The sequence below is a fragment of the Sminthopsis crassicaudata genome, chromosome 2 (genome assembly GCF_048593235.1).
Source record: "Sminthopsis crassicaudata isolate SCR6 chromosome 2, ASM4859323v1, whole genome shotgun sequence".
Lineage (NCBI taxonomy): Eukaryota > Metazoa > Chordata > Mammalia > Dasyuromorphia > Dasyuridae > Sminthopsis > Sminthopsis crassicaudata.
This window is the reverse complement of record NC_133618.1, coordinates 568,803,933-568,948,111: the sequence shown is the minus strand read 5'-3', so window position 1 is coordinate 568,948,111 and position 144,179 is coordinate 568,803,933. Positions and strand designations below refer to the sequence as shown.

General features: G+C 34.9%; 1 protein-coding gene across 9 annotated transcripts; it reads right to left on the bottom strand.

Annotated features, from left to right (window-relative positions):
* Positions 1-81,249: 81,249 nt before the first annotated feature.
* On the bottom strand, positions 81,250-123,958 carry MINAR1 (membrane integral NOTCH2 associated receptor 1). 9 transcript variants are annotated; one of them, XM_074295222.1, is made up of 7 exons: positions 123,030-123,958; positions 117,075-117,272; positions 116,608-116,791; positions 94,008-96,356; positions 90,423-90,677; positions 89,650-89,806; positions 85,275-85,388 (listed from the first exon to the last, which is right to left on the bottom strand). In XM_074295222.1, the coding sequence occupies exons 4-6, from the start codon at positions 96,303-96,305 to the stop codon at positions 89,666-89,668; spliced, it is 2,694 nt and encodes an 897-aa protein (XP_074151323.1). In that variant the 5' UTR covers positions 96,306-96,356; positions 116,608-116,791; positions 117,075-117,272; positions 123,030-123,958; the 3' UTR covers positions 85,275-85,388; positions 89,650-89,665. The 9 variants fall into 9 exon arrangements, with proteins under 9 accessions (XP_074151316.1, XP_074151315.1, XP_074151318.1 ...); XM_074295215.1 differs by lacking the exon at positions 89,650-89,806 and having other exon boundaries at positions 81,250-85,388; positions 123,014-123,957; XM_074295214.1 differs by lacking the exon at positions 89,650-89,806 and having other exon boundaries at positions 81,250-85,388; positions 123,030-123,957.
* Positions 123,959-144,179: the final 20,221 nt, after the last annotated feature.

The window sequence follows — 144,179 nt, the reverse complement described above, 5'->3', positions numbered from 1 at the left end:
CAATCCTAATGTATTGATGGCTGCATTGTTTGGATTCCAGATGTACTGCAAAACCTGACTCATCAAACCCTGGAAATAGGTTTTCATTTTTTCCAAGTAATAATGATTCAATCTTAATGCTTGCTAACACTATATTTTCAACATGGAATTAATATATTTACTTACAATAGACCAAGTTGGATGACTCAGGTTATCACTTAAATAAATATACATTTCTGAAAGAATGTGTTAACATGACATTACTTTAATGAATAAAGTTCACTGTTACTTTTGCATAGCTAGGGACACTGTGTCTTCAAGTGCAGTCACAATCAAGGTCCACTTGTCCTTGACTGTTTCTTAGATAGAGAGGACACCCACTGCAGTGAGAAGGATGGGATTTTGCTAAAGCTAAATAAACCACAATCAGTGTAACTACTTTTCAGAATTCTAGTAAACAATTGATTATACCTACTTTCCTTGACTCCGAGTAGACTTGAGTTTATTATTATTATTTTATGCATTTAATTTGGTCCAACTCAAAATAAGGTAATACCTATTATAAGTAAGTCAGTTATAATAATATTTTTTTATAATTGTTGTTCAAATGTTGCAGTCATGTCTAGCTCTTTGTGACCCCATTTGGGGTTTTCTTGGCAGAGATACTGGAATGGTTTAACATTTCCTTCTCCAGTTCATTTTATAGATGGGGAAACTGAAAACATTATAGTTAAGTGACTTTCCAAGGGTCACAGCTAGTAAATGTCTGAAATCTAGATTTGAATTCAGGAAGATAAGTTCCCATGATTCTAAGTCTGATATTCTATCCAGTGTACCACCCAGCTGCTGTTGTTAATAGGAGATATACTTAATATATATACACTCATATATACATATATACGCAGATGAAGATATATGTATATATATATATATATACATACACACATATACATATATGACTTTTGATTCAATAACAAATATTATTTATCTGATACTTTTAAGATTTTCAAAGCACTTTATATACATTATCTTATTTGAGTCTCTCAATAACCCTAAGGAGAGTAAGCACTATTACTATTTTCATTTTAAGATAAGGAAACTAAGATTTAAGTAATTTACCCAGGGTTTAAGTGATTTTTCTGGGATACAATATGTGAGCCAAGATTTGAACTCTGTTCTTTTTGATTGGGAAGCCAATATTATTCACTGAATCATGTAGCTGTCTTGCTTTTCTTACAACCCTATAAGATTATATACAGATAATTTCAATTTTATAGAATCTGAGGCTTAAAGAGACAAAATTAATTGCTTTGTAAATAGAACAGGGACTCAAATTCAAATTTTTGTTTAAAAAATCCTCTCCTCCTTGTATTATTTCGGCATAGATTCTAGATATTTAAGTTTCCTACTAAGTATCTATAACCTAATGAGATATCCCCTGGCTTAGTGTTGGTTTGCCTAGCTCAACTCTGAAATTATTACAAGGTCACCCTCTACATAAAGTTTATTACAAATTCCTCCGATGATACAACTTTACTGAAACAGATTTGAAACATATAATGTCAAGCTGAATTCCTAGAAAGCCAGCTATATTTATTGCTACATGTCAAAGAAGGTAAAGAAGCACTTTCTTCCCTAAGTGCTGATAACCCCAAACTAGTGCCAGTAGTGACTTTACATTACAAAGTCACTTCTTTTAGAAGTATTGATGTTAAAAACTTATGTCTTGAAGTAGATGTGAAGGAGGTGGTCAGTAAAAAAAAAATGAAGGAAGCAACCATTGACTGTTCATGAGTTATAGACCCAGTGACTGTGTCTTTTATGTGTAAGTCACATTACTATTCCATAAAGCAACCATCATATTATTTTTGGCCCCATCATAGTCATTCTAAGACTTGTTTACATGAAAATATTGATTTTAATACTGAACAGTTTATAAGGAAATATGTTAAATACTATATCAGTCAGCAGAATTCTTGAAAACCCTGCAATATGTATACAGAGACATTTATTTTAGGGGGAGTCTGCTACAGAAAAGTCAATTTTAGGTACCCTCTGTTCTAAGATTGAATAAATGAAAAAAATTTAAATATTTACTATGAGCCAAGTACTGTGAAAACAAATATGAAAGTGAGACCCTGTCCTCAAGGAAATAATGATCTAATTCAGAAAAACAACACAAAAAAGGTATTTGGTAGTCTGGGAGAGCTATTTTGATCTAACAAATCTCTAAAATATAATTTTGGAAAACAGAAATGGGCGGGCCTCTCCTCTATAAAAATCACTCATAGTTGTTATTGATTGTCTCACATTAAGGTTAAAAGCAGTAGAGGAATTACAGAGCACTATGTTTATCATCTTGAACATTCTTGGATAAAAATCTAAATCTTAACTCTCTTATTTCTATGATCTGTTTGACTTTTGCTATTAATAAAATATAAGGTGACACCTGAATTATTCAGGATTAAGCCTTTAGCTATTAAACATTTTTTTTTCCAGTGGGGGTAAACACAAAAAAGTAAAGGAAATGTAATACATTCCATCAATAAGGTAACACACATCTTGACCAAAGACTTCATTTAATTTCTGGGAAAACTTAACATCCTTCAGATTCTTGGAACTTTTAATTCTCTTCATGACTGAATCAGTCCTTGCTATAGACCATTTGGAAATTTGCTGAGGCTAATTGTTGAGTCTATATGTTATTCACAGGTTTTGGAATATCTTCTTTTCTTTACTTAACCTTTCTTAAGGAGTATGCATTCTATGACATATTACTAGCTATTAAAGACATTTCAGTTTCTATTAGAGTGTACAAGATGATAGAAAGAATCCAGGGCAGATAGCATAGCTTGCCATGAAGAACAAAGATCCCTCCAGCTCAGCAGAAACTGACATCAGTGCTGGCTTTGGGCATGAATTTTATAGGCTTAATTTTGTGGAAGAACCAAGCTAATATATGAGTATAGAGTGCTAGATACTGGGTCTCTAAAATGGAAGGGACACAGTCAATAAGTGACTGGGGTGATTGTAGAGAAGAGAAACTTTTTAACCCTTTCTAGATATCAGAGAATCTTTTGGAAAGGTTTAAGGTGACAAACCTGGCCCTAAAAGAATGGGGCTAGATCAACCAAGTTCGAAGTAGATAAGGCCATTGCCTCCCCACTCCATTATGTGATGGGGATCATGTCCTAACAAGAAGTAGTGTTCATTTTTTTGTATTCAAGATTAAGATTTCCTACAAAAGGCATAAAATTCTTTGAGTTCTTGAAGGGAATGGTCAAGGAAAGATTCCAATAGTTGGGTCATTTTAGCAGATTTGTTGACTCTTATTTTGTTCTAATAAATCAAGCTACTAGGGTTCATCCAAAATTGTACTGTAACATGTTTTGATATTTTTCTGTTCAAAATTCCTTTAAATGTTATCTCAAATCATTTTGGGATATGGAGATATATCAGAAGGCATGGGAGCTCTATAACAATTTGGAAATTTCCCCACAAATTAGAAATAGCTTAGATATAAAATTGTTAAATTTTGTTAAAATTATTAAACATTATTGTATATTAATACCTAAAGAAGAAAGATAAGGCAAAGCAATAAGTACTTACTAAGTGCTAGGCACTGTGCTAAGTTCTGAGAATATAGTTTTAAAAAAACAAACCAAAAAAAACCCCAACCTCAGGGAACTTACATTTTAATAGGGTGAGTCAACACATGAAAGAGATTTGAAAATGTGGAAGTGATGGAAGGAAGGAGAGAATGGAGGCTCTAAGAAGAATTCACCTTTCTAGAAAGAGGACCTGCATGATAGATGAAGGTTTGAGGATAAGATGGCTTACAGGGACAGATGGATGTTTCTGGACAGGATGACCCAGATATTGAGGGAAAAATCAGCTGAGGCATGATGGCAATATCTGGAAAATCAGAAGCATGATTAGGAGAAGAAGAGTACAGTATTTATAGCTTTCTTCAACAAATACATAAATATATATGTGTATGTAAATATATATATGTATATAAATATATATATATATATGTAATATGTATATACAATATATATGGGTATCTGTGTATATTATATTATATATTGACTTGCCAAAAAAAAATCAATTATATTGAAATAGTTAGCAAAACAACAACAACAACAACAAAACTAGTTCATGAAATTTAGGGTTAAAAACCTCTGCTGTCTAAATGGTTTACTTATGACCTAAGGGGATTCGCATATTTACCTGAGGAAGAAGCATACAACCAAGACACTAGAAGATTTAATTTCTTATTGATCTTTACAACATCCCTGAGAGAAAGAGTGGATGCATTTTAGCAGTGAAAAATGAAGAAATCATTATTTCTATTGAATACAAGAGAATTCTGAGCCACAAGTAGGTTGAAGGATTGATTGTACAAAATGGCTGTGCCTGTGTCTAGTCAAGCAATGTATGGAAATTAGTAGGAAACAGATTTTTGGTTCAATACAAAGAAGCATTTTCAACAGTTTTCAGAAACTGAGATGAGTTGCCTAAATGAGTTCTTTGTCATAAAGCAGAGATGTGTTCTACTGTTATGAATCATAGTTCTAAGCCTAAAAGGGACCTCAAATGTTATCATGTCTAATCTCTATTTCACAGTTGGAAACTGAGATCAGGAAGACCTTATCTGTTCAAGGTTACACAGAGAATAATACTTAGAATCAGAATTTGAGGTTAAGAGCTCGGACTCCATCAGTGTTCTTTATACTATAGCACAATGATTTGATCAAAATATAATCTCAGGTTCCTTCCAGTCTCTATGATTATATGACTCTCTGAAATGAGCACAATTTTGGCATGGCGAAGCAATATGTAGACTTCTTGTAGAAAGTCAACTCCTGACCTTGACAAAGACAATGGATAGGTCCCTATGGTTGCTCCACTAAAAGTTATTTCATCCTTGGGAAGTAGAGGCAAAACCTGATCCTTAGTTATTACATTAGTTGAAACAAGATGACTAGACATCTTTTTTCATCTTTTAATACATAATTTACCTGCTTAGATAGTTTCTGCAGCCTGCTTCAGTATTATACAATTCCTCCTTTTAGACTGATTCCCCAAGGGCATTCTCTTGTTTTCCTCTGGAGGATTTATTTTACTCTATGATGCTTTGATTTATTAGAGGTGCAGGTGAATTCTGGAACATAACCCTCAGGTGTCAGCACACTGACAAGACCCAATCTTGTAAAGAGAATGAGTGGATGATTGTTTAGGTTAACTCCCAAATGAGCTTCTAGTTCCTACTCTTTCCTCAGGTTGTCCTGCTGGGGATTGGGTCTTCTGTTTTGTAGTTAATTGTAAGTTCTCCCAAGAGACCCTCTAAAGCTGATATTCAAAAAAATTTTTTTTTCTCTGTCTTTCTTGGTGCAGACCCATGCCATGTTTTATTGCTGTAAGCAGCTATTATTCTCCCCATGTTCAGCACACAAAGGAATTGGTGGTACAGAATTAATAGACCCAAATCAGGCTTGTTGGAACAATTTTCTAATTGGGTCCTTGGGGAATGGAAAATTAGTTTTGGCCCCTTTCCTTAGCACCACCCCCAGTCTGATCACCATTAATTGAGTGCTTATTATTATCTTAATGTGTGCACTGAATATGATTTCTGCACTCCCCTCAAGGAAGCACTTACTTTAGTTTTTATACCTTATATGGAACTTAGATGCTGATAAGATATATAGATATATATATATGATAAGGATGGGTGACAGTGTTTAAAGGGACAAGTTCACTCCAAGAATATTTAAATACTGACCTTGAATTGCTATTAATAATTGGGAATATTCTATTCCAATGTTGCTGATCAAGAGCAAAACATCAATACTTCAAAGATATATTACTTTATCAGTGTAGGTAATCTGTCCAATACCTCCCCCACCCTAGGTGAAGGCCTCAATGGGTGGTTTTGGCTAAGAAATTCATCAATTGATGAACCAGTTAAATTGGTTCTGGTGACCAGCCTCTTCTAGCTTACTAAGACTGTTCTCAGATGTAGTTCCACTTAATCTATTGTGTTTTACATCAATGAATATTGAACTGTCAGGGAAGTTTGAAGATTTTCCAGCCGGGTAGGATTGCCAGGATATACTCTGCTTGTGCATAGTTTTTGAGAACTCAAGGTCACATTCATTATAGGAAGAATCATCCTTGTAGGTTTTCTGTGGAGGCATCAAAACCATAATGACCAATGTACTTCTCACTGCATAATAGCAGAAGTTTAATGGCATTTTTTTTTAGGTTGACTCAGCAATAGTATTATTGTGTGCTGAAGCTGGTATTATTGTAGACATTAATAATGTTCAGATCATAGAATGCTACCATGTGGGAAGGGTGTTAGACCCCCTTCCCCAAATTAATCAGAGAAACAAGAGGTACAAAGAGAAAGTATTTATTTAGTCCCTGCAGGGAGAGGCCCAAGCATACCTGGGAGACATCTCAGCTCCCAACATGTGCCTGACCTGATAAGATGGAAATAAGAAAGCTGGTTAAATAGCAAAAGACCCAAGTCTCTTTGGATGGACTAAAAAGGAAATAACCTTTATTGACCATTGGTCATCAATGTTGTCTGCTTCCTGTGGGTCATGTCACTTCCTGTCATTTCCTGTAGTTGACCTGTCTTTTAGAGACCTCTAGACCTAGAGATCATGTGACTTCCTGCAACCTGGGTCCAAGGCCTAATATTCTGGCCCTGCAGACCTCTTGGGAATAGGGATCACCTGACCTACTCCTCATAGAATTTTTGAGAAAGTTTCACCTGGTCTTACTCATTACAGATTGGTAGGACCTTAGGGATCATTTAACTAAAACCTTTCATTTTACAGCTGAAGAAATGGAGGCTGATAAAGATTAACTTGCCTAAGGTCACACAGGAAGTAATGTCAAAAACCTTAAAGTTCACTTAGATGTTTATACTCTCTTGTTTTATATATGAAAAAAAAAAAAAAAAAAAAAAAAAAAAAAGAGGAATAGAGAGAGACCCAGGGACATGAACTTGCCAAAAGTTCCACAAGTGTTAAGTGGAAAAAATGGATCAGAAATCAAATCTATTGATTTCTACCTCCCTTCTCTTTCTACTCCCATTATTGACTTTTTTATTTTGCAGATAAAGAAAGTGAGTCTTTGAAGTTACACAGTCACATACCCCAGCCTATACCTGAACTTGGTTTCTTGGCTCCTAGTTCAGGATTCCGTTAACAACATCATTGCCTCTGTTGGTGCTCAATCCTTTGCATTATAATAGATGCTTAATAAAAATGTGTTGATTGAAATTGTCCCATGGGTTTGAAATATACTGGTGTCAGCTATTTTTCATCTTTGACTTTATTTAGGGATCACAATAATCCATCCATTTAGGGGAAAATGGTTGAAGATGGGCTACCCAGAAAGGAGAATCAGATCAAATCTGATTGTAGTCTTAAAATTGCTACCAGAATGGATGGTGTTTGCATCCGTTGCAGTTCCTGTTATAATTATCATCAGAAGATTACATTCAAAATGGTCCATTCATCTTCCACTCTTGTCACAAGTGTCTGGATGGGGAATTGGAATTTTTAATTTCCTGTGCTTTACATGAATGTATATTGAACTGTTTTGACAGCTTGAAGATTTTGTTGTAGGTTCTTGATGGCTTTCCACGTCAAGATCAATTTTCAACCTTGTTTTTTTCAGTTGATTAGGTCCTATCCAATTTTCCTGAGTTGTGGGTGATATCAGAGAACCCAGTTTCGGGTTTTTTGGTTTTGTTTTTTTTTTTTTTTTTTTTGTGACAAGGGCTGTTTCGCACATGTAGTCTGGGAGTGTTGTGTGGTTTAAAAGGAGGCAGAATAAACATTTCTAGGGCTTTCTCTCATGTCCCTCTGAAAGGTAGACTTTAATTTCTTCCAAGAGAGGAAGCAAAAGTTGAGGCCTGTCTTGGTCACTCTGCTTTCCACAGAGAAAGAGAAGGTAAATACCAGCCTACAATTATTTCTCTTTGCCCCTTTAAATATTATTACACTAAGGAATATGATTTCAAAGTTCAAGGTAATTTCTGAGTGCTGTTTAATTAAAAGAAGCAGGATACCAAGCTTTGTATACAAGATTTGACTCTTTTATCACCAAATACCAGATTCAAAATGAATAAACACAGCAAATAAACAAGAATCCTATTTATCCAAAGCAAAACAAAACAGAATTCAGAGGAAAAAAAAATATGTGGGAATTCCCTATAACCTGTAGTAGTATAGCAGGCTGCAGATAGGAACATGGTGAAAACTACCAGCTTATCTCAAGTCAGCCTCTCACAATGAAAAGAACTTAGAAATCCTTGATTATGCAGCAAAGCAGCTAAACCTTCCAACAGTACAACATAGGGAATAAAATATTAGCTTCAACTACAGCAGCATTTATGTTCAATCAGAGAATTCAATATCAGAGAATTTCTGCGTATTGAAAGCCTAGGCTGTTCTCTTGTTGTGGGCAATGCTATAAAAGAAGGAATGTTTATGCTCTTTTTATTCATTTCCATAGTGTTCTAGTCTTAGGGAACACAGAGTACTTTATCTACTAGGTTGTCATTAGAGAAAGTGAAATGTATTTAAAAAAAACATGAGATAATAATTCCTATTTGTATGGCATTGTAAGGTTTCAAAGCTCTTCTCTTGCAACAATTCACTGAGAAAATTTGTGTAAGAATCATTATCACCATTTTGCAGATGGAGAAATAGGTTTAGAGAAGTAAAGTATTTTGTCCTATGTCATAGAGCAAATTAGTGGCAAGGACTTGAAACTGCTTCTTATCATTACAAAATCAAGGTCCTTTTCACTAAAACTATACCCTCTTTCATCCTCACTGGATACCAGTTATTGGTATCAATTGGTCCATCAGTACTAATAGAAATAAACAAATTCATAAAAATAAATAGCAGCTGGCATTTATATAAAACTCAGGTTTGCAAATAACTACAAACATGTTTTTATAACAACTCTACAAAATGGGTGCTATTATAATTTCTATTTTATATTTCAGGAAACTGAGGCATACAGAGCTTAAGAGATGTGCCTAGAGTTGCAGAGTAATATGGAGGATGAAGAATATGGCTTATCCTTCTTGGCTTCCTCTATAAAAAAAACAAAACAAAAACAAAAACAAAAAAACAAAAAAACCTAGCACAGTGACATCTAAAACCCAAATACTCAATAAATATTTGTTGATTGATTTTAGAAATGGTTTTTAGAGGAGACATCCTCTCAGATGCTTGTGATCTTATATTAATCATAGCAAATGAATTGGTGAAAGGAGTTCTCATGAAGTAAGTTCTCCTTCAGTACTAAAAAAATCAGAGCTGTGTATTTACATTTCATCCCACCAGTCATATTATGCACATATCTTTCTAGCTGAAAGGGACCTCAGCAATCATGAGAACATAGATTTAGAATTGGAAGAGACTTCAGCAACCATCTAGTCTAACCCTTCTAATTATAAAGATAAGGAAACTTACTCCCATATAGGTTGTGACTTTCCCAGGGTCACATAGACATTAAATATCTTAGTTAGATTTTGACCCCAGGAGCTGTGATTTCAATGAATCAGAATGATTCTATTCATAATATAGCTGTTAAAAAGGAGGCTTGAGGGAAATCTAGGTAACACCTACAAATTGATTCCCCATATAAGCTGACTATGCTATTGCTAGTGGGCATTCCACAAGGAAGCACTCATAAAAAGTGTTTCTCCCTTGTCAAGACTTTCAGATATTTTACTTCCCAGCAGAAGTACAAAACAGAAACCAATATTGAGAGATCAGGGTAAGACCTCTAGTAGGAAAACACAAAACAGAGAACATTACCAATGAAGAATGTGATATTTGATGTCTGACTATTACTACTGCCTTCTGTTTGTGTCCTATTTAACATAAAAGAAACAAACTCAAGAGATTACCCTATCAAATTGCCAACTCTTCAGAAGTTAAGATTTGTCAAAAGTTACAGAGGCATCAACATTTTCATTTATTTATTTAAATATTATATAATAATATTTATTATGTCTTGACATGACATGAAAATATATAACAATCTTCCTTCAGAAAATTTGCCATGACTAGTCCAATTGGTCCACATTTTTCCAATGGAAGATGATTTCCAGTTCATTATCAATAATCACACATGTCTATACATACATTTTATATGTGTGTTTATATATTCATACACATCAACTACATGCACAGTGGCTAGAGTTTTGATCCTGGAACCAATAAGACCTGAATTCAAATTTGGCCTCAGATATTTGCTGGCTATCTGACCCTAGGCAAGTCTTTTAACCCTGTTTGCCTCAGTCTCCTTTTTGTAAAGTGAGCTGGAAATATGCAAGAATCTCTCTATTTTAGTTAAAGTTAACATTGCTCATGGAATAAATAGAAGATTTAAAAAACATCTATTTCACTATAATGAATGAAGGCCGATTGATTCCAGCTTAGGCCTGCTTTCTTTATTGATGGAACAAACTGAACTCTCTGGAATTGAATGACCCCCTCTTAATTGCAAATATACTTTGAATAGTATTTTGTTTTATTTTTTTTAAAAGGCCCAGCTTGGAAATGCAGGAACTTTTCATCAACCTTTTCTTTAGTATTGGCATGGAAGCTTTGACTCACTCCTTGTCTAACCTGGGCCAATTAGTACCTTCTTTTTTTTTTTTTTTACTCCCCAAAGCTTTTTATTTTCAAAATATATGCACAGATAATTTTTCAGCATTGACCTTTGCATAGCCTTGTGTTCCAAATTTTCCCTTCCTTTCCTCCCTCCCTCCCCTAGATGGCAAACAATCCAATTTATATTATACATGTTAAAATATGTGTTAAATCCAATATATGTAAACATATTTATACAATTATTTTGCTGCACAAGAAAAATCAGATCATTAAGGAAAGAAAATAAGTAAGAAAACAAAATGCAAGAGAACAACAACAAAAAGAGTGAGATTGTTATGTTGTGACAGTGCATTCTTTGGAGTATTTGGTGCAGCCAACACTCAGCTTAACCTATTGAAACTCTAAATTCCCATGTTCAAGAGATCAAGGCTCAGATTTCTGGGTAGTTGGGATTACAGGCACCTATTACTATATTCTGCTGAATAATTTTGATCCAAAAGTCTACTCTAGTTCATTTTTTTTTTTTTTTTTTTGCTGAAAATTACTTTTTTTTTTTTTTTGCTGAATTAAAGAATGTCAAAAATTTACCTACTTAATGTCAAATCATATATAATAAATGATATCTATAATGTAGGAGATATTACATATTGAAAGTTTTCATACAAATATAAAAAATTAAAAAGTTTATTATATGTCAATAAAATCAATTATTTTACTTTAAAGCAATTCCCACATTAGTGAAAGAAGAGACAAGATCTGAAGTCAGGTTTTGTCTATTTTTTTTTTTTTTTGCTTCTTTGTACTGACCCAAGCTGAGTTAATCTATCATATATCTCAGATATCCAAAGAAGTGAGATTTTCACTGATCTGTGTGCCAGGGCTTTTTTTTTTTTTTTTTTTTTATATAGCGCTAGTCTAACAGGCCTAATTCATTGTATTATTCTTCTTTAGGACCAGCTTTCTGAGCATGAAAGGAGAAAATTTATGAGATGGCCAGATAATTATATAAGTTTTTCTATACCTTAGAAAAATTAATGATAATGAAAATAACAATGATTCAACTTTATAAAAAGCTTCAGTGAACTAAGAGTAGGAAAGAATAGAGAAAAGGGAAGAATGAAGAGAATTGAAGGTAATTAGAATCACCTTCTCCCCTCAATTAGTAGAGAAGGAAATAGAATCTGAAAGTAATGAAACAATTACTTCTTGACTGACCTCAATCAGTCACCTCTTACTGATTGGATATGTTTGTTGACATAATGATGGTTCAAAGATGATTCAAATCTAAACTATAACTAGGATCAACAATTAAGGGATTTTACTCTAGGGTCAAAATTCAAAAGGCACTAACTACTTTAACTCTAGCAATTAAAAATGACCGTTTATCACCTGGTTATCAATTAATGAAAACAGAAGCAGCTACATAGCACATTTCCTTTCTCACAGCAATCTTGTGGGACTCATAATGTGGCTGTCATTATGCCCATTTTATAGATGAGGAAATTGAGACTCAGAGAAGGCAAGTGATTTGTCTAATCTCAAGCAATAGTTATAGGTGAATGTGGAGGATAAAGAACATTGGACCAAAACCCAATCTTATGAGCCAATAAGGATAAGATAGGATAAGAGATTCATAAAGGAACTCAGAGGACATTTAGTCCAACCTTCTCTTTTTATGGATGAAAGGAAATGGTGCTATATGGTGGAAAGAGCACTGGATTTAGAATGTGAGTTTCAGTCTCAGCTCTTCCATTTTCTACTATATAACAAGGTGAGCAAGTCATTTTTCTTTATGGTGGCTTATCTGTAAAAAGAGGGTCGATTGACTTAACTGGTTTTAAGGTGACTTACAGCTCTAAATCTGAGATCTTATGAACCCAGATTTCCAGCTCAAGTTAGTCCTAATCAAATCATAGGCTATACTGATATCAGAGAGTTGCAATCAGGAAACCTAAGTTTGAATCTCAGATCTAAAGTGGATCACTTTATCCTTTCCTTGGCCCAACTTCTTTATTCATATAATGAAGTGATAGTTCTTGTACTACCTACCTAATGGGATTGTCATGAGGAAAGCACTGAGTCACCCTTAAGTGTTAAATAAATGAATAGTGATTATGACCTTAGAAAAAGAAAAAGATATTGAAATACAACTTTAAGCAAAGGATGGATATCCATGTGTCTTGTCTGTCACTAGAAGGATTTCTTTGCTGTATGGTTTTGCTATGTGGCTGTTAAGGACACTTTCAACTCTCATATTCTGTCATTCTGTGATATATAAATTTTTATCAGAAACCCCTTTCCTCCCCCCCCAAAAAAAATCCCAATTATTCAACTCCATCAAGAGCTTTTGTTGAAAGACTATAAAACTTTCCTCTACACTGGGTTTCTCACCCCCATAAAACATATATTGAAATATGTATTCTGGTTTATGATTATGTTCAAATTTAGGAATCTATATAAGAAAGCGTATATGATATGGCATGTATGAAAAGCAGAACAGATAACTGCAGACACTTGTGTAAAACCATTAATTCCTTAGGATTTTCAACTCTTTTTTTTTTATTATATATATATATATATATATATATATATATATATATATATATATATATATATTTTATAATATTATCCCTTGTATTCATTTTTCCAAATTACCCCCCCTCCCTCTATTCCCTCCCCCCGACGACAGGCAATACCATACATTTTACATGTGTTACAATATAATCTAGGTACAATACATGTGTGCGAATTTCATTTTCTTGTTGCACAATAAACATTAGAATCCGAAGGTACATGCAACCTGGGCAGACAGATATTAGTGCTAACAATTTTCATTCCCCTCCCAGTGTTTCTTCTCTGGGTGTAGCTACCTCTGTCCATCATTGATCAACTGGAAGTGAGTTAGATCTTCTTTATGTTGAAGATTTCCACTTCCATCAGAATACATCCTCATACAGTATTGTTGTTGAAGTATACAGTGATCTTCTGGTTCTGCTCATTTCACTCAGCATCAGTTGATTTAAGTCTCTCCAGGCCTCTCTATATTCCTCCTGCTGGTCATTTCTTACCGAGCAATAATATTCCATAACATTCATATGCCATAATTTACCCAACCATTCTCCAATTGATGGACATCCATTCATCTTCCAGTTTCTAGCCACTACAAAAAGAGCTGCCACAAACATTTTGGCACATATATGTCTCTTTCCGCTCTTTAGTATTTCTTTGGGATATAATCCCAGTAGTAGCGCTGCTGGGTCAAAGGGTATGCACAGTTTGATAACTTTTTGGGCATAATTCCAGATTGCTCTCCAGAATGGCTGGATTCTTTCACAACTCCACCAGCAATGTATTAGTGTCCCAATTTCCCCACATCCCCTCCAACATTTGTCATTATTTGTTCCTGTCATCTTAGCCAATCTGACAGGTGTGTAGTGGTATCTCAGAGTGGTCTTAATTTGCATTTCTCTGATCAGTAGTGATTTGGAACACTCTTTCATGTGAGTGGATATAGTTTCAATTTCTTCCTCTGAGAATTGTCTGTTCATATCCTTTGACCATTTATCAATTGGAGAATGGTTCGGTTTCTTATAAATTATGGTCAGTTCTCTATATATTTTGGAAATGAGACCTTTGTCAGAACCTTTGTTTTTAAAAATATTTTCCCAATTTGTTACTTCCCTTCTAATCTTGTTTGCATTAGTATTATTTGTACAGAAACTTTTTAGTTTGATGTAATCAAAATCTTCTATTTTGTGATCAATAATGATCTCTAGTTCTCCTCTGGTCATAAATTCCTTCCTCCTCCACAAGTCTGAGAGGTAGATTATCCTCTGTTCCTCTAATCTATTTATTATCTCCCTCTTTATGCCTAAGTCATGGACCCATTTTGATCTTATCTTGGTATATGGTGTTAAGTGTGGATCCATATCTAATTTCTGCCATACTAATTTCCAGTTTTCCCAACAGTTTTTTCCGAATAATGAATTTTTATCCCTAATGTTGGAATCTTTGGGTTTGTCAAAGATTAGATTGCTATAGATGTACCCTTTTTTGTCCTTTGTATCTAATCTGTTCCACTGATCTACCGGTCTATTTCGTAGCCAATACCAAATGGTTTTGGTGACTGCTGCTATATAATATAGCTTTAGATCAGGTACACTTAGACCACCTTCCTCTGAGTTTTTTTTCATTAGTTCCCTTGCAATTCTTGACCTTTTATTCTTCCATATGAATTTTGTTGTTATTTTTTCTAGGTCATTAAAATAGTTTCTTGGGAGTCTGATTGGTATAGCACTAAATAAATAGATTAGTTTGGGGAGTATTGTCATCTTTATTATATTCGCTCGGCCTATCCAAGAGCACTGAATGTCTTTCCAATTATTTAAATCTGATTTTATTTTTGTGGCAAGTGTTTTGTAATTTTTCTCATATAATTCCTGACTTTTCTTTGGTAGATGGATTCCCAAATATTTTATACTCTCAACATTTGTTTGGAATGGAATTTCTCTTTGTATCTCTTGCTGTTGCATTTTGTTTGTGATATATAAAAATGCCGAGGATTTATGTAGATTTATTTTGTATCCTGCCACTTTGCTGAAATTTTGAATTATTTCTAGTAGCTTTTTAGCAGAGTCTTTGGGGTTCTCTAAGTATACCATCATGTCATCTGCAAAAAGTGATAGTTTAATTTCCTCATTTCCTGCTCTAATTTCTTGGATCTCTTTCTCGGCTCTTATTGCCGAGGCTAGCGTTTCTAGTACTATATTGAATAGTAATGGTGATAGTGGGCAACCTTGTTTCACTCCTGATCTTACTGGGAAAGGTTGCAGTTTATTTCTATTGCATATTATGCTTACTGACGGTCTTAAATATATACTCCTGATTATTCTAAGGAATAATCCATTTATTCCTATACTCTCAAGAGTTTTTAGTAGGAATGGATGTTGGATTTTGTCAAATGCTTTTTCTGCATCTATTGAGATGATCATATGGTTCTTATTAATTTGATTATTAATATGGTCAATTATATTAATAGTTTTCCTAATATTAAACCAGCCCTGCATTCCTGGAATAAATCCTACTTGATCATAGTGTATTATCTTGGAGATGATTTTCTGAAGTCTTTTTGCTAATATCTTATTTAAGATTTTAGCATCAATATTCATTAAGGAGATTGGTCTATAATTTTCTTTCTCAGTTTTCGATCTACCAGGTTTAGGTATCAGTACCATGTCTGTGTCATAAAAGGAGTTTGGTAGGACTCCTTCATCCCCTATTTTTTCAAATAATTTATATAACATTGGGGCTAATTGTTCTTTAAATGTTTGGTAGAATTCACATGTGAATCCATCTGGCCCTGGGGATTTTTTCCTGGGGAGTTGATTAATAGCTTGTTCTATTTCTTTTTCTGAAATGGGACTATTTAAGCAATTTATCTCCTCCTCTGTTAATCTAGGGAGCCTATATTTTTGGAGAAAGTTATCCATTTCACTTAAGTTATCAAATTTATTGGCATAAAGTTGGGCAAAGTAACTCCTTATTATTTCTCTAATTTCCTCTTCATTGGTGGAGAGATCCCCCTTTTCATTTGTAAGACTATCAATTTGATTTTCCTCTTTCTTTTTTTTGATCAAATTTACCAAAGGTTTATCTATTTTATTGGCTTTTTCATAAAACCAACTCTTGGTTTTATTTATTAATTCAATAGTTTTTTTACTTTCAATTTTATTGATTTCTCCTTTTAATTTTTGTATTTCGAGTTTAATTTTTGGTTGGGGGGGATTTTCAACTCTTAAAAGCTGTATATAGAACTTTAAAATTATTTAATGCAATTTTCTCGATGAGAAAACAAAGTTTCTAAGAAGGGAAATCTGGATCTTCTAACTTTGCATTTAGGACTTTCTCCCACTATACCTTGATGCTTCTCTGAATCTTGGGGAGAATGAGAACTGAGAATTGTTGGGAAAGGAAGGTTGAAGGTATAGAAGTAGCATCAAAGTCCCATATTCCTCATTTTAAGAAAGAAATTAAATAACAGGAAAGAGTATATTAGTGGAAGTCTCTTATAATAGTGGGATCCTTTTAGGTGTGCTGAGTAATGTTTAACAATCAACTCTCTGGTGGGAATGTACTTATGACACACTTTTAAATTTAATTCATGTTATTAAAATATCCTCCATCACTTTAATTCTAGCCAATTCAAAAATAGATCTAACCCTAATATATAACATTTGCCAATTTCTCATGTGTAAAACTTAAAATTTAACAATTACCTCTTGGGGATGATTTGGATTGGTTCCAATATAGGCCTGGGTCCCTCTCTAAAAATTGAGGAATAAATTGCTTCCTTTTGCAGTAGGTACTAAGCTCTAGCTGAAAAACAGCCTTCTCTTGTTCTGTGATGACACTTTTACCCAGTCACAGTCCTGGAAAAAATTAAGGAAGAAGGAAGGAGTAGACTGATCCTTTTCTCCCTTCAAGATGTGCTATAAGGGAGGGAATGAAAATCAGTGCTGTTCCCAATAACTAACAAGACACCAATATTAACCATGATCCAAAGAAGAGTAATGAAAATGACTAAAAAGTTGAAAAATAGTATTTGTGAGTAATGGTGAAAGCTTAAAATGATGTAGGCTGGATAAAGGAAGCTTGAAGGTATACTTAATAAAAGTTTATGAAATATTGTCACAAAGTATATATTGAGATCACTATTTACTTTCTACAATAAGAACAGACTTCAAGAAAATAGGTTTATATTACAGCAGGAAGGATATGTAGATTTCACCATCTTAACACAATACATAAGATTTATTGAATTCTTTGTTCTGTAGGTGTTGCTAGTTATTTCCATGGTTAATCAATGAAGATTTAATGAATTCCTTGTTCCGTAGATGTTGCCAGTTATTTCCATGGTTAATCAATGAACATGTTGGTGATCTCTCTAGAGATAAATACTATAAGGCTAAGCTACTTGTGACACTAATACCAACTAATGTGAACCTAATTATTATTATCATTCTTCTTCAAAATCTCCCAAAACCTCAACCTACAAGTCAAACCTATGAATTTAAGAGGTGAGAGGGGCTTTAAAGAGAAAAAAGTCCAATATCCTTATTTTACAGATTATTGTCATCTTTAAAGTTGAAGAAATTGAAAGCTTAGCTAATCATAGGATCACAGAACCTCAGAACTGAAAGGTAGTTTAGATATAATTCTAGTCCAAATGCTTAAAGACCTCTAGTGATGAGAAATTCATTACCTCCCTCGTCAGCCTATTTTACTTTTGCACAAGCTGGTTGTTAGGAAGTTTCTCCTTCCATTCAGTCTAAATCTGTTCTTTACTGTTTTCAATCCATTGTTCTTCATTCTGCCTTCTAAAGCTAAGTAAAAGAAATTCTAAACTTCCACATGACAGCTTGAAGATTGCTATCCTTGCTAACATACATGTTTCTTTCATGTAGCATAATTTTTAGTCACTTTATCATCTTGGTCATCTGGACACACTCCATTTTATCAGTAGCATTCATTTGCCTAAAGTCACATAGCTAGGCAATATTTTAAGACCTTAGCCATATTGTTTGTGAATATTCATATATATATCTATATATGTATATATATATTCTCTCTATATATATGTATATGTATTCTCTCTATATATATATATGTGTGTGTATATATGTATGTATATATATATATACATACATACATAAAACTATCATTAAAAAAAAGACTCAAAGATCCCTGAGTTTGGGCCTTTTTAATGATAGATTTAAGATCCAGAAGATCTTTAAAACATAGGATCTTATGATTCAATGACTATCAAAAATTTATCCATAAGCCCTTTAAATCTTCCTATATTCAATCTCTGCTTAAATCTGCATGGAGTTCTCTGATTAGGGAAGAATATGCTTGGGGTAAAATGTCCTTGGAAATAAACTAACAAAAGAACATACTGTTGATCCAATTTTAGTACACTGATTTGATGCCTCCAGGTAGTATGGTGGGAGATGTCACTGCAGCAGATGGGTTGATGGATGTTTCCATCTGCACACTTCTAATTGATCTAATCATGCCTTGTCTGGGGTCTCCCTCTCCCAGCTTTCCATTGTCATCATTTGAGAGTTATACCAGTATTTGATCTTATCATTGATAGTTAATATTTGAGGAGTCCAACAGGGACATGGTATATCTCATCCAAACCTTTGTTTTGGGTCTGTCCTGCATCTTAGGAAAGCAAGAAGTAGGGATGGAGGGGTGGGCAGGGTCTCCTTGGAATCTTTTGCTTATTTGCCAAATCCTGACAGAGTTTGTAAATCAATAGCTGCTCTCTGCCAGCTGCAGCCAAGGCAGGGGGTTGCTCTTACTACTGACACCATCACTGCATGGATTTAATAGGAACTTGGTCAATTAAAAAAAAAACCCACAACTGCTTTTCCTTGTATTTAACCTCGAGAAAAAGGACTAGAATTCTTACACTATTATGCATACAAAAAGAATATCTTGAATTAACTATGGATAAAATCCTTTTCAACTATTTCAGCTTGGTTAAAACTTTTACTCTCCCCTCTTTTTCTTTTCTTTCCTTCCCAAGAATCCATCTTTCAAGTTAGTCTGCACTGAGAGTTTGGATGCCTGAATTTCAGAACTTTTGACTCCAGAGCAACATTCTACTGACTCATTCTACCTTTTGCTCCAATACTCTATGACCCATACAATGGAAAGAGTGCTAGGTTTGGAAACAGGAAGCTAGAGACAAATCTTGCCTCTACTTCAAAAATTTTGTTAAGTGCTTAAGTAAGCACTTTGTTAAGTGTTAAGTAAGCTATTGTCTTTGGCACAAGAGTATTGCCAAGTCCTTTCAATTCTACTTTCATATTTTTTATCAATGCTCCCTTCTCTCCTTTGACACTGCAACCAGACTTATGCAAGTCCTCATTGTCTCACACTTGGACTATTGAAATAGAATGCTAGTTGGTATTTTGTCTCAAGTTTTATCTCTACTGAGCAACTGAAATGTCTCCCTGATACCTCAGAGGTCAAATAAACAATTCTTTGTTTGTCTTTTAAAATCATTACCTTCTTCCCTTCTAAATTTCCAGAATTCTTTTACCTTATTTCCCTTAAAGCACTTGGTGATCTATCGCTACTGGTCTTTTTGCTGTTTCTGGCACAAGATACTCCATCTTCCACTGGCTTTTCTCCATACCTGGAAATCTTTCTCTTCCCATCTCCTTCATGTGGCTTCCTATAAGTCTTTGCTAAGATCCTGTCTTCTACAAGGAACCAATGAGAGTTTCTTTCATTTGAGATCGACTACATCATATTATGTTTATGTTTTGTTTTATACAATTGTTTTCATGTTGTCTCCTCCAATAGATGGTGAGTGCCTTGAAAAGGCTTCCTTTTTGCCTTTCTTTATGTACATCTGTAGTGCTTAGGACAGCTCCTGGCACATGTTAGATTTTTAACTAGTTGATCTGATGATTTGAGTTTGTTAGCTCATTAATGTGGACATTTACTTCAATAATATAGTTAACAACACATTTATATCTGCCCATCCTGGGCACCTCTTGTTCAATATCTCTCTCATAACTCTTTCTCAAATCCTTTTAATATTATGTGGAAATTAATCATTCTTGACATGTTATTGGCCCATCATTTTTTCTAGTCAACCATTCTCTTGATGCTATTCTTGTGTAGAGTTTTTAATTAATAATGTGCTGTGACCTGCCTTTGAATGAGGCATATTACCATCCCCCAAATGCCCCATATACAATTGCCATTGTGGGAATAGCACATTCTAGTCTAGATTCATGCTAGATTTATAAATATAAATGTATCTTCAATACCTAGGACACTGATGGGCACATAATAGGTGCTCAATAAATGCTTGTTAATTGATTGATTGAGTGAGATGGTAATTTCAAACCATGGGAGCTGAGATAACTCTGAAATAAGAAAATATAGAAAGAGAAAAGAATTGGGCATAAGGACAACCACACTTGGATAGACAAGAGATGAACAATCCCGTGTCATCTTGGACAAATCATTTTACTTCTCTAAGCCTCAGTTTCCTCAACTATAATAAAGGAAAAAAACTCATCTAATTAATCATTTCTAGTTCAAAATTCTATAATCTATTCATAAAAGCTTTAAGCAAAAATGAAAATATAGGAAAAAATCAAGATCTGCTAGAGAATGACCAGATTCTTTGCTATCGTTATCGATCTTTAAGCATATAGCTTGGAAAAATGGTTTTCTCCACCTCCTCTTTGTTTCAACATGATGCATGCTTCTAAATGCCTTTCATACCTATGGAAAATTCTTCTAACAGTGTAGAATCTCTGGGCAGCTTAATTTTTGGTAATATGATAGAATTCTTTTAGAGGAAGAATGACATTTGAACTCTACCTTATCTCTCTTTAAATATACAATATAACATACATACATAACTATATATTACTATATTACCACATTATATATACACATATTATCACATACATATATACATATAAATGTATATGTGCATATATTATACATATGTAAGAATATATCTTTTATTTTTGTTCCACGGGCTTTTCCCAATATATTCCATCCCACCCTTTAATGACAAAGGAAAATACTTAAAACAAAACAACAAAATCATCAACTTCATATAATGGTGTAAAACACGTTCCAAACCTGAGGCCCACCACCTCATTATATTTCATTGTTTGTCTTTCCTCTTTGAGAACAGTCTTTACCACTAATCAGAGTTCATGCTCATTTTAGTGTTAATTTTATTTACATTTTTGTAATTATTGTTTATATCATTGTCTTAGTTCTGCTTTCCTCACTTTCCATCAACACCCTGCCTTTTCGGTATCATTTCTAAAACAATGTAGAAAAGTATCAGAGCCAGAGGGTGTAAAAACAATTTTCTTCTCCAGTGGAGTTTAAGCCTGGATTAAAGAGATGTTGTGGGAAGATTTAGAAGAGGTTCTGTGATGAAACAGGCATGACATCCTATCTTGTGTGCTGGCTGATTTCAATTGTACTTTTTTTTTTTTTTTTTTTTTTGACTGGGTCAAATGTACCCATGGGCAAAAGCAAGGGAGATTTTTTTTTTCCTAAAAAGAAGACCTCAGGTCCTGAGTTTTCCACATTGGTTCTTGAATTTTCTCCTTCATCAAATCCTATTCTAGAATAAGAGGAAATGTGGGGGATACAATGTTTATCACAAGTATCTCTTCACATTTCTCTTTTATCACATGAGTTTAAAATCTCTTAGTACATTGTTTTGTTATCATTCCCTAAACATCCCTAAGGTCCCTGATCTTTAGAGTAGCCTGATTAGTTACTGACTAGCCTGGAAAAGAATCCTACTTCTACACCTCAGAGAAGTAACAGGCATTATGAAAAAAGTACTAACTTCAGTATCAGGAAGCAAGAGTTCAAATGCTGACCCCCTTGTTTTTCTCTCTATGTGACTCTGGTCTCTGAACCTCACATTGCCTTTTCTGCAAAATCAGAATATTAATCATACCTACATCTCACTGGGTTGTTGTGAGGAAGCAAGGAAGGAAACAAGCCTCTGTTAAGTGCCCACAATGTTCTAAGCCACTTGATAGTAATCACTTGATAATTTCCCACCATCTATTCATATATAATTGAGAGTTTCAAATTAAGCTCTCCACTTTGGGTTCTAGATGAATCAATTGTCCATCTAGTAACTGGGTCCCCAACTCAGCTTTTATCTACCTGACAGAAAAAGGCATGACTAATTGATTCATCAGTTTTGCCCCTGAAATCCTGGTTTCTCTTTTATCTATTGCCTGGCCTAAGCTTAGAATGATTTCATGTTATTTCACCCTGTTTACAGCTATTTTTTTGGCTTCTGTCTCTTTTTTCCATTCTTCCCATTCACAAACACTCATTATAGTCTTCCAGAACTCTGTTCTTCAGATGTCACCACTTGTTCAGTTTGGCTAAGTGCCAGCCACCCTCCAGCCTAGGTATCATCTCACATTACTACATTCTAATTCAAGCATTCACTGTGTCCATCTGCCAGTTAAAGGCAATATACTGACTTGAATTAATCATTTTAAAACATTTATGATTCCATATTTTTTTCTTAAAAACAGATGGTATTACAACATAGGGTCATTCACCCTAGACAGCAATGATAATTAATAGGAAGACTGCAAGATAATAAGAGGGAATCAAAGTTATTAGGAAGGTTAGAGGAGGTAGTCCTGGCAGAACCAACCACAAAGAAGCAATGAAATTGGACTTACACAGAAATTGCCCTTGGGAGTCACCTTCTGATCCCATGCCTGAGTGTAATTAGCCATAGCTATTTAAGGAAGCACCAAGGTGGAGATTTTGGACTTAAACTCAACACTATTGTTTAGCCTAGGTAAAATACATTTAATGCAACAAGGATAAGGGTGTAATGTCTCCCAGGATTAAACTTTGGTTGTTATTATAGTCCTGGGTTCTTCCTTCCTTCCTTCCTTCTTTCCTTCCTTCCTTCCTTGTTTCTTTTCTTTTCTTATTTTTCTTTTTGTTCTTGTTCTTGTTGTTGTTCTTCTGCTTTGCTGCTTCTACTTCTGCTGTTTCATCTGCTTCTGCTTCTTCTTCTGTTTCTTCTTCTTTGCTTCTTTTTGCCTTGCTTTTCTTTGGTCTTTCCCAGTGGAGAGGAGGGCAAAAGAGGCTATCCATTGTTCCTAGTCTCTTAAGTGCTAGTCTTGTATGTATGGGGTTTTAGTATGCCTTCAAAAAGGGAGGCCCAGAGAGACTTAGGCATTAATAATTACTTATTATTATTTATGAAGAGACTGCCTAAGACCCAGTGAATATTGTTTGTTGAGGGTTCCTCATGAGGGTCACTCTCCTGTCCAAACCTCATTGGTTATCTGACAGCCTGACTTAGTGGTACCATTGATGGTCTAAAATAGATAATTTACTTCCCTAATCAATTAAGTGTTTCCTGGAGTATAACTGGGACATTAGAGAAAATATAGCTGAATAATAATTACTCAAGAGGGCTTAGATGATTCAGGAATGATTCACCTTCTCTGAAATATAATGGGACAAAAATAAAATGAACTTGACTCAAAAATCTTAAAGAGAAGTGTCCTGCTCAAAAAGAAAGAAAAGCAGACTTGGTATTATTAATTAGCCTGGGTGAGGGAATAAGGTTTCAGAAAAAGAGTCCTGAAGTTGAAATCAGATGAGCTGGGCTTGAATCTAGCCTTTACTAGTTGCTACCCGTATGATATTGGGAAAGCCATTTTCATTTTGGGATGCCTGTTTCCTCATCTTTGAAATGAAAGGGTTGGATTAGATCAAGCTCAGAAGGCCCTTCCAGCTTCAACCTTCTATGATTCACCTTACTTGAACTGTTTATAGTTTTAGCCAAGCTTTCAAATAGGACTATGATTCTTTGATGTAAAGAGGCATCTGACTAAAAAGAAAATGGCTCATGTGGCCCAGTGGGGTTACATTGGAATGAAACAGCATATTGTAGTCCTAATGAAGCATGGAGACAGACTAATTAACTGGGCTAGAAGAGCAATGATGCTGTTATAGCCTTTACATTTGCCCACTTTGTTGAGGTAGCAAGGTTATAATCAGGGTTGGACTCTTTCCTGGATTATTAGATATTTTCCCAGTGGCCTATTGGGCAATATACTTTTCCTTTTTTTTTTGGCAAAAGGAAGGACCAGCCACCCATGGACAATCTACCCAGTAGTATAATTTCATAAGAATTTTCTTTTTTTATTATTATAGCTTTTTATTTACAAGATATATATGCATGGGAAATTTTTCAGCATTGACAATTGCAAAACCTTTTGTTCCAATTTTTCCCCTCCTTTCCTCCACCCCCTCCCCAAGATGGCAGGTTGACCAATACATGTTAAATATGTTAAAGTATAAGTTAAATACAATATATGCATACATGCCCGTACAGTTATTTTGCTGTACAAAAAGAATGAGACTTTGAAATAGTGTATAATTAACCTGTGAAGGAAATAAAAAATGCAGGCGACAAAAATAGAGGGATTAGGAATTCTATGTAGTGGTTCATAGTCATCTCCCAGAATTCTTTCGCTGGGTGTAGCTGGTTCAGTTCATTACTGCTCTATTGGAACTGATTTGGTTCATCTCATTGTTGAAGAGGGCCACGTCCATCAGAATTGATCATCACATAGTATTGTTGTTCAAGTATATAATGATCTCCTGGTCCTGCTCATTTCACTCAGCATCAGTTCATGTAAATTTCTCCAGGCTTTTCTAAAATCATTTTGCTGGTTATTTCTTACGGAACAATAATATTCCATAATATTTTTATACCACAATTTATTCAGCCATTCTCCAGTTGATGGAAATCCACATAGTTTCCAGTTTCTGGCAACTACAAAGAGGGCTGCCACAAACATTCTTGCACATATAGGTCCCTTTACCTTCTTTAAGATCTCTTTGAGATATAAACCCATATATCCCAAAGAAATACTGAGGAGGGGAAAGGGACCTGTATGTAGCAAAATGTTTGTGGCAGCTCTTTTCATAGTGGCTAGAAACTGGAAGATGAATGGATGTCCATCAATTGGAGAATGGTTGGGTAAATTATGGTATATGAGGGTTATGGAATATTATTGCTCTGTAAGAAATGACCAGCAGGAGGAATACAGAGAGGCTTGGAGAGACTTACATCAACTGATGCTGAGTGAAATGAATAGAACCAGAAGATCACTGCACACTTCAATGTTGTATGAGGATATATTCTGATGGAAGTGGATATCTTCAACATAAAGAAGATCCAACTCACTTCCAGTTGATCAATGATGGACAGAAACAACTACACCCAGAGAAGGAACACTGGGAAGTGAATGTAAATTGTTAGCACTACTGTGTATCTACCCAGGTTACTTACACCTTTGGAATTTAATACTTAATGTGCAACAAGAAAATGGGATTTACACACATATATTGTGTCTAGGTTATACTGTAACACATGTAAAATGTATGAGATTGCCTGTCATCTAGGGGAGGAAGTAGAAGGAGGGAGGGGATAATTTGGAAAAATGAATACAAGGGATAATGTTATAAAAAATTATTCATGCATATATACTGTCAAAAATTTATTTTAAAAAAAGAGATATAAGCCCAATATAATATTGCTGGATCAAAGGGTATGCACAGTTTGGATTAGATCAAGCTCAGAAGGCCCTTTCAGCTTCAACTATGCTTTTTTTGAGCATAGTTCCAAATCGCTCTCTAGAATGGCTGGATATATTCACAATTCCACCAACAATGTAGCAGTGTCCCAGTTTTCCCACATGCCCTCCAACATTCCACATTATCTTTCCCTATCATTCTAGCCAATATGACAGGTGTGTAGTGATATTTCAGAGTTGTCTTAATTTTCATTTCTCTGATTAATAATGACTTGGAGCATCTTTTCATATGGCTAGAAATAGTTTCAATTTCTTAGTCTGAGAATTGCCTGTTCATATCCTTTGATCACTTATCAATTGGAGAATGGCTTGATTTCTTATAGAGTCAATTCTCTATATATTTTTTGGAAATGAGACCTTTATCAGAACCTCTGACTGTGAAAATATTTTCCCAGCTTATTGTTTCCCTTCTAATCTTGTCTTCTTTAGTTTTGTTTGTACAAAAACTTTTCAATGTGATATAATCAAAATTTTCTATTTTGTGATCAATAATGATCTCTAGTTCTTCTTTGGTAATAAATTCCTTTTTTCCCCCCACAGGTCTGAGAGGCAAACTATCCTATGTTCTTCTAATTTATTTATAATCTCATTCTTTATGCCAACGTCATGAACTCATTTTGACCTTATCTTGGTATATGGTGTTAAGTGTGCATCAATGCCTAGTTTCTGCCATGCTAATTTCCAATTTTCCCAGCAGTTTTTGTCAAACAGTGAATTCTTATCCCAAAAGCTGGGGTCTTTGGGCTTATCAAACACTAGATTATTAAAGTTATTGATTATTTTGCCTTTTGGACCTAACCTATTCCACTGATCAACTAGTCTGTTTCTTAGCCAATACCAAATGGTTTTGGTAACTGCTGCTTTATAATATAGTTTTAGATCAGGTACAGCTAGGCCATCTTCATTAGAATTTTCCAGACCTACTTTAAATATGGGATCTCTGAAAAGATAGGAGTATAGAGGTGTTCTGGAAGGATATGCATTTTAACAGGACATCCCGGCATGGAACCCTAAAGTTAAAGGTATTTAGTGATAGGATATTCCTTTATTTCCTACATATTATTCACTTTTGAATATTTAGTTATTAAGAATTTTTGTTATTTTCCTTACTGGAATTGAACCAGTAATTTTGGTGTAGGGAAATTCCAGATGAGGAAACTTCTTCTACCAATGTAGGTTGGTGCTTTCTCTGAAGGCAGGTAAGTCCTGCAGTAGATAGAGCACTGATATAGAGTCAGGAAGATTCAACATCGTAAGTTCAAATCTGGCTTCATTCTGTGTGATCCTGGACAAGTCACTTAACCCTTTTTGCTTCAGTTACTCATTTTTAAAATGTGGTAGAGAAGTAAATGGCAAACCATTCCAGTATCTTTGCCAAGAAAACCCAAGAAATGCCCAAAAAGAAAGTTATGAAGAGTCAGATATAATACAACAACAAACTTCTGGAATATATAATCTTAAAGCATTGCCAAAGGCACTTAGAGTTTATGGGTTTTGTTCATGATCACACAGCCTATGTGTATCAAAGGAGAAACTTGAACCTGGTTTTCCTAGATCTAAGACTGGTCCTCTAACCATTGTGTAACACTTCTGCTATATTTTTCTTCTGTAATCTATCTACAATTTGATAAAATAAAAAAATGAGAGTTAGAAAGTTCAGTAGAAGTTACCTAGTCCAATGTTTTCATTTTACAAAACTGGAGCTTAGTGGGATTATTTGGCTCATCCCAGGATAATCAGGTAGTAGTGGATTTTCAATTCAGATTGAAACTTGGGTTTTCAAATTTCAAATCTAACACATTTTCCAGATTACCAAAGTACCTCTCAAACTTTTTCTATTGCTATGAGTTCTTTTCTTTAGGACCAAGAAGAAAAAGTTCGCATCCTTTTCTAAAGACAGTCCTTCAAATAAAGATAGAAAAAATGTTCCTCCTTAAAAAAAACTTTTTCTCCTCTTCATTCTGAGAATCATTTTCCCAACTTATTCATATAGTAAAAATGAAATAACAAATATCTGTCAAATACATATAAAATGCAATGCAAGGTATCTGGTCTCTTTAGCTATTTTGTTCACCTTCCTTGGCCTGTTCTTGTTTGCTAACCTTCCCTCCTAAAATGTGTTGCTTACAACTGTAAACAATTCTCCAGATGCAGTAGAGAAATGTTAGCCCATTACAATCCTTAATTAATTTTTTAAAAAGTTTATGAAAACTATTACTTAAGTAGAGGATTAAGAATCAAGAACTTTCCTATTGTCCTAATTCTTAAGATCTGTGGAGATGTCACTTTCTTTAGTCTTCTACTGCATTTACAAGCAACTGAATGCTTTATCACTTAAGAGAGCAGAGTCTTGAGTATTATTATTGGATACAGGACTCAGTTGACTCAGAGTTCATCTAAACATCTTTTCTAATAGTCTTGATTCTGATGAAGTAGTTTTGATGACTTAGAGAAGTAAATGGGCATAGTACATCTGGGGAGAATATTCTCATCAGAAGCTGATAGGCTTCTAACTCCCCATTACTTCTCTTCTCTGTAGCAGAGGAATGAAGAGATAAAGAGCTTTAAAGGAGTAGGATAAGAGAATGGGAGAAAAGAGTCTTATCAGCTATGTGACTGTTCTAGCCTCTGGTGTTGTAGAAATTAAAGATGGTCACACCATTGGGAAGTGGCTCCATCAGCTAATGGTGCTGAAAAAGTACAGATGCTACTAAGCTTAGGGGCATTTCAGTGCTTCCATATGTGAAATAGACAGATTGCTCAAAATACACTTGAGTGGGAAAAACACTATATTGAGAAATTAGTTATAGCACTCCCATCCAAGCTCGATTTGAGTGACTTAGCTGCATCAGCAGGAGACCAGGTAGATCTAGCCTGGGACCATAGGACACATCAGAGAAGAGCAGCAGGGAAGAAGCAGTTAAGACACACTGCCATCATGAAAGGTAGAGACTTTGGGGAGGCAGGCTGTGTCACACCAATTGTCCTTTCTCTGACATTCTTTTTTTTTTTTTTTTTAATTCATTTTTCCAAATTATCCCCTCCCTCCCTCCACTCCCTCCCCCAATGGCAGGTAATCCCATACATTTTACATGTGTTACAATATAACCTAGATACAATATATGTGTGTAAATACCTTTTTCTTGTTGCACATTAATTATTAGCTTCAGAAGGTATAAGTAACCTGGGTAGATAGACAGTAGTGCTAACAATTTACATTCGCTTCCCAGTGTTCCTTCTCTGGGTATAGTTATTTCTGTCCATCATTGATCAACTGGAAGTGAGTTGGATCTTCTTTATGTTGAAGATTTCCACTTCCATCAGAATACATCCTCATACAGTATCGTTGTTGAAGTGTATAGTGATCTTCTGGTTCTGCTCATTTCACTCAGCAACAGTTGATTTAAGTCTCTCCAAGCCTCTCTGTATTCCTCCTGCTGGTCATTTCTTACAGAGCAATAATATTCCATAACTCTCATATACCATAATTTACCCAACCATTCTCCAATTGATGGACATCCATTCATCTTCCAGTTTCTAGCCACTATGAAAAGAGCTGCCACAAACATTTTGCTACATACAGGTCCCTTTCCCCTCCTCAGTATTTCTTTGGGATATAATCCCAAAAACAGCAATTCTGGGTCAAAGGGTATGCACAGTTTGACAACTTTTTGGGCATAGTTCCAAATTGCTCTCCAGAATGGCTGGATTCTTTCACAACTCCACCAACAATGTATCAGTGTGCCAGTTTTCCCACATCCCCTCCAACATTCATCATTATTTGTTCCTGTCATTTTAGCCAATCTGACAGGTATGTAGTGGTATCTCAGAGTTGTCTTAATTTGCATTTCTCTGATCAGTAGTGATTTGGAACACACTTTCATATGAGTGGAAATAGTTTCAATTTCATCATCTGAGAATTGTCTGTTCATATCCCTTGACCATTTATCAATTGGAGAATGGTTTGGTTTCCTATAAATCAGGGTCAGTTCTCTATATATTTTGGAAATGAGACCTTTGTCAGAACCTTTACTTTTAAAAATATTTTCCCAATTTGTTACTTCCCTTCTAATCTTGTTTGCATTAGTATTGTTTGTACAGAAACTTTTTAGTTTGATGTAATCAAACTCTTCTATTTTGTGATCAATAATGATCTCTAATTCTCCTCTGGTCATAAATTCCTTCTCCTCCACAGGTCTGAGAGGTAGACTATTCTCTGTTCCTCTAATCTATTTATTATCTCATTCTTTATGCCTAAGTCATGGACCCATTTTGATCTTATCTTGGTATATGGTGTTAAGTGTGGGTCCATGGTTCTGCCATACTAATTTCCAGTTTTCCCAACAGTTTCTTCCGAATAATGAATTTTTGTCCCTAATGTTGGTATCTTTGGGTTTGTCAAAGATTAGATTGCTATAGATGTACCCTTTTTTGTCTTTGTATCTAATCTGTTCCACTGTTCTACCGTTCTATTTCTTAGCCAGTACCAAATGGTTTTGGTGACTGCTGCTATATAATATAGCTTTAGATCAGGTACATTTAGACCACCTTCCTCTGACTTTTTTTTTTCATTAGTTCCCTTGCAATTCTCGACCTTTTATTCTTCCATATGAATTTTGTTGTTATTTTTTCTAGGTCACTAAAATAGTTTCTTGGGAGTCTGATTGGTATAGCACTAAATAAATAGATTAGTTTGGGGAGTATTGTCATCTTTATTATATTCGCTCGGCCTATCCAAGAGCACTGAATGTCTTTCCAATTATTTAAATCTGACTTTATTTTTGTGGCAAGTGTTTTGTAATTTTTCTCATATAATTCCTGACTATTCTTTGGTAGATGGATTCCCAAATACTTTATACTCTCAACATTTGTTTGGAATGGAATTTCTCTTTGTATCTCTTGCTGTTGCGTTTTGTTGGTGATATATAAGAATGCTGAGGATTTATGTGGATTTATTTTGTATCCTGCCACTTTGCTAAAATTCTGAATTATTTCTAATAGCTTTTTAGCAGAGTCTTTGGGGTTCTCTAAGTATACCATCATGTCATCTGCAAAGAGTGATAGTTTGATTTCCTCATTTCCTACTCTAATTCCTTGAATCTCTTTCTCGGCTCTTATTGCCGAGGCTAGAGTTTCTAGTACTATATTGAATAGTAATGGTGATAGTGGGCAACCTTGTTTCACTCCTGATCTTACTGGGAAAGGTTGTAGTTTATCTCTATTGCATATTATGCTTACTGACGGTCTTAAATATATGCTCCTGATTATTCTAAGGAATAATCCATTTATTCCTATACTCTCAAGAGTTTTTAGTAGGAATGGATGTTGGATTTTGTCAAATGCTTTTTCTGCATCTTTTGAGATGATCATATGGTTTTTATTAATTTGATTATTAATATGGTCAATTATACTAATAGTTTTCCTAATATTAAACCAGCCCTGAATTCCTGGTATGAATCCTACTTGATCATAGTGTATTATCCTGGGGATGATTTTCTGAAGTCTTTTTGCTAATATCTTATTTAAGATCTTAGCATCAATATTCATTAAGGAAATTGGTCTATAATTTTCTTTCTCAGTTTTCGATCGACCTGGTTTAGGTATCAGTACCATGTCTGTGTCATAAAAGGAGTTTAGTAGGACTCCTTCATCCCCTATTTTTTCAAATAGTTTATATAGCATTAGGGCTAATTGTTCTTTAAATGTTTGGTAGAATTCACATGTAAATCCATGTGGTCCAGGGGATTTTTTCCTGGGGAGTTGATTAATAGCTTGTTCTATTTCTTTTTCTGAAATGGGACTATTTAAGCAATTTATTTCCTCCTCTGTTAATCTAGGAAGCCTATATTTTTGGAGGAAGTCATCCATTTCATTTAAGTTATCAAATTTATTGGCATAAAGTTGGGCAAAGTAACTCCTTATTATTTCTCTAATGTCCTCTTCATTGGTGGAAAGATCCCCCTTTTCATTTGTAAGACTAACAATTTGATTTTCCTCTTTCTTTTTTCTGATCAGATTTACCAAAGGTTTATCTATTTTATTGGCTTTTTCATAAAACCAACTCTTGGTTTTATTTATTAATTCAATAGTTTTTTTACTTTCAATATTATTGATTTCTCCTTTTAATTTTTGTATTTCAAGTTTAATTTTTGGTTGGGGGTTTTTAATTTGGTCTTTTTCTAGCCTCTCTGACATTCTTTATAAATGTTTCCTGATTCCTAGCCTGACTTGCAATTTTCTGTCTTAAAATTAATTATTTTGATCCCACTTTCCTACATCAGTCTTAGCCCCTTAGATTTTGAGGTTCCTAACAATTCTTGACTCCTGATTTACCCTATCCTCTTGGCTGTACGTAGATCAGTTTTCTCATTAACTCAGAAGAGAATTCACTACTTACCCACCCAATTCTATGATTGCACTAATCATGGGCATCTCCACTGCCATAAGAATTATCAGAACATTATTTTATGACCTTTAATCTCATTTTTTTATCCCAGCAATTAAGACAATGGTACTATTTCTTGCTTTTTTTCCTCTAGTCCTCTCTCCTCTCCACCTCACCCTACCTAGGAATTCCAGCAACAGTTGGAGCAAACTCTTGGCTATAACTAGAGAGATATCCAGAAAGAAGCAGCAGCTTACATGTAATGGTAGTCAGAATCACATGAGACATGACATTTTCTACTAAAAATTGAAGACAATATCCCCAAAGGCAAAAGATTCAGACTTACAAACTAAGAATAATTTATTCTGCAAAGTTGTGTATAATCTACAAAAACTTTGGGAATGCAGAGTGTGTCATTTTTTTCATTTACTTCTAATAGCTCTCATATTCCCATGAAACTTCTTTTCCTTCAAATTTCTTTTCCACCCCTTAGATTGTAGATTTTGACCTCTGACATGCTTTGGTATCTTTCTGATGAAGTTTAGTTCTTGACCTGACCCAGCCTTTGCTTATACTCATTTACATCCCTATTATGTTCTTTCTGATTCTCTTAACTATAAACATAGCTTTATAACTTTTTATAAATCTTATACAATTTGTCATTTGTTCACTTTATTTTTAAAATCTGCTTTTCTGAAAGTTCTTAATTTGTTATCTACAGATTCCCAGTGAGTCATTAGATAAATTTCAAAAGGGTCTATAAACTTTAACGTAATGTTTTATTTCTTCTAACCTTCAGTTTTCTTTACAATCCTACATATTTTATTCACCTAAAACATTATTATGAAATGGGCTTTAATAGGCTTCATTGGACTTGCAAAAGGGAACAAAAATGTTTATGACACAAAAATTTTTAAGAAGCTTTGATCTAGTCCAACCTTTCCATTTTTAATTGAGAAATAAGATTCATATTTGTCCAACATCAGACTACTAGCAAGTGGTAAAGTTCAAAGCTATAAACTTAACTCTTAGCCCAGAGCATTATCCTCTCCAACACTTTGAAATTCACTTTATAGCTCCAAACCTCTCCCAAATACCATTTAGTACATGCTACAGATAATCTGGGCAGGTACTTCAGAGGAAGATGGATGAGACACAGTGAAAATTATTTTTATTATCTGCAGGATCCTCACATCAGGAATGAGAATTTTCTGCTTAGTGTATATTTTTAGTTGAGGTTATCTTGTTTCACATAAATAGTACACATCTTTGTCAAATGTCTTATTCTCCTACTCTCTTGAGTCACCTGCTAATGTTTCTCCATTCCATGCCTTCACACATTATAAAGAAGCGTGAAAAACAGCTTCCATGTTGAGACAGTTTCTCCCTTCTCCTGAATTTCACACCATCAAATACAATGTGATGAATGGGGCATTGACCTTTTCCAGTTTTCTCACCAAATCACCTTGCTTTGGTTTAAGGTTCTAAAGGTTAATGTTAAATATAAATGTTACCTAAAAAGGAGCGTATATGAAGTTATTGACAGCCATTAACACATTTAGATAAATTTATTTTCTTTTACTGGATACCTGTCAGTTTTGTCTGGGAGTGAATTTTTAAGAAAAGAAAAGGAGGTATTGCCCATGGTAACAGAGAAGGGGATCTTAGAAAAGAGACTGCCCATTCTCTTACCTGTTGCAATGCTGCTCAATATAAAGAGTAAATAAATATATGACATGGAGCCTATATATAGAGTGTAGGGGAAAGATATGTTCTGCTCTATTAAATGAATAGTTTTATGAAAAAGACCTTTGCTTTCTTCAGTTCATCTATTTACTGACCTTTCTGGTTTGATTTTATTTTTTCCTTTCTAGTTTTATTTATGGCTTCTTCATGTCTTACTATATGGTCAATTTTTGAAAAGATACTGTTGATACAAAAAAAGGCATATACTTTAATATCACTTTTTAAAAATTGCCATTTTTATCAAATGCAGTTTTTTAAACATTATGTGCAGAACTACAATTTTCTTTTTTGTATCTTTGTCTGCTATAAGTATTCCTAAGTGAAAAATCCTAAAACCATTTTCAGGGCAACTAAGTGGCATAGTGAATAAAGTGCCAAGCTTAGAGTCAAGAAGGCTTATCTTCCTGAGTTCAAATCTGGCATCAGATACTTACTAGATATGTGACTCTAGGTAAGTTATTTAATGCTATTTACTTCAGTTTCCTCATTGTAAAATGATCTAGAGAAGGAAATAGCAAACTATTCTAGTATCTATGCCAAGAAAACCCAAATGGGGTCATGAGGTGTTGATCACAACTGAACAATCACAAAATCATTTATTATAATTATTAGTCTATTTGCTGTTCCTTGTATAAAGTATTCCATCTCTCACCTCCATGACTTTTGCACATGCTTTTTTTTCTTCTACATGTGTAAAATTGCAAAGGACAAATTTTTTTTTTCAGTTCTTACTCTACTTGGTAGAATCCTTAACTGTTATTTTCTTTTTGTACCTAGCATTATGCTTTGTACAAAGCACTCAAAAGGGATCTTTATTTCTTCCTTTTTTAAAATAATATTTCACTTTTCATATGCCTGTGTTTTTTATTATTCTATATTGTTGCTGTATAGTTATTTGTTCAATTCACAAATCAACAAATATTTATTATGGGTTAAAAATTGTTCTAAGTTCTGAGAATAAAAAAAATGAAATAATAATAACTAGTGCTTCTATAACTGAAGTTTGCATAAGATATGACATGTTATTTCATTTGATTCTCCTGACAATCTTGTGAGGTAGGTGTTATTATTATCCCCACTTTACAAATGAGGGAAGTTAAACCTTGAGAGATTATAAGACTTTATATAATTAGCCCATCCCCAAGGCATGATTCAAACACAGGTCCTTCTTTTTCTAAGTGTGCTTGGAATGTATTGCACTGCTACTAGCTATAAAATGAAGAAGTTCCTGGCCTCAAGAAGCATGCTTTCTATGAAAAGAAACAACATATGCACATAAAATAAGCTATACTAAATATAAGTAAACCAATACAGTGTAACTGGGGGCAGGAAGCAGTAGTAATTGTTTAGAACAAGAATGGCTCCAGATTCAACTTGGGACTTGAGTTGAAGTCTGAAGGAAGCAATGAATTCTAAAAGTGAGAGGTGAAGAACAAACAGGTGTGTTCCAGGTGGGGATGGGGGGATGGAATCTGTGCAAAGACATAATAACAGAAAAGGGAATTTTGTGTATAATGATCTGCAAGTAGGCTAGTATATAGCTTGTGTTGCGAGCTGTCGTCTCCAGAAGCTGCTGGATCGCTCTCTGGGAAGAGATCTGCTGTGTCTTCTACTCAAATCTCTCCGACAGATTCTTCTTCCTGTAATGAACCGTTGTCTCCAGGCAGTTGCTGTTAACTCTTGTCCAAAGAAGTGACTTCCCTTCCTGCAGAGAGCTCCGTCAAGCCTGATGCAATTCAGAGTCTCCTCCTCTTCCTGGAGTGCTGTCCTCTTTATCCTCCCAGAGAATGGGCGTGGGATAATGCAAGGGCTTCTGGGAAGAACCACTTCAGCCAATGGGCTTGCTCCTTCTATCAAGTCAACCTGAGTTCTCACCTTGTAATTGTCCAACCTGAATTCTCACCTCGTCACTATCCAGACAACCCGAGTTCTCACTTAGTAATCCTAACATCTCCCCCTTTCTTTTGATTTAGAACATAGGACAGTCATGACCTTGAAACATAAATCCATCAATATGGGAAGTATTACAGATAATTACATAAATGACCTTGAAACATAAATCCATCAATATGGGAAGTATTACAGATAATTACATAAATTACATAAGCACATAGTAACATAGTAACGTAACACATGCTAGAAGTATATAACATAATCATAAATTGAAAATTTATAAATGTCCATAAGTCCATTGTCCATTAGTCTCATCTTGTGTGAGGAAGTCCAATGATTCCTGCTGGTTTTTAAAGTTCTTTAACAGTCTTCTTATTATCCATGCTCTTTCGGTGTAAGATGTTTCTTAGATCTTCTCCTTTATTTTGAGGTCTTTCTCTTTTTCTGTCTCTCTCTGGTGGACAAGGCGAATATGACTCGTTGGCACCCATCTGATTCCTTCTCCTGCTGAAGAAATACAAGCAAACCCTCTCCCCCAGGCAGTTAACCTATCTGGTCCCTTCCATTCACCACTTTCTGGATCTCTCCACATCACCTGGCGATTATCTAAGGACAGTGGAGATGCTCTCACTGGACACTGCCCTTCTGGTGGGTTATAAAACCTGTCTGCTGGAGCCAGTGCATCTTTGTCAAAAATTAGAAAATTAATGGTATAGAGAACTAAATTTAGAAGTTCCCTAGGGCTACCTGTGGCTCCCCCTTTCTTTTGTTTTTGGAGGAGTGTCTTAATATCTCTGTTTCTTCTCTCTACTATTGCCTGCCCTTGAGGATTAAAGGGTATGCCCGTGGTATGTAAAATCTTATACTGTGCACAAAAGTGTGTAAAATGTTTGGACGTATATGCAGGTCCATTGTCTGTTTTTATTGCTTGTGGCACACCCATAATTGCAAAAGCTTGTATAAGGAATTCAGTGACCACTCGGGCTGTCTCTTTTGCTGCTGGCATTGCAAATGTGAATCCTGAAAAGGTGTCTACCACGACATGAATAAAAGATAGACGACCAAAAGATTTATAATGGGTCACATCCATTTGCCAGATTTCATTGGGTCTCAAACCACGAGGATTCTTCCCTGGAGGGAGTGTAGGAGCATGGAAAGGAAGACAAGCTGTACAGCTTTTTACTATGCTCCTAGCTTCCTCTCTTGTGATTCCAAATTGTAAACGTAAAGCTCGAGCAGCCTGATGATATTTAGAATGAGATTCTTGTGCTTCCTGAAATAAAGGACTACTGGCTAACATGGTTAGAAGGCTATCTGCCTTTGAATTTCCATCAAAAATGGGACCTGGAAGTCCACTATGTGAGTGGACATGCAAGATATAAATCTTGCCTGGATGTTTTCTCACTTGCTCTTGAAGTTCCTTAAAGAGCTGATAAATATTAGAGGCTGCAAATTTTATTTGGGCTGTGGCAATTCTTTGTACTACACCTACTGAATAGGCTGAATCAGTAATTATATTTACGTCTCCTGGGTAATAAGTGAGAGCTAGCATGATAGCAAATAATTCATTCTGTTGAGTGGATTGAAAAGGAGTCCTGATTACTCTCTTTATGGTTAAATCATGAGAGTATATGGCACAAATATTTTCTTTGGAGGCATCTGTAAAGATTGTTGGTCCTTTAAGAGGAACCTTAGAAACCTTTTCTTCAAAAATCCATCGCCAATTATGTAGTAGCCGGGTAATCTTTAATGGAGATCCATGTGCAAAATTTGGAGCGGTGGCCAATAAAATTTGCCATTCTGGGATGTTCTCACAGCATACATTAATCTGTGCGTTAGTATAGAATGTGTATATTTTTTCAGGACTTATCCCAGATAATTGTGTTACTCTCTTAATAGCCTTTAATAAAATCCTAGCCACAAGCACTGGGTAAGGTGTAAGGCTTTGTTCTGGTTGTGCTGGGAGGTTCACCCACTCAATCACTCTGTCTCCTTGATGAAGGACTGCTGTGGGTGCCTCTTTTGTAGCAAAAACTGATATTTCCAAGGGTTTTTGAGTGACTCTTTCAACCACATTGGATAAAGCCAGTTCAACTTCTCTCAAAGCCTTTTGTGCTTCTTTTGTAAGCTGGCGTGGTGAATTTAAAGCACTGTCTCCCCTTAAAATGTCATATAGTGGTTGCAATTGACAGGTAGTCAAGCCTAGCACGGGACGCATCCATTGGATATCTCCTATCAATTTCTGGAAGTCATTTAAGGTGTTTAGCTTCTCTGTTCTTAAGGAGAGTTTTTGTACTGTAAGCACCTTAGGATATACTTCATATCCTAAATATTGAAAAGGAGCATGTCTTTGAATTTTTTCTGTAGCTATATGCAGTTTGTAGTACTTTAATGTTTCCATGGTCCTTTGTAGACATGCCTCTAACATTTGTTCCTCAGGTGCACATCCCAAAATATCATCCATATAATGTAACAATATCACTTTTGGAAAGGCTTTTCTTACTGGAGCAAGAGCAGCTGCAACATACATTTGGCACATAGTAGGGCTGTTTTTCATTCCCTGTGGCAAAACTGTCCATTCATATCTTTTATAAGGCTCAGCCAAATTAACACTAGGCACTGAAAAAGCAAATCTTTTCATATCCTCCTTATCTAGAGGAATAGAATAGAAACAATCCTTAATGTCTATAACCCATAGAGGCCATTCTCTTGGCAACTGAGTAGGAGATGGAAGTCCAGGCTGAAGAGTTCCCATAGTTTCCATCTGTTCATTTACTCTTCTTAGATCAGTTATCATCCTCCATTTTCCAGATTTCTTTTTCACCACAAATACTGGGGAATTCCAAGGACTTAGAGAAGGCCGCAAGTGTCCTTGGTCAAGTTGTTCTTGCACTATGTCTAATAAGGCCTGAATTTTATCACTTCTTAAGGGCCACTGTTCTACCCACACTGGTGAATCAGTCTTCCACTGAATAGGAACTGGTGAAAGTGCAGGTAGGCCTTCAACAGCAGCCCTGCCTAAAAAGCCGAAGTGCTTATTTGTAATCCTATCTGCTGTAAAATGTCTCTTCCCCACAGATTGATGGGGATTTTTTCAACCACAAAAGGAGTAAAAGCTCCTGTTTCTCCTTCAAATACCCATCTCAAAGGCCTAGCACTAACTTCTGCTGCTATTGATCCTCCCACCCCAGACATATAGGTGTCTGCTTTAATCTTTGGCCAGTGACCGGGCCAATTGGCACCTCTAATAACTGTACGATCTGCACCCGTGTCTACCAATCCTTCAAATGGTATTCCATTTATATAAATAGTAAGCATAGGTCGGTCAGCTGTCACAGCTGCTGTCCAATATATTCCTGGATTTTGTTCATTGGAGTCAAAATCTAGGCGACTATCACTAGGTTGCTTATTAGGGGTCCGTAACAATAAGCCTGATGCTACTACTTCTCCTGGTTGATAAATCACACGTTGTCTGCCTGTGTTAGTGACTGGGATATTAGATACACGTTCTCCAGTCTCCCACATCAGTGTTTGGATGGACACTGTTTTGTAGGCACTCTCAGAAGGTGAAATGGTCAAGCCTACTGTGCCTGGAGGCAAAGGATCCATAGGCTCAACAGGAACAGATTTCACTTCTCCAGGGAGTATCTCGGTAGTCTCTACTGCACACAACTCTATTTTTCCTAATTTCAATCCCTTTCTTCCATCTGATTGCCTTTTGGCTGATTGATCATGTCTTAAAATTCTCTGGATGTAACCTCGGCTGCCATCATGCCCCACTTGGGGGGCTGAAGCTGGGCCCCATCTGTCATTTCCCTGGGTCAATCTACATTCGGAGGCCCAGTGGAGGCCCTTGTGACATTTTGGACATGGAGTTTTAGGTCTTCTCTCACCCTGTCTTCTCAGTCGGTAGAGCATGAGACTCTTAATCTCAGGGTCGTGGGTTCGAGCCCCACGTTGGGCGCCAATTGTTGCGAGCTGTCGTCTCCAGAAGCTGCTGGATCGCTCTCTGGGAAGAGATCTGCTGTGTCTTCTACTCAAATCTCTCCGACAGATTCTTCTTCCTGTAATGAACCGTTGTCTCCAGGCAGTTGCTGTTAACTCTTGTCCAAAGAAGTGACTTCCCTTCCTGCAGAGAGCTCCGTCAAGCCTGATGCAATTCAGAGTCTCCTCCTCTTCCTGGAGTGCTGTCCTCTTTATCCTCCCAGAGAATGGGCGTGGGATAATGCAAGGGCTTCTGGGAAGAACCACTTCAGCCAATGGGCTTGCTCCTTCTATCAAGTCAACCTGAGTTCTCACCTTGTAATTGTCCAACCTGAATTCTCACCTCGTCACTATCCAGACAACCCGAGTTCTCACTTAGTAATCCTAACAAGCTTGTATATAAATTTAGCTAGTATATAAATTGTGCAAAGGAGAATAATAGCTGGAACAGTGTATTTGGTTTGAATTTGGTCCTAGAGAAAATAGAAATCCATTGGAATTTTTAGAGCAAGGGAGTTACATGGTCAGATCTATATTTTAAGAATATAATTTTGGTAGCTATGGAGCATGGTTTACAATGCAATACAATACAGTTCAAATACAAGGCAATAAACATTTATTAAGAACCCATTATGTAATGATTCATTGGAGAGCTCTGGGTTTAAAGTCAGGAAGACCTGAGCTCAAATCTGGATTTGGACACTTATTAACAGTGTGATCCTTGACCCTTGGTATCAACTGTGGGACTTAGGAGACATTGGTATAGGACTGTCTAGCAAGGCATGCACCAAAGAAGCATTGGACTCTACAAGCAAAGTAGAATTATGGTAGCTCAGAAGAAATGTGAGATGAACAGGTTTAGAGACATCTCCCTCCTACTATTTGTGCCTGACCTATAGTAGAACCTTCTGAACTAGTATTGGCATGAACAGCCACACCCGGGTACACTCCTCTTTGACCCTGATATAGGGAAGTTATTTTGGTCCTTTTCAAGTATGAAAGACAAACAACAATGACCCTCGCCAAGTTATTTGACTTCTGTTTATTTTAATCCACTGGCAAAGAAAATGGTAAACTACCCCAGTATCTTTTCCAAGAAAACCCTGGGCAACATTGATGTGCTGTGGTCCAAGGGGTAATGAATTGGACATAGCTGAAAGAATGAACAATAACAGTATGCCAGATACTGGGCTAAACCTTAATGATATGAATAAGAAAAAGAAAGACATTATCTGTCCTCAAGGAGTTTATAATCTAACCAAGAAGATTTAACACAAAATGAAGAATGGAAAAGAAGAGCTGGGGGAGGGGGGAGTACCTTGCCTAGAAGCAAAATAACTGAGGCAAATTCAAGTAATAGAACTAGTAGTAAATAGCCTCAGCTATGAGTATATTTTAAAAAGTTTTTGGGCTTCACCCTCTGGCCCTCCAATCAGATGTCAGATCAGAGGCTGAAGGTACTCATGAATTATGAGTAGGAAAGGTGACCCGATTAGCAATATGATGAGTTCCCTGGTTGATGGTTTTGGGAGCAACTAGAGGTAGGAAAAGCAAGTAGAAAGCTATTACAGTAGTTCAGACAAGAGTCTGTACTAAGCATGTGTTTATATGAGTAGAAATTGCAATTTTACTCCTTGAAAGAGGAAGTATTTAAAATTTCTTTTATATATGATGAATCTTGAGTAATGTAAGAAAAGATGGCAACTTTCAAAGAATTATATAAAATATCTTCCTTTTTACCTATTTTAATATCAGTCCAAAAATCATATGCTGTAGGGCTACTACTATTGTACAAAATCAATTATTTTTCCCCTTTTTTCCAGGTATATATTGGTTTCAAGTTGATAAAATTCAAGAGGATGTAGTTAGTTTCGTGTAATCAATTAATTATTCTTCTGTGGTTGCTTTGTAAGCTAGAAGCATTTCCCCCCATCTTTATTAAATCCAGTGCCAATCCCTCAAATTGAAGTGAATGGCTTTCTACTCATGGAAACTAATTATTGCCTGTTGTTGTTTGTTAATTGTGCTGAGACAATTTACACAAGAAGTCAAAGGAAAGTCTCTAAACCAAATGAGAATATAATGTGTTGTGTGTGTTTTGGATTATACTATATATGCAGAGGGGTTCAGTGACAAATGGATTGAATTTGGAATTAGGAGGTCTTGTATCCAACATTGATTAGCTGTATGAGTTTGGCCAAGGCTCTTAAATTTTTTTTAAACCTCAGGTGCAAAATTCTATTAGTAATTGTGATGATGATGGTGGTTGTGATGCAGATGATGATTGATGATGATGATGATGATGATGCTTTTATCTATCTCTGAGCTTATTACAGGAATTGAATACAATAGGATATGGGAAAATACATGGAAATGGTAAAGCGTTACATAAATATGACTTATTACCATTGAAAATGTGAAGCATCACTGCTTGGAAGAAAAATTCTGGCAACTAAGAGTCTCAAAAATTTTTGGATTTCTCTGGATCGCATTTTTTTCTTCCTTTTCTTATATCAGTTTCACCCAAACCTTAACTAGGAAAGGCCAATCAGTTGTTTACATCAGAGTGCTAAAATCTAAAAGGATACTCTTCTTTTTCAGGTGTATGTGCTCCCCAAGAAAGTTCAGAGATAGCTTTCACAGTAGTAAGGGGATTGGCTTAGGAAATTTTCTTTCATTGGCAATATTTGGTTTTGTTTTGTCCTTTGGTCTGTTGCCATTCTCCTATTCTCCCTTTGTGTGGGTTCTCCTCAATATTCCCACCTGCCATTCTATTTCTTCAACTGTATACAAAATGAACACATTGCTACCACTCTAATCATATTTAGCATAAAATCTTATAGAATTATATGATGTTTATATTAGAAAAAAAAACCTTAGATTTCAGTCCAATTTACTTATTTTATACTGGGACATAATAAGGTATATTTCTGATGGTACCATGAAGAAGCCTGAAACCAAGTGCCAAAAATGAAAAAGACAAAATGAGGGGAAAAAGTAGTTGACCTTGGAGCCAGGAAGATCTGGCTCAACTCCCACAACTGACTAATCACTTAACCTGGGCAAGATACAACCTCCCAGGCAACTTTCTAAGACTATAAGTTGTAGAAATTCTGCATATCTGCATTGTTAGAAGATTATTTTTTAGAAGTTGTCTAAACAGAATGCTCCAAAAGTCTTTAGTAAAGATTTAAGTTAAAGCTTAAATAGTTTGATACTTTAAAAAATTTTAAGCTATTAAAACTTAAATAATTTTAAAAATTATTTTAATAGATTTCAATTAAATTAATTATTAAAGCTTAAATTTGTACTAATTAAATCCTATTTGATTAAAACCATGCTATTAAGACTATTATCCATTTGCCTTCTTATATTAGAAAAGATAGGCTACTTACTATAATGGGGATAAGCTAAGTTTTACCCCTATATTTAAGAAACTCATGAAAACAGTTTCTTTCCTGCTGTAGAGATGTTTAATTTGCAATTGATTAAAGGTAACACAATGTTCTTTCTTCCTTTTTAGAGTGTAATTAAAAAATGTAAGCAGGAAAGTATTATTTAGAAACTGAATTTCATGTTAGAAATGAATAATATAGTTAATTATCTTTCATCAACATAAAATCATAAGATGTCCAAATTGGCAGGGACTTCAGATAGCTATTCTAGTTCAGTACACTTCCACATAACTGAAACTATCCTTTATAGCATCTTCCTCAAATGGTCATCCAATGAGGGAAAAGACCCTGCCTTTTGAGATAGGCAATTGTACTTTTGAATTTGTTTAATTGTTAGGATGATTTCCTTAGATCAAGTCAAAACCTACCACTCACAACCTCTGTCTATTGTTCCCTGTTCTGGGGTTAAGGAGAACATATAATTTCTATATGACAGCCCTTTAATGCTTGGAAAAAAAAACCGATCACATTCCCCTGAGGGGATTTAGGCTTCTCCAGGTTAAATGTCCTCAGTTCTTTTAAACTAGATTTTGTATGACATAGTCTTGTGGACCTTTCAATGTAATTGAATAAATATTTATTAAATGCATCTTGTGTTCAAAAGACCTTATGGTAGTTTCTAGGGATTTAAAGACATGAACAAACAGTTTTACACAGAACAGTTTTCATTCTATATTAGTAATATGCCATATACACAAATAAATCAAGAACAAGGTAATTTGAGAACACTTGCAACTGGAGGGATCAGGGAAGGGTAGAGAAGTTGGTTCAAGGTCTGGATTTTGAACAAAAATAAGGAGGCAGGGAGTGGGAGATGAAGAGGAAATATATTTCAATCATGGGAACAGCTCATGTGAAAAATGTGTAGGCTAGAGATGGAATATTGACTTCTGGGAACAGTTGGTAGTGGATTCTAGCTATGGAGTTAAAGGAAGGATTGTGAAACAAATTTGTAAAAGTTTCCAAAGGTGCCAAGATATGGAAAACTGTTGATCTATGTCAGTCTCGAGTCATATGTCTTTTATCTTAAAGAAAGTAGGGAACTACTGAAGATTTTTAAACAGGAGTGACATGATCAGATCTGTGCCTTGGGAAAAAGTATTTTGGCAGATGTATGGAAAATGGATTGAAGAAGGAAAAAGAATAAAAACAACGATACCAATTAGGAAATGGGTATGATAGGGTAGGTAACATTGCATAGTGGATAGAAAGCTAATCTCAGACCTTACATCTCTGGGACATGCTAGCTATATAACTCTGGGCAAGTCACTTGCTCTAGCCAATTTTCTGAAACTATAAGGTACATTCTGGATGGCAGCCTACACTGGAAGAGGAGGTTTCCTAAACAGAAAGTTTTGTAAGCTGGTAAAATCACAAGCCTAATTCCTATCTCCATTTCACAAATGTTCAGAGAAAAGGTGATACGGGTTTAAACTAGAATAAGGGCTGTGTGAGCAAAGAAAAGGATATGACTACAAGAAAAAGGTGGTATCAACAAAACTTGGAGGAGACTGGATAAGAGAGGGGAAGAAAAACTAAAGCATGCTTCTGAGTTTATAAGTCCAAATGAAAAGGCCAATTCATAATTTTAGGGGTTAGTGAAAGATGCTGAATTCTATATTAGATGTGATATGTCTAAAATGTCAATGAAGCATACAGGTCATGATGTTTTGCAGACTATAGGGAAAATAGTACTGATTCTCTAGTGAGATGTTCAGCATGTAGTGGAGAATTAACTGCAAAAAGATGAGAATTGAATCAATGTGAATTTCTGAGTAAACCCTTGGGGAAAATGAAGAGAGAGAGAAAAAAGAAAACTAATGATAAAGCTTTGGGGCAGAGTTATACCTGGCAGGGGGAGATGGATGATCTGGTCATCCAGCCAAATAGAATCCTTAGGAGAATCAGGATAATATGAATGAAGTTGGGGGCTGAGAATCTATCCAGGAGGAGTTCATTGTTAATAGTGTCAAAATTAATGGGGAGGGCAAGAAAGGAAAGGACTGAGAATAAATCATTGCATTTAGCAGTTCAGAAAAAAAATTAAGAATAGTAGAGTCAGAAGCAGAAGTGTAAGAGTTTGAAGAATAAGTGGTTTGTGAGGAAATGGAGTAAGTGAAAATATATCATTCTATGTAAAAATTCAGCAATGAAAACAAAGAGATGCTAGTATTTTTTGTTTGTTTTTGTCAGGGTCAAATGAAGGTTTCTTTAGTGGTAAGGAGTACCTGAATATGATTGTAGCAGACAATGTGGAAGAAGCCAGAAAATAAGACAAGAGGAGGGAGAGATGGAAAGACATACACACACACACACACACACACACACACACACACACACACACAGATACAGAGAGAAACACACAGAGAGAGACACAGAGAAAGAGAGAGATGATAGAGGGAGGGAGAGGAGAGTAAAGAGTGGAGAGAAAAAAGAGAGAGACAGATTATGAGTGTGGAGGATGGTTGATGAGTCAAAACCCAAAGAAAGTATACAGGATATATGAAAGTTGGATCAAAGGCACAAGGTAAGGAGGTGATTTTGCCAAGCAGGAGGCCCAGCTCTTCCTCAGAGATTTAAGCAAATGAGGAGACAATGAGGAATCAGAGAAAGGGAGTTTCAGGTATTAACTAGAAGAAAAAATAGAGGTCATAATAAACTGCCTCTTCCTTCCACCCACCCAGGAACTTAGAAAATGAGACCATTTGGCAAGAGAGAGGGAAAAGAGGGTAGTCTATGAAACTTGACAGAAAAATGGAAAATTTTAGAATAGCTGCCACAGAATGCATAATAGTCAATTAGGGAAGAATAAAAAGATTGCTAGGGAGAAGTGAGGGCCCATTTGAGATACCATAAATGTTTATCGAATCCAGTCTGCATAATTATATGCTTTCCTTCAGTCTAAGTGAAGCAGAAAACGTAGATGGGGGTGTTGAACCAAGGCTGAAGATCATCAAAGTATTAATGGTGATAGGACAAGGTAAGCAAGAGAATCAAGAACAAAGGAAAGAGTGTCATCGAACTAGTTAATCAGAAATTAATGACTATGGCAAGAGGAAAATGAAATTAAGAACATGGTTAGAGTAAAGAGAGAGGAATAAGGAGGAATGAAGAGATGTGGGAATAGAAATTATAGTGAGGATAAAATAGATTTAGAGGAAATAAAGCAGAAGTTGAGTTGGAAAAATAGATTATGATTAGAGAAGAAAATTCAGAATTAAAAATCATGTCAATAGCACATTTAATATGTTGATGAGATGACCATTTCTGTAGGTAGCTGAATGAAGATGTTATATTGATTGGGAATAAACCCCAAATCTAACAATCTTATTAAGTCATTCAACAGAGGGCAAGACTGGAAAAAGGTGTGACTCATTCCTTCTCAGCCCTTGTGAATTTTATATTATAGATCAAACAGGAATGGAAAGACAAGTAGCTGAGTAGCCTAGTAGTTTCCAAAAAGGGCAGTTTTCAGAGAAGGCACATAATCTGATATATATATATATATATATATATATATATATATATATATATATATATATATATATATATACATGTATAGATAGATAGATAGATATAGATATATATTTATATGTATGTATACATATAAATATATATATGTCAACAAATAAGTTTAAACATTCAATAAAATTTTGGCAAATCCAAAACACAAGTTGTAACACAAGACCTAAGTGGCATCCAATAATACCTTGTAATTGTCTTTGAATGCCTGGGAAGGTGTCTGGGATCAGCATGATACACATATGTGACTCATGAATTAAGCAATATCTAGCCACACAATCTAGCTAAATTCAAGAAATATAATAAATCATAAAACTTTGCCATAATAGAGAATAAAAGTTGAGAGAAAATTTAATTGGAATGCCTGGTATTTCAGAAGATATCAACATAGGTATTAACATTTCCAAGTGTGAGAGGAGGTAAAAGGGTATAGAGGAAGGGAATAAAAGAAGGAAATTATTTATTTATTTATTTTTAAAGGAATAAGGGTGGTTGACAAATGATAGTGTCTTCTAGAGATCCAGGTCTCAGAAGAGGCAAAGAAATGAAAAGACATAGAATAAATGGCATTTTATTAAACATAGATCTATTAACCATAGATTTATTAACCATAGGTCTAGAGGACCCATTGGTAGGGAATAATAGAGAAGGATGGAGATGTAGAGAGGTAGAGACAAAGTGGATTAGGTAGAAATATGAATTTTTTAATGGACAGATAGACTCATAGATCATGGGAATAAGAAGTGAGAGTTTGTTAGCTATAGGGAGATCTCGTTGATTAGGGCACTTAATCTCTAAGGTCCTATGATTAAACAGTTTCCCTAATATCCACTCATAGCAGTGGAATTTCAGACAGTAGAGAAGAAAGCTAGAGAACCCTCCTTTAAATCATAACAAACACGTTTTGAGAGCTGAATAAACTCAGAGGATGGTAGATGGAGAGCTGAAAAGGAAGACAGAGAACATCTGGACTAATTAATCCTTTCATTTTGTAATAAGGAAACTAACACAAGAAACTTCAAGTGACTTATCATCATCATAGGATAATAGATTGAGAGCTGGAAGTGATAGCAGAAGTCATCCAGTCTAATATCTCATTTTACAAGCAAGGGAACTGAGACTCAGAGGTTAAGTGACTTGTTCAGGATCATAAAACCATTAAGTGGCTAAGGCAGGTTCAGAACTCAAGTTCTTCAAACCAAGCCCAGCATTCAAGGTCAAAGAGGTAGCAAGTATTAGAGGTGGATTCTGAACCTAGGTCATCTGACTTTGGAATTAATATTGATGGTTTCCAGCACCTTCCTTACATAGAGTGAAGGGTAGCTGAGATGTGATGAGCTTCTCTTGGTTTCTTTACCTAATTACTATTCAGTACAATAAGGCATTTGGAAGTTGAGATGATATTAGGATTGAAGGGAAGGAGTAAGCAGTAGCTTTGGAATGCAGAGTAATTTGGGAGTGGCAGGGCACTGGACCTTTCTTTGAGGTTGCAAGAACTAGGAGATAGAAAGATAGAAAAGTGAAAAAGGACTCTAGACAAAACACCTGTTCAGGAATGACGCCAATCTTTAATCTCCTTCCTGTAGTCAAAAGTGATTATACTATAATTCTTATCAGTCTTCTATCCAGATCCTCCCACCCCACAACACCCTGTAAGATTATTGCCAGTTTATTCTATCTAATTTGTTTGTATGTAATTTGCAAGCTATCTCCTCTTTTGGATAGTGAACTCTTTGAAAGTAGGAATCATTTTGCAAGTTCAATGCTAAGAGAAATGTTAACACATAGTAGGTGCTCAGTAAATGTTTACTAACTTGATGTGACCAAATATTCTTCCTATTCCTATCACGTGGCTGAGCTCGCCCATGAACTCAAGTTATCACTTTAGCACAGTGACTAACACATAGTAGGCTCTTAATAAAATAAAGTATAATGGAATGAATCTGGGACTAACTGAATGTGTGTGTGTGTGTGTGTGTGTGTGTGTGTATGACAAAAAGAAATTGTGTGTTAGGGTTATTTTATACCTTGTATAAATATCTAGGTAGCAGGAACTAAGAGTAGGCAGCTAGGTAGCACAGAGGCTAGAACGCCTGGTCTGGAGTCAAGAAAACCTGAGCTCAAATCTGGCTTGAGATACTTATTAGTTATGTGACACTAGGCAAGTCACTTAACCCTTTTTGCCTCAGAAAAAGCAAACCAATTTTTTATCTTTCCCAAGAAAAGCCTAAATGAAGTTATGAAGCATCAAACTAGGCTGAACACGAAAATAACTTGCTAAAATTTTACTTTAAGAGTCCAGCCTGAAGAAACTGATTTGTCTGTGAATGGTAGTCAGGATTTTTACCACTCTGAGTTACCCTGAGATTGAGAGGATAGAAGGAAGATTACAGTAGAACCCAGAGGGGAAGAAGTTAATAAAAGTTATTCCAAGGAAGCCTTTACATTTAACAAGTCTTTACTGGTAATAGGAAATAAACTTCAAAGCTTCCTTTTATTCTTTTTTTCTTTCCTGACTCAGGTTGGGTTGCAGTCTGCATACAGAGCAAGAGTAAACACAGGAGGTGATAATGCTAACAAGAAATGGAAATCAAGGTTTACTTTGAAAAAGTCACAAAAGAGATAATCTCCCTAGGGATCAGAGAGAAATGACTGCCATTACCATAATTTATACCCCTGTGGCCTTTAAAATAGTTGAAAGCTGTGACACTCTTGGTTCAGAAGTGACTTTTGGTTTTCTATTATTTTCTTTTTTTCCCCTCTGTCCAGTTTGAGTTACATCTCTCCCCTTTTTCCTAATCTAGCCAGCAGACAAAGAATGATAAATTTTAGAGATGAAAGGGATTTTAGAGGTCAACCTTCCTCACTTTACAAATGAGAAAACTGAGGCTTAAGAGGTTAAGTGACTGCCAAGGCTCACACAGCTAGCCAATGTCTGAGATGGAGTTCATTCCTTGGATTTTTTTTACCTGATGTCCAGCATCCTATCCACTAAACTGAGCTGACACTTTTCATCATGATGAGGTTCAACACAGGGCAGAGTTGTGGGAACCCCTTCTGGTCAGTGCAGGTCCTTCATAAAAAAATTTATGAACCTGAAAAGTTAAACTGTCAAAAAGAAGTTTATTGTTGGAACTGAGAAGTCAGCCTTTGCTAGGAAGACTGACTTCCTCAGAGGTAAGGAAAAGTTCCTAGCAGAGAAATCCCAACCGAGAGGTAAAGAGTAGTGTGGTCCTATTAGGGAAATAAGAGAGATAAAGAAGGGTTAATGCTGAAAAGAGAATGTCTTCTCAGTGGGCAGAGGATCCTCGCAGGCTGGAGGTCCCTTGGCCTGGCATGATTCCTGCTTTGGCCCTCTGCAAGGTCCTGTTAGGGAAATGGAGGCTGACACTGAGAAGAGAATGCCTTCTGTGCAGGCAGAGGGTCTTAGCAAGCAGCTATGGCAAGGAGAGAGAGATTCCTTGGCTTGGCATGTTCCTGATTTTAGGTCCCCTACAAGGAAGGAAGTGCCCCAAGTTGCCCCTTTTTACAATTTGAAAGTTTGGCTAGGGGCTGGGGGCAGTTTGAGTTGAATTTAGAACGAGATCTTTGTGAATTGAATAGAAATTTTCCAATTGAATGAGTAGTCCTAGACTAATCTCCAACTCAATAGTGGTCGATAGAAATCTAGATCTCTAGTTCCAGCTAAGGAGGAGTGTTCCTGGACTAAATTACTCCCACCAAGATAACAGAATGTAATCACTTTATCTTGATTCCCGGAGGCAGGCCTCTCCCAGGAGAGTTCAAGGAGTTCTCAAGCATTTACCTCATGTCAAGACAGTATCAAGGTTCCTCCATCAACAGGACATCATTTTTTTTTTTTTTTGAGTAAATAAAGAGGATAGATGTGAATTGCCACCTCTGCCTCTTCTTTCTCATTATTTGAACTTTTCAGATTCCTTTAGCACCTTCCTGTAACCTTATTAATAAAAGTAAGTGAGTCAACAGATGACTCACTGAGGGGCAAAGAGAGGGTCAGATTTAAAGACATCCTGACAAAGTCTTTTCAATTTATTGGGATGGAGTTGGTCACCTAGAATATCACTGGCCAACACCAGCAGTTTTCTTGCAATGATATGAAAAGAGGCTTTTTTTTTTTTTTTTTTTTTTTTTTTTTTTTTTTTTTTTTGCCACTGTGCAAGTGATGGTGATTCATAATAAATCACTGGGAACAAATACTTTTGGTTGTTCAGCTGATGGAGGGAAACAGTAATGCTGAGATCCCAAACAGCACATAATTCCAAACTTTTTATATTTGGCTTTGGGATACATTAAATGATTTCTCCCCCAGCAGATTTACCTTTCTAATTATGTTTTACTCAAGCTAATATTAAAATTATCCCCTGAGCACACACCAGATGGGCTAGAAGCATGCAGGGGAAGGAGGAAGGGAGGAGAGAATCCAGGATTTGAAATGTTTGCTTTGAATAATTCACATCACATAAAACTAAAGGCAAGACCTTATCCATATTACATTTTAACTCTTGAGATAGATACCAAAATCCATCTTGTTCAATACAGCCAAAAAACCCAGTGAATTAGACTTTATCTGCTGAGTTACTTTAAGTAAGCCATTAATACCCCTACATTCTCTGAAACTGATTTACATAACAATGGGGACAGGTAAATAATCACAGGTTCAATCTAAAGGCAAAAGAGGAGGGACACTCTGAAACCACTCCCTACACCCTAGAATCATTTGTAGCAACTTGATTACCAGAGAATAATCTCCTTACTTACATTTAAACTTGAAAATTTGTGATTAAACAGTCTATGAGATGAATTTATTCAAAAACCAACTTGACCATAAAAGTCAAAAATGTTGTTTTACTGTTTTTCTATCTTTACTTGAATGTTAGAATATCCATATCAATAATATAAAATATTTGGGAGTTTACCTGCCAAGGCAAAGTCAGAAACTATATAAACACAACTGCGAAACACTTTCTATACAAATAAAAACAGATCTAAAAAAAAAAAAATTATCAAGTGCTCTTGGCTAGGCTGATTAAATATAATAAAATATGACAATACAACCTAAATTAATCTACTTATTTAGTGCCATAACGATCAAATGAAAGGTCAAATAACTCAAAGGAATTAATGAAAAAAATGCAAACGAACATAGCCTAGCTGTGCCAGACCTAAAATTATATTATAAAGCAGAAGTCATCAAAACTAGTACTGGCTAAGAAATGGAGTAATCTATCAGTGGAGTAGGTTAGGCTCACAAGACAAAATAGTTAATAACTATAGTAATCTAGTGTTTGACAAACCCAAAGACCCCAGCTTTTGGGATAAGAATTCACTATTTGATAAAAACTGCTAGGAAAATTGGAAACTAGTAAGGCAGAAACTAGGCATCTACCCACACCTAACTTCGCAAAGATAAGTTTGAAATGGATTCATGATCTAGACATAAAGAGTAATATAAGCAAATTAGGAGAACATAGGATAGTTTACCTCTCAGATCTGTGGAGGAGAAAGGAATTTGTGACCAAAGAAGAACTAGAGATCATTATTGATCACAAAATAGATAATTTTGATTATATTAAGTTAAAATGTTTTTGTGCAAATAAAACTAGTGCAGACAAGATTAAAAGGGAAGCAAAAAACTGGGAAAACATATTTACATTCAAGGATTCTGATAAAAATATAAAAAATGATAAAAAATAAAAATTTCTAAAATATATAGAGAATTGACTCAAATGCATAAGAATTCAAGACATTCTCCAAATGATAAATGATCAAAGGATATGAACAATTTTCAGATAAAGAAATTGAAACCATTTCTAGTCATATGAAAAGATGCTCTAAATCATTATTGATCAGAGAAATGCAAATTAAGACAACTCTGAGGTACTACTACATACCTCTCAGGGTGATTAACAGGAAAAGATAATGATAAATGTTGGAGGTGATGTGGGAAAATTGGGACACTAGTACATTGTTGATAGAATTGTGAACAGATCCAACCATTCTGGAGAGGAATTTGGAATTTTGCTCAGAGTTATCAAATTATGCATACCCTTTGATCCAGCAGTGTTTTTATTAGGTTTATATTCCAAAGAGAATTTTAGGGAGGGAAAGGGACCCGCATGTGCAAAAATGTTTGTGGTAGCCCTCTTTGTAGTGGTAAGAAACTGGAAACTGAATGAATGCTCATCAATTGGAGAATGGCTGAATAAATTATGGTATATGAATGTTATAGAATATTATTGTTCTGTAAGAAATGATGATTTCAAAGAGACCTAGAGAGAATTGATGCTAAGTGAAGTAAACAGAATCATTGTATATGGCAACAACAAGATTATACGATAATCAATTCTGAATGCATGTGATTCTCTTCAACAATGAGATGATTTAGACCAGTTCCAATGATCTTGTGATGAACAGAGCCATCTACACCCACAGAGAGGACTGTGGGGACTGAGTGTGGATCACAGCATAGCATTTTCACTCTTTTTGTTGTTGTTTGTTTGCATTTTATTTTCTTTCTCATTTTTTTCTTGTTTGATTTGATTTTTCTTGTACAGCAAGATAATTTTATAAATATGTATGCATATATTGGATTTAACATATATTTCTACCATGTCGAACATATATTGGATTAATTGCCATCTGGGGAAGGAGGGAAAATTAGAACACAAGATTTTGCAAGGGTTAATATTGAAAAATTATCCATGCATATGTTTTGAAAATAACAAAAATAAAAGAATAGAAAATGAAAAAAACAACCAACCAACCAAACAAACAAAAACACAGTAGATACCTAAGGGATAAGTGACTGGAGAAAAAGATGGCAAAACACTCTCATATCTTTGCTATAACAACCCCATGAAAAGCTGAACATGACTGAATAACAGTAATGACAACAATAACAAAAATCAAGTTGAGGGATAAATATTAGTACTGCAAGTGGTGTGAGTGATAACTGAATTTGTTTGTTGTTGTATTGTGATTTCCTATTCAATTTTTGTGTATCTTTCAGAGTTAGAATGTCAAGGAGGAAGAGGTGTCAGGTATCTTATATGGAGGAAGGAGTGAGAGAATCAATCTTAACAGATATTAAAGATTAGCAGCATTTAACTGTCTAGGACAGAAAGAAGCAAAAATCTCAAAGCAAGTGCTGTTGGTTGTCAAATAAAGTTATCATTTTATGATGGAGCATTGACACTTTCATTTCATGGAAGGAATTGATCTGAGATAGTGTCCTTTTTTCATGGCCATGTGATACATTGACTACTCTTAAATTATGAATCTCTATATAAATATAGATTAAAGGCTCCTATCCCTTCCTTTAAAAATGCTTACTTAAGAAGACATAGCATGACATGAATTAATATTGGTGAAAGACCTCCACCAATTCAGAGAAGATTTGGAGTTAGAAGATCTAGATTCAGATTGGCTTTGGACACATCCTGAAGAGCCTTTCACAAGGCATTTAACTTTTTTTGCCTTCAGTTGCCAGTACTACAAAATGAGATAGTTGCTACAAATGACCTCTAAGATTTTTTCAAATTCTAAATATATGATTCTATTTTCTTTTTGTGCTTCACATCCCCCCAGTTTACTAGCAGCTCTCTCATTTAAGAGCCTATTTCACAATGTCCAACAGAATTCATGTCATTCATGACATGAATAGAAGAACCTATCCCAACAAGAAATAGAAGAAAATAAGAAGGATGCATAATAAGAAAAATAATGCTAGTCAGGGATCAAATTCTTACCTCTTTTATGAGTAAAATTATTTCTGTTTATAACGATTGAAAACAGGGCCTGTCAACTCAAGCAGCTTATTAATAATTTAACCTCTTCTGTATCATAGATCCTTTTGGCAGTCTAAGGAAAAAATGTATGGACCCCTTTACAAAATAATCATATTTTTAAAAAATGCATAATTTGAAAAAATACTAAGTTTTACTTAGAGGTTACTGAAAATAAATTTGTAGTTTTTCCCATTCAAGTTTACAGATGCTCTGAAAATTTTCCTCATAACTCTAATTAGCTTGTGCACCTAGGATAAACACCTCTAAACAAACAAATATATTGATGGCATGTGTTTCAATTGACCAGTCTAAACAGATTTCTTTATTTCTCAAAACTCACTAGAAGTGAAGAATGGCCATTAATTTCCTTTTTAAATGAGACTGTATGTTGAAAGTTGATCAGGTTTGGTTCTAGTTTCCCTAATTAAACCTTTATGTATTTTCCTCTCATTCACCATGCATACACCAGGGTGAATGAGAGGAAAGTACGTGTATACTGAAAAGGAGTTGAATTTGTAGTCAGAAAGCTTGAGTTCAAATTCTATTAACTATGTGATGTGGGAAAGTCCCTGGAGCTTAGTTTTTTCCTCAATAAACTAAGGATGATGCATTACATGCTCTAACTCTAAATCTGCCCATTTATAATCCCAAGAATTGACATTGGGAGACAACATTTATAGAAGAAATTATACTGCAAAGAATTCCATTGGCTTCATTCTTCCTGCTGCTCAGTGTCTTGTTGCTGATTTTGGATAGCAAAGTCAGGACTGATAATCATCAAACAATCCTAGGAGTGAAAGCTTAACTTCTGAACTTTGGAAGATTTGATAAGTCTCTGACCATTATGGAGAGTGGGTTGTCTCCAAGGGCCTCTTTCAGGAGTTTAGGACATAACTACAGAATGAAATAAAATCTTTTTTTTCCCTGATTCTGTAGTTTCATTTTGGTACTACAATCTCAATTGCTAAAGGAATGGGGATAACAACACTCGCCTCTGGAACACCATTTCTTAATCTCTTAACTACTATTGGATAAATCAGCTTCTCTTATTGCTTCTAGAGAACTCTGAGTTCTTACTGAATGCTGGGCCCTTAGTGCAATGTTAAGTTCTATTTTTATTCTTTTCTGGCACCCCTGGACACCTTATTTAAAAATTTGTAATACTGTAATTTGTAAATGAAATCCAGGTGGGAAAAATGAAAGTTGAATGCTTTTGACTATAAGTAGCTTTAGTATTTACTGTGCTTCCGTACAAAGGTTCAGATATAAACGTTTTGCATATTATTACCCGTGCTTCTAAATATATGAAAGAAAATTGGTAAAAAAACTAGAGCAGTGCCTTATTGGCACAGGCTAGATAATTATACATTTTGGCATCATTGTTCTTTTGGGATGCTATTTAAATTATACCATTCCCTTTCCTGAGCCTGCCAAATGGAAGATGTGTATTTCATATGAAATAGTGAAGTACCTTTTGAAAAATGTGATGTGATGCTTTTGTTGGTCCTGGAAGGATTTAAATATTGTCAGTAAATGTTATGTTAATTTTTTTCTTTCATTGAATCATTTCCTAGTTAGGCTAGAAAGAAACATAGGTTTCTCTGTATATGTCTTCTGAATTGACTATTTGAACAGAAAGACCTAATAGTTCAGAGAAAACTATGTAGTACAATGAAATGCTGAAACTCAAATCACTTAACCTGCCTGCCTCAGTTTCCTCATCTCTAAACCTTAGATATCTAGTCCAATATCTTCATTTTTACCAAAAACACAGACGTGGTTGTGGTTACACAGATAAATAACAGAACCAAGCTTTCAACCCAGGTCTTCTATTTCCATATTTCTATAATACACTGATTGTTCATGATTCACTAATGCCTAGGGAGTTTTCCAGATTTCTTCTCATGATATTCTATCTTGAGAGTCTATTAAGTTTTCTAGAAGGAAATTGCCACAAAATATTGAAAACTAAGTAAAAATGATTGATCCTTCTAGAAATTCTCTAAGAGCATTTTTGTAGATTCTTCTTAGAGCAATAATTTATGTTTCTATGCAAATAAGATTCAACCATCTCCAAAGTACATCTAGAGAAGCATATGTAGAGTAATGTTAGAGATGAATTTTCAGCACAGATTTAGTTTCCATTAATTAAAAGGTGGGTGTAGAGTAGAGAAGCTACCTAGAGAATTAACAATTACTCAGCTAATTGGGTCAAATCTTGCCTAGATAGTACTGAGAGTATGTTTAGTTAACACAGAAGGAGTAAATTTAAACAGGTTGTTTTTCTTAATTGCAAATCATTCCTTTGTCTAATTAGGAACTATTATTCTTTGTGTGTATGTGTGTGTGTGTATATGATACATGTGCGTATGTGTGCACATATGTAACATATGTACACAATACATATGTAGATATACACATATTCACATGCATATACATAGATATCTATAATTATGTGTACATTCATATGTATCTATATAAGACTGTATTATGCTTGTTTGTTCTGTTTCTCTAAAAGTGGATAATATCTTCCTCTATCACCTCATTTCCTACACCACAGCTATGTTCTAACCTTATAATGTCTGGTTATTTTAAACAGCCTAAAACAATATTAATATGGCTAATATTGCATAGTTTTCCTTTATTTCTTTTTTGATTAAATCTGTTTTAGCTTTAATTTTGAGATCATGATTACTACCTCTATTTTTTTAAACTAATAGATTCTACTCCTGTTCTTTATTATGTTTGTGTGTATTTCTTATTTCCTATTCCTCCTGACTCCTCTCTTCCTACTCTTTCCCCTTGCCCTCATATCTAACTAAAGTTAGAACATGTGTATAGCCTTCCAAATATATTTTATTTTCTCTTTATCCCATTCCTGTCAATCTACACATCCTTCCATGCTACTCCCTTATGATATTTCCTCACTTTCCTTCTTCTTTATAAATGTAGGCTGACAAAATGTTTGTGGCAGCCCTTTTTGTAGTGACTAGAAACTGGAAAATGAATGGATGCCCATCAATTGGAGAATGGTATATGAATGCTATGGAATATTATTGTTCTGTAAGAAATGACCAGCAGGATGATTTCAGAGATGCCTGGAGAAACCTACATGAACTGATGATGAGTGAAATGAGCAGAACCAGGAGATCATTATACACTCCAACGGATGTATTCTGATGGAAGTGGATATCTTTAAAAAAGAGAAGATCTAATTCAGATCCAATTGATCAATGATGGACAGAATCAGCTACACCCAGAGAAGGAACACTGGGAAATGAGTGTAAACTGTTTGCATTTTTGTTTCTCTTCCCAGATTATTTTTACCTTTTGAATCCAATTCTTCCTGTATAACAACAACAACAAAATTCAGTTCTGCACACATATATTGTATCTAGGATATATTATAACATATTTAACATGTATGAGAATGCCTGCCATCTAGGGGAGGGAGTGGAGGAAAGGAGGGGAACATTCAGCACAGAAGGGAATGCAAGAGATAATGTAAAAAATTCACCATGCATATGTACTGTTAAAAAAAAAAAGTTAAAATAAATTAATTAATAAAAAAGGCTGACTTTGTCCTCAGTTTAAATATCCTATTACAATAACATCAACTGTACAACTATTACATCACCATGCTAAGTACTAAGAATATGTAAACTAGATAACCATTGTCTCATCAATTCCACTGAGTTTCAATTATACTTCTTTCAAGAATACTTCTCCAAAGTTCCACCCTCTATATCTCCTGCTTTTTGTTTGTTTGTTTGTTTTAAAACACAGGTGGTCATGCCCTCCCTGACTTCTCAGGAAGAGAGGTGAAAATGCCAAAGGGAAATAGGGAATCAAACCAGATATTGTTAGCAGGTTTCCTCTGGGCTGAAATTGAAACAAGTATACATAAATCCATCGACATGGGAGGTAAATACAAGCACATAGTAATATAACTCAGACTTGTAGTGATGTAGCAAACAACGTGAATCAACATAAGAAATTGGATATGAACTAGAGATAGTCCAAAACCAATCTATTGTCCATTACTTCATGTGTCAGGGAATCCAATGATTCCTGCTTGTTTTAAATTCCTGCAGTAGTCTCGTCAACAATTTTTGATGTTTGAGTCAATTGCCATACACATTGGGTTAACAGCCATGATTTTTCAATGGCACATGTAGTCAGAGATGGAACCATCTGATGTTTCTTGGGCCTTTTCCTTTGTTTTAAGGGTCTTCTGCATCTGTCTCTGAAGGACAAGGCAAATACAGCTTGTTCCTTCTCCATCTGTAGAGATAACAGCAAACACTCTCCCTCAAGTATTTAACCTATCTGGTCCCTTCCATTTATCACTTTCTGAATCTCTTCACATCCGCTGGTGATTATATTGGAGCTGTTCACACTGGATACTGCCCCTGGTATTCTCCCCAATTGTAATCCCTTTCTTCCATCAGATTGCTTCTCAGCTGATTGATCATGTCTGAGTCCTGAACTTCTAAAGACTCTCTGAGTGTAACATCCACTACCATCATGCTTCAAGTGTTTTTTCCCTGAGTCATTCTACATTCTGATGCCCAATGGAAGCCTCTGTTGCATTTTGGACATGGGATTTTGGATCTTGTTCTCCCACCATGTTTTCTCACTCTGTCTCTATGCCAACTCTGAGCTTTCACATGCCCTACTTTACCACATTGAAAGCATTGACGAGTCTCTGGAAGTCCCTTGCCAAAAGCGACCTTGTATTCCCATGTTCGGATCTTGGGAAGTCTGCACTATAGCCTGGATATAAAAGGTATTTGTGCCCACTGTGGCACAGCCTCCTATGATCTCCTCTAAAGGAGTATCCTTGCATAATCTTAGTATAATCCTTCTACAAACTTCATTAGCATTTTCATTAGCAAGTTGCCTTATCATGTCTGTTACTGCATTTTCACCATTAGTTCCTATGACAGCTGTCTGCAAACGTCCCACAAAATCAGGAAAGGGTTCAGTTGGACCTTGCACTATTTTCGTGAAGGCTTCCCCTCTATCTTGTCTTCCTGCGAGGTGTGCCATGCTTTGATAGCAGCAGCAGCAGCAATTTGCTTATACGCTGCTATGGGGTAATTAATCTGCCCTAAAGTGTCTGCATAAAGACCTAAATCTGTTAGTTGATCAGAGGTGACTGGTATATTAACTCCAGGTTGCCTGTTTCATGGGACTTGTATTCTACAAAATTCATTATACTCAGAAAGGCACAACAGGTTTTGTCCATGTTCTAAGCATATCCTTGTTATAGATTTCCAGTCATTAGGGTTAGAATTTTAAAAGCCAAATTCTCTAATAACATCTTAACATAAGATGATATAGACCCATAAAGAATGCAAACCTTTTTCAGGTCTTTGATAATTTCTAGATTAAACAGCATGTATTTTCTTTTTTCTTGACCTGAATAGTCAAACTTTTCAATAACAGGGTATGCTTTTATTTTTAAATCAGATATATCCTGTCCTTCATTTTTAGCTTTAATTAGTGCCCTTTGTAAGCATGTCATAAGGGCAGGACAAAGCTCCTGCATGGGCAGTGCTGATGATGTCACTGCCTTCCCCTTCCTCCTCCTCCCTTCACCTATGAAAGCAACATTGAGCGGGGAGGGTCAAGAGATGGGGCATGCCCTATGAGTACCTGCTCAAGGGTAACTCAGCTGTGAAAGTGAGAAGCACCACACTCCTTAAGTTTATCAGCACTGTTCTTGCCCAATTCTCCATGCTTTTCAGCTGCTTTGTTAAAACTTGTGGGATTCTTTAAAGCCAAATATATTATATTGTACATAAGGAATTGAATTAGGACCCATAGCTTCATAATATTCAATTAGTTGCTCTCCCATTAGTTCCCACATATCTTGCTTAGAGAATTTTTCTTCCTTAGAAAACCAAGGAGATATGCATTCGAAGAGATCTGCCTCAATGTATGACAACATATGGTGCCTGAATGTGGGGTATAAGAAGTACAAGAATCATAAGAAAAAACAGCAACGTTCCAGAAGCAGCAGCATTCCAGAGCTGTTCGTGAGAAGGATCCTTCCAGAGTTCTTTTGGTAACCCACAGAGTAGGAAAGGAAGATGAGCCCCAGTAAAACTTTTTTTAGTTGGGGTAATCAAATGGACCACTACATCAAAGGGCTGAGCCAGGAGACTGATGAGAAACAAATGCCTATTCTGACTATAGTCCTCTTCTCCATTTGAAAGTTTGCCTCCATGATAAGATTAACACTTTCTACAACCACCCAGAAATGCTAGGGCTGCTTGCATTTCTCAGTGTGTGGACTATGCTGTGAGGGAAAAATAACAGTAAAACAACAAAACAAAACAAAAACAAAACAAAAACAGAAACGAAACGAAAACAGAAAACAAACTAGGGAATTATTAAGGGACAGGTCAATTCTCTGAGAGCATCCACAGCTGTGGATCATAGCATCTGAAGGAGTTGCAGGGCAGCCTTTACTGACACAGATGTTACAGATTGGGAATGAGATAGATTGGAGGCAGAGGGAAGAGGAGAGAGGTCAGACAATGCAAGTGACTCTGACTCCTTGTATCATCCTCTCACATGAGGATATCCTTTCTGCAGATCTGGGATGGATCTCCAGCAGCCACTGTCAGGTGGCTCCTAGTAGCACAACATGTAAGTATTCATCATAGGATCTCTTTCAGGTGGTGATTAGTAGATTTTTTTTTTCTATTTCTATTTTTCCCTCTTTGTTCTAATACTTCAGAATAAATTTCTTTTCTTTTTTTAAAATTTATTTTATTTGAAGAAACAGTAAGAAAAAAGTAAAACAAAAAAGAAATGCAAAAGAAAATCAGGGAGGATTTAAAATATATAGTAACAAATTCCCAGATCAAAAAAGTATGTGTGTGTGTGTGTGTGTGTGTGTATAAAATGTATATGGTGTATATATCATATATATTTATATATGTATGTATATATTATATATATATATGTATATATGCATATATATAAATAGAAAAATTATTTTCATGAATGTCCATTTTTTCTTTACCTTCTTGTAAATAATTCTTTGATTCTCTCCTGCATTCCTTAATTACTTTATTCTTTTTACCCCCTTTCATTTCCCCCTCACCACTAAGCAGGCTGCAATTAAGAAAATATATATTTATGTATACATATGTAGATATATACATACATGCACACACTCATCTCCCATGAAGATACATGTCTTTTCTACCCCTGATGATTCTTTAATTAAATTCTGATTCATAACTTGAATTGCTATTACTTAACCTCCCCCCCCCCCCCAAGGATCCCTTCCTTGTTTCTTTCCCTCACTCTTTGCTTTCTCATCAGCCTATTCCTTCCCCCTTATTTCTTTATCAACTTTGGAGGGTGCTATACCCTTCGTGGTTTATATGCAGTATTGTCTACTGAACCCATTCCTGATGTGAGTAGGTTTTTAGAACTTTGAGCCCTCCTGCTCTAATGCCTCTGTGTCTATTCTTCCTCTGAACCTCATTTCTATAACATGATTACTATTTTCCCCTCTACTCTGCCAATCTTTCTTTTATACTACTCTATTATTGATGTGGATCTTAAACATATAATATACATTTCCCATGTAAAAAATGTACAATCTGTTCATGTTTAAATAGTTTGTCCATGTTGAGTTCCTTACAATTGATCTTTGATGTTGGCTTTTATATATTTAAACTTCTGTTAAATTCAGGTTGGTTGATAGTCCTGAAAATCTGCAAGTTTGTTGAAGGTCCATTTGTTTCTCATTCAAAATTACAGATAGTTTATCTGGATATGATATTTTTGGCTATATGATATGATAATTTTGATATCCTATTTTATTGTAGCTGTTGATAATTCTTGTACAATTTTAATTGTAGCTCCAGCTGTATTTGAATTGTTTTTTTCTTGTTTCTTGCAAAATTTTCTCTTTAGTCTTGGGATTTCAAAATTTGGCAATACTATTCCTCTGTGTTTTCCACAAAGGCTCTCTTTCAGGTGGTGATTGGTGGATTTTTTGCTATGTCTACTTTACCCTCATGCTCTATCACTTCAGAACAATTTTCTTGGATTATTTCTTACATTATTATGTCAAGGTTCTCTTTTTGGTCATAACTTTCTGGCAGTGCAATTATTCTTATATTTCCTCTTCTCGTTCTGTTCTCCAGACCTGTGGTTTTTCTTATGTTTCACATTCTGTTCTATTTTCTCATTCTTTATAATTTGTTTTGTTATTTTTTGGTTTCTTATACTTTCATTGGCTTCCCCTTGTCCTATTCTAATTTTCAAAGATTTATTTTCATCTTTGAGACTCTGTATCTCCTTTTCTTGTTGGTTAACTCTTTTCATAATATTCTTATTTGGGGGGGGGATGGTTTTTATTTTATTTTTTGTTTTTCCTCAATGTCTCTCATTTGATTTTTATATTCTTTTTTTGAGTTCACCTATAAATTCTCTCTGGGCAGAGAAACATTTTGCATTACTCTTTGAGTTAGAAGCTTTTTTTTTTCTTTACTGAAATAATCTTTGAAAATGAACTCTGTTCTTCCCTATTTCCATAACATATTTCAATGGTGGGTTTTTTCCCCTCTTTGCCAGTTCATTTTTTTTTGCCAGTCTATTTATTAGTGTAAGTACCTTTAATTGTAGGGTGAGAGGATGGTGCCTCAAGCTTCCCTTCAGCTTTTTACTCTGACTTGGAACACCCTCCTGCAAGTGTCCACAGTTAGCAATGTCCCTGCTCCACTACTTCTGCACTCACTACATGCTGGATTCCTTCTCACCCATGGCTGTGTGTCGGTAACACAACTGGGACTGATATTCCCAATCAGCAGAGGTTCATTCCATCTTCATAGATGTAAATTCCAACTGACAAACAGTCGGGGAGGTGCAAGTCTCTGTTTCCTGCTGAGACTCCAGTCACATCCAGATAGCTCAAGGGGGCCCCACTTGGTGCTTCTGTGGAACTGGACTGGAGATGTTTGCACTTCAGACAGGTTAATCCCCAGCCTGGGGTCTTTTTTCAGATCTTCTCAGATTATATTATGAGGATACCTATTTTGCCCCAAGTTGTCTTGATTTTTTTTTTGACCAGTCCACGTTCATCCTGAGGGGCAAATTTGTTCTATATGTGGGAGAAATTGGCGAGAGCTTGAAATTCACCAACTTACTCTGCCCTTTTCCCAGAATCCTCCAGTCAACAATTTTCTTTAATTATTTCTTGTATTATTGTGTTGTATTCTTTTTTTTTTTTTTTTTTTTGGATTATAGCTTTTAGGCAGTTTGATTGTTACATTTTCTCTTCTTGATCTGTTCTCCAAATTGGGTTGTTTTTCTTATGAGATATCTCACATTCTCTTTTTTTTTTTCATTCTTTATATTTTGTTTTCTTAGTCTCATTTCTGGCTTTCCCTGACCAAATTCTCGATTTCAAAGAGTTACTTTCTTAAGATTCTGGATCTTTTCATAATTTTTTTTTTTTTTTTTTGGATTATTCCGTCCTCACCCCCTTAATCTTATTTTATTTTTAAAGATTTTTTGAGTTCTCCTGTGAATTCTTTTGGGGCAGATGATCATTTAACATTTCTCTTTGAAGTAGGAGAAGCCTTTTTTGCTTCAATATTTTCCTCTGAAGACCAGCCCTGATCTCCTCTTTTTCTAAAGTAATTTTCTATGGTCAGATTCTTTTTCCTTTGCTGCCTGCTCTTTGTCTCTCTGTTCCTTTCTCCCTTTCTTTCTCTTCTGTGTCTCTGTCTCTTTTTCTCTGCTTATCTATATCTCTCTCTCTATCTCTGTCTCTCTCTCGCTCTTCATTTATAGTGTTTTCTAGTATAATCTCCTTTAGTCCTGGGGTATGTGAATGGTGCCTCTGGCCTCAGGTTCTCCTTAATTCTCCCCTTTACCCTGGAACCAAAAACAAGAAGTCAACTTTCTGTAAGTGCTGCCAGCTAGCAGTGTTCCACTGCTCCTGCATCCATGCATAATGTATATTTCTTCTTGCCCAGGGCTTTGTTTTAGCAATGCATCTGTGCCTGGCATCTCTTTTGAGCAAAGGCTCCCTCAATTTTCCCCCACTCAAATGCTGGAGAGAGGTGAAAATTTCTATGGCTGGGTTGGAGACTACCTCCCAACCCATATAGCCCCAGGACTCAGAGCTTGCTGTTTATATGGATCTAGCCTGGAGGTATTTACACCTCATAGCTGTCTTCATTCTGGTATATTTTTTCCATATCTTTTCCACTTTGTCCCAGGAAAACCACCAACTTACCCCCAACTCTTGTTTATTTTTACCACTCTAGATTTGTCCTGAGATACTATTTTGTCTTCTTTGTGGGAGCGATCTGAAGAGCTTGGAATTTTCAGACCTACTGTGCCATCCTCCTTTTTAATAAGGAGATTTTAAAGAATTTTTAAAATATTATTCAAACTTTTCCCTTCTTTTGATTTTATTAAAAGTACAGTTATCTTTAATTTTTATAATTGTTCCTACATCCTAGCTATGGTTTATGGCAAATTCAGGCATGAAATATTTCATAATTAGAACACAATTCTTAAATACCTCTGATGTCTAAGATGCTAGTACACATGGCTAATTAATAAATTAAACATCAATCATCACAACTTTTGTAGAAAAGAGTGTAATGAAAAAAATTCCAGTCTCACAAGAGAAATACACTTGGGCTAGGATTTGAAGCAGTTTTTGAAAGGTTCTGTATTACACCAAGTGATGTTACTACTGGCAATCCATCTACTAAATATTCATAAAACTTGATTTTTTTATTTTTTAGATCAAAAAATTAAAATAGAAATTTTTATATAATCTTCTTGTACTACAAAGAACTGTCATTTATATCCCACTTTGAAGACCACTAGTTTGAGCTATAGCTAAAGAACTGTCACCGTGACCTGATTAGGGAGAGTATTTCTATTTACTTCACCTTAGCAGATGGAAGCTGTGATATCCTGCTGAAGTGAAACTGAGAAAATGGTAGTAGAGAGAAGCTCGGTAACAACAAGACTACTAGAGACTACTAGAGAGAGAGTGAGGCAGAAGAGAGCATTATGCAAAGGTAAATAGATGTATGGTGACAGTAATAAAGGACACAAGCAGTCCTACAGTATTGGAGATATGAATTGCTCCTTACCATGGTCACATGTGCTCCTTATCTCTCTGTATTGTGCATATATATAGTTTGTATCCTCACTGCTCTATTAGTATGTACATTTGTGGGAAAGTATGCCTCCAAATTTATGAAGAAACTATTTTTCTTACTATACTATTTCATTAAATGTCTTTGCTTCAAGTTAATTATGTCTTATGGATAAATAGTAAAAGTTAGTGTATTCATAGTGGTTCATGAGCTTTGCTTTTGAGAAAACAAAGATACACAAAATATTGAAACTGGATAAACTTTTTAAGGACCCATATGTATAATGCCAGAGAAACTGAGATAAAATAGAGATTAAAGAGTTTTAATATTTTATGGAAGAGATTAGATTAATTGGCTGCATTGGATTCACATCTCAAAGAATCCAGCATTGAATGTGAACTTTCAGGGATTTTTATAGGGCTTCAGTGAGAAGGGAAACAAAGGCAAAAGGTAGAGAGCACTGGTGAGCCGGAATTTTCAGAAACAGATCATAAATTCGGTTCTGACAAGTGGGGGTAAGGACCATAAATTCTGATAAGTTGGGAGTGAAAAAGATAGTCAAGCTAGAAATAGAAAGTTTGGAACAAGAGAGATAGAGAGTGCCAGCTAGGTATTTGAGATGAGCCATCTGCTCTATGGAATGCTAATGGTCAGGGCTCCCAGCCCTAATTTATATCAGTCCTAATGGTCAGGAAAAGGGTGAGGAGCATAGAATACTTATTTAGGAAAAATGAAATATTAAAATTCAGGGAAACTAATGCAGGGAAGTTGAGATATTATAAGTAAGAAAAATTGAGGTACGGAAAATGAGTATAATTCAGGTAAACTGAGGCAGAACAATTCAAGGAAACTGTGGCATATAACATTATAAGAGGAAGCTACAGTTGCATCATTTTATATTATGTCCACATTCTATTTCATAGAGTCCTATTGAAATAGGCTTCCGTTCTGCCACTATTTAACATTTGGCAAATTATGATGGTTGAACCAGATGATCTTTATAAAGTCCTTCCAATTCTGAAATTTTGTGGATAAAATTTGGGTTTTTTAAAAGAGCTTCTAGAGAAGTAATTATTCAACGATTTTAGTAAGGGACATTTTTAAAAGCACTGCCTTTGGGAATTATGAACCTTAAATGAATGCTCTCCAAAGTTATTAACAAAAAATGGAGAGTGATATGGGTCTTTGCAACTGATGTAGAAACTGTACCGTAGGTAGGCCTTGGTTTATGGTGAATGCAAGCTCAACTTAAGGAAAGTGAATATCCTAGAAATTAAAGAGGAATTATAATTATGATATAAGTATTGGACTACAAATTAGAAGATCTAGATTTTATTCCTGGCTTACTTCTTAGTAGCTATGCAAGCTTAGCAATATTATTTAGCTTCCCTTAACCTGTTTGCTCATTAACACTTTTTTTCCTGCTTCCTCATTTTTAAAAGATGGTCTGACTTTTCTTTTCACTTGATAAGGTTTTCTAAAGATCATTTGCAAGTCCCTTTAAACATCATGCAAATATAAAATATTGTTAACTTCTGAGGCATAAAGTTAAATTGTAAGCTCCCTCCCTGCCCCAAACAGGTAGTGCATGTATCAAAAGGAGCTCTCTGGGACTCAGTTTACTTTCCATATAATTAGAAAGTTAAGGTATGTGATCTCCTAGATCCCTTCTACTCCTAAAAGAGATGATTCTGACTACTAAAATCTGCTGTAAAATAGATATATCCCTTGAACTCAAACCCATAAATGGTTTGGTAGAACAGACTTTTTTCCAGACTAAGATTTCACTGAAAAAATTTCCTAATATTAGCTTGGCTATAACAAAATCAAGGCTGAATTAATTTGTGCACATGTGCACGCACCCACACATACACACACAAACACACACACACACACATTTCAATGTAACAGAAAATTCTATTATAACAATAAATTCAAGTAATGCAATTTTACAAGCTTTTAAAAAGGGAACCATGTAAAAAGAATAGTTATAGAAGCAACTGATTAACTCCAACAGAAATAATTCACAAGAACAAGTAGGAAAAATATGACTTGAATTGCCTGGTTTTCTTTTTTGGTCTTTTGTTAAATAAGAAATCATTAAAATAAAGATTCATTTTACTTTAACAAATTTTTTCAGTATAATACAAAGAAATGAAAAATAAATTAAAAAGTGCTTGATTAAAAAAACACAGGCATATATTGCTTTTGTTCTATGTAATTATTTAAAATGGAAAAATGGGGTCTGTTTTTGAAGACAAGGGAAGGATATTTTCTCTGAGATGATGTGAATAGGTAATGCCTTGAGAAGATGGGAGCAACAGTTTCAATGACCTTGTAAAATTTCTTTCTGACCCAGTATACTTCACGTTTTCTTAAGTAATAGAAAACTCTCCCGCCCCCCCCTCCCCCGCCTTGGAACGACATTATTTTACATTGAATTTTTAAGTTTAAAAGTTAATTAGTTTAAAATAAACCATATGTGTTATGCTATGTTAAATACCAAGTTAAATGATTTATCTTACTAGAACATTATCTCTGTAACTTATATTTGAATGACACAAGTTGGTTTTTCTAAAGACAATTAAATTTTCCCAAACATACTCAAATATGACTTTTGAGTTGGATATAGCAGAAAGACTTACATTCAAATTTTGTCTGTGACAATTACTGGCTATATGTCTGGACAATTTATTTAACCTATTTGAATCTTGTCTTCCTTTTTTATAAAATGGGAATAGTAATAACTGATAAGTAGTAATAATAATAATAATAATGATAATAATAATAATAATAATAATAATAATAATAATAAGTGAATACCTTACAGGGTTGATATGAGACACAAATGATATGTATATTGGGAGGGGGGACTAGGACAATCAGGATTTTTAGCAAAATTGCTGAAATTTATATGGTGTTGGAAATATTTGCACTGTGATATTTCCTGTGATATAAAAGGAACTGAATTCATCATCTAATTCACAAGAAAATTAGTTAAAATAGGCAACTACTTTATCTGGACATAGTCATACCTCAAATAAGTTCATTTTTTAAATCATTTCTCTTCTGTGATCCATGTCCCTTCCCCAGCAGTGTTTTCAAAGTATCTCAAGGTCCCACTGGTACCTTTATTTTTCCTCATTCCTACTGAGTCTGAGTCTTCTCACTCAACTAAATCACTCTAAAAACAAAATTCCTTATAAATACTCTGTAAAACATGTTCAAACCTTAAAGTATTTTATAATCAGTTATTATTATTCATATCACACTATACAGAAAACATTTCAAAGATTTACTAACATGTCCACAACATTCAACATATTTAAAGTCAATAAATATCTTCTAATATCTGCTATGTTAAAAACAAAGGATTAGGTTCTGAAAAAATCCAAAGAGAAATGACATAATGGTAATTTATACTTAAATAATTTAGAGTTTAAAATTTGCTTTAAATACATTATTTCACTTGGGCCTCATAACAGCCATTTCTAAGTTACTACAGGGATTATTATCTACATTTATGTTAAGAAAACAGATTCAGAAAATTTGTGACTTGCTTAGAGTCACACAGTTAATAAGCAACAGATATAGAAATGTAATACAGACTTAAAGCTTAGTAGTCTTTCTATTGCCCTACATTGCCTCTAAGAGTTGGATATGGCCCTCAAAAAGTTTCAAATCTATTATACCAATATATAACTATAATGCAAAATAGGATCAATGAGGATTACAAAAATGTGACCAATATACAAAAATTGCTTCCTTAAGAAGATGACTTTTGAGATAGATAAGATTTCAACAAAGATTGGAGAGGATAATTCAGTTACATAGAATAGAACAAGCAGAGACTTGGAAGAAGGAAAACAAGAACCATGTTTATAGAACATGAATAGCTCAGTTTGGTACAAGGATTAGCTTAGATAAAGGATAGTAGTGTTAGGAGAGGTAGCAAATGTAGGTCAGAGTACATTCATATTTTAATCAAGTCTATACAAAAAACACCTCTAATTTATAAAGGTTTGTGCCTTTTGCTAACATAAAGAAAGGCAAAACATCTAGAAAATATGTTTAAGGTAGGAGAAATACCAATTAATGTAATGAAAAGTGAGGATATCTTTTTGATTGAATTATTGAGTCAGTCATTCAAAGGCATTAAACTAGGTGCAAACATCTGAAACATGTATGAAGGAACAGAGTACTTAGTTAAATGAAAGAGCCTCACTGGAAATGTCTTGGGATTGGTTTAGGAGAATCAGTCATACCCTATATCAGGCCAGTTCCTAATTCCATATTCTAATAATAAAGGAGCCCCATGTTGGAAAATTCCAAGGTGATGATTGTTGAATAGGAAGAGATAGTCTCTATCTTAACCCTTCTCCCTTGATTAGTGAAAAACCTTGTGAACTTTGAAAGTTGGAAATATTTGGTTTTCACATTAGCTTCAGTAGCATTATCCCCCAAATAGCAGCAGCTGGTGGTGGCATCTGTAGGGGGAACTGAGAATAAATGGATACACTGAGGACAAAAGGAAGTTTTAAGACTCTACAAGAGAACTGACCTCATATTTCAGCAGAGAAGTAAACAAAACCAATAGGAAGTCTTTGAGGAATCCACAGAAAGAGAAAAGGTCTTCCAGAAAGGAAGCTTTCTGTTGTTAGTAAGGTGGGATATTCTTGGTTCAAATCTGATCTATTGCTTCCTACCTAATATCTCACATGTGGCCTAGTACTAAGAATTCAAAATATATAATTGTAGCTCCAACCAAAAGGAGAAGCTGAAGAACCAGATATAGATTCTCTAAAGAAATGGAATATTCTCTTATAATCTGGCCATTATAGTGAAATGGAAAAAGCTCTGATGTAAAAATCAGAAGATCTGTGCTCAAATTCTTGCCATTTAATTCTGGTGGGCTTCAGTTTCCTTATTTGCAAGATGAGGAGCTTTTACTACATGGTTTTTGAGGCTCCTTTCAACAGTAGATCTATGAATTTAGAAATCCTGGGAAGGACATCTGCACACAAGATTCCTGATGAACCCTTCAGTTTTTCTCTCTTTGTAATGGTGGTTAGAGAAGCAAATAACAAGCAATTGTTTTTTCTTTCCCTTTTGGAGAACAGTTCAAAAACATTGCTCCTGGCTTCAGGCTGGGAGGTCAAAGCTTTTTCTTTTGGTCAGTACTGGCCTTCTTTGGACCACATTATTGAAAAGTGCTCTTTTCTCCTCCAGTAATCAGGGGAATGCTCATATGGGTTTTTCTTTTTCTTTGTTTTTGTTCCTACTACTTCTTTTGAGATGATGACCTTATGTAACATTAACGAGATGATGACTACTATTATTACAACTGGCTGCTGCTGCTACTATTAGTACTCACTCCTATTACTATTAACTGACATTTATTTTGCTCATATTTATCTAGTTTGATTCTTACAACAACCCTGGTTGGTCCTATATTATTGCCATTTTACAGATAAGAAACTAGGGCAGATTGAGGCTAAATGACTGGTCCAAGGTTATAGTTGACAAAAGCAGGATCTGTATACAGGTCTTCCTAACTTCAAGTCTAGTACTCAGTCATTGCACCAAGTAGTTGAAATTATTGATTTGAAAGCTAATGTCATCTTTGCAAAAATATTTATCTTCATGGGGCAGGTGGGATAGCTATTGTTTAAAGTTACATTCTTGTTTGTGGCAGCCCTTTTTGTAATGGCCAGAGACTGGAAAATGAATGGATGCTCATCAATAGGAGAATGGTTGGGTAAATTGTGGTATATGAATATTATGGAATATTATTACTCTGTAAGAAATGACCAGCAGGAGGAATACAGAGAAGCTTGGAGAGACTTACATGGACTGATGCTGAGTGAAATGAGCAGAACCAGGAGATTATTATACACTTCAACAATGATACTGTAGGAGGATGTATTCTGATTGAAGTGGATATCTTCAACCTAGAGAAGATTTAATTCAGTTCAAGTTGATCAATGATGAACAGAATTAGCTACACCCAGAGAAGGAATACTGGGAATTGAGTGTAAACTGTTTGCACTATTGTCTTTCTACCCAGGTTACTTTTACCTTCTGAATCCAATTCTTACCGTGCAATAAGAAATTTGGTTTTACACACATATATTGTATCTAGGATATACTATAACACATTTATTATATATGGGATTGCCTGTCATCTAGGAGAGGGGGTAGAGGGAGGGAGGGGAAAATTCGGAAAAGAAGTCCGTACAAGGGATAATGCTGTAAAAAAATTACCCATGCATATGTACTGTCAAAAAAATTATAAATATAAAATTAATTTAAAAAATAGTTACATTCTTAATCTGTGGAAGTCATTTTTGAAGTATTTGAATATTTTAGTGAACTAGAAGAATTTCTCCAAAGTTCATTAAGAAGACATACTCTCTCTTTTTCTCTTTCTCTGTGTGTGTCTTTCTCTGTCTCTCTCTCTATTCCTATAAAAGTAGAATGACTTTTTCCCTATGTAGATAAATATAGCTATACATGTGCATAAATAATATATATTTATCTAAATGAATTTTGCCAGAGATATTTCAGATCAATCTACAATTATCTATGTATCTATAGATGGATCGCTTTATATCTACAACTATATATCTGCATCTATATCTGTTATCTAACTCTGTCTCTTTATCTTTTTCTCTATCTTATTAATGACAACAAAAGAGTATTTATTAAACAGTTATAGCTGGTACAGAAACATTCCCCTAAACTGAAGCACAGAAGGTTCCTGGGAACAACAAACTCAAACATAGCTTGAACACATGGCCAAAGAATAAAGTCACAGCTCTTTATGAGTACTGGATGCCCTTTTCTTTCTTTCTGGTAATGAAATTCCACTTAGCTTCATCTCTCTACCAAGAAAAAATACCTTTGTGGAGTCTTCAGAATTTTTTTCCTTAGTGCATTTAGTTTGTCCTAATTATGGCTCTCAGCTGTTGATGCAGGCACGCTGATAAACCTCTGCTCTTTTAGGCCCATTATTATTGACTCTGAAGGGAACTCTAGAATATCTGACATTTGGAAGTTCACATTCTTGTGGTGAGGAGGAAGGGTAGAAAAAAAAGAGAAAAAAAAAGTCTCATCTTCTCTAGTGTTCTCTGTCAGAATCTTTCACTGCTATATTTGACTATCACTCAATTGACCGATTTTGAACTAGTTTGATGTTTTTAATATAGTCCCAATGGGACATGATTGATTTTCTTCAATAGTTCACAAGATATTTCCTATGTGGCATCAGACCCTTTTATCTACTGACACAAATTCCAATTATTCTTTCAAATTGCTTAAGGAATTATTCAGACTAGTTTATGTTTAATTGACTGATTTAATTGAGACATTTGGGTCTTCTATGATTAATTGGGGTGGGAATGGATCCCAATCCTGTATTCTTACCCCAATTAAATATATGTTGTACCCAGAAAATCAACAGGTATACTTTGGGCAAAGTCCACAATCCCAAATCTTATTAGTTTTCTAGTGACTTAGGAAGGGTTGATATCATTCTTTTCAAATGTCTTTCTCTGTCTGATGCTAAAGAACCTTAAGGACAGCCTGTGTATCACTATCCATAAGGAAATCCATGTTTGACCTTGGTGTGTCTGGCTGAATGCATTACCTGCTATTGGTCCTGTCTCTTCAATATTATGGTTAACTTCAGAAATTAGAGAGCTAGAAGTATAATACTTCTTTCCCCCTCCCAATTCCTCATTATCCTGTGGCATAGGCACAGGTGTCTTTACATTGTCAAGGTGCTCCTGAGCCTGGAAACTTTTACTACTTGACTGCTTCACTGCTGGACTGACTTCTGCAACAATTCTTCCAGCTATTTAAAATCTTCCAGAGACCTTGATACCTTATTTGGTTAGCAATCAACTACTTCCTTCTTGACCCAATCAAGGAAGCTCAGACCTTGTAAAGAGATCACAAAACATTAGCCATAATTTTAATCATCATTTAAATTTTCATCATGGCATTACAATGATTATATTACATTAACTGAGGTGGGTAGAACCCTTCTGTCATATGTACTGCAATTGTCTGGGTAATAGTGGATTAGTTTTAAAATATTTTCTTTAATATTTCCAGGATTTGTCATATCTTGGGAGTACAAATATACTCTGATGCAAATCATGATCACTCAATGCCTTAATACTATTTAATGAATTAATATTGCTCAAAACTTTATCACTGAATGTCAGCCAAGTTAGTCCATTCTGACTACACACATGTAAGGCAGGGCATAACAGACAGTATCTGAAGCCTTAACAAAGCACTTAACAAAGCACAGAATTCTCATAGTCTTTAAAAACCCAGAGGATCTCATACTGTATTGAAGCACTGGAGGAGAATATTAGCAGCAGAGATAATAAAATATCTATTAATAATATGAATCAAAACTAGGAAGGGCAGTAAGTGGCACAGTGAATAGTGTGCTGGAATTGGAGTCAGGAAAAATCATCTTTGTGAGTTCAAATCTGGCTTCAGATATTTACTAGCTGTGTGAACCTGGAAGTCACTTAACCCTATTCACCTCAGTTTTATTATCTGTAAAATGAGTTGAGGAAGAAACTGGTAGAGCCTGGCAGTATATTTGTCAAGAAAACTTCAAATGGGATCATGAAGAATCACACGTGACTAAACAACAGCAAAAAACATCAAAACTTCCCTAATGGGAAAACTAGGAGCAGGTTAGTTAGATTCTTAACTACAAAGTTCTTTTATCCCATGAAGACTTATGAATGCACATTGCTAATTAAGGAATTTAAAGAGAACCAATAAAAAATAAGGCAGTGCTGAATCATCCAAAGAACATGAGAGGAAGAGTCCTAATTCTTTTTCTGAGTCAGAGTTTTAAAACTAGAATTAAATCTCAAAAGTAATTTTGTTTAATTTAATTTTACAGATAAGAAAACTGAGACCCTCAGAGTTGATGTAATTTGCCACCTAAATAGACTTGTGGCTCTGGGCAAGTCACTTCATATCTGTATATCTCCATTTCTCCTCAAAGAGGCAGCTAGGAAATCAGTGTTTAGAGTGTTGGCCCTAGAGGCAATAAACTTGAACTGAAATTCAGCTTCAGATATCAAGTGTGAGACTTTGGACTTCCTCAGTTTCCTCATCTATAAAATGGGTTCAATAATAGCATCTATTTCCCAAGTTTGTTGTGAACATCGAATATTTGTAAAGTGCTTTGTAAACTTTAAAACACTCTATGAATGCTAGTTATTATTTATAAAAGGAGAGAATGGAACTAGTTGATTCCTCAAGTCCCTAATAGGTAAAGTGTTCTAGGATATGTGATAAAATATGGAAAATTTGACCTACTAGAATCACAGTTAGAAAGGAGTGATCAGAAAGGTCAAAAGTAGAAGTCTCTGCAGAGGGACTATTTAATACAAGTCCTTGGACAGAAAATAAAACTTTATGTAATTATTAGCTTTTACTGACCTATTAACAAAAGCTAGTCAGAGTTAACAGTAGCCCTTTCACATTTCCTCATCTAAAAGCTTTAAACATTTAACCCTGCATCCTCTTATTTATAGGAGAACAGACAATCAGAGAATACTATTCTTTGCTCCTGAATCATATTATTCTCTTGATTTTCTAAGAAGATGCTCATTTTTGGATTCATGAGAAAAAAAACACAAAATAAAACTAGATTCTATTTATTGCGTTCAAATTTGTTGCTGAGAAATATGTGTGATATTCAACATGTGAATCTAGGATTGAAATTCAGTGTTACATACAATTTGGATAAACAATTTCAGCAAGTATCCAATCATACTTTTTTCTTGTGTTACTGTTATTATAGCAGTCTAAGACATGCAATTTGTTGGTTAACCAGCATTTATTAAATATCCCAGCTATCCAATGTCTCCCAAAGGGAATTCTGGTTTCAGGCTTTCTAACTCTCAAAATATCCATCTAATAGACTAGAATAAATAAAAAGGCCCTTTTATTATAAAGGCTAGAGTAAGGAAAAAAAACTCCCCCCAAATTAATCATAGAATATATTGTAGTCAATAATACTTAAGGGTTCATACACTCCTTTAAACCTGGAATTTATGTCTAGTTAGCCCCAGATTGAACCTTCCTCTTCTCCCATATCTGAAGCTAAACCCAAGCCTAAGTACACAGAGAAGGATCTAAAGAATCCTATCTCACTTACATCCTGGCTCATAATCAAGTCCATTTTATTGGTAGTTCTCTAAAATTAAACCTTGGTCCTCATTAATCTGAATTTTTCTTCTCTGGAAACCCTAAAATCTAGGTTTCAACATTTTGCCTCACTATCTAAAGAATGTGTCAGCTGGGTGGCATAATGGATGGATAACTGGTCAAGGAGCTGTTTTCATGAATTCAAATTTAGCTCCAGATATTTAGTAGCTTTGTTACCCTCGGCAAGTTATTTAACCCATTTGCCTCGATTTCTTCCTCTGTAAAATAAATTAAGGAAGGAAATGGTAAACCACTCCAGTATCTTTGCCAAGAAAACCCCAAATAGGGTCACAAAGAATCAGCCACTGTTTAAAACCATGCCTAAGTGAAGGGGCAGATCAATTCTCAGAGACCCTCTACATCTATGAATCATAACATCTGAAAGAGTTACAAAGCAGCCTTTACTAACACAAGTGTTACTTGTGGACTGGGAATGAAATAAATTGGAGGCAGAGGGAAGAGGAGAGAGGTTAGACAATGCAACTGCTTCTCAGTGGAGAGGTCAGAATTCAGCAACTACCTCTCAGTCTCCTTATGTCATCAGCATCGTCATCTGCTCACATGAAGAGATCCATTCTACAGGTCTGAGTTAGACCTCCAGCAGCCACTGGCAGGTGGCTCTGGTATTGCAATGAGCCACTAACAACTCAGTAACAATAGTAACCCTTAAAATGAAGGCTCCTAAAAACGTGTATTATTTCTATTCTTTATTCTTAGTTCATTTGGTGCCTGTTGCCAAGCTCTTTGAGGAATGACTCCTAAAATTCTATTTGTTTCAATGTCTTCCCTTAGCTTAGGTGGCACAGTAGATTGAGTGTTGGATCTGCAGTGAGGAAGATGTAAAATTAAATCCACTTTCAGACATCTGCAGTGAGGAAGATGTAAAATTAAATCCACTTTCAGACATTTTCCAGCTGTGTAACTCTGTGAAAGCCCTTTAACCTCTGATTATTATAGTTTTCTCATTTGGGAAAAGGGAATAATAACACCCACCTCCTAAAATTGTTGTAAGTATAAAAAATATTTTTGTAAAGCATTTTGCAGACCTTCAAATAATGATGGATATTACTATTATTATCCCCAGGATTTGATGCCATTTCTGGTACATGATAGGCACTTAATAAATGGTTGTTGTCATTATGGTTGATGGTGTCATTATCATATACACCTACTCTATCCTCTCCCAATTAAAATTTTATTCTTGGAAAAGCAAAGACCTTTCTCATCAGTACTTTCTAAGATACCTAGAAAAGTGTTAGGCACTTTGTGAGAGTACTATATATTTGATTGATTAATTCTTCACAGTGGCACCTTAAATGAAAAAGACAACCTGAATACAAAGAGAATTATGTTATATTTGGAGTCAGAAGATGTATTCCAACTCTGGCTGTGCCACTTATGGCCTTTGGGAGGGTATTTAACTTCTCTGGACTTCAGTTTCTTTATTTGCAAATTAAGAGAGTTGAACAAGAGACTCTTTCTAAAAACTCAAATATGCCAGATATTATATGTGAACTCAAGGTTAGTGCTATTTTATCATATCTTAGTCTCATAAATACTTAGAGAATTGATGGCTTGGGGAGGAGAGAAATAGAATAGGGATGACTCATTAGTACAATCAGTAGTTACTGGTTTGATGGAGACAAGGAGAGTCAGCTATATTCTGATGCCAATAGGGCAAGATGACTGAGCTAATAGGGAAGAGGCATTGTGGGAAATTAAAAATGTAAACTGAAGGAAAATGAATCAATTTTGGTTATGGGAAATCAATAATGGGATAGGCAAGCAGGCAGTAGCATAAGCTTATATATCAGAATTCATGGGAGATAGGAGATCAGAAAATAAGGAGGATACTACACTAGGAAAGAATATGCCAACAGGGCAATATATCAGTGAAGGATGAAAGTTTAGAAATAGGAAATCAATTCAAAAAGGATCATATGATTTTCATTATAAAGGAATTTAAATTCAGTAATTGAATCCTCTAATTTTATATAGAGAGAAAGGAAAAGCCAGAGAGATGAAATAATTTATGTAATTTGGAATTTGAACACAAATCATCTGACTCCCAAATCCTTTGCTGATTTTACTACATCATTTTGGTTTTGTCCTTCATTTTTGAAGAAGACCAATGACTTCAAAGAGTGAAGTCTTGACTTATGTGTGTATTGAATTTAAGTGAGGAAGAGTTGCACAAAGTTGTCAGCCTTACTCTTGTCTTCCTGAATCATTGAAATCTAATGGCAGGACAAAGATGACCTTGACATCTTCAATTTATGACCAAGTTCTTCACAGTGCCTGCTTCAGGCCATTGGAACAAATTCTTCTCCCTACCTTTTCCCATGCTTGGATTACTCATCCCTACTTCACTGTTGGGTTTAAAGGCATTAGTTACCCTCAAAATGCTTTAGCTTGTTTGCCAACATAGTATATCAGGATGTGGGTGCTGCACATTTTACAGCTTCTTGGAGCCACAGGTGAGAGTTGGGTGAAAAGCATTCACCAAACGTAGATGAGCAGCCATGAACAGCACGTTTACACCAGTGGTGCTAGACCTCCATGAAGATCCCATACATCCTGTTACATGATTAGAAATAAAGCTACAAACAAGTAGGTAGGTGAACATAAAGTTTTCTACTTTAACTTTTAGGCTTTTAAATGTTTTCAGTATGGTAGGAATCAGTGCTAGCTAGTGAAATGAGGTCCTAACTGAGTTAGGAACACAGTGACTTCGGTGGAGCAAATCCTGGTATTCCCTTTCTTCTAGAAAAACACCATGCTCTGAAGTGCAAAACATCCCTTACCACCTGAGTAGTCTTGAACAAGTCTTGAGCAAGTAAGCCTTCATAACTCAGGCCCTTAGTTTCATCATCTATCAAATGAAGGATTTGCTTTGGGTGACTTTTAATGTCTCTTCCAGCTTTATACCTAAAATGCTGACTCCCAGCTATTTCTAATGCCTCCATATAATGTATTGTAAGCCTGTTAATAAAAGTAGTATTGCATCAGTTTTAATCCCTTAGTGTGATTGGATTTGTACAATGGGTACAAAATAACCATTGGCACTCAGTGGAATACCATTTATATTTCTGCTATTAATGGGTGACCCCACTAAGCAATTTGTTTGCTTTGCAAATGGAAGGAAACTCTGATTTGCAATTAACTCTGACTATATAGTTGATTCCTAACAATAAATTTATGCAGCCCCTTTAATGAATCTTTCAGGAATTTTTTAAAGATGTGGTTGCTCTCAGTTGAAGCTAATTTGAAGACTTCAAAAAGCCCTACTTTAAAGAAATGGAATTCCAAAGATCTGAAATAGGGTCTTTTTATGAGATATCTTTGATGTTTTTCCTACCTTTTTGCTGATTGTATTTTATCACTGTCTTGTAGTATTGCTATCTTTTAGGCAAAATCGTGAAATGAAGTTATTCAGACTGATGTTTTGTTCTTTGTTTTTAACTTATTTAAAAATTAAATCAAAAAGTGGAATTATCCAAATGCAAATTAAATCACAAGCATGGTCAAATTTTAGATATTTTGAATTACTGTGAAAAAATGTCCTTAAATTTTGGCCCTGTTCAAATTATAGCAGACTTTGAAAAGAAATGCAACTTTTTCCTTTTGAGTTCATTTAGTAATTTGAAGTAGATTATCAAAATATTGTCAAGTGATGAGCCTCAAAGGGCATACATTAGATTAGGAAAAAAAATGTGTAGCGGTTATATTGCCTTTCTGAACCTCGTTTTTTTTGATCCATAAAATGAGGGGATTAGATTCAGTTATTTGTAAAGGCTTTTCCACTACTAGAATCTAAAGGATTAATATTTAGTATATTTCAAAAATTTTTGAAAATTTTAATTTTCTTCAATAAGAAGAGACAGTATGGCAAAATTTATAGGAACTGGCCCATTCATCAGAATTCATCAGAAGCCCATGCATTCATTCAATAAACATTTATTAAGCACCTATTTGTAACAGGTACTGCCCTAGGTTCTAGGACTAAATAGACAGAAACAAAGTACTTCCTTTCTTCAGTAAATTGACATTATCTCAGCAAACTGATGTAAATAAAATGCAAAAATACAAACAAGATGATTTTTTTTTGAGAGAGGAAGAAGAAAGAAAACTTGCCAGGGAATGGAGCAATAATGAATTTTCTATACAGGTGGCACTTGATTTGAGCTTTGAATAAAATTAGAAATTCTATGAGGTAGAAATGAATGAGTGCATTTCAGGTATGGAGACAGGGGAGTGAACATGGATATGGAGAGTAACCTCTCATACATAGGGAATAGACAGTAACACAGGTGAGTTGGAAAATAGATCACGTGAAGAGTAAGGCAATTGAACCTTAAGCTAGTTATATGTCTTCTCAATGCTTCCAAGAAACTCTACTTAAAACTAAATTACAGATGAGCTTCTGCTTTTCATCTATAGCAGTAAAAACAGTTTCTATACCAGATATTACCTATATCAATGAAAACATTGCTTGGAAAAATGTCTGGCAATCACCTGACCTAAAATCTTGTTTTGTGTATTTGCTTCTTTCTTTTCTTCTACATATTTTCTTAGTAAAGTTTTGCAAAAGTTGTAAAGGCAAAATTCAGTAAGGCCAAAATTGTAATTCTGTATTGCTGAGGTTTAAATTAATGAAAATTTCCTACAAAATCAAGATATATCTTTGTTTTGGGTCTCTGTAACCTATAGTGAGAGCCTTTATAATTATTGCTCGCATTGTCCAGATGACAAAATGTTACCCATCTTTTATGCTGTGCAAAGGTTAATTTGCAAAGCAATAACTTTTCTTTAATGGTTAGACCTGGGATTTTAATTCTTTTGAGTTGTTACTTGGGAAGTCAAGGCAAAGTTAATTCTATTTTTATCATATTCTACCTTATTATTTCAAAAGCACAGATTTTGGTCATATCCTTGATAAAACCATATGTGTTATTTTTTAACAAAGAAAATATCTTTTTGTCCCTGGGAAAAATAAAGTTATAAAAGAATATAATTTATGTGTATTAATTCATCACTAGAAAATGTTTGCATTTTTCAAATTTATTTGCTATTTTATTTGGAGAGGCAAAATTTGCTCAATAACTTGAAATCAACCATTATATATTAGCAAATTTTTATGCTCACCATTTGGAAAGAAAAAAATCTAAAAACATACGCAGTTATTGGTATTATATAACGTTTATTAAGCACTGAGAGTGTGACTAGTGCTGTTCAGGACATATAAAAGACAGTTCTTGCCTCCCAAAGGATGTACATTCCTTAATAGTCCTCATTCTTAAAAGTTCACTTTATTCTTTATATATCAGGTTGTATATAAGGCATAAGAAAAAACAGTTCATTGCATTTTTCATTATTACTTAAATATTAAATATTGTATAATAACACTTCCCCCCCCCCCAATCACACCAAAAATCACCAATATCTTTTCCATTTTATACATGTTTCCATAGTACAATATACAGTATATACTGGTTTGGTAATTAGTTCAATTAGTTCACAAGATTGACCACAATATTCTTGTAGGTTGCTTTTGTTCACAATGAACCTACTATGTGTCAAACATATTCATAAATTATTGCACCACTTAACAGAATCCTTGCTTGTTGGAGTCTGCTACAGGTAAGCCATGAGACATGTAAGTTAAGAAGTGAAGCATGTCTATTAAACTAGCCTTGCAGAAAGTCATATAGCAGCATGCCTTGAATTACTAATAATATATGACCATCTAGTAGGGAAAGATACCAATTTCATTTATTATACCCTATTATACAGACTGTATAGTCTTAATAAAGGAGAGTGTAGGTAAAAGTTTTGACAAAAAGAAATTTTTTTAAAGTTGTGAGGTGGTAATATTTTTTACTTATCTGCAAGGCTGTGTTCAAAATACAGCTGAAATCAAATAGATCTACAAAGAAAGATGAAATTATTATGAATTTAATCATTGGCTAAGAATAACTTATTTTAGCATATATTTCTCATAATTGTATCTTGAATATTTATTTAAAACACTTAACACATACATCCAAAAAAGGTGACCCAATATTGAGAAAGGTTAGAATTACATGAATTTTTCTATGAGTATATCAGTCTTCAGGCACAGTGTACGAATTACATCAAATGTCAGTACAGTGCCTGCTATACAAAGATAGCAAAGAAGACATGAAACACCACAGCAACTTGCTGAATAACCACTTAGGGAAATATCCCAGTTCAGAGATGCTTGATAGGCCTCAGCAATGTTGTACAGGACTAAAGAGTCCTGGCCTCACTCCCCTGCAACTGAAGGAATGTAGGAAAACCTGGGAGAGCTCACAAGCCAAGAAATATGGTGCTAGGAGAAAACTTTGTGTCTGAGGAAAGACCAGAGCATCTCCCCAGAGCCCACTGTTTATATATACAGGGCTGTCTTCATAATCACTAAGATTAGCATGGGCTTCTGACCATAATGACTTCCTAACAAAAAAAATTTGCTATGGTTATATTTGTCAGGTTGATTTAATATGATCCCAAAGGGCTCTGTGCCCTATGGAAGCTCTTTTCATCATTATGATTCTTCTATACCACTGACCCTTATGTTGTGATTCAGTGAAAAATGCGCTGAATTTGGAGTCATAGAATCTAGATTCAAATCCCAGCTGTGAAATTTATTAAGTGGCCTTGAACAACTCAGGTCTTCTCCAAGCCTCATTTTTGTCACTGACAAAATGATGGTTTCTATGGTCCCCTTTTGCTCTAAATCTAATATAGAGGTACTAATAGCTATGGAATCACCTATTATTTATCAATGAGAACGGATTTTATTTTGAGAGGTTGTATTGGAAGTAAAAAATCGGTCTAGTTTTCTCTGCTTCTTTCATGGCAAACATACACAAGAAGGCACATGTTCTTACAGGCTTTTATGCCTTTAAATATGAGACACACAGCTCTGTGTGTATATGTTTCAGGCATCCAAAGTGATAGCATTTTTCCTGTTGATCTTACTAATGAGAGGATAAGGAGATTTTAAAATGGCCTTGGCATATAGGTATAATCTGTCCAACTCTTTTGGAAGCCATAGAACAAGAATATAAGCTGTTGTTATTCTTGACTCCATGTTGGCTTCACTTTGGAAGGAGAGACTAGTGAGACTGAGGCTAAAAGCTGAGTGAAGAAAAGTCTGGGAAATCACACCTGATTGTTTACTTCCATTTATGCATCTCAATAGCAGCTAATACAGTGATCTCCTTGGTTGGAGAAGGACAAAAATGTTCATTGTGTTCAGTTCAGACTAAAATACTCCAACTCTCAGACATTGATGAGATGCATTTTTTTTAAATAGTCAATTTTTATCTATAAGCAGAACTTTTTACTTTTTCAGTTTCAATCCATAAATCCATATCTTCACATATGAAGATTTCAGTATCCTAAATGAAAGTCCTGGTTATGACTTTGCCAACAGAATTAACAAGGCTGTTTCTTAAACTAAAGTTCAATCATGTATTAAATTAGCCAGCACTAATATGCTAATAGATTGATTTAATATTTACTGAGCACCTTCCTACCATATTTAAGGCATATCCAAGATATGCAATTAAGCACATGAAATTACATATAACTATTTTGGAGTTTTTATGAGTGTTTAGATTCCTACTCATACAAAAATAGGCAATCCTTGTCCAACAACAACAATAAAAAATTGTAATTATCCATTGTGATTGGAAAGAATCATTTTAAAAAACTTGTCATCCTTTGTTTCCTTTTAACTAATAACTTGAAATCAGATTTTTCAGTAAGATTGCTAAATTATTCACCAAATTATAAGAGAGAAAATACTGTTGGGAACTTTTTGTATACTCGAGTTATGATGTTTTTCAAGTAAATTATCAGAAAATACAAAACATTTTAAGTATATCTCTAGAAATTAGAAGAAGAAGAGGGAACAGAAAATATCTCAGTAACCTGTTATGCAAATATACCATCAGGCAAGCATTGAAAAAAATGGATAGCAATTAGAAATTGCTGACTTTTATAATGTGGTCTATCAAAATATTATGCGTGAAAATATAAGAAGTAAACTGTTATCTCTATTCTGTGAGGCAGAAAGACATGTTTCAGTGTCTCTAGGAAAACAGGATGAGGAATCCAAGTAGGAGAAATATTACTGAGATTGATGCTCATTGCCTCGGCAAAGAAAGGAATTTCACCCTTTGGTATCCATGATTTTCAAATGTAACTTTTTAATGAAAGTATTTGAAATATTATTAAACAGAAATTTTGAGTGTGTGTGTGTGTGTGTGTGTGTGTGTGTGTGTGTGTGTGTGTGTGTGTGTGTATGTGTTGGGGGTTGATATCAGTCTACAATACTCAATGCTTTAGTTAAGTAAGTTTCCAGAGCAAAATTTCCTGCCAGATCCTAATAGAATTGACCTATTCTTCCTTCTCACAAATCAATAATGAGCAGAAGCAAGAGGGGTACACAGCGTAATAAAATGGAGAACTGCCAAGTGGGAAAGAACTTGCACATGGATAGTAATGAAGGGAGAAGGGCAAGAATGAATAATCAAGAGCCCTTTAGGAATTTCAATAAGGAAATAAAGTCCTTTTATGGATATACAACCTGCTACTATTGGACAATAAATGTATATATGACTAAGTAAAAATATAATACATTCATATTTCTTTACTATTTAATATCTCTTGGCTTGGCTGCTCCAAGGAGACAAGTATCAAATATCTTCATTAAAACACAATTGCCACTGGCTACTCATAAAAAATGTCACAAGAGGCAAATGCATGCTTTCTTTTTTCTTTCTTTCTTTCATTCCTTTTTTTTTTTTTTGCTTGGAATTCTATTAATTTCACTGCTAAAATGTATTGTTTTGGTAGGAAAATATTGCACTTCTAAAAATGCATAAAAATTTTGATTAAATTGACTTGAATAGTGCATTTCTTTCTAAAAGTAGACTTTCTTGAAAATTATCTTCATCATTTACAGAATAACCACCATGATATTACATTCATTCCAATAAATTGTTATTATATTGTCACAAGATGTGAAAATACAAGAGAAGATATCTAGAATTATGTACAGTAAACAGTCCAGTGTTCTTGGTCCTCTTTATGGAGTCATGACTTCATTGTACAAATGGGTACAACAATGACCAAGATGACAGTGCAAGCAGCTGCCGTAATCAAGGCAGCAATCTTGCACACCTTTGCTCTTCGGAACTCAGCCTCTTTACGTTTTAACAATGAATCATAGCCTGGAGTATAAATATCTTCCATCCAGTATTCTAAATTATTTGGATTTAAAGATTCTTGAGTCTAAAAGTGAAAGGGACAAAAAACAAACAAAAAATATATAAATACTTAGAATTGCTTAAAAAACAAATTAAACAGCATCTGTCAGTCCTAGTTCTAGTACTTTAAATGTTAGTTTCTCAACTAGCTGCTACTAACATTAAGCAAGTTAACATTGCCCCCTCCCTCAGCCACTCCGTTACAAAACAACTATTAGATCTATTCACTACAGCCTTGCAAAGTGCAGATACCCCTCATCCCTCTACCACAAATGTCTTGAATTTTCTGAAACAAGAAAACACACTGAACCTATATATCTGAGAGCAAGTGAAATATTGTGAAGTGTAAACAAACTTACTATGTATAATTTATCATAAATCCATCTACAACTGCTATTCCCACTGATATAATACATTGGGAAGGTTTTCACACCAGGGACATACCCATTGAAAGTACTGAGAAGAAACAAGGAAATCATCTTTAGACCAACAACCTTGTATTTATAATCATCACAAGGACAGTCCCATTTTGAACTATTAGGAAACCTTTCTCTTGAAAACTCAAAGGCCACTCTTTTTAAAACATTAAAAAACAAACAAACAAAATCTACTTGAGCAATTCAAGTGAATTTTAGTATTTTAGTATTGGAAGGTATCTCAGAGATCATGTAGTCTCAAATTCTCATTTTAGTAATGAGCCAATAGGCTCATAAAATCAAAGTCCTATAGTAAGATACTGGCAGAGCTAGAGAACCTAGACCTTATGATACTCTAGAACTCTTGATTACATTATACTTTTATATAGGCAAATCTATGTACAACTACAAAGTCATGGTAATATCATTTGTTTGAATGATTATTTCGAAAGCTCTGCACTCTCAGATTAACCTAGGAATTTTCTCTTCTACTCTGATGTTAGTTATGATTAAAATTCCTTTTAGCTCCCCCCAACATGAAGTATTAATTGCATTAGGCCTCTTGGTTTCATCAAGATTAATGAAACATCTTAAGGAGGCATCTCATTTTTTATATTGCCTATGCATTACACTTCACGTGGACAATCTGAACCATGAAGAACTTTGACACACAGCAGGGCAGTTTTCTAATTATGTGAAAACAGTTCTAAGATGTATGAAATTCAAATATAAGCAGTTCCTTTATACATTTTTAATTGATGTTCAACTAAAGCCCAGAAGCCAAAATTTCCATTTGTTGGAACTGGTAGGGGTTATTCATTACTTATTTGAAAGAAAACACCATTACAGCTATTGCTTTATTTTTATTTATTTTTTTAATGCTCAAGAACAGAAGAACATTAGAGTCTCACACATTCCAGAATGACCAAAGAATAATATTACTCTGTTACAGGATGCTTCTCAGTGACAATCTTTCAACAATCCTTAGAAATCAATGTTGTGTTATCCATAAAAAATGTTTTGCCCAAATGACTCCCCCTACTTTCCCACTCTCACCCATTGCTGTATCTATTTGCCAGTATCTTGGCTATCATACAACTCAAAAGGTATCATTTAGAGTTGTGGAGCTGCAACTGTCCCATAACATCCCCTCTTTCTTTCCATTTAAGGCAAGTGAAGTTGATGTCTAACTTCATTACCTCAAAGCTATAAGAAACTGGCCCATCAATAGATCAAATGTCAAGAAGATAGCAGATCTTTACTACTTAGAAAATCTGTAAATAGGGCTGTAGTGAAGGAAGAAATCAACATTGTCCCATACCCAGCTTTAATAAGCTCTCTGACTCTAATGGAAGTCTTAGATAATTTAAATTTAGTGTCAATGCTGGCCAGGGGGTGACTCAAACATTAGAATCAAGTGCTTGAATAATGGAAAATGGGAAAGACCAAGTTGGGATTGTTGGGACTGGCTTTTTCTACTCTCTAAAGAAGCCAACAAATGAAAAGTTATCAATAGTTGGTGTCAGTACTGCTGGCAAGCATGCATCATCTATCTTTTATATGGACATATGATTGTCCATTTAACACACAGGACATCTGAGGTTTTGTCTTAGTGAGAAATGGAAATTATGGGGAAAAATGAAAATGATTTATTATAACTTGCATCATGGTCATTTTTAATGCTGGAAAAAAGCATGGAGAAAGAGTACATTGAATTTAAAGTCAGAGGAACTGAGGAACTGGGCTTGAATCCCAATTTAGTCCCTTAAGAGTTTAGTTGGACTTTTGAGAAAGTCATTTGCCTGCTCTGCATTTTTATTTTCTTATCCCTGAACTGGGGTTGCAGCTTATACTTGAGGGCTTCTAAGGACTCTTCCATCTTTAAATACTGCTGTCTTGTATCTTTAAACCTGGATGTATTTTGTCATTGGTTAACCACAGTTGAATTTCAATGCAACCTGACTATGTTCTCATAGGATATGTAAGAAGGGCTAAATTTGATTATTACTTTTTGATTTTCCCTTCTAGATTTTAAAGCATAAAGAGATACTACCTAATACCACTCTGATATTCACTTTTTAGTACAACTGAAATTCCTTTCTAAGGAATAACTTCTTAGGGTTAAGACACAATCCTAGAAGAACCAGGTCAAAAGTTGCACATGATACCTCAGAAACATAAAATCTATGAAAGAATATGACTAAAATAACTACAGGATAGAATTACACACAATGTACATGTTTAATAAAAATTTTTTCAAGTAATGTAAGCAAGAATAACTCAGCTGATGTCTATACATGCCAAATGAAAAAGGAGGATCTACACCTTGGCACACACAAAGAAATAGGTACAATTTCATGGTAAGCTGACATGCTTCATTAGTATCACCACCAGCATCCTCATTTCAGCATATTATTTATGTTAATGAAATAGACACAACTATATTTAGAGTTTCTGTTGTCTCTTCATATTTAAAATCAGAATAAATACTTGCTGTCTTTATCCCAGTGCTTATTTGAAGACCAAATAAAATAGTGCATGTAAAGCATCTTGGAAACTATATACATGTGGTTCACCCCCTTCTGTGCTATAGTTGGATATACTATTAATACTCATCCAATTTTTCATTCTTCTCTCTTCTTCCTAATGCTTAGGAGATGTAGGAAGATAGGATTCTAAAGCTAGAGGACTTCAAAACTCATCAGGTGCCCTTCTTCACATTATAATTAAGAAGCCCAAGGCCCCCCCCCACCAAATGTTTTGCCCAAGTTCTCAGGTTTAGTGAGAAACATATCAGGAGTAGAATCCAGCTTTCTTGACTTAGGGGTAAAGTTCAGTGACTTGACTACAACTGTGCTAAAAGACCTTCTAAGATAGTAAAGTATAGTAAAAGTAGTGTAGTAAATAGTATAGTATAGTATGTTATGGTATAATATGGTATGGTATGATATGATATGGTATAATATAGTAAAGATAGTATAAGAAACCTTCCCAAAAAAGAATGCAATTCTTACCTAGTCCAAAACCTTGGCAAGCTCACATGAAGGGTCAACTAGAAAGATGATGGAATATGACATATACACGTGGGACATGATATACAGAGAAGTGACAAGAAATACAAAACTGCACAGTATTTAGTAAAAAGAGTTTTTGAAATATATCTGATTTAATATGGAAAGATCAATTTTAATGTCATCTGAGCCTTACTTATTATCTAACTCAACTAATCAACAAACATTTATTAAGCACCATCTGCATACAAAACACTGAATGAGTCATTAAGTGGGGAGGGAGGAGAAGACAGGCAATATCAAAAATAAATAAGACATGATCCCTGACCTTACTTTTCTACTTCTGAACTTAATATATATTTTTATCAATTGTTTAAATAACTTAATATTTATAGTTAGCACCCTCTACTACACCCTCTACATTATGGGGAAAGTTTGACTGAGACATAAACTTGCAGTTGGCAGAAATTGTAGCCAATTGCTTTTTGTAAATTCCATATTACCTAAAATAATACCCAACATTTCATTTGTTTGACAGTGGACCTAAAATTTCATGAATCTTGAGATGTCCTAGTGTGGAAATGCTCATCACTGATGCAGACTGACAGCTCATCTTTAAAACCTAGCTTCAGAGAGTTGTCTGAGCTCAGAGGAGTTAAGTGACTTTACAGAGTCAGTGGATGGGAATTATATCTACAATTTTTACTCTAAAGCCAATCTTTCACTACAGGTGTTGCCTTCCACCTTACACAAAGGAGATGCTTAACAAATGTTTTCAGAGTGAATGGATAAACCCTCTAAGTTTTACTTCACAACACATTTAAAGCTTTAAATTTTATGTGGGCCTTGTGAAACCAACCTTAAAGGCTGGGTCTCTAAAACCCAGTGCGAGCCTTTGTTGCTTCCATTCCAGTGTCTGCAACTAAACAGGGACATTCATTCACTTTCCTGTGGATGAAGCCCCGTTGGCTCCACGGCCTATCGCGTACTTTGAGGGCATAGCTGCGCCTTTGCTCCTGCAGTGATGTGTTAGAGAAGACAATTGGGGAGTGAGTGAAACTAACTGGAGGTGCCAGGAATGGTGCCCACCAAAATGAAAACTGGCCCTGTAAGTACATGGAAAACATGCCTCTAAAGTTATGACTGAACACATAGAGTTCTGGTGGTGACTCTTACCTCCGAACTGCTCCATATGGAGATACAATCCATATGTTGGGTCCCCAAAATATGCTTATCCCACGTTCTACATATGGAAGGAGAAATCAGCTTGTATTTCATTAAACAGTTTTGTCTTGAGATTTGAGACCAAATAATATAGACACTGTATTTGACATGGCTTATGCTGAAATTTTAAACAAATCTTTACCTAAGCAAATGTCAAACAATCACTCTCATGGTTGAATACATTCTACTTTTATATATAATTTTCCCTCTCTCTCTTTCTATGTCTTGGGCAAGTTTAGAAACACATGGTTGTGGGTCAAGTATATCAAAGTTCTTAGGGTGAGATGAAAGGGTAGTGACTTACTACTCACTGCAAGAGCTCTTGGCAGTATTCTGAACTACATAGTCTGGCTAGGTATCTGTGGGTGTGTGGAAGGGATGGTTCCTGAAAATAGGCCCAAAACTCACCTGGAGATCCAGAGCCGTCAGCTTTCCCTTTTCCCCAGAGTTCCTTGTGTATTCTTCTATGGTCCAAGAAGGCTGGACTCGCTTGACTTCAGCCATTTCAGTCAGTCTCATGTCAGTGTACATTGGATTGCTTTTCATGTGTGATTTGAGTGATGCAGGGTAGGGGTGAGGACTGAAGACTTGTTCCACCAAGAAACCATCTTTTGGCTGCTTAGCTATTCGGTGGGGCTGAGGAATTTCATATTGTCTGTCTGCCTGGAATATGGCACAAAGGAATTCCCGGGGGGGAAAAACAGATGATTTAAAGAGATTTAAATGTATTAATTTCAGGGGATACATATTTGCTTTTCAAGTTTGAAGCTATATTATACAGGATGCCCTCCCCCACATCCCCAGAGGAAAAACAGTAACAATAATCACCACCACAATAACAACAATGCTATTCTGGGGGGAGGAGGGGGCAAGAAATGTATGGATTTATTTCATAAAATTGCCCAAGAAGTATTACTGAAGGCATAAGTAAGACTGATCTTCAAAGTTTGGAAACATATTATGCTTTTCCTACTTAATAGTTGTTCTCTTTTTGGAGAAATTTATAATGTGCAGTGTTGTGGACAATTGCTTTTAAAGAATGGGGTTTTACTACAAAACCATCTTTGGGGTTCATGCCTACAAAAATGTCATTTCTGGGTGAGATCATTTTATAATAAGATTTTTCTGAGGTTTTCAATTTCTACCTCTTATGGGATGCTGATTTTTATGTTCTACATAAAAGTTCTACATTAAATAAGTGATAATGTAATAAGGTTTCAGCAAAAAAAAATTAAACTAGATTTATATGTATATATTTTACACATATAAATGATACTGTCTGTCTAAATACACATAGAGAAAGGAAAGAAAGAAAGGGGGATAAGGAAGAAAAAGAGGGAGGAAAGTCAGAGATAGTAAAGTAGAAAGAATGAGAGAGGTTTGGTTATTCTATTGTCATAGAAAGAATAGCACTGGTCTTGAATCACAACATTTGGTTCTGCCACTTAATAGCCTTGTGTTAATTCTGAAACTCAAAATCCTTAGCTTCCAGAAATTCTGTGTTGTTCTGTCTTCCTAATGAGCTGCTAGGGTCCACACTCTTCTTCCTTTTCCTCTCCCTCCTTAGAAGTACCCTAATTTCCACCCCCCCCCCCCGACTGCTTCCTTGCTTGGTAAAGAAGTCACTTTTTGTAGCCAGGTAGCTAGATACTTACCCCTTTCTACCCTGCCCCTATCCCTTACTTCCTATCTCTTGATCTGGGAACAGAAGTCAAATCCCTATTATCACTCTTGACAAACACCCTTGTATACTATGGCTCTACCCCTGTGACTTTTCTAATTAAAATATTTCTCTGGGAAGGAACACTGGGAAATGAGTGTAGACTGTTAGAATTTTTTTTGTTTTTCTCCCCAGGTTATTTTTATCTTCTGAATCCAATTCTCCCTTTGCAACAACAACAACAAAATTCGGTTCTGCACATATATATTATACCTAGGATATACTATAACATTTAATATGTATGGGAATGCCTGCCATCTAGGGGAGGGGGTGGAGGGAAGGAGGGGAAAAATTCGGAACAGAAGGGAGTACAAGGGATAATGTTGTAAAAAATTATCCATGCATATGTACTGTCAAAAAATGTTATAATTATAAAATTAATAAAAAAAAATAAAATAAAATAAAATATTTCTCTGGCCACCTCTTCTGGTATGTATTGTCTATCTCCATTAGAATGTAAACTATTCCTTTGCAGAGATCAAGGACTACTGGTGTACTACAAGACTGCCAGATTTTTTTCAATGTGTTAATGGTTTTGCTGAATATTTTTTTTCTATTTTTTTAATCATCACTGAAGGTTTACAAGGTTAAAAGATGGGTCTTTGGGAGGAGGAAGAGAGGCTCAAGGGGGGAGGGAAAAATCTACATGTTGTAAAAATAAAAGGTTCCAATAAAAACCTATTAAAAGACAAAAATAATATAAGCTCCTTTAATACTAATCTGTCTTTGTATATTTGCATCTCCAACATCTAGCACAATGATTAGTACCTAATAAACCCTTGTTGGTGACTACCTAAGATCACACATATTTGTGTTGCAAGATCAAGATTTGATCTAATTCTAACTCCAACATTCCTACAGTACTATGCTGCTTCAATCTTTTTTTTTTTTTAATTTTCCTTGTAATCTTGAAACTTATATGATCTCATATACACTCATCTACTCCACTGAAGTTTTCAGAAGTTCCAATGGAATTATATTATACTCTGATAACATGAATATTGTTTATGGTTCCCCCCTCCCCTTTTACAACACTGCCTAATCAAAATGTTCCTCTTCTTTTTTTCGAGCCATTTCACAAATCCCCAGCCTTCCTTATTCTGCCTTTCAAAATTCCATAGATCCTACTTCCAGTAAGTATCTTCCCCTCTTTTTTCAGTTTAGCCATTTATCAGTGAGCAATAACTTGTAAATAGCATGTGAAGGTATTTTGGAAGAAAGGTACAAGAGACTTGAAACTTCAACCAAAGGAATTCCTTCTGTTATATCTAAAATTAATGTTATTAGGTCTCTATAAGAATTAATTTTGACTAAAAGGTTAGGATGGTTTTATGAATAAATGTTTACTGTCAAGAAAGACAGGAGAAAGAAGAGGAATTTGAATCTTGGTAGGGTGCTCCTTGAGGGCAGCAACCATATGTGGGTTTTTCTTGATATCCTTAATAACTTAATGATTGTTTCCTGACTGAGTAATTTCATAAGGGATTAAGTTATTAATTGGGACTTTGAGTATGCATAAGGACCCTGGTTGTGCCCCTTAGAAAAGACATATAAATCAAGGGATCATAGACATAGAACTGTAGATGACCTCAGAAGCTTTTGAAAATGAAGCAGAATAAGGCAAAATGTTTTGCCCAAGGTCACATAGCATCAGAGGCAATATCTGAACCCAGATTTTCTGCCTCTAGAGTTAGTGCTCTTCCCACTGTACCCTGCATCCAACCCCCACCCTATTATTATGTCTCAGTATGGGGATGATTCAGTTGGCTAAGACTACTGTGAATCAGAGCCAACTCTTTGCACTGGGCATATAAAAGGGTTCAGGGAGATGTGCCAGAATCTGTTGGGGAGAGCTCCAGAAAGGGAGCTGAGATTCCCAGGGGATATTCTAGATATGCATAAAATGAGCCAAAGAGATATGATTTGGATGGGAAACATCCTCATATTGAACCTGCTATTTATAAGCTCAAAGTTTGGGGTACCAGGCCATGTGTGACATTTGGATCAAATTACTTTCTGCCTGCAACAACCCAACATGTACGAGTTATGACTGACTGACCCCTTCAAGAACAGCTCAATTCTGTTGAACTGTATAAGGAGCTTTCTTCAGCAAATAGAGATTGACTAAATCCAGATAGAAATGCAGTGGGCAAAAAGGGAGGGGATGCCTTGTAATGTGTAATGGCTGGACTTTCAGACAAGCTGAGAATATTTTATAGCTTGTGTCCAAGCTCTTCTACAATATTGATTATATGAGCTTAAATTGAAATTACCTCTTTTGATTTTCTGTGCCAGTCCTTATTTTCTGCAGCCCCTCTGTCTTTTATCTCTTCTTCATTAAGGCCAACCTCATTGGTATAAGTAATTGCCCTCCAGTCTCTGGGAGAATTGGAAATACTTGCTATTTTGGACTCAGTAGCACTATTCTCCTCAGTCAGTGACCTTGAGGACCTTCTGGTAAACAGACTCTTTTTTAAGGCCTTGACTCGAAGGCTTTCACTGTTACTTCCACTAGCATCAGAACAACACCAGTCTGGACTGTTTTCCAACTTGCTTCCATGTGAGCTATTATGGGGATGGAATATTTGAGGGGAGGTACTGTCATCAGATGGAACTTCACTCGTTAGGGAATTCAGATCAATTTGTACACTGACTTTCTCAGGCTGTTGTATCTTTTGATCCAATCTGTTTAATTTGCCTAAAACTTGAGAGATTTCTTCTCGGACCCCTGACAGAGATTCCAGTTTTCTTTCTATCTCACCAATCCTAAGCACTAGTTTGCAAACACTTGTCTTCAACTCATCTTCAGGAGTGTCCTTTTCAGACCGGACCCCCTTGTCTATCTTATTGCCAATATTTCCATTGGCAATTTTGGCCAGATTGTGCTCAGGTGAGCTGTCACAGTCTGATTTATTCAGCTGAGATAAGGATCCAGTGCTGTTGTAACAAGAGGATTGTATAACTCCTGTAGAACCACAGATGCTCATGTCATCAAGAAACCTAAAAATGTCACTGATATCATCACTAACAATTTCCGAATCCTCATCTGACTGCTTGATTGAATGCCTTTCACCATACTTGCTCTGATTAGAGGAACACAGATCTTTACATTTCTTGAGCTCCAGAATGTGCTGGTCAGTTTGAGTACCCACACTGCTCGTTTTGTCAATGCTCATCTGAACTGTGGTACAATTAATGCTTTTGTCTTTAAACTTTTTGATTGGCTCATGTTTCTCCATGTTAATGGGAGAAGGAATCTCTTTAGGCTTGTGAACATTTTGTTTCACTGCATAGCTTGTGGGGATAATTGCTTGTTGATCTTTTGGATTTAGGTATGTCTGGTGCCTGTCTGGGGCTGAAAAATTAGAAGGTGGATTGCTTGAACTCTGATATCTAGGTTTTTCATCAGTTGCGTTCCTATTGAAAAAAGACCTTTCAAAGTCAGGTACCTCCTCAGTGTTTAAACTCCAGCTCTTTGCTGGCCAGGCAGTCTGCTTACTTGGCTTTCCTGACCACCTCTTCCCTTCTTGGGCCCCTAGCACAGTAGTGGGTCCAAAATATGTAGAAGCTTGGAGATCATCCAAACTCTCATGCTTTGCCCTTCTTTTGTCAGGTATAGGAGAGTAAACAGGATTTAAATATTGGCTATTGTATGGCATTTCAAAGCTGTGATTAAAGAAAGCTGGCTTATGAGTTTCTTTTCTGGTCTGTGGCTCCCCTAGCACATCATCTGTTTTCTTGCCAGGGGGCACTAAGCTTGGTGACACTGTGATCAGATTATGAAAATCTTCTTTAAAAATGTTTCTCTTCTGTACACAGGACTGGACCACAAAGGGCTCCTCATTGGAAATGAAGGTTTCTTTGATTCCGGGGTTCATGGGCAAAGAGTCTTGATCTGATATAGACTCATTCTCAATGTTCATGGGAAAATAAGTGCTCTGCATTTCACATGGTTGAGAATTTGCAATGGAGTAGGATGCCAGGGCCTGCAGCCTGTCAAGTGAAGCTGCCCTGCTTTTTGTTTCCTTATTGACTCCCAGCAAAAAGTTGGGCTCTGAAGCAGGTACAAACTGTTGACAGTCTTTGCAATCCATCTTCCTACACTTTGAGGATCGTCTTGCTGAATAGCCTCGGCTAAATTCTCTCTCTCTTGGTTCACAATTAGGAGGCACACAGTCTATCACATTGCATATCTCAGTGTCAGACCTGCATGATTCAAATGATTCATTCTTCCTAACTTTCTGTCGTGCTGCAGGCAATTTTTCCTTCGCTGCACCCCCATTCATTTGGATCAGGTTGAATATTGTTACTATATCTGCAGCCACCATGATTTTCTTTGATTGCTGATTGTTCACAGTGCATCTCATTTTGTCTTTGAATAAAGTTGCTGGAAAATTTGGATCGAGACAAGCTGTATAAAACAGCACACTTCTCAATTTGGCTAGCTGAGATAAATCAAATCGAGCACACAATGATTTACAGAGATCCTGGTAAGAAACTGTGTTCTGTTTGGTGTCTAGCTCCTCCAAAATCTTCACCAAGAAGAGGGATGATTCCTGGTTAGTCTCCATGATTTGGATTGCCTAAGTTTCACTGTCTACACTGAAAATTGCAGGACAGTTCTATACAGACAAACATCAAAGGGGAAAAAAAATCAAATAGTCACAAACAAACCATAGAGATATCAATAAAATTTATGAAGTACATAGAATTACAGAAATATATGTTTAACTGATTACTCTAACTCATCTGGGTTGGGTACATCATAGAAATCAAAGCACAAAATTGATGACATATAACCTTCAATGTCTACTAAACATCTAGGTAGTCATAAAAAAGTATAGACTTCCATTGTTTGACAACACTTGATTTTTCACTAGTCACACCTCATTTGGAACAAGCATTTTTCATGCTTGATTTGCCATTGATTTTAAAGATGACTTAGTTAATGAATATCTGCCACAGTGCAGCAGGGAGCCAAATATTTTAAAATAAACATTGATATTCAGTGGGTTTCTCTTTTTAGAGTACTCTCTTCATTTATATTGGAATGCGTAGTTCCTTCCAAGGCTCAGCTCATTCTGTTTTATCCTATTCATTTTCATTCTACTATATTCTATTTCAATTTCATTAGTTGTCAAGCTATTCTCCTGACCTTTCCATATATTTTCGATTTACTTATGTAGGTAGTTATATTTCCTGCCCATCTCCTATTCTCAGTATGTTGCAAGCTCCCTGAAGGCAGGGATTGTTTCATTTTTATCACTGTATCCTCACTGAATAGCACAGTGCCCTACACCATGATATAGTAGGTGATTAATAAATGATTTTGATTTGAATGGAATTTAATATAGCTTCTCCTAAACAATTTTATAGAATATGAACTCATTTACTCTAAATAAGATTCCTGAGGGACACAAATGGGCAGATGATTGGGACTCTATTTTATAAATAATAGTCATATATAAAAATAAGGGATATTTCATTCATTTATTTATTTTGTATCACTAGAATCCAACTGCCTTGCCTATAGTAGGTGCTTAGTAACATTTTATTAAAATTTATTTGAATTGATAGATATAATAGGGGACAACAGATCATGCGAAAAAGAGTGGGTGGTAGGAGGGATGATTGACCTGGGAAACACTGCAAATCTTAGAAAGGAAAGGAATTCTAATTCAGACAGGTACATTTCAACATCCACTTTCAGTGCCATTTTAAATTGATATTAAGTTATATTTCATGTAAAACCTGCCAAGAAATGTTTTTCATTGGAATGGACATACTCTGAAGATGAAGGCCGAAATAAATATTGAATTAAAAATCATCCAAATAAGAAATAACTGTACAAGGTAGTCTTCTGATTCCCCTGAGTGGTTCTTCTTCTGCCTGCCACAGTCTTCCATTACAGGATTACTTGGCATTTACTTACCTATTTGTTTATGTTAAGCTCTTCTATACCCCTCCACCACAGATAGAATGTAAGTCCCCCAAAGACAAGGGCCATTTCAGTTTTGTTAGTGTATCCCCAGGAAGGGGCCTTGTACATAACAGGTGCTTAAGAAACGTTTGTGTTGTGCCAGTTCCTTTCTATTGTCCTGGCTCAGTTTTCATAATTGTCCTGCCTCTGTTTCCCTAAATTGCCCTGCCTCTGTTTTCCTAAATTGCCCTGCCTCAGGTTCCCTAATTTGTTCTGCCTCAGTTCCTTGAATCGTTCTGCCTCAATCTCCCTGGTTGCAACCCTTGGCTTTTCTGCTCATTAGAACTGAGATAATTAGGGCTCTAGAGATCTATCCACTCTGGCATTCCAAAAGATAAGATTCTACAAGTTCTATCTCAGATACCTAATTAATATCCTCTACCTCTATCTCTCTCACTTCCTTCCTGGCTCTACTTTGACTACAGCTAAAATACTTTTTAAACCACTTAGATGACTCTGTTACTAAAATATTGCAATTTGGATTGATTGGACTGGATTTTCTTATTCAAGACTTAGTGGTCTGAAATCAGAAAGATCTGACTTCATATGTAGTATCAGATACTGACTAGCTGTGTGACCCTATACAAATTCCTAAACCTCTGTTTGCCTTAACTTCCTTATCTATGAGATTAGGATAATAAAGTATCTACTTCCCAAGGTTATTGAGGAGATAGTATGAGAGAATGTAATATAAATGTACTATATAAAAATTAAATATTACTAACACTATTTTAAAAGGGAACATAGACAAATTAGAGTTTCCAGAGCAGATAATCAGAAGTATTAAAAGTCTGGAACAATGTTACATGAAGGATAGTCCCAGGTCTGCTTAGACTGGAAAAAAAGAGAAGCCTTGGGTGAATTAAACAATACTTAGTTGTCTTCAACTATGGGACATTGATCTTATGAAAGAAGAGGCAGATTTGCTTAATATTGACCCAGGAAACAGAATTAAAAACAATGGGGCAAAGTTACAGAGAGAGAAATTTCAATTGTATGTAAGGAAGAACTTTGAGTGATTGTGATTAAGTTATTACCTTTTTGAACCTTCTTAGCCTCATTTGTAAAATGTAAAATTGGTAAAGATCAAAAAACAAAACAAAACAAAATTTACTACATATCTAAAAAGCTTGATGTGAACAAGAATCTTTTGTTAACTCTGAAGTTCTATAAAAATGTTAGTTATAATTAGTAATGATAGTAATAATAATGAGTGTTATTCCAGGATAATGTCCTTTGAAGAAGTGAATCCATTATCACTGGAATATGACAAAGGCTACATGAACAACTATTAAGAATATTGCAGAATGATATTCTTGATGAAGAAGTAGAACTTTGAGGCCATTTAGTTCACCCCTAAAGGGAGGAATCCTTACTATAATATACTATATGAATGACCATCCAGTCTTTGAATGAAGAATTCCAAAGAGGGAAAAATCACCACCTATTAAGGCAAACCATTCTACTTTTTGACAGCTCTAATTTCTATAAAGTTTTCTCTGACATCAAGCCTACACCTGTTTCTTTGAAACTTCCAACTTTCCCCTCTAGTTCTGCTCTTTTTGGATCAAACAGAATAGCCCCAATAGTTCCTCCAAGCAACAGCTGTTTAAATAATTGAACACAGTTCTCATGTGCAACTGGAAGTCTTTCCTCTAGGATAAACATCCCCATGTCCTTCATCTGAACGTCAAATATCATGAGCTTAAAGGTTCTGAGTTTCTTCCTTTGGACTTCTCCAGCTTATTAATGTCCTTTTTCAACTGTGGTGTGCAAGACTAAATACCATACACAAACATTAAGTACAGTAGGATTATCACTTCCCTATATCTGGAAGCTCCTCCAAATGCAGCCCAAGATAGCATTAGTCTTGTTGACTGCCACATCACATTGCTGATTTATAAGCTTATAGTTTACTAAAACTCCAGATCAGAATCAGAACAATAGCTGATTATTGCTTTAGAGCAGGTAAATTGTAAAGTGGATAGAGTACTAGGTCTGAAATCAGAAAAACTCATCTTCCTAAATTCAAAATCCAATCTTAAATGTGTGACCATGGACAAGTCACTTTATCTTATTTGTCTTATCTGTAAATCTCAGTATCATCATCTGTAAAATAAACTGGAAAAAGATATGACAAACCACTCTAGTATCTTTGCCATCAAAACCCCAAATCGGGTCACAAAGAGTCAAATGCTATTAAAAAATGGTTGGACAAGAATATAAGCTTGTTGTTTTTGTGGAATTGATTTTTTTTTTCTACTCAAAAGCAAGATTTTATTTTTATCCCTAATGAATTTCATTTTCTTAGATTTATGCCCAATGCTTTAGCATATTTTGGAATACTGATTATTATCCAGTGTATTCCCTATCCTTACTAGCTTTGTGTCATTTGCAAATTTGATGAGAATTTCATCTATGACTTTATCCAAATAATCGATAAAATGTTAAATTGCAAATGGTCAAACACAAACAACTCAACTACTCTATATGAAAATTTTCCATGTTGCTCTTGAATCATTAATAATACTTTTTAAATTCAGCAATATAACTAGTTATGAATCCACCTAGTTTATTCCATATCTTTCCATCTTCTTGACAAGAAGAATATGAGACACTTTGTCAAAAGATTTGCTAAAACCTAGATTAATTTTATTCAAGCAATCCTTGAATTAACATCTACTTGGCAAGTAATACTATTAAAAAATGAAGAAGAAATGAAGTTACTCATGTGACCTTGATCAAATAATGCTGGCTCTTTAAAGTCAATGATTCTCTCTCTAGAATTTTTTCCAGGAATTGAAGTTAAGTCCACTGGTCCATACTTTGTAGATTCTAGTCTCTCCTTTTGTTGAAATTGTGACATTAATCCCTTTCCAATCTTATTGTAGATTTCTCATTTTCTATCATCTTTCAAATACCAGTGATAATGACTCAGCAATCACATCCACCATTGCTTTTTGTTGGCTTGTTTTGTTTTTTTTCAAGACCCAAGCATGTAGTTCATCTGGGCTAGTTAACAGATTAATAATCAAAGATTACTACATATTCTTTCATAATATTCTTCCTTCTATTCAATACCAGCTACCTATTACTCAGTTTTGTTATGCTGTTTCTAGTTTAAAGGTTGGTTTTCTTTGCAGAAAAAATATGAAATAAGAATTGAGCAGCAATGCTGTCTGTTTCTTGTCAGTTATTATTGTTTTATCCCCATCCCCATGGTCAGCAAAGGTCCTATCTCTTCCTCCTTCCCTCCCCTCCCATATACTAAAAACTTTCTTTGTTGACCTTTGCTTCCTCACTAGCTTCAGCTCATTCTTAGTATTCCTGACACTCTTTCAAGCCTTTATCAAAATTTCTTATTCAACTTCTATAAGGCAATCTTGCTGCCATCTTCTGTACATTTGTTCTTTTTATTTATTTAAATGCAAATTGGTTGGTTGGATAAATTAGATTATCTCTGCAATCCTTTCTTATACTAATGCTTCATTTTCTTAAAGACTGTAACTGAAGAGATCCTTCTAGGCAAGTATTATATAGTAGGGTTTAATTCCAGTTAAAAAGGAATGCTAGGGTTTCAAAGACAAATGAAGCACAGTGGTGCCTTATATAGTAGGAAAAGATAGAACATGTGTCTGACTCTAGTCAGTTTTATTTTAAGGGTGAAATATGTGGAGGTCAGTAGTACAATCTCCAAAAAAGGGAGAAAAGAATATTTCTTCTTGTGTCATGATATACAGCTAGGAACCACTAAACATACACAATGGCTTTTTGTCTCTCATTTGTAGGATGGGATAAAAAATTCCCTCTTAATCAAAACAAATATGTCACTGAATGAGTGAGAGATACAGCAAATTAACTCTAGCAAATCAAAGAATGTTCTAATAAGAAACAGAACTTAGAGACTATCAATTTAATTCTGTCATTTGACATGAAACAGAACCAAGGCTCAAAGAAGTAATGTGACTTGTTCTAACATCACACAGGTGACTTAGACATAAGTAAAATTTGTTCCCAGGTCCTCTTTATACTATACTAACCTATCTATTTGAAAGATAAGAACTTTGATTTTTTTTTCCTATGTAACATACATAAAATAAAATTTATTTTTATCACATAAATGTATGTTAACTGGAATGAAGTAGGGGAAAAATCTCAAGTGAAACCTGAGTCCATTCTTATAATTCAGATACCTAAATTTTTTTAAAAATACATTTTTCTTGTTAGACATTTAGGATTATTTTTTAAATTTTGTAGATTTTCTAAATGCTTCTGAAAATTTCCAGATGCAAACAATTTCAGTTAGATGATCAAAAGTGAATATTGGGGAGTTACATAGAAAAAAATCAAACTTCTTGACTTTCAAAAGGGATGATATAAAGAAGATCCTGGAGTGAATTCTGTCTATGCTGTTTACTACCTGTATAATCTTAGAGTAAGCCATATTACTGCTCTGGGTCTCAATTCCTTCATCTGTAAAATGACAGAATTGAATTGATGGTCTCTAAGTAGTAGCTTGGCTCTGTAGATAATTGGATTTGACTGACCCTGGACAAGCAAGGCATTTAACATTTTTGTGTCTCAGTTTCCAGCTAAGGGTTGGACTAGGTCACCTTTATGGTTATTTAAGATCTAAAACAGATGAAAGAAGATGAAATAACTAAACTCCCTTAATAGAACAACTCTAGTGACTTTCTATGTGTAGCATCAGGTATAATCTATTTAACCTTTGAAATTCTAACAAATCAGGTCCTAATCAGACGTTTAAGCCTCATTGAGCATTAAATCCTTTCCCTTATTTTGACATATGGTCAAATTAGCCTTCCCTTTCTTCTTCACATACAACACTCCAAAACTTTATACTTTTTTTTTACAAGCCTCCTCCTTTCAGAATTCTTCCCCTACTTTAAGATGCAGATCAAGAACCATCTTTTGAATTAAATTTTTACTGATCGCCCCCAACTTATACTCCTTTCTTTCCCAAACTATCTTGTATTTAGTAACTTCATAAAAATTTGTTTTTTTTGTCAACTTTATATTTATGTTGCATATATTTGCATATGAGCTTATTACTTTTCCCATTAGAATATGAGCTCTTTGTAATAGGTATTGTTTGATTTTTTTTTTTGTATCCCTAGCATTTAATAGTGTTTTGCACATAGTAGATACTTATAAAGATTGTTGGCTAGTTGATTGATTAATTGCAGTTGAAATGAAAAGGTATGAACATGAGAGATACTATCATGGTTAATTGAAGATATAATTGTAGGAAAAGTAAGGAAGAAGGAAAAATATCAAATGACTCTAATTTGGGTAACTGTGAGTATAGGGATGCCATCACCAGATACAGGGAAGGTGAAAGTTTTTTTAAAAAATGAGCTAACTTTTACTTTACTGTAATGGACTCCTAAGAGGCAGCTACAATAGAGTGGATAGAAAACTAAACTTGAAGTCAGGTAGATGTGCATTCAAGTCTTGGCCCTGATATAAAATGATTGGGTACTCTGGGTGACTCATTAAGCCTTTCAGCCTGCCCAAGCCACTCTATAAAACTAAAATGTAGATTGAATGCCATCTAAATTGGTAAAAGTAATTTTTTCCTCATTGGAAATGTCATGAAAACACAGATCCAGAGAAAAACAACACAGATAGATAGATAGATAGATAGATAGATAGATAGATAGATAGATAGACAGATAGATAGAAAGAAGATAGAAAGATAGAAAGAATTAGAGAGAACTAGGTGGGCAAGTAGGTAGGACAGCAGATAAAGCATTAACTAAATGCTTACTATTTTCATGCATTGTACTAAGTGCAGGAGTTGCTAATAAAATCAAGTAAGATAACATTTAACTTTAATGAGCTTTCATTCTAATGAGGGAAGACTAAAGAGCAACTGATATCAACACTACTTTCTCATATAAAAATAAATGGAAAAGTCTTATTTATGTTTTGCTGCAAAGGCTAAGCATCTATTTTTTAAAAGGATATTTCTTAATTAATAGTTATTCATGAATCAATTAAAGTTTATTTGAATGTTTAGGCTTGCATTCTGCATCAAAAATCCAGGCACTGTCAATTTGATGCTCCAAATGGAAGGACAAGCTCTTATATTAATCAGAAACTGAGTCCCTTTTATGATATTATTGTAAGACAATCATCAATCATCATCAATCATCAATCAATCAATAGACATATTAAAGGTTTGTTCCTCTTTTTCCAGTAACTGTTGGAATTACTGAGAACACACACACACACCCATCACACACACAATACAAAAAGGATCTTTACCTTCAGAGAAATTATATTCTAATTGAGGAGATGACATGTACATCAACGAAAATATACAATTTATACATAAAGAATAGAGTCTTAAATTCACTAATAATCTTTCTATAGATAATAGTCAGTGTTTAATCTTTGGCCACTTTTGTTTATTCCAGAGAAGTCAGTTAACCATTCCCAACCTCAGTTTCCTTACCAATAAAATGAAGGGACTGAATGACAGCAGGGATTATTAATTTTTTTATTATCTACCCTATGGCAATCTGGTGAAGCTTATGAACCCCTTCTCATATAACTGTTTATTGACTATGATAATTGAAGAAAAAGCTAAATTTCAGTAGACATTAGTGAAAACAAAGATGAAACTTTATTTTCATCCTAGGTCTCTGTAATCTATCTATGGATCCCAGGGTCCAAGTTAGGAACCTATGAATTAAAATATCTCTAAGTCTTTTCCAATTATAATTTATTTTGATTACATGATAGGTAGGCAGTGTAGCCTAGTAAAGGGAGTGTGAGATAAAGAGTCATAAAGATTTGAATCTCAATTCTGTTCTTTGTGTGATCACAAGTGATTTACTTCATTACTCAGGCCTTCAATAACAATCTGTAAAATGAAGATAGTGCAATTAAAAGTTAAGGTCCTTTCCAACTCAACATTGTTTGAGTTGTATTCCACTTAAAATATATTTGCATCAATTAATAGCTCTAAAACATTATAAAATCATCCTTACCTGATAACCCTTCATGATAAGAAAAATCAAAACCCTCATAAGAACTGCAGCAGGGACTTCACTGCATCCCTTCACTGCATCAATACCAGGGGTACTGCCTGCTGGCAGAAAGTACGGGAGCTGGACAGCTGCCAACCGTTAAGGAGGGCAAATTGTTTGAAATGATCCTTACTGCAAAAAGTATCATTTGGTCCCTGACTTGTTAATGTTGTTACTCTTGAAAGGCAGACTCACTTACCTCTCTGAGAACCAGCAAATCTCAGCCTCTTTCCATACAGCACTAAATATGTCTAGTCTGTTAATATTCTTTTCAGTTCCCTAAATACTTTGCTTCAGGCTAGTGATTGTTTAGAGTCATTAGATGGTGTAGTAAATAGAGTGCCAGCCCTAGAGTCAGGAAGACTTATATTACTGAATTCAAATGTGGCCTCACTTGTAAGCTGTATGACCCTGGGCAAGTCATTCAACTGTTTCAGTTTCCACAACTATAAATGAATTGGAAAAGAAAATGACAAACGACTCCATATCTTTGCTGAGCAAACACTAAATGAAGTCATGAAGAGTTGGACACAACGGAACAACAAATAACTATTCAAAAGTGGACTGCCTAAAATGAGGCTATCCATAATCTCTCCTTGTGTCACTCTTGGTTGACACCAAATTAAAAGTATGCTTATAGTGCTATTTGAAGGGAAGACTAAAAATCTAAAAAAAAATCCTATCAGGTATTAATAAGAGAAATGCTGGTGTTTAATGAGTATACATTACATGAAAAAGTCTTAAACTCTTTAAAAATAATTTTGATGAGTGTATTTCAGTATAACTGAGTTCCTTTATTAGAATGTTATTATGTGTATGTGTGTGTGTGTGTTTGTGTGTGTGTGTGTGTGTGTGTGTGTGTGTGTGTGTGTGTTTTGTCATGAGTTTAAAACAGCATTTGGAGAAATGCTCCAAAAGCTTCACTAGAGGCCCAAAGGGGACCAGGACACACAAAATGATTGAGAACCATTGACTTAAGTGATAGAAAGTATTTGACCAACAACAAAAAAAGCAAAATGAAACATCTGTCTTTTATAAGGATGGTGGAAAACAAGATAATACAGGTGTGCCTTCTTTTTGTTTTTGGCTTTTTAAGGGCAGTGACCATGGCTAATATTTATTTTTTTAAAAATATATTACATACAGAAAGAATTTTCAATTATCTTATCCCTCCCCTTACCCATCTCAAGTCATTTGAGAGCCTTGGGACTCTACTAATCTCATGGGAAGCCTCTTAATATATTTCTTATTTTACCTTGGTCTAAACCTCAGAATGAATTTGATTTACACTTTCAGAGATAACCTAGCATTTTCAATTTCATGTGACAAGCAGTTGTGAAATGCCTAATATATTCCAGACATGTGCTAAGGTAATGGTCATATAAAGACAAAAATTAAAACTTTTAATTTTGTGAAATGAAATCCACATTCATATAAGTCTTACCAGACTTTTCTGAAATCAGCCTTATACGAAAGGATGCTAAGTCAAGTGAGCAGAATTAGGAGAACACTGTACACAGTTATAACAAGATTGTTTGATGATCAAGTATGATTGAATTAGTTCTTTTCAGCAATATAGTGATAAAAGATATAGGATGGAAAATGTCATTCACATCCAGAAAGAAAATACAGTCAAATATATATATTAGAGATAGGCCTAGAACCCAGCTCTCCCTGACTTTGAGTCTAGCTCCTATCTTCTACTACTACTATCACTTCTTAGTTCATCAAACCTAAAAAAGTGAGAAGAAATTTAAAAAATCATTGCTGACTCAAGCAAGATGATTATTTAAATGATCATTTCTCTGTCCGCAGGGATGAGAGCAGAGAGTATGTGTTTATACATCTACAAATGATTTATTCCTTTTATCTAACAAACTCATAAGGAGCATTTACATCTGCCTCATGGGTTTTAAAGCATGTTTTCTAAACCCTGAATCAAGATTTATTGAATATTTCAGTCAAATCATAAGCAGGGAAAGAGATCAACACTTCTTGATGCACAGAAAACCAGGAGTTTTTTGTTTGTTTGTTTGTTTGTTTGTTTGTTTTTGTTTGTTTGTTTTGTTTTTTCCAAAGACTCAATTCATCATGTGATAGATTTCTATTTCTAAATTATCAAAATCGGGGCAATAGGTATTATATATCAGCATGTGGTGTAGCAATATCTTGTGTGTGTGTGTGTGTGTGTGTGTGTGTGTGTGTGTGTATGTGTGTGAGTGTGTGTATGTGTATAAATCCCTGTAATGGCTTTCAGAGAATGAATCCAGATAATGCTAAAAAAAAAATAAAAAATTGGCTGGTTAATTAATGGCCATCTCTCTTACTGACTGTGAAAAGATATTTGGAATAAATATCATTAGCAGGATGACAATAGATCTTGATAGCAACCATGCAGAATGGTTATCCTACTTTGGATTTTTGGGAAAGAAACCCAAGAATTTTCTATCAACAAAAAGGATATGTGTATCATATCATTCTAGCTTAGAGAAGCATTGAAAGGATGTAGTTGTTTCTAGGGTAGACTAAAGCTAGAAATTTCGTACTGAAGGTACTATGCAGAAGATGCAGATGTGCAGAAGAATTTTTTCTTTCTTTTTCTTTCTTCCTTCCTTTCTTTTTCTTTCTATCTTTCTTTATGTCTTTCTTTCTTTCTTCTTTTTGATGAGACAATTGGGGTTAAGTAATTTGCCCAGGATCACATAGCTGGGAAATGTTATGTGTCTGAGACCACATTTGAACTCAGATCCTCCTGACTTCAGGGCTGGTGCTCTATCCACTGTTCCACCTAGCTACTCCAGAATTTTATTTCTTAGTAGAGATAAAAAAATTATAAGAAGAAAAATTTAATAGTTTTCCTTTGAAATAATTTTTTCATCCTATCTCTTTTCTTTGCAATGTAGAAAATAAAATGTATCACAGCAATTAATAAAGCTAGTGCTTTGAGGTCCACTTAAATTCTGGTCTTTGTATTGTTAAGTGGGTGGTACCCTTCCTAGGTTAATAGGATTAGCAAAGTAGTCACTATGGATAGGGAATTAGACCTGAGTTCAAAAATGGCTTGCCCATTCTCCAATTGATAAATGGTCAAAGGATATGAACAGACAATTTTCAGATGATGAAATTGAAATTATTTCCACTCGTATGAAAGAATGTTCCAAATCACTATTGATCAGAGAAATGAAAATTAAGACAACTCTGAGATATCATTACACACCTGTCAGATTGGCTAAGATGACAGGAACAAATAATGATGAATGTTGGAGGGGATGTGGGAAAACTGGGACACTAACACATTGTTGGTGGAGTTGTGAAAGAATCCAACCATTCTGGAAAGCAATCTGGAATTATGCCCAAAAAGTTATCAAAATGTGCATACCCTTTGACCCAGCATTGCTACTCCTGGGCTTATATCCCAAGTAAATACTAAAGAAGGGAAAGGGACCTGTATGTGCCAAAAGTTTGTGGCAGCCCTGTTGTAGTGGCTAGAAGCTGGAAAATGAATGGATGTCCATCAATTGGAGAATGGTTGGGTAAATTGTGGTATATGAATGTTATGGAATATTATTGTTCTGTAAGAAATGACCAACAGGAGGAATATAGAAAGGCTTGGAGAGACTTATATCAACTGATGCTGAGTGAAATGAGCAGAACTAGGAGATCATTATACACTTCAACAATGATACTGTATGAGGATGTATTCTGATGGAAGTGGATATCTTCAACATAGAGAAGAGCTAATCAAATTCCATTTGATCAATGATGGACAGAATCAGCTACATCCATAAAAGGAACACTGGGAAATGAGTATAAACTGTGAGCACTGTTTTGTTTTGTTTTGTTTTGTTTTTCTTCCCAGATTATTTTTGCTTCTGAATACAATCCTTCCTTTGCAACAACAACAACAACAAAATTCAGGTCTGCACATATATATTGTACCTAGTATATACTATAAGATATTTAATACGTATGGGAATCCCTGCCATCTAGGGGAGGGGGTGGAGGGAAGGAGGGGAAAAATTTGGAACAGAAGGGAGTACAAGGGATAATGTTGTAAAAAATTTACCTATGAATATGTACTGTCAAGGAAAATGTTATAATTATAAAAATTAATTAAAAAATAAACTAAAAAAATGGCTTGCTTTATCATCCTAGACAAACCACTTGACCTTCCTCAGACTCAGTTTTCTCATCCATAAAATAGATACAATAAAAGTACCTGCTTTCAAAGATGGGTATGTGGTTACAATTAGATCTTATTTGTAGTGTGCTTTGCAAACTTAAAGCATTATAAAAATGTTACTTAATAGGTGAAACAGTAGATAAAGTGTAGGGCTTTGATTCAAACATATTTGAGTTTGAATCATGCCTCAGATATAGTTGTATGATCCTGAGAAAATAAATTAATTTCTGTTTGTCTCAGTTTCCCCATCTGGAAAATGGGGATAATAGCACCTATGTAACAAGGTTTTTATGAGGATCAATTGAGTTAACATCTATAAAGCACTTTGAAAACCTTAAAATGCTGTATAAGTGCTTATTTTATCATCATTGTTATAATTTAGCTTTAGAGATCATCTAATTCAAACTTTTATTTTACAGTAAAGCAAACTGAGACTCTGTGAAGCCAAGGTTCTTAGTCTTTTTGGTATCATGAATCTCTTTGGTAGTCAGGAGAGGTAAAGTTCAGAACATGTAGAAGCTAGCAGAGAACACTAAAAATACTACACATTAGAAAAGAAGAAAGAAAAGGCAAAATATTATGCTCAGTTTATCAAGAATGATGATAAAACACGAGGGAATGAAGGTAAAACTGCTCATTTTATTTTGGTTTCATCTTCTCTGCCAAGGAAAGTGATTTTTGGACTAGAAGGACAGAATAAAATGGTTAATAAGGAATTAATATCCAAGATAAATAGAAAGAGTGAGAAAGCAGTTGCATCTGAGGAGCTCAAATCTCAAGTCCCAAGTGAACTACATTTTCAGATACTAAAAAGGGTAATAAATTGAATTGCAGTCACTATCAGTGACCTTTAAATTATTATGAAAACAGAGCAGATACTGCAGAACTGAAGAAAGGAAAATGTCTTCTTTTCTAAAAAATAAAAAAAAGGGGGCAGCTAGGTGGCACAGTGGATAGAGCACCAGCCCTGAAGTCAGAGGACCTGAGTTCAAATGTGGTCTCAGATACTTAACACTTCCTAACTGTGTGACCCTGGGCAAATCACTTAACCCCAATTGCCTTAGCAATAAAATAAAATAAAATAAAAATAAAAAAGAAGAAAGAGAAGAAGGAGAATTTGGCAAATTCTTGGCAATTGTTGACATAATCATAGAAATATCTTAAATGAATAAGAGGTAGCATGGAGTAAAAGATAGAAAACACTTAAAAGGCAGGAAGAACTAAATTCAAATACTACTTCTGTCTACAGATCATGTAACCCTGGTAAAGTGAGTACCTTTAATTAATGCTCTAGGCAACTATCTAAGGTTCTAAGTTATGCAAGTATCAACTTGCATTGGTAGAGGGATTTTCCTCACTGGGGAGCTCCTTATAATAATAAAACTTTAGGGGCAGCTAGATGTTATGGTAGGTAGAGTATTAGCCCTGAAGTTAGGAAAACCTGAATTCAAATATAACCTTAGACACAAGACTTCCCAGCTACACAACCCTGGGCAAGTCACTTAACCCCCAATTGCCTCAGCAAAATACTACTACTAATAATAATAATGAAATTTAAAATTTAAAAATGTTTTAAATGACAAGTGAGGTTCTTATGCACAATATTAAAATGATGGTTAATGAGAACCTAGAAAAGAAAGAGCCACCATGGTTTCAAGAGCATACCATGCCAGATTTACCTTATTTCTTTGGAGGAGTTAGGGTACTAGATTAGTAGAGCAAAGAAATATTTTATGTATTTTTTCAAAGCCTCTCATGTTATTCTCTTGGATAAGATGAAGAGATATTGACTTGATAGAATCATTGCATAGTTTTGGAACTGGTTGGACATCCAGACTCCAAAAATAATAATAATAATGGTTCTGTGACAATTTCAAAGGAAATCTCTAGTGGACTGCAGTAAGGATGTATGCTAATTTACAGTTCCATAAATTATTTGATAAAGGCAGAGATGATGGCATATTTAGCAAAATTGCAGATGCAAAGCTGTGAGGAATTGTTGATGCATTGAATGACATATTCAGGACTTGAAAAGACCTTGACAGGCTTGAATCTAATCTTGATTAGGTCAAATCTAATAAGATGAAATTCAATAGGAAGAAATGTCAAGTCTTATACTTGGGTTAAAAAAATAAACTTCACAAGTACAAGATATATGGTAGGCATTGATTATAGGTGATCCATTGGAAAAAAGATGAGAAATTAATAGAAGCTTAATGCATTAATAGTGTGACATGACAGTCCCAAAAGCTACAATAATCAAGTTGTAGAAGCACAATATCATAGAGTTCAGTCTTGTACTATTCCATGATCAGAATGCATCAGAAATACTGTGTTTAGTTATGTTCTTCACATTGGAAGAAAGACACTCACTAATTAGCTGGGAAGCATCCAGAACAGGGCATGAAGGATAGCGAAAGACCTAAAGTTCATGATATATAAGTTGCAGCAACTAAGGATGTTTAGCCTAAATAAGAGAAGACTTGGATGAAGTGGGGTTCATCGCTATAGTTAAATATTCAAAGTTCTGTATTATGGAGGAGGGAATAGGCTTGCTCCATTTAGCCTTGATGGAAAGACCTAGGAACAATGGGGAGCAACTGTAAAGAGAAATTTTAAGCTTGACACAAAGGGGAAAAAAACTTCCTAAAAATTTTAGCTATCCAAAAATCTATATTTAGTAAATAAAAAAGTCATCAATAATATTTAAAAGTAAATTAGATAATTTTCACTTGTGTATAGTACCAACTCTTAAAATTTAACATGAAACAAAACAAAACAAGCCTCTTATCTTTGTTTACAAACCAACACCTCTTCATTCCTCAGGAGGTAGTAGATCTCCTTTCATTGGACTTCTGAAGAAAAACCTGGATGACATTTCTTGGATACAAGAAGTATTACAGAATATTTCAGTGATTATTCTCCGGTGTTATGACCACATACATCATAATCTTATGTCATGAATTCAAGGATCCTGTCAAATTCTATAGTTGGTATTAGAGGAATGCTTGTTGAACTTCTAGAAAAAAAGATGATTACAAAGAACCTGATAAGATGATTTGTTATTCAGATATAGATCAGAGGTTTTTCAATTTCTGAGATCATTTCCAAATCCGTGATGCTTGCCTACAATTCAGATTAGTAAAGTCAGCTAAAATTTAGTATTTTGAGTGAGGGCCTCTTGGGGAAAAAGAAAGTAGAATTACAACTAGCCCTACTTAAAATCACAAAAATAACAAAAAGTAATTTCTGTAGAGGAGAGTTAAAGATTTTTTCATAACTGCTTAGATACACAGGATGGCATTCAGTGGAAACGAGCATTTCCAAGATGGTGAAACCATTTTTCCAGCTGGATGCCATTCATTTCTTTTGGATCCACAAAAAGGATCTTTTTAAAAATCAAAATAATTTTATTATCTGCCTAGCATGAATGAGTATGAGTGGTTGTATATGTACACCTATTTGCAGGGCTTATTATTTTTTCTCATATTCACTATTGGAGTCTTACACCAAGTATTTTAGAAAAGAAATTTCATTATTAGTCTCTTCCATTGATCTCTGGGCTTCCTAACTGATTTGTGAAAACAATGTTTTCTGGCTTCTATTTTTTTACAACAAGCAAAAAAGTAATCAGTCTATATAAAATCTTTTTTTTTCTTATCTTAAGATATGGGGGGGTGGGAATGAGGCTTTGGTGGGAAAAATATTGGAAAGAAAATGACAGCTCGTTAATTGCAGAATGGCTAGGAAAATATCTGGGATATGAATCTAATGGGATGTCATTATGCTATAAGAAATAAATTGCAACATTTAGGGAAATATGGAAAAACTTATATGAAGTGATATAAACTGAATAAAGTTAATATGATAAATAACCATCACATCAATGTAGATAAAAACAACACTAAGAGGCAGCTGGACACAGATGAAATACAATGACTTGTCTTGATTCTAGTGAATGGATGATGAAACACACAATTTTTCCTTTTGGTAGAAATATGGTAGACTAGGTATGCAGAATGTCACATACACTCTCAAAGTTGGTCATCATGCTATGAGGTTTTGCTTAATTATTTTTCCTGTACAAAGAAGAGTCATTTATTTATTATGGCAGGAGAGAACAAATAATAAAATGACTTAAAAGATAAAAAAAATCATTGAAAACTTTAAAAATAAGGAGAAGATAAAGGTTGCTTAAATCATAGCACATTTATACAGATTACTCTACAATCTTTGTTTCTTCTACATATCTTCTCAGCTTCTATCTAGTTCCATATTTCTACCCATCCTATATGAAATCTCTTGGATGTTGCCAACCCTAGAATTTAACATGAAACAAAACAGAACAAGCATCATATCTTTCCCCACAAACTGATACCTTACTTCTGATAGCCATTAATAGAGTAGGCTGATTTATCTTGTATTTCATGCATCTTATGCATCATTGGACCATTCTTCTTTTAGTGCTAGACCACTGCTAGTCATCCTCCCTCCTCTAGCCTACAGTTTCTTGGCTTTTTTTGAATTATTCCCTAGTTTTTTTATACAGTCATGTTCAATATTCCTAATTAAACTACAATTCCATAGGACTAGGATATAGATGGGAGCTGCTGGACAACAGATAGGTCCTATATTCTTTTTGTTGTTGTTTAATCATTTCTGTTATATTCAACTCTCCATGATTCCATTTGAGTTTTTTTTGAAAAAAATATTGGAGTAATTTGCCATTTTCTTCTCCAGATCATTTCATAGATTTGGAAATTGAGGAAAACAAAGTAAAGTGATATGCCAAAGGTCACACAGCCATATTTGAATTCAAGAAGATAAGACTCTCTGATTTCAGACCTAGCATTCCATTCACTGAGCCATCTAACTGCCTTATTATAATCTTTAATTTCTCTTATATAGCAGCATTTATATCATATTTTAGAATCATATTAGTCAGATCCATAAGACTCTCTCAAAATTAACTACCAGTTTTATAGATGAGGAAACTAAGTGACTTGTCCACAGTCATACAACTAGTAGATATCAGAGTTTGAATTTGAACCTACATATTGATTCCACATTTAACTATCCATTAAGCAAGGTTTCCTATCAAAGTAGAAAAAAGTGCAATTTTAGAATACAAGTCACCAATCTGCCATTGAGAATCTATGCAAACATATCCTCTGAATATCATTTTTACTACTTCTTTCTCTCACCTCCACCCTAACTATCTACAACACAAAATTAAAGTGAACAAATTCATAATGGATCTTTATGTCAAAGAATTGACCAAATTCACTTTGTAAATTGTTTTCTGATATTTTCTATACATCACATTATGTTATTATGCATAAAAGTTACTTAGTATAAATATGTGCCAGGATATATATTTTTCTTTTTCATTCTTCCCTCCCCATTTTCATTTTTACCCATTTTCTTCCTCCCTCTCTCCCTTTCTTCCTTTCTTCCTTCCTTCCTTCCTTCCTTCCTTCCTTCCTTCCTTCCTTCTATCCTTCCTTCCTCCCCTCTTTCCTTCCTTCCTCCCCTTCTTTTCTTTCTTGGAATGTACCACTGAGGAATTTTGATGCAGAATTATTGTTATTTCAGTTTTGTTCATAACAGTGCTTGCTACAATAAAAATTACTTGGCTTATAGATCAATCATCACTTTGAAGCACTTAATTCCAATACTGAGCTTAAAAAATGTGGATCTAATAATTTAGACATTTTTCTGTACAATCTCTAATTGAAGTTCAAAATAGGTAGATTCTGCTTCTCCGTGTAATACAACTGTCTCAAAAGATGCCTCAAATCCTATCTCCTACAGAAGGCTTTTCCTTATTTTTCTAATTAGTAAAAACATGCCATTTCTAACCTAACTATTTTTCTTCATATATATTATGAAATTGGTTAGCTACATACATACTGTTTTCTTTCAAAGGAAATATAAGTTACTTGAGAACAGGGACTATTTCATTTTTATCTTTTATCTTATTATTTCCTTGCATGTGGTAGACAATTATTAATACTTGTTAAATTGCAATGAGTTAAAATGTTATCTCATGACTGAGATATGATAACAATTCTGTTAGAGGGTATATAAGAAGCATCTATTTGACCAACATTTCTACATCTTTTGAATATAGCTAATAAATAGAAAAGTCAGGAATTAAATCTTAGTCTTCTGACTCCAAGGCTAATTCTCCTTCCCCTACAATGCATTAAATGTTATGTTATCAATTGAATCCTACAAAAAGACTCATGGCACTCACTACAGCTTGACACATTTCTCCTAGAATTTAGGATGAGAAGAAAGCCTCATGAAGAACTTGTCGACATTATTTTCTCAGAAAAGGAGTACTAAATAACTTATTTTCCATTTTGTCACAATTATCATGAAACTAATGAAAATTCCATTATATCTTTGGATATAAAAGTTAATCTATCTAATGTGTCAAATGTCTTCAATTTCTTTTCTCCAGTTAACTTTGCATATATAATTTTTAAAAATTATATTATTACATAGTGTATTCAGTTTTATAAACCGTTTTAAATGCTTTTTTAAAAAATTAAGTAGGATATAAATCCTAAATAAACAAATTGCTTCTTTTAATCAGAAACATGTCTATCCACAAGGGCTTAAAAGACAAATTCTAAATATACCTGAGAGCTAAAGACTACTTTAAAAAGGAACTAGAGTTTGAGAACTTGGCACTCTGAGAAAAATCAACATATGGCTAATTGCCTTTATTTTTCAATTAAAAACAAAAATAATTTTAATTTATGCCTTTTCCTATTAAAATTATTTTTCCAATGTATTTTCTATTTAATTCCTCTTTGTAATAAAGAAAGTTTTGAGTAAGATCCAGTAGTCAAAAATTGCATCTGACAATATTGGCAAAATCACTCACCTCTAGTTTTCTAACTCATTATCTAACTCACTAATTCGCTTTCTTTTTTTCTGATATGAAAGGGGTCATTGTAATTGTAATTACTCTTAGTTTGGCAGAATTTTGGTCTTCTTTTTGCTACATTAGTGTAATCATATCTTTTGTACTCTTGGATATATTATTCTCTTTGTACTATAAATCTTAGCTTTTCTAGTTTATATAAATTTTCCTAGGTTTCTCAAAATTTCTGATATTCATTTCACATGATACTTTCTTTTAGTTATACTTCAATCACCCAGCTGAAAGTTAGGCCTCAAGTTTGTTTCTTTGTTTTTTGGAGAGAAATAGACATATTTCATTAGTTCCAGCGAGGGAAACTCCCTCTACCAACATAGATTAGCAACTGCTCTGTAGCTTAGAGTCTCAGAAAGATAACTGGGACACAGAGAGGTTAAATGCCCTGCCCAGGGTCACACAACTAGTAGGTGTAAAAGGTAGGACTTGAACTCAGATCTTCCTGCCTCTCTATTCATTTTTCGCATTACCTTTCAACAGGCTTTGATTTACTCATCATTTAAATGAAGAGATTGGACAAGGCAATCAATCTCTACAGTTCCTTTCAGCTCTCAAACCCAGTGATTCTATTCTTTAAATGTCACTGAAAATGCTCACTAATGCATAGTCATTGTTCAAATTCTATTTTAAAATTTAAATGAGTGAAGACTTGTGCCTGCCAAAAAGAAAAAAAAAAACTTATTAATATTATCACCCTTACCAGGTTGATTGTGCATCAGCAGTCAGCCAATAGGAAAAATGCAGCCCAGATTTTGCCATCTTGACCTGGTCATTACTGTCACTACCATAGTAGATAATAAAAACAGGAAAAGACTGCTGAGCATAAGTCACACATTCTTTTGTTCTTCACAGATTCAGGAATATTACCAAGTCCATGGGACCTGCTTCAGATAAGAAGGAATGAAAGAGCTTGCTTCAAACTCCCTGCTATAGTGCAGATATATTCTGCAGTGCCCAAATTAGTCTTAATATTCAGATAGACAAGAGAATGTTGACAACAGTTAAATAAATGCTCACATTAACTCAGATTTAAGACAAGATGCATATGACACTTGGCTTGATTACCAACAGAATTATTTGGATTTCACAATGAATTTGAGATGATTTATTAAATTGGAAAATGAATTAATACAGTATAAATGAAGAATTTATATATAGTTCTCTTACCCAAAAGCAAGAGAGGGAGATGATCATAGACCCATAGAATGTTAGCGCTGGAAGGGAACTCTGAGAACATACAGTCCAACCCCTGAAAATATGGGAGAGGAGAGAGAAGTGAAGGAACTTGCCCACAGTCACCCAGATGAATTGTGGCAGAACCAGGAATAGAAATCCACTCTCCTGACTCTCAGTCCAGTGGAATATCTGAAAGATAATATGATTGACAATACAGTTGGTGCTTTCAGTTTAGTCTAATGGTCTCAATTTAGTCATCAAGGAATTTCTAACTCCAGGTTTCATTTTTTTTTCTCTAAATTAATTATCATTGGATAGCCTTGTCTTATATTGGAAACTTTTATGATGTCAAAAACAAAAATACTATTTGTAAAACTTCCCAAAAATGTGATGTTTTATGTATATATGATAAAATATTGTTCATAATGGAAGAAATATGGGACAGAGTCAAGAGAATTTGGAATCAAGAGTTTTGGGCTAGAATCTTAGTCTTAACAAAGAAAGAAAGAGATAGAGACAGAAAGAAAGAGAAAGAGACAGTCAGAGAGAGAAAAAAGAGATGGAAGGAGAGAGGTAAGGAAGGAGAAAAGAAAGAAGGAGGAGAAAGAAGAAGAGGAGGAAGACAGAAAAAAAAGAAACAGAAAGATAGAAAGACAGAGAGACAAAGGAAGAGAGACTGACAGAAAGACATAGACCAAGAGACAGAGAGAGAGAGAGAGAGAGAGAGAGAGAGAGAGAGAGAGAGAGAGAGAGAGAGAGAGAGAGAGAGAGCTAATACAGAAAGTGATATATTTCTTAAGTTTTTTTACAAATAATGTCCCCTTGTCTATTGCACTAGTGACCTATCTTGCCTAGCAATGTGTTAAATAATACTAACAGGTTTACGCATCCTTTATTCAGTTCTAGTTATTAGCTTAGAGAAGTGCTTTCTTCCCAATATAAGATCACACTGGTTCATTTCATTTTTTCACATGGACATTGGTCAGACAGACTTTCTCAAAGAATAAATTACTCCTGGGAATAAATTAAACATTTTAGTTCTTCCAGGCAAGGGGTTCCATTCGATTTAGTGCACTAGAAATATTGCTTATCAAATGGTATATTCCTTAATTTTGAAAATTAATGTAATTATTCTTCCAACTAACTTTCTCTAAGAGAATTTTTTACACATTGAAAAAATATAAAGGATAATGAAGATTTTTTTTTTAAATTCTCTATCTATTTTCTATTTCTTTCAGAATAACTTTCAAAGAGATAACTTTTATTCTTTCTTATAGGCATATTTCTTGTCCAAGAAGGTGAGAATGTTTATACAGGAAATTCTTATTATTCCAGTATTTGACCAGAAATTTCTATTTACTGGTAAAGTGATATAATATCTTCATAGAATGACTATCAGAGACTTTAAAATGCTGATATGCTTTGTGAATTAACAAAGTAAGACTATATTATAATTGATAGAGTTTTTGTAACACATTATCCTAAAATACATAGTTTGAAAATGGATGCTCATTATGTGACCTGCATATAATACATGTAAATATTGCTTTATAAACTATAATGTTTCACTAAATCTTAAGAATGAAAAGAACTTCCAGAAATCCCTTCTACAACATCTATGATAGTCTCTTGAATACCTTCAATAACACCAAGTGCATTATTTTGTGAAGTATTTTTGACTGCTCTAAATTGCTAGTGCTCTTTTGCCTATGTAGCTGAAATTTTGTTCTTTATAATTTCTAGCAATTGGTCCCAGTTCTGTCTGCTGTAGTAATATGCAAAGGCACTACTCCTTGTACCAAATGACAGCTGGTAACTTATTTGAATATGACTATCATGAATTAACTAAAATGTTTCTTTTCTAATTTAAACAACTCCATTTTTCTCATTTAACATGATTCTTTCTTGTTACTCTTGTCTATGTGTCAATTCTCTTAAAATATGCTTACCAGTTAATAGCCTTTCACCTTTGATTCTGAAACTGGGCATTTGTAACCAAAAGAGTTCAAAATTGAAAGAAAACCATCAAGTATACTTAAAATACACACAGTAGCATTTTATGATAATAACAAATTGGAAACAATTTTCAGCTGTTATTTTAAGAATGAATGAATTTTGATATATAATGTTATCATGCTGTAAGAAATGATAAATGAGGAATTGAGAGAAATATTGGAAAATTTGAATGATATGGCAAGTAAGCAAAAAGAAAAAAAAACTATATCTACACATATACATGCACACACATACATAATGATGATAATACTGTTGTGCAGTTCTTAACTTATTTTTATTCCATGGAACTCCTTGCAGCTTAGTGAATCCTTAGTATTTTTATTTAATATTGCCTTCATTTATAATTGAAGGTAATGCTAAATTTCATTAGAGATGAGTAGAAACAAAGATGCAAGTTTTCCCCATCCATCTGCACAGACAACCCGAAAATTTACCCACTAGGGTCTAAGTTAAGAAACCCTGATGCTAAAACAATGTAAAAGGCAAATGTACTTAGATTAGTTATAATGACAGCTCTGGGCCTGGAACAAAGAATGAAACATATTTCTTTACTCTTCAGAAAGTTGAGTGTGTTAAGGGGTAATATAATTAATATTAATTAATATTATTTTCATGTTATGTAACTCTTTGGGACTTAAAAAGCACTTTATATGAATTATCTCATTTTATTTTCATAATCACCCTTGTGAGCTGGCTATTTTTAACCATATTTCTAGAGGAAGAGACTGAAGATCAGAGAGGAAGTTGGTGGTCAAGAGACTTATAGCTACAAATTCAGGTCTTTCTAATTCTAATTCTATCACTCTAACAATGCATTCCCTAGCAGTTTTTGCTTAACTGATTCAGAGAGAGAGAAAGAGAGAGAGACAGACAGAGAGAGAGAAAGAAAGAGAGAGAGAGAGAGAGAGAGAGAGAGAGAGAGAGAGAGAGAGAGAGAGAGAGAGAGAGAGAGAGAGAGAGAGTGTGTGTGTGTGTGTATGTGTGTGTGTGTGTAGGGGGGGGGGTACTACTGGAAAAAATAACCATGATATCAACAATAACAACAACGACATGAATAAAACATAAAAATAAAAATAAGGATTCTAGTGAGATTCCTGCTTCTCTCTAACTGGACTCTGAAATTGTATACCATGGTTGAAAGATTGCTTTTAGGTTTCTAAGCAGCTCCATTTTACTAGTGAATTCTTTTTGATTACTGTTTAACTTTAAGCCGATTGGAAGAGGGGAACTAACACCATATAGTAAAGATATATGATTGATTAACCAGTGCACTTCATCTCTGACCAGGCACTTCAACCACTTAATTCTTTACTTTCTTCTTCCCATATTGATTCTGTCTCAGGGTTTAAATTGTGCTGAAGGTTAAGCAGGCAGTTTTCATAGAATTTGAGACTTAGGACCTTTTCTAATGTATATTAAACTGGGTAATGGGTAGGCCTGTGACTTTTTCTTCATTTTGATCATGAAATGAAATCATTATTCTCAGATTCATTTCTGCCTCATGTTTGTCAAGATTTGGAAATGATGGAAATATTCCATTATTTGCCACATCATGAATAGTAGGAGAAAAAATGACAATCCCTCAAATTTGCACAGCCTATGTTCTACGAAGCACAGTCCTAGAATTAATCTTTTTTGATTAACTTCTATTATGGTATATTGCTGATAAGGAGAAGCTACCAAACTCTTCACATAGCCAGATAGAAAATGTACAACAGGTGGAAAGAGATTATATCACAGATAGCCGATTACTTAAATACTCTCAGAAACTTAAAGACTATAAACTTCTTTCCTATATAGTTACCACTGGAGAGAAAAAAAAAGATATAGGAACATAGTACTAACACAATAAGTTAAAAGCCATTACTAGCCAGAAGTATTTATTCATTAGTATTGTTATGCACTAACATAGTCTCCTAGGGCTTATTGTATTCATAAATAAATTCATTTCTCCTTGAACTGTCAACACCAAGTTAATGTTCACCCATTTCAAGCTCCTTATAAACATCCCAGGTAAGGATCAAGTAAGGCTGTTAATCTGGCACTTACTCTAAACTGTCTCTTCAGGCTACAAAAACAACAAAAAATCAAGACAAAAATAAAAAATAAAACCTTAAAATTGTTACTTCTGTGTTCATCTCCCTCCATCTCACCACCCCCAACTCTGATCTTCAAAAACAAGAAAGCTCTTTAGCAGATTATGTGAAACCCCTTATATCTCTCAGAGGTGTTTCATGAAGCCCACACTACCAATCTACCCTAACTTCAACATTAAGCAAAACAAAGCAGCCAGGCTCATGCCGAGTTGGTAACAACAGATCCTTGGTTCACAATGGCATTTAATGGACAAATTTGCTCTGGCTGGCTTCTATCTTCAGGGAAGTCTGAAATATTCCAACAGTCAAAGAAAGGAGGGGGAAGAGTGGGGTTAGGAGACTGTTATTTATATTCACTCTTCACCACAGAGAGTGGTGGCAGTTTATAAGCTTCTGGGTGGGGTTTATAATTGGCCACATTAAAACTGGCAAACAGCCTTTGGCAACTCTTATGATGCATAAAAATAAAACCTATATTAAACACAGAGGGACATAGCACCTCATCATTACAAACAAATTAGGTTGGCTTGGCCAAGGATTTGCTGCCTCTGGGTTTCCACTCTCAATCATTTCCTCAACCAAATTAAATAGATCTCCAAAAATCCTCTACATAAAGGGTTGATGCATACAAGATTCCTTCAGTAGCTCTGGATGTTTTCATTGTTCTTATAAAATATAGTTTACTCCAACTTAAAGGGGTTAATAAACAGAAAGATTTGTTGTCATTGTGTGTACAACACCTTAACCACAGGCTACAATTTGTAAGGCATCTCATTGCCAAGCAATGTTCAGCTACACACTTGTATTATTCTGTTATATAACTGAAATGCTGGTTCAGATTGCCCACTCCATGCCAAGGAAGTGTACAAATCATGATTACAGTTTGATCTATGACCTGCAAGAATTTCACATTATGATTTATGAATCATTGACTGTCATTAACTATTCACTACATAGGTATGGCATTTTTGGCATACAGAAATACACATTCCACACAGCTTTCCCATCTTCCGGGTATATTTAGCTGAAAATCTTCATCTCACCAGCCAGATACAAGTATAAGTCTCACATGTCAATATACCGGGAGATCTAAATTATTTTAAATGTATGCACAAGGCATTCTATTTTCAATGAAGACCCCAGGCACTGAAAACTTGTCAAAAAACCAGTTTTCTTCTTATGAATTTTATGCTAGCCAAGACATTTACATCTTCTGAGCCTGGAAACCAGCTCTTGCTTTCCAGTCATCCTAAGCTCTTCACTCTAACACACTTCCATCACCTTATCCCACTGATAATAAACTGAACATGAATTGCTTTACTCAGAGACGGAGTGGATTTAAAGGACAGCGTTAAGTGCAGACTTTCACACACATATACACGTGTTCTATGCGTCCTGCACCTATATTTTGTGTAAAGAAGTAGTGTGTGCATGTGTGTTGTTTGGGGAGTAGAAAAGTGATAATTTTGAAGCTAACCACTCAAGTTACTGAAGAAAGCTTCACTCTATTCATTGCTGCCTTTAGGTTTGCGCTATCCAAGGCTTGGTACTTACCTCCCTCTCCTGGATTCTTTACATGCTCCCAGAACCCTAATAGATGCGGAGCAGCTGCGGGTCCCAGGCATCACAAAATCTCTCTGCCTGACTCCTGCCGGCCAAGCTGGCCCCCGAGAAGAATGTTGGGATAGCCCCGAATCCCTCACCTCCTACCTCTTTCAGAGCCTGAACTAGCCCGGGTCCTTTCCTCTCCCTCCCGCACGCCCAGTCCGTAGCAGATGCTGCTATTGCTACCAGACTCCAGGCGCTCGCCCTCCTCACCTGCGCGGTTCCCCACCTGGCTTTGTCTGGAGCTGGGCTGGCCCAGGTCAGGCTCATCTGCAGCAGGAGCGGCATCCCGGGGAAGGGGCGGGCCGGGATCGGAGTCCGTGGGAAGGACGGGCTGTATGGGCTCCCATGGTGCTCGGACTCGCTAGGTTGGCTATAGGAAGCTCCGGGAAGGCAAGAGACGCGGCGGGCGGCCGCTCCCGCTGCTCGACTCGGGACTGCCTTCTGCAACCCGGCGCACTGCCGCCACCAACGCCACTGCCTCCACTAGTCGCCTTTGTGTCTCTGGCTGCGCCGCAACGTCACCCGCCGGCTCAGGACCAGTTAGCAGGGCTAGATAGGGAGTCTCGATACTGGAGGTTGAAAGCCGGCGGGCTACTGGGGCTCAGCCCCATCTGCACCTTCCGCTGCCTCTCGTCCTCCATCTCCCTCTGTGAGCCCTCCCCGAGCACTCAGGAGAGTGACTCCGGGCGAGGGGCAGAGCTCAGCTGTGGGAGGGGGTGGGTCCGGGAGGAGGGGGTAGAAACCATCTGCAAACCGGGGTAGCAGACTGGGCTCCTACTACTTGAGTGGAACAGGACCAGCTGGGGAGCAGGAGGGAACAACGGAGGGAACTGTAGTGGATCTAGAGGGAGGGAGGACCAGCAACTGCACTGAACTGGGTTTGTTTGGGTCCTTTCTATCTGTAGTCCGGGAGAAGAAACCCTGAATTTGAGATCCAGTTTTCAGGAGCAATTTTTCTTCTCCCAGACTTCCCCTCTGAAGGTGACTGCAGCCTTAGGCTGAACAGCAAATAGCGTGTGTGTATGTGTTTTTGTGTGTCTGTATATGTGTCTTTTGTGTGTGTGTATGTGCGGGTGTGCGTGCGCGTATGCATATTTATCTATATAAAATATCATTCCCTTTAATGCACCCTCAGTTTTGTGTCCCTTTACGGGCTAATGTTCCGGATTTCAGGAACCCCGCAGCCATTTGGAAAACCCTGGGCAAAGTGACCGGCTTTGTTACTGATTTTCCCTCCCGGGTCCTATCTTGGTCTAATTGGTACCTAGATTGTAAGGCTGGCTGGTCATGTGATCTCATACTTTCTCTTCGAACATACATAGCTAGAATGTCTTTTAAAATATCCATCTGACCAGGGAAACCGTTTGTAAATCACATAGATCAATGCAGTGAGACTGAAATCTAGTTGCAGTAACTATCATTTCAGAACCTTTCCCAATGGGCTGGAAAAGCACACAACACTGTAGTGTCTTTCAGCTCAATGAACACACAGAACAAAGTAAAAGCCAGAACACCTGGAGGTGATGATCCCATAGAAGAGAAAATTCTCCAAGTTATAATAGAAATGTAATATTCTGACATTTCCCACATCCCGTATATCATTAGCCTTTTGGATTAGCAAAGAAAACAGTTAAAGATTTACTACCTGAGAGTACCAGTAAACATGTATTATCTTAAAGTTCAAGGGTGCCAGCTCAGAACACAACTAAATATCATTGGTCGAGACACACAGATACATATATATGTGCATGTATGTGTATAGAACTAGAAGAAGAAAGTATATAGATATAGATATAAACAAAACAGCCCCAGATCAAAAGGCATGATGGATTACTATTTTTTTCTCTTGGTAGTATCCTTAATTACCCCAAAATCCAAACCTTAGAATTTCCCACGCTCATAAGTTGCCCCAAAAGACAAGGAACATGGTGGATTATTAACACTTTTATTCTTAAAAGACTGCATGGTGTTAATTCTTTCATTAGCCTCTTATCAAAGTCAGAATCCCATTTTATGTAGGAGGAAACTGAGACTTGGAGAATTTAAATGGCAGAGCCATTATCAGTTTCTTCCTTCTACCTTTTGTTTTGAAATTTTCAATGTTTCCCAAATGAATTGATTTTTGGATGAATTACTACTTTAGCCTATTTAGAGGCTGCAGTAAGAGAAGAAGGTTGCCCAAAATAGATATTTTGAATTCCTGCCTTTTACTATTTGGGAAACTGAGCCTGATGGCCTCTGTAAATTTTTTAGGGAAGATCATTTTAAGAAGTAGTTTTGGATGAGAGAAATGAGTATAAAAGCCTCAAAAATGCATCCACATCATCTAATGTCTGTGTAAAACATATATACTTATGCATGTATAAATACACATAAACACATTCAGAGACAAACCCCCTAATTAAGTCAATGTGAGCTTACTTGTGGAAAAATCCTTCAGAGGTCAATTTGATCTGAGTTTAGAGTCAGGGAAAGAGACAACTTTTTGGTTAGTAAGAAAATACATTTAGCAGAATTTGCCATATGATCTTTACTAAGTTATTTTGAAGTCTTGAAGAGTCAAATATAACTGGAAACCACTGAAAACAACTGAACAATAAAAACAATAAAAAGTTATTTGATTTCTCTGAACTTCAATTTCCTCATCTTTAGAATCAGATGTAAAGACCAAATGAAATAATTGCTATATTATTGTCAAGGTCAGAGTCAATAATGGGGTTGAGGAGATCTTTACATGATAGTCCTTTATCAACAACAACAAAAAACTATTTTGGAAAGAACTCTTCTGTAGCATTCAAATGCAGTGTCTCAAATGGAATGAAACAATAAAAATTATCATAAGGAATAAAACCAATATTATTTCCTTACAATACTCTCTAGCATATATACATAATATTCTCATCACAATCATTCAACAAAAAAAAATCATTCAACTTTTGGTTAGATTGTGTTGCCTATGTGTATATGTTCTATAGAATCAGAAGAGTAGCCTGTTTCAGTAATTTCATGTGCTAAATAAAAACATTCATTTCCTTTGCTTTATAATTCTGCTGGAGACTCAAGAGACTATAGCTAAAATATGAAAAACTGCTTCTAGCATTAAATACTTCTAATGGTTCTGTTGTATTCAGTTTACTCTAGGAGTAACACAATCACAATTGGTCAACTTATCAATGCTAGAACATTTCTCCCTGCACTCTGGGCCTTGTATTATGTAATCCCTATGATCTCACTTACAGAACAGAAATCCATCTTGATCCAGCTCCATTGTCCCTAGTAAAAATTGACTTGTTAAAATGAGTAGAGAGTAATTGTAGACAGAACAAAATCTATTTCATCTTGTAAATCTTAATAGCTAAGTCTTAATGGATACAGTTAAGGCAAGTGTTGAGAAATTGTTCTCTTGGTAATTCAAAAGATTTGACTTTTTCCCCAATCTCTCAGGTTTGCAACCTCAACATTATTCTTACCTTTTTGCTTTTTCTAATCCCAAACAGAGAACAGTAATAAATATTGCCATTTCTATATTTACAGCACCTCTCACATCAGATTCCTTTCTTCTACTTATACAGCCATCACCTTACTTCAAACCTTTATCACCTCTCAGTTCCTGAGATTAGTTCAATGGCTTGCTAATTACTCTCTTTTCCTTAAGTCTCTTCTCAAATCAGTACAATTTTAGAGTAACACAGATATTTTCCAGCCAAAGAAATTTTCCTTAAGCACAAATGTCATTCCCTTACTTAATCAATGCTGATGATTCTTTATTGCCTTAAAGATAAAATATATACTCCTTCCATTTTTAAAGTTCTTTGCAACATGACTCCAATTATCTTTCCAGTCTCAAGAAATATTATATCTACTTCTGCAATTCAGGATCCAGATGAAATAGCATTTTCTCTGTTCCTCTCACTCAATGTTCCCAATTCTTTATCTTTTTTTTTTTTCTGTCCCTCATGCCTGGAATGAACTCCCTCTCACCTTTGTCTCAAAAAATATCTTTTTTTCCCCTTTAAGATTCATATTAAGTAATGTCTTACATGTAGCTTTTCCTAATCCTTTTCAACTACTAGTGTGTTCCCTCCCAAACTACTATATATTTAATTTTTTTTAGTATTTCTTTATATTTATTCTTTTTACATATATTCTATATAAACTTATGCAGAGTATCCCAAGTATTAGAATAGTTTTAAGCTTCCATAACTTTAATCTTGACTTTTGGCTTTTAACTTTAATGATTTTAAAACTGCATTAAAAGTTTTAGGATACTCAATGTATATTTGTCTCCTTCTTTAGAACACAGATTCTTTTAGAGTAGTTGTTTGGCCTGGGCTTTTGTTTTTTGTTGTTGTTTGTTTGTTTTGCTTTGCTTTGTTTGTACTACCAGTATTTAGTACAATACCCTAGGCCATAGTAAAAACAAAATAAATTCTTATTAGTTAGTTGTTGGTTGATTGAAGAAAGAAGAGAAGCTGGAAAAATGAAAAGCTTGTCAAGTTTTATTGTTTGGGTTCCTCTAGCAATTCGTTTGAGAGCATTCTTCAGAAGTCTGCATCAGAGTTTCAGGCTGATTACACACTTGAAGGTGATGAGATGCCATATTGACAATTCAGATGTCTTGCCCACATTTTTTTTTTAATTCAAAACAGGCAAGTGCAGTTGCATTGTTTGGAATATGCCTGCCAATCCCTGTGCTACAAAGAACTCGAAAAGAGGCGTGGTTATTTCAATAGAAATTTGATTCAAAAATGAAATGAATTTTATTTTTGATAAGATATAACAAGTCAAGAAGTTTTCACAGGAACTATTTTAATAAAGAAGAGAATGCAAATTATTGACCAAGCTTATTTGGTTACTTTCCCTACTTCTACTAGACTATGTATGTTGTATAGTCTGGCATATGATATGTTACTTGCCAACTTTTCAATATCAGAATCAATTCTAGACTGGGAGACATAACTTGTAGCTATTGTTTTCATGTAAAGAGTTTCATGATATTTTGAAAAAAGTGTGGCCCAGATAGAGTGGCAGCTGTCTTTTGAAATAACGGCAGGATTTGAAAGGCATCTTTTGTAGACAGATAATTAATGTTGATTGTTTCTGTTTCTAGGGCAGTTTCTTTTCTGGTCATACCAGTTCAAAAATTAGTCTGAGGTTTGGGGCAATGAATCAAGTGATTTCATTAACTTTAAAGGGGTAAGGAGTGTCTTTTAACATAAACTTATTCAATAAAAATGAAACTGACACAATCTGTATCTGTTATGGCAGACATCTCAGAATATTTTAGACTTATAATCATTACATTGTGATCAATATTATGGAAAAGTCTTGGATGTTTCAGATGAAGAAAGACAGTAATTAAGGGTAGACATTTCTATTTAGAAAGAATCACAGCAAAATGTAAAAGTATTAATGAGCTACTAGAAATGGACTTTTTCACTTTGGTCATATTTGATAGCAAAAGTGGGTTGATCAATTTATATGTTGTTTAATTCTCTAGAGAGGCAGTAGTGGATAGAGAGCTAGTTTTAAAGCCAGAAAGATTTGTCTTCAAGTCTCTACATACATGGCTATGGTACTATGGACAAGTCACCTAAATTAACAAGTAGACTGATTAAGAACAGGGTTCAAATCCTGCCTTAGATACTTAATTTTTTTCTTTTTTTTCTTTTCTTTTTTTTATTATAGCTTTTTTATTTACAAGATATATGCATGGATAATTTTTCAGCATTGACAATTGCAAAACCTTTTGTTCCAACTTTTCCCCTCCTCCCCACCCTTTCCCTCATATGGCAAGTTGACCAATACATGTTAAATATGTTAAAGTATAAGTTAAATGCAATATATGTATACATGTCCATACAGTTATTTTGCTGTACAAAAAGAATCGGACTTTGAAATAGTGTACAATTAGCCTGTGAAGGAAATAAAAAATGCAGGTGGACAAAAATAGAGGGATTGGGAATTCTATGTAGTGGTTCATAGTCATCTCTCAGAGTTCTTTCCCTGGGTGTAGCTGGTTCAATTCATTACTGCTCTATTGGAACTGATTTGATTCGTCTCATTGTTGAAGAGGGCCATGTCCATCAGAATTGATCATCCTATAATATTGTTGATAAAGTATATAATGATTTTCTGGTCCTGCTCATTTCACTCAGCATCAGTTCATGTAAGTCTCTCCAGGCCTTTCTGAAATGATCCTGCTGGTTGTTTCTTACAGAACAATAATATTCCATAATATTCATATACAACAATTTATTCAGCCATTCTCCCAATTGATGGGAATCCACTGCCTTAGATACTTATGCATGAACTTGGTAGTCCTAGGCAAGTCAATTAACTTCTCTGTGCAATAGTTTTCTCTTTTATAATGTGAGCAGATTTGTCTGGTCCCCAAGGTCCATTCTACATCTAAACACATAATTTTGTATATTTCACCTTTTTATGCTCTCCTGCTTCATTTTTATTACATGGAGGAGTTCCCATGCTATACTCTCTGGGTAAAATGGACCACCTCTTCACAATAACTGCATACTGAAGTTACTTTTTTCTTTTAAGGTCCAATTAAGGAGCTGCCATCTTTAAGACTCACCTAGGTACAAGAGCTCTCTCTAGGGGTATACTGAAGTATAATCACAAATCTATAATTATAAATCTACCAAAAAAATTAAGTCTAATCTAACATACTTTTAAGTACAATATATATTATTAAATTTTTATATCTCACTTTCTTAAGACTAGACAATCAACAAGATAATAAAACAAGTTCTCACATAGCACCTGCTGATTTCAGAGTAATACTCTGTAAATATTCATAATGAAAATTTCACAATCATCGCTTAAGTTGATAAAAATTGGTTACAATACTTCATTGGATCTTCTTGACTTTAAACTTTATATAGTACTTTACATAGTTCTCTTCCTTAGACTACTTCTTTGGGCCTATCACAGAGTCTCATAGATTTATTATCTCTCTGCCCTATTAGATTAGGAAATAGAACAAAGATCTTATCAACTTTTTTATCCCCAGCTTTCAGCATAGTTCGTTATATGTAGTGTTTATTAAATTGAAATGTTTGATAAATATATAATTATTAATAACATAATTATTACTACACATATAAGAGGTACCCATAAAGAATGATCCAGTAACAGCAACTAAAAAGGGAAATATACATTTACATAAGAACAACATTGTTACATATCCTGTCATATAAAAAGAAAAATAATACATGTGAAATAATAAAATAAAAAATAAATAAATGGTCTTCTCTATGTATTTCTTCCTATTAATTTATCCTTCTACCTTTTTTTTCTTTTCTAAGAATAAAAATTATAGAGACTAGAGTGCTACATCAAGATTGAGAAGGATTTGGGTTTATATTTTGCAGCTTATATTGGTTGCTGTGAGACCCAAATGAGATGATATATATATATATATATATATATATATATATATATAAAGTAATTTTCAAACTTTTAAGTGTTATGTAAATAAAAATCATTGGTATAACATTTTATATATATATGTATAAAATGTTATACCAATGATTTTTATATATATATGTATTCTATATTGTAGAGATAACCAATTCTCCTTATTTCTCCTCTTTGTTTTTTCATGTTTTCTTTTAGTTTCTCATTTCTTTTATCTTTCCTTGCCCTTCTCATTTTTTTTTATTCTTTTCATTTTTAACAGTTTATTAATTTTTAATACATATTGTTTTAGGAAGCTTGTTGGGAGAGAAAAATCAGAGGAAAAGGGAAAACCATGGGAGAGAGAAAAAAACAAAAAAGAAGTGAACATAGCATATATTGATTTACATTCAGTTTCCTTAGATCATTTCCTGGAAGCAGATGGCATTTTCTATTGGAATTGATTTGGATCACTGAACGACTGGGAAGAAGCAAGCCTTTCATAGCTGATCATTGCACATTCTTGCTGTTATTGCATACAATGTATTCCTGGTTCTGCTTGTTTCACTCAGCATCAGTTCATGTAAATCTTTCCAGAAATTTATATCTTCTGCTTGTTCATCATTTTTTTAAAGGACAATAATACTCCATTACCTTCATGTACCATAGCTTGTTCAGATATTCCCCAATTGATGGGCACCTACTCCTTTTCCAATTCTTTCCTACCACAAAAAAGAGCTGCTAAAACATTTTTGAACATATGGGTCCTTTTCCCTCTTTTATGTTTTCCTTGGGATGTAGTGTCAGTAATGGCACTGCTGAGTAAAAGACTATGCACATTTTATAGTCCTCTGGGAATAGTTCCAGATTGCTCTCCAGAATGGTTGGAATATTTCACAACTCCACCAACAATGCATTAGTATCCCAGTTTTTCCACATCTCCAATTTTTATCATCATCTTTTCTAGTCATATTAGCCAATCTGACAGGTGTGAAGTGCTACCTCAGAATTCTTTTAATTTGAATTTCTCTAATCAATAGTGATTTGGAGCATTTTTTCACATTATTATAAATGGCTTTAATTTCATCATTTGAAAATTATCTGTTCATGTTCTTTGACCATTTGTCAATTGGGAAATGACTTGTATTTTTATAAATTTGACACAGTATTTTAAAATATATTTTAGAAATGAGATCTTTATCAGAAACACTCACTGCAAAGACTTTTCCCCAGCTTTGCACTTTCCTTTTAATCTTGCTTCTGTTGTTTTTGTTTATGCAAAACCTTTTTTATTTAATGTAATCAAAGTTGTCCATTTTGCCTCTCATAAATTCCTACCTTCTTGAAATTTCTAAGATGTAAATTTTCCCTTGTTCTCCTAATTTATTTATAGTATCCTCTTTTATGTCCAAATCATATATCCATTTGAATCTTTTTTTGGTATGGGATATGAGATGTAGGTTTATGCCAAGTTTCTGATATATTATTTTCCAGTTTCTCCAGCTAATATGATCAAATAGTGAGTTCTTATTCCAGAAGCTGGAGATTGGGGTTTATCAAATACTAGATTGCTATAGGCTTTGCTTATTGTGTCATACGTATCTAATTTATTCCACTGATCCACCACTCTTTTTCTTAGCCAGTACCAAATTGTTTTGATGACTAGTGCTTTATAATACAGTTTTAGGTTTGGTACTGCTAAGGTACCATCCTTTGTAATTTTTTTTCTCATTAATTCCTTGATGTCCTTGACCTTTTGTTCTTCCAGGAGAATGTTGTTGTTATTTTTTTTTTCTAATTCTACACAATAATGTTTTGGTAGCTTGATTGACATGACACTGAACAAGTAAACCAATTTAGGCAGAATTGTCATTTTAATTACATTGGCTCAGCCCAATCAAGTACAATTGATATTTTCCCAATTGTTTTGATCTGATTTTATTTGTGTAAAAAGTGTTTTGTAATTGTGTTCATGTAAATTTTGGGTTTTTCTTGGCAGGTAGTCTCCCAGGCATTTTGTCAGTAATATATAGAAATGCTATTGATCTGTGGAGATTTATTTTATATCCTGCATCTTTATTAAAGCTGTGAATTTTTTCCAGTAGGTTTTTGGTTGATTTTCTAGGAATCTCTAACTATATCATCGTATCATTTCCAAAGAGTGATAGTTTTATTTCCTCATTGCCTATTCTAATTTCTATTTCTTTTTCTTTTCTTAATACTCAAGTCAACATTTCTAGAACTGTAATGCTCTCTTCTCTAAGTTGTAATCGTTCTCTGTGAGCAGATCCTTGGAGAGCTTCTGGAGGCAGCCTTAGTTTTGGTTCTATTCCAATAATCACCAAATGCTGCCAGGAGTTAAAGTCCAGATCTTTTATTGTCTCTTCCAAAATCTTATCTCCTTCATTTGGGGCTCAGCTAGTTTTCTGGAGGCCTTTCTCTCTCCTTGGTTCTAGAGAACTCTTGTCTGAATGTCTCCAGTCCACAAATAGAAGTGGGAAATGATTTGACTCCTCCTCCCAGAGAGTGGGCTTGTGAATCTCTCAGAAGTCAATCCTAGGTGTGAATCTGCTAGAAGTCCCCTGAAGTTCTCTCCCAAAGTTCTCTGAAGTTCTCCCAAAGTTCTGAGAGCTTCTCTCGAGGAAACCATTATTTGTTGTAGGATTAAATCAATGCTAAATTAGATCTAACCATTGTCTCCTCAATTCCACTCAGTACCTTGTTTCAAGTTCTGGCCCATAACATCTCCTTGTAGGGTCAGATCAATTATACTGAACTATGCTAAATTAGATAATTATTGTATTTATTCATTCCAGTGACTTAGCACTTGGTAAGAATCCTAACATAAAATAATGTTGAATAAAGTGGTGATAATGGTCATCCTTATTTCACCCCAGATCTTATTGAGAATGTGTCCAGCTTCTCTCCATTATAAATAATGTTTGCTGTAGGTTTTAGAAAGATACTACTTATTATTTTAGGGAAAGCTCCCTTTATCCTTATGTTCTCTAGTGTTTTTAAATAGGAATGGGTGCTGTATTTTGTCAAAGGGTTTTTCTGTATCTGTTGAGATTATCATATGATTTCTGTTGGTTTTGTTATTGCTATGGTCGATTATGGTAATAGTTTTCATAATATTGAACCAGCCCTGCCTGCATTCCTGGCATCCCACTTGGTCATAGAGTATTATCCTGTTGATAAACTGCTATTATCTCTTTGCTAATAATTTATTTAAAATTTTTTGTATCAATATTCATTAGGGAGATTGCTCTATAATTTCCTTTCTCTCTTTTGACATTTCCTAGTTTAGGTATCAGTGCAATATTTATGACATAGAAGGAATTTGGCATTACTCCTTTACATATTTTTTTTTAAATTAGTTTACCTAGTATTGGAATTAATTGTTCTTTAAATGTTTGGTAGAATTCACTTGTGAATCCATCTGACCTTGGAGATTTTTTCTTAGTGAGTTTATTAGTTACTTGTTCAATTTCTTTTTCTAAAATAGTACTATTTAAGTATTTTATTTCCTGTTCTATTAACCGGGGCATTTATGTTTTTTAAAATATTCCTCCATTTCAATTATAGATTGAAATTAGATTGGCAGACAGAGTTGGGCAAAATAGCTCCTAATTATTGCACTAATTTCTTTTTCATAGATAGTAAATTCTCCTCTTTTATGCTGGTGATTTATTTTTTTTTTCTTTCCTTTTTTTCTGATCAAATTAACCAAAAGTTTATCTATTTTGTTAGTTTTTTTTTCAAAAAACCAACTCTTAGTTTTGTTTATTAGTTCAGTAGTTTTCTTAGTCTCTGTTATAGTAATCTCTCCTTTGAATTTCAAAATTTCTAATTTGTTATTTGAAGGGTTTTTATCTGTTCTTTTCCTCGCTTTTTTTAGCTGCATACTAAATTCGTTAAACTCATCTTTATTTTATTTATGTAGCTATTTAGAGATTTAAAAAAAAATCTCCCCTAAGAACTGCTTTGGCTGCATCCCATAGGTTTTAATATATTGCCTCATTATTGTCATTTTTTGGATGAAATTATGGATTATTTCTCTGATTTGTGATTTGACCTACTCATTCTTTAGAGTTAGATTATTTAATTTCTAATTGGTTTTAGTCTATCTTTCCCTGGTTGTTTATTGAATGTAATTTTAATTGCAATGTGGTCTGAAAAGGAAGGATTTACTATTTCTTCCTTTTTGCATTTCATTGAGAGGATTTTGTGCCTTGTGTCTATTTTTGTGTAGGTGCCATGTATTGCTGAGAAAAAAAGGTGTATTTCTTTCTATCCCTTTTCAATTTTCTCCGGAGGTCTATCATATCTAAGTTTTCTATGATCCTACTAACTTCCTTAGTTTCTTTCTTGTTTATTTTGTGTTTAGATTTGTCTGATTCCAAGAGGGGAAGGTTGAAACTCCACACTAGAGTAGTTTTACTATTTATTCCTATAATTGGCTTAAATTTTTCTCTAGAAATTTGCCTGTTCTGCCAATTGGTACATACACATTTAGTATCATTAATATTTCATTGGTTGCAGTATCCTTTATCAAAATGTATTTCCCTCCTTATCTCCTTTAATAAAATCTATTTTTATTTTTGCTTTATCTGAGATCAGAATTGCTATCCCTGATTTTTTTTTTTACTTCAGATGAAGAATAAAAAAAATCTGTTCCAACCTTTTACCTTAACTCTGTCTTTCTGTGTCAAATGTGTTCCTTGTAAACAACATATTATAGGATTCTGTTTTTTAATCCATTCTGCTATTTGCTTCCATTTTATGGAATAATTCATTCTATTCACATTAACAGTTATGATTATCAACTGTATTTTCCTCCATCCTATTTTCTTCCCTCTATGTATTTTTGTTCTCTCTTTCTACCCTGCCCTTAGTTGTGTTTTTTTCACCCACCCCACTCACCACATTATCTCCTATTATTTCTCTTAGTAGTGTTTTTTAACCCACTCCACTTACTACCTTATTTTCTCTAACACCTTTTCCCTTTCTCTTATCTTTCTCCCTAGTATTTCTGCTTTCTCTTCTATCCTGTCCCTCTCTTTTCTTTCCCTTTTTCTCCTCCTACTTCTTTATAGTGTTAAATACATTTCTATACCCAACTGAATTCTTAATTTATTCCCTCTTAAAGCCAAAGTGATGAGATCAAGTTTCAGACAATGCTCATCCCCCTCCCTTCTTTCCCTAGATTTTAATAGGTCTTTTGCACCTCTTCATGTGAACTAATTGTCCCATTATACTTCCCTTTCCCTCTTTTTCCAGGACAGAGCTTTTCCTACCCATTATTGTCTTTTTCTTTGATGCCATTCTATCAGGGACCATTTACAACCACACCCTCAATCCATGTGATTCCCCCCTCTGCCTGCTCTAGTGACAGATATAGCTCAAAAGAATTACTGATACTGTTTTCCTATCTAGGGATGTAAACAGTTTAACCTTTAAATTTAAATATTTTATCCTGTTTACCTTGTTATAGTTCTCTTGTGTCCTGTGTTCGTAGATTAAATTTTCTGTTTAGTTTTTTTAAATAGAAATGATGCAAATTTCTTACTTCATTTAATTCCATCTTCTCCCCTGAAAGATGATGGGAGAGCTCCAGCAGCTTCCTGACTTTACTCTGCCATCTTCCCCCTTCTCTCTATATATATTTGGTACTAAAGCCCTAAACTGATGCTACTTCATAGTGTGGAAATGGCCTTGGGCTTTCAAACATGATGCTAGCAGAATCATAAACTTTGGCAGCTTTTAATAAATTAGAAAGACGCTGTGCACAGGCCTGGTAATGGCCTGAACACCTGTTGTCTGGTGACCAGCCTAAATTTGAAGACACTTATTATGAGAGGTTTGGCCACTTGGTAATAAAATATTTTTCAAAGGATGATAGTGAATATCAAAGAAGGCTGGCCAGCATAACACCAAAAGGTCATTCACTTGCAACCAGAATGTTGTAAAGGAGCTATAATTTGCCCTCATCAAAAATTTTGATGAATTCATCAAAATGATGAAATAGAGAACAATGAATATTATCTAGACTTTGCTTTTGTTTTTGAATGAGTGATTTCATGGTTTCATTAATATTTATCTTACAGAAAAATGCCTACCTGCTTATTGTTTTATAGTACTATATATATAGTACTAGCTCTGTAGTTTTCTTCAGTTTTTTCCTTGACTTTTTAGGGAAGAGAAAAAAGTATATACAAACGGTTAAAATGTTTTACTATATAGCTACTTCATCCATATGGGGTAGGGGTGCAATTGCTTAACAAACACAAAACAGAGCTGGGCAGAGCTGGTAAAAAGGCCTAGCATGAACAACTTGGATGGGCAATCTAGCTCAGGAAAAATCAATGAATTAAAAGCTTAAAGGGCCCTCAAAGATGATCTAAAATGATTTCATTTTTGCAGAGGTAATCAGAGGCCCCCAAATAGAAAGTGATTTATTAAATTCATACAGATTTTAAAAGATATAGTGTGACTTAGTAGATAGAAAGCCTAGGTCCCAATACTACCTTTTCTACTTTTCTCTGTGTGACCCTATTTAATAACAATTTTGATATTTGCAAGGCATTTTATTTCATTTGATCTCTGCAATAAGAAGTACAGTTATTATTCTCATTTTTTGGATGAGCAAATTAAGGCTCAAAACAGTGAAGTAATGTGATGACCCTGTTAGCGCTGTGTATACCTTAGAATCAGCCAGTCAGGATAAGCAAAAATCCTTGGTCTTTTGGAGTAGGAGTGAATTGGATGGATGCAGAATCTCCTAGACCTCTCCTCTTCATCTCCTGCCCAGAAGTGACACTGGCTAGTGTTACTCCACCCCCTAGTCCCTCCTACAATTCTCTGTATACACCAATTATTGAGCCAGCACCGAATAGTGGGAAGGGCCATTTTCCAAGTATATGCTTATAGCATATTGTCCAATTGATAATTAGCCTTAAGTGCTCAGTTGTCCAACCTCAGTACATTAACTCAAGAGTTTCAGCCCTTTACAAAGTAATTTTCTAGTATGTGAGAATTTGAACTCAGAGCTTTCTGACTCAAGTAAAGTACTGTAGCTACTGAATGGGACTGATTGGATGAAGTTTTCTCAGTTTGAGACTAAGTCACTCGATCCCTATTCCCAGAGCTAGAACAGGCTCCAGGAAGTCTCAGAAAGTTACAGGAAGTGACCTGACTCATAGGAAGCAGACATAATGATGACCATTGGTCAGGGATGATTAAGTCCTTTTAGTCTACCCAATGAAAAGGCTTGGGTATTTTCCTATTTAACCTGGTGTTCTACTTCCTGTTGGTCAGGTTGAGTACATGGCAGGAGATGGGATGCCTCCTGGATGTGCTGGGGCTCTTCCTGCAGGGACTAAATAAATGCTTTGTCTTTGTACCTGAAGATGTCTCTGATTAGTTAATTTGGGAAAGGGGATCTTGCACCTACCCCACATAATACTATGCAGCCTAATCACAATTTCATTCTACTTCAATTTTCTCATAATGAAATGTTTGGACTTAAATGACCTCTAAGTAAAAGATAAAGGAACAAATTATTAAAAACCTACTACATACTAGGTGCTGTACTAACTACTTTCCAAATATTATCAATTTGATCTTCAAAACAACTCTGAAAGAGTTGTTATCCCATTTTATTATAGTTGTTATTACCATAATCTCCATTTTATTACTATTGAAGAAATTGAGGCTGATAATGGTTAAGTGAATTCACTAGGGTCACAAAGCTAATAAATTTCTACAGTCAGATTTAAACTTAGATTTTCCTGACTCCAGGTCCAGAAATCTAGACATTTTATCATATACATTCTAGAGGTCCATTACAGATTGAAAGCTATGATTTTAACTGGGACACTGATACATTGTTGGTGGAGTTGTGAAAGAATCCAGCCATTCTGGAGAGCAATTTGGAACTATGCCCAAAAAGTTGTCAAACTGTGCATATCCTTTGACCCAGCATTGCTGTTATTGGGATTATATCCCAAAGAAATACTAAAGAGAGGAAAGGGACCTGTATGTGCCAAAATGTTTGTGGCAGCTCTTTTTGTTGTAGCTAGAAACTGGAAGTTGAATGGATGCCCATCAATTGGAGAATGGTTGGGTAAATTGTGGTATATGAAGGTTATGGAATCTTATTGCTCTGTAAGAAATGACCAACAGGAGGAATACAGAGAGGCTTGGAGAGACTTAAATCAACTGTTGCTGAGTGAAATGAGCAGAACCAGAAGATCATTATACATTTCAGCAATGATACTGTATGAGGATGTATTCTGATGGAAGTGGAAATCTTCAACATAAAGAAGATCCAACTCACTTCCAGTTGATCAATGATGGACAGAAATAACTACACCCAGAGAAGGAACACTGGGAAGTGAATGTAAATTGTTAGCACTACTGTCTATGTACCCAGGTTACTTATACCTTCGGAAGCTAATAATTAATGTGCAACAAGAAAATGGTATTTACACACATATATTGTATCTAGGTTATATTGTAACACATGTAAAATGTATGGGATTATCTGCCATCAGGGGGAGGGAGTGGAGGGAGGGAGGGGATAATTTGGAAAAATGAATAAAAAAAAAAAGAAAATTAAAAATAAACAAACAAACAAACAAATAAATAAATAAATAAATAAATAAATTAGAGGAACATAGGATAGTTTACCTCTCAGACCTGTGGAAGAGGAACGAATTTATGACCAAAGAAGAACTAGAGATCATTATTTATCACAAAAGAGAAAATTTTGATTATATCAAATTGAAAAGTTTTTGTACAAACAAAACTAATGTAGACAAGATTAGAAGGGAAGCAATAAACTGGGATAACATTTTTACAATCAAAGATTCTGATAAAGGCCTCATTTCCAAAATATATAGAGAATTGACTCTAATTTATAAGAAATCAAGCCATTGTCCAACTGATAAATAGTCAAAGGATTTGAACAGACAATTCTCAGACAAAGAAATTGAAACTATTTCTAGCCATATGAAAAGATGCTTCAAGTCACTATTAATTAGAGAAATGCAAATTAAATCAACTCTGAGATACCACTACACACTTGTCAGATTGGCTAGAATGACAGGCAAAGATAATGTGCAATGTTGGAGGGGATGTGGGAAAACAGGGACATTGATACATTGTTGGTGGAATTGTGAATATATCCAGTCATTCTGGAGAGCAATTTGGAACTATGCCCAAAAAGTTATCAAACTGTGCATACCCTTTGATCCAGCAGTGCTACTACTGGGCTTACATCCCAAAGAAATACTAAAGAAGGGAAAGGGATCTGTATGTGCAAGAATGTTTGTGGCAGCCCTTTTTGTGGTGGCCAGAAACTGGAAACTGAGTGGATGCCCATCAATTAGAGAATAGCTGAATAAACTGTGGTATATGAATATTATGGAATATTATTGTTCTGTAAGAAATGACCAACAGGATGATTTCAGAAAGGCCTGGAGAGAACTGATGCTAAGTGAAATGAGCAGGACCAGGAGATCATTATATACTTCAACAACAGTACTATATAATGATCAATTCTGATGGATGAGGCCCTCTTCAACAATAAGATGAACCAAATCAGTTCCAATAGAGCAGTAATGAACTGAACCAGCTACACCCACTGAAAGAGCTCTGGGAGTTGACTATGAACTACTACATAGAATTCCCAATCCCTCTATTTTTGTCCACCTGCATTTTGGATTTCCTTCACAGGCTACTTGTACACTATTTCAAAGTCCAAAATAACTGTTTGGACATGTATATATATATATATATATATATATATATATATATATATATATATATATATTGTATTTAACTTATACTTTAACATATTTAACATATATTGGTCAACCTGCCATCTGGGGGAGGGGGTGGGGGGAGGAGGGGAAAAATTGAAACAAAAGGTTTGGCAATTGTAAATGTTGTGAAATTACCCATGCATATATCTGGTAAATAAAAAGGTATAATAAAAATATACTCAAAAAAAAAAAAAAAAAAAAGAAAACTATGATTTTAAGTAATCAAATTGGGACCCAATTCAAGGCATGTTGATGCTAAAGGCACTATTACTCTGAACACTTTATTATGGACTCAGATACTTTTCTTAAGTACAAGGGCTAGACTTCCCTTTTCATTGTCCCCATTGTATGAATCTAGCTATATCTAGCTAGGCTGTTGTGGGAGCAACATCCTAAGATTTCCTCTTACTCCATTCAACTTAGGTTAATTTTTCCTTTAAGGAGCTGAAACTATTCTCTATATTTAATTTATTTAGGGCACTAAGATGCAAGATGTTGATGTAGTTTATTAAAAAAAAAACTGGAAGTAAAATAATCAGGACAGTAAGGGCAAAAACTTCTACTATAATGCTGGAGAAACTGAGGCAAAAAAAGAGATTAAAGAGTATTTAATATTTTATTTGAAAGGGAGAGATTTACTGGGACCAAATGGATCCATGGTTTGGTCCCAGGGCTGAATGAGACTGTTGTCTCCAAGGATCCAGCCAACAATGTGAGTTTTCAATGACATATATACCTGTGGCTCAGATCCAGGGAATAGGCTGAGGCAGGGGTCTCCGGGGTAGGAATGGGTCTCTGACAGGGTGGGGTGAGCCAACGACATGGGGATGACATAATGGGGGGAGGCACCCCAGAGATGGGGAGAAGAATCTTGATAAGACAGTATCTGATATTCTGATAGCTTGGGATGGGGAGAGGCAGTCTGATGTTCTAAAATATAAGATCTTTTATCTTTATCAAGTATTCTGATGATTAAGAGGGAGGGGTGGTATTACAGGATTGAGCAGAACAATTAGAAACTGAGACAGGACAATTTAGGGAAACTGAGTCAGGATAATAAAAGAGAACTGTGGCATAACACTCCCTCACATTCAATGACCACAGAGCAGCAGAATGAACCCTGGGAAACTGGGCTCAACTGGCAAGATTTTATCTTGAACAAACAAATCTTGCCTCTTCTGAATAGCTTCTCCCTCAAGGGCTTTTTTTTTTTAAATGGGCATATATATACATGTCTGTGAAGTGTTATTTTGTAGTTTTCAATTTTGTCTGACTTTTCTTGAATCTTTTTGGGTTTTTCTTGGCAAAGGCACTAGAGTGATTTGCCACTTACTTCTGTAGCTTTTTTTTTTTTTAACAGATGAGGAAATTGAGGCAGATTTAAGTGATTTCTCAGGATACACAGCTATTAAATATCTGAAGTCAGATTTGAACTCACAAAGATGAGTCTTTTTGCCCCCAGGCCTGGCACTCTATTCATTGTATCACCTAGCTGCCCTGTCTGGGAGGTACCTAATTTGTATCCTCCTGAGCTCCAGTAAGAGAACTGGCCCCTCTATATTATATTTAAATTCAATGCAGACAATGCAGGGAAAATTGTGAAGTAGGTGAAGTTCATCTCTATTGTTCCCTAGGCCTTTGTTGGTACATTAATGGGTAACAATATATCACTAGGAATGAGTAGATTTCTCCCTTACTTCTCAAGCTTCATATCTACTTTAATAGTAGTCTTCTTTTACATGGATTCAGTGGAATGATTTCAATACTAGAAATGTCAGATGCTGTGGCATCTTTTTCAGAAGATATAACATATAGAATTCTAGTATTTGAGAGCCAGAAGAGTTCTTACATATCTATTTCTCATCTTACAGATGTGACTAATGCATAAGGGTTACGTGACTTGTTCAAGGTCACACAGCTGTCATGCAAAGCAAATTTGGGGCTAGAATCCAGGTCTACTAACTTCAATCGATAGCAACTCATTTGTGCTACCATAAGATCAGCCATAATGTATAATTGTCCTTATTAATATGAATCATGATAAATAAATGCAAATAACCTTTAATCTGATCCAATCAGGGAGAAGATTGGATTTCTATTAATTAATTAATTAGTTAATTAATTAGATTTATTAACACATGACAATTACTAAAAGGGCTCAGGGACCTTGAATAAGAATAAATATTCAGACCAAGGAACAAATTCCTTCATAATATGCATGGAGGACAGAGACAAACCTGAAATTTTGCATTAGCACCTGAATATCAACTAGATTTAGGTCATTTGGATCAGAAAAGACCAAAGAATTCTGCAGACATGGAAATGAAGAGGCTCCAGGAAATGTTCACTCTTCACTGGAAAAAAAAAAAAAAAGGATCAATTCAGGGACCTACAGAAGGAATATTCTCAAATAGGAAAGGAAGAAAATTATCTTGAAAGTAATAATAGATAGCATATATGTAGAATACTAAGATTTACAAAGTGTTTTGCAAGTATAGTATCATTTTATCTTCACAACAGACTTTGAAGTAGGTGCTATTATTATCATCCCTATTTTCTGGGTGAAGAAACTGAAATAGTATCAGGTTAAGTGACTTGCCCAGGATCATAAGCCTAGTGATTATCTGCAGTTGGGTTTTATTTTAAGTCCTCCTGACTTCATCTCAGTATTCTATTACTGAGTCAAATGGCTGCCTCTAAACTATTAACAACGATGAATGATAATAACAATCTACATTTATGTATGCTTTGTGGTGTTACTTTATGGTATTATCTCATTTGGTTCTCACTTCCATAGAGAAGTAGATAGCTTTATTTTACTTATTTTGAGGAAGAAAGTTGTAGTATAGTTGAAGTGTAATATATTTGGAAATAGATAACCTAAATTAGAATCTGCCAGATTCACCATGGGACCTTAGTTTGGGGCTCTTCACTTGAAGGGCTTCAGAGTATCCATTGTAAAGAATGGCTTTGATGATCAAGTTCTGATAGTCTACGAGCCAATCAGATGAAGGGATTGAAGTCCATAGATATTGAGACTTTCCAGGTCACACAAACAGTGATGATCAAAGCCAGGAATTAAATTTAGGTGTTCTGGCTTTGCTGTTAAAGATTCAAAGCTTTTTCAATTATTCTCCACTAGATAATATCTAGGCAAATAGTACCTCATCCCAAGAATATAACTAGACAGGGAACTCTTGGGGCAAGTACTTCAAAGCACAAGACAGATAACTAGTATATTGAATAAAGTCCTTCTTATTGAACTGTGATTTTCAATCCTACATGGGTTCTCATAACTAAATGTAGGGGTTCACATAATTACCCAGGGACACTGAAACATTTCTTGGACAAAAGAGGTAATAAGTGGAATAAATTTAAGAAGGTTGAAATAGAGTACTGAACCTAAAGTCATCAAGGAATCTTAAATTCAAATCAAGCTACAATTACTCTCTGACCCTGAGGAATTAATCTAATGTCTGTCTTCCTTAATTTCCTCATCTGTAAAATGGGGGTGATAATATGGGGGAGTTACAAAAATCCCAGGATTGGTGTAACAATCAAATAAGATGCTATTTGTAAAGTATTTCACAAACCTTAAATTACTATATTAGTACCACCACCACCACTACTATTAGTACCATCACCATCAGTACCACTACCACTATCCCCACTACTACTATGACAATGATGACTTCCACTACTTCTTTCAATAGACTGTTTGAAGGGACCCTAGCCTGTAGGAGAATGAATTTTAAAAGATTCAGGAATAATATCAATAAAAGTTCAAGATCTAGAATTCTGAAAGGAAAGTCTTCCTTTCAAGAATGAAATTCTGGAGAAAGTAAAATTTGATTCCAATAAGAAATAAAGAGGGATTGGCATGATAATGGACTTCAAGTGGCTTGACAAGGGGTTTCTTAATAAACTAAGATTTAAAAAGCATATGTATTAAAGATGAAAGTGATGAAAAATAAATAAAGATCAATGTAAGAAAGGTACAATATAAACAATTTAAAATCAAAAGAAAAATTTTAAACTATATTGAAGATAAGAAAAAGATCAAGGAGGGATAAGACCCTGCCTTGGATGAATGGAAAGAATTGGTAACTTAACTCTCATGAAGGAGCTAA

Coding starts and splice junctions, on each gene's coding strand:
- MINAR1 (XM_074295215.1), bottom strand. CDS start 96,305: ATGGAGACTAACCAGGAATCATCCCTCTTCTTGGTGAAGATTTTGGAG. Junction 90,678..94,007: donor GGCACAGAAAATCAAAAGAG/GTAATTTCAATT, acceptor GCCATATTCCAG/GCAGACAGACAATATGAAAT. Junction 85,389..90,422: donor TGACGGCTCTGGATCTCCAG/GTGAGTTTTGGG, acceptor TTTCACTTTTAG/ACTCAAGAATCTTTAAATCC.